Source organism: Vulpes vulpes, chromosome 3 (genome assembly GCF_048418805.1).
Source record: "Vulpes vulpes isolate BD-2025 chromosome 3, VulVul3, whole genome shotgun sequence".
In the NCBI taxonomy this organism is placed as follows: domain Eukaryota; kingdom Metazoa; phylum Chordata; class Mammalia; order Carnivora; family Canidae; genus Vulpes; species Vulpes vulpes.
In genome coordinates, this window is record NC_132782.1 from 83,700,780 (window position 1) to 83,839,480 (window position 138,701).

The 138,701-nt window shown below is 47.4% G+C and overlaps 6 protein-coding genes across 22 annotated transcripts; 3 read left to right on the forward strand and 3 right to left on the reverse strand.

The window, feature by feature from the left end:
• Positions 1-8,717: 8,717 nt before the first annotated feature.
• NYAP1 (neuronal tyrosine phosphorylated phosphoinositide-3-kinase adaptor 1) lies at positions 8,718-17,562 on the reverse strand. Of its 6 annotated transcripts, none has more exons than XM_072753012.1 (7): positions 17,280-17,562; positions 15,679-15,830; positions 13,806-14,161; positions 11,826-13,343; positions 10,725-10,940; positions 10,400-10,506; positions 8,718-9,844 (listed from the first exon to the last, which is right to left on the reverse strand). In XM_072753012.1, the coding sequence occupies exons 2-7, from the start codon at positions 15,744-15,746 to the stop codon at positions 9,587-9,589; spliced, it is 2,523 nt and encodes an 840-aa protein (XP_072609113.1). In that variant the 5' UTR covers positions 15,747-15,830; positions 17,280-17,562; the 3' UTR covers positions 8,718-9,586. The 6 variants fall into 6 exon arrangements, with proteins under 6 accessions (XP_072609113.1, XP_025875353.1, XP_025875354.1 ...); XM_026019568.2 differs by having other exon boundaries at positions 10,725-10,943; positions 17,280-17,412; XM_026019569.2 differs by lacking the exon at positions 17,280-17,562 and adding an exon at positions 17,117-17,267.
• Positions 17,563-20,105: 2,543 nt separating this feature from the next.
• Positions 20,106-36,038, forward strand: LOC112935665 (TSC22 domain family protein 4). 3 transcript variants are annotated; one of them, XM_072753014.1, is made up of 6 exons: positions 20,186-20,698; positions 21,161-22,201; positions 24,418-24,584; positions 29,717-29,765; positions 32,298-32,621; positions 35,568-36,038. In XM_072753014.1, exons 2-6 carry the CDS (start codon positions 21,440-21,442, stop codon positions 35,799-35,801), a joined length of 1,536 nt encoding a protein of 511 aa, XP_072609115.1. In that variant the 5' UTR covers positions 20,186-20,698; positions 21,161-21,439; the 3' UTR covers positions 35,802-36,038. The 3 variants fall into 3 exon arrangements, with proteins under 3 accessions (XP_025875250.1, XP_072609115.1, XP_025875251.1); XM_026019465.2 differs by lacking the exons at positions 32,298-32,621; positions 35,568-36,038 and adding an exon at positions 30,178-30,852 and having other exon boundaries at positions 20,106-20,698; XM_026019466.2 differs by lacking the exons at positions 20,186-20,698; positions 21,161-22,201; positions 24,418-24,584; positions 29,717-29,765 and adding an exon at positions 31,906-32,110.
• Positions 36,039-57,404: 21,366 nt separating this feature from the next.
• Positions 57,405-58,599, forward strand: PPP1R35 (protein phosphatase 1 regulatory subunit 35). Its single transcript, XM_026019679.2, has 4 exons — positions 57,405-57,702; positions 57,783-58,038; positions 58,117-58,253; positions 58,342-58,599. The coding sequence occupies exons 1-4, from the start codon at positions 57,466-57,468 to the stop codon at positions 58,513-58,515; spliced, it is 804 nt and encodes a 267-aa protein (XP_025875464.1). The 5' UTR covers positions 57,405-57,465; the 3' UTR covers positions 58,516-58,599.
• Positions 58,600-59,569: 970 nt separating this feature from the next.
• Positions 59,570-64,911, reverse strand: MEPCE (methylphosphate capping enzyme). Its single transcript, XM_026019488.2, has 4 exons — positions 61,998-64,911; positions 60,576-60,794; positions 60,276-60,402; positions 59,570-60,173 (listed from the first exon to the last, which is right to left on the reverse strand). Exons 1-4 carry the CDS (start codon positions 63,684-63,686, stop codon positions 60,121-60,123), a joined length of 2,088 nt encoding a protein of 695 aa, XP_025875273.1. The 5' UTR covers positions 63,687-64,911; the 3' UTR covers positions 59,570-60,120.
• A 99-nt stretch (positions 64,912-65,010) lies between these two features.
• Positions 65,011-95,667, forward strand: ZCWPW1 (zinc finger CW-type and PWWP domain containing 1). Of its 9 annotated transcripts, none has more exons than XM_072753021.1 (18): positions 65,011-65,129; positions 65,638-65,997; positions 71,165-71,223; positions 72,172-72,392; positions 72,817-72,895; positions 73,240-73,327; positions 73,811-73,989; positions 74,197-74,319; positions 80,058-80,174; positions 80,890-81,010; positions 81,634-81,709; positions 82,125-82,229; positions 83,377-83,460; positions 84,077-84,143; positions 84,579-84,685; positions 93,713-93,773; positions 94,315-94,452; positions 95,193-95,667. In XM_072753021.1, the coding sequence occupies exons 3-18, from the start codon at positions 71,196-71,198 to the stop codon at positions 95,498-95,500; spliced, it is 1,902 nt and encodes a 633-aa protein (XP_072609122.1). In that variant the 5' UTR covers positions 65,011-65,129; positions 65,638-65,997; positions 71,165-71,195; the 3' UTR covers positions 95,501-95,667. The 9 variants fall into 9 exon arrangements, with proteins under 9 accessions (XP_072609122.1, XP_072609116.1, XP_072609120.1 ...); XM_072753015.1 differs by lacking the exon at positions 65,011-65,129 and adding an exon at positions 65,437-65,536 and having other exon boundaries at positions 71,506-72,392; positions 82,080-82,229; XM_072753019.1 differs by lacking the exon at positions 65,011-65,129 and adding an exon at positions 65,437-65,536 and having other exon boundaries at positions 71,506-72,392.
• Positions 93,671-113,787, reverse strand: PILRA (paired immunoglobin like type 2 receptor alpha). 2 transcript variants are annotated; one of them, XM_026019495.2, is made up of 7 exons: positions 113,183-113,787; positions 112,470-112,859; positions 102,413-102,613; positions 98,793-98,823; positions 97,163-97,212; positions 96,727-96,758; positions 93,671-96,551 (listed from the first exon to the last, which is right to left on the reverse strand). In XM_026019495.2, exons 1-7 carry the CDS (start codon positions 113,244-113,246, stop codon positions 96,417-96,419), a joined length of 903 nt encoding a protein of 300 aa, XP_025875280.2. In that variant the 5' UTR covers positions 113,247-113,787; the 3' UTR covers positions 93,671-96,416. The 2 variants fall into 2 exon arrangements, with proteins under 2 accessions (XP_025875280.2, XP_072609123.1); XM_072753022.1 differs by lacking the exon at positions 98,793-98,823 and having other exon boundaries at positions 94,590-96,551.
• Between the last annotated feature and the right edge of the window lie 24,914 nt (positions 113,788-138,701).

The following is a 138,701-nucleotide window of genomic DNA, read 5'->3' on the forward strand; positions in this document are numbered from 1 at the left end:
GGTGGCAAAAGACTGCCTTGGGTGGGGTGGGTGGGGGTGGCAGAGGCCAGAGGATGGTCTGGATGAGTCCCTGGCCAACATGCTCCTCACTGCATCCAGAGATGGCAGTCTGGAGATGGCAGAGGAGCAATGGAACCTGGACCCTCAGAATGGGCTGCCATTCTGAGGCCACGTACAAATTAGGTGCACCTAGAGTCTGAACAGCAAGTGACAAGAAGCTCCAATTTCCCAGTCCCTGTAAACTGTAGAGGTACCTTCAGGAAGCAGCCAGCATATGTGGAGAGTGTGACATTCTTTAACACAAATGGCTCAGGCTATTCCACAATTCAGAGTTATGGGAGCAAAAGAAGCAAAGATAAAAGTGTCGAATTAGAAGAGATGAAGAAAGTTAACAACCAGATGCAACTCCTGGTTTTGGGTAGAATCTCAGTCTGTAATTCGCGTATAGATGCCTTAACCTCCAAAGTGTTAGTATTTGGAAGTAATATTTGGAGAGGTGATTATGGGTAGGTGAGGTCATCGGGGTAGGGCCCTAATAATGGGATTAGTGTTCTCCTAAGAAGGGAAACACCAGACCCATCATCCTCTTTCACTCTTTCTTGCACTTTCTCCCTCTCTGCTGTGTAAGCATGCAGCAAGAAGCTACCTGTCTGCAAGCCAGGAAGAGGGCTTTAACCAGGAACCAAATCGGCCAGCACACTATTTTGGATTTCCTAGCCTTCTGAGCTGTGAGAAATAAACGCCTATTGTTTGAGTCATCTAGTCTATGGTATTTTGTTATGGCAGCTGAGCTAAGACACCAGAACACTTTGGGACATGATTAGGGAAATGTATATATGGCTTGGATATTAGATAAGATGAAAATCTATTGATATGGGGGAGGTGGAGACTCTTACTGGAAAAAAGCAGCTTTCAATATAGTATGTGCAAGACAATCTTGTTTTTTTTTATTTTTTATTTTTTATTTTTTATTTTATTTATTTATGATAGGCACACAGTGAGAGAGAGAGAAGCAGAGACATAGGCAGAGGGAGAAGCAGGCTCCATGCACCGGGAGCCCGACGTGGGATTCCATTCCGGGTCTCCAGGATCGCGCCCCGGGCCAAAGGCAGGCGCCAAACCGCTGCGCCACCCAGGGATCCTGACAATCTTGTTTTGTTAAAAAACATATATGCATAGAAAAAGTCCTGTGATATTATACAGTCAGTTTTTAAATGGTAACCTCTACGTGGTGGAAATACAGTATTTTATTGTTGCTTTCCAGTATTTGATAACTTTCTACAATGACTGTATATTGCTTCATAAAAATAAAAGGTTATTTTTAACAGGAGAGAGAATGTTTTGGGAGGGATTTCCTAGAACATTTGCTCCCAATCCTCATTTTTTTTTCCAGAGGAGGAAAATTTTTGATTCATCACATTGACTTTAAAACAAAACAAAACAAAATACCACTTTTTATTGTGGAAAATTTCAAACAGACCCAAACGCAGACAGAGCATTCATCCAGCCTAACAATGATCAACACATGGCCATTCGTGTTTTGTCTTTTCTGGCATGTACTTTCTCCTCTTCTTCTTCTTCTTCTTCTTTTTTTTTTTTTTTTTAAGATTTATTTATTTATTTATGACAGACATAGAGAGAGAGAAAGAAAGAGGCAGAGACACACAGGCAGAGGCAGAAGCAGGCTCCATGCTGGGAGCCCGACGCAGGACTCGATCCCGGGACTCCAGAATCGCACCCTGGGCCAAAGGCAGGCGCCAAACTGTTGAGCCACCCAGGGATTCCCCTCTTCTTTTTATTTTAAAGCAAATCCCAGACCTCAGATGATTTATCCCACTAATATCCCAGTGTTATCTCTCTAAGGACTCTAAAAATATATAACCACAATACACTCTCACACCTAAAAAGTTAATAATGATTCCTAATATCATCAAATATCCAGTCGGTGGTCATATTCCCAATTGTTAAATAAATGCAAGAAGTGAAGGTTTTGTGTGTATGTGTGTGTGTTAAAGTTTGAATCAGGCTCCAAATAGGGTCCATGGATTGCAATGGGAGCTATGTCTTTTTCAGTTTCTTTTTTTAAATATATATATATATATATTTATTTATTCATGAGTGACACACACAGAGAGAGGGGCAGAGACACAGGCAGAGGGAGAAGCAGGCTCCATGCAGGGAGCCCGACGTGAGACTCGATGGATCCCGAGTCTCCAGGATCACGCCCTGGGCCGAAGGGGGCGCTAAACCGCTGAGTCACCCAGGCTGCTCTTTAGTTTCTTTTAATCTACAGGTCACCTCTCCATCTTTTTATTTCCCCTTGGCAATATATTTGTTGAAGAACCCAGGGAATTTGCCCTGAGGTGTTTCCCACAGTCGATTTTGCAGATCGCATTCGCTGGTGTTCAGTGAGTTCCTGTCTCTTCTGTATTTCCTGTAATTGGTGGTGGCATCTACAGGCTTGATTGTATCTCTAGGTTCAGTTTTGGTGGGGGAGGGGGCGGGCAAAAGTACTTCATGGGTGATGGTACATTCTTTCATCAGGAGGCACATAAGGAAACAAAACAAAACAAAACAAAAACAACAACAAAAAGGAGGCACATAAGGTTGTCTCTTACAGTGTGACATGGGATATTGCCTGCTGTTGGAACTCAATACCAGGTCCCATTTTTTCTTTCTTTCTTGCTTTCTTTCTTGCTTTCTTGCTTTCTTCTTTCTTTTTTTAAAAAAGATTTTATTTATTTATTTCTGAGAGACACACATACAGAGAGGCAGAGACACAGGCAAAGGGAGAAGCAGGCTCCAAGCAGGGACTCCATCCCGGACGCTAGGATCAGCCCTGGGCCAAAGGGGGAGCTAAACCGCTGAGCCACCCAGGGATCCCCGTCTGGGTTCCATTTTCATGGTAATATTCTAATTCTAAAATTCTGTCAGCATTTATTAGCCAAAATGTTTCTTTATAGAGAAGCTTTGTAATTCAAAATAATGAATTGATCCTTTAGCATCCTCCAAAGATGAGAATTTTTTTTTGTCATATGAGCTAATGAACTTAATTATATTTGCCTTTTAATCCATTGTAGTTCTTACCCTTCTTGAGGTAATATCCTTTGGCTATTTGGGAGCCTCTTCTAGTTTGCTCCCCAGTCTTTTTGATATGACTCTAGTTGCCTTTCATAGAAATCTCTCTTCAGAGCTGAAATATGATCTCGATGGGTGATATGGACCATGAGAAATAAGGCATTTATTTCTGGGGATGCCTGGTGGCTCTGTGGTTAGCATCTGCCTCAGGGCGTGATCGGGGTCTGGCAATCAAGTCCCGCATCAGGCCCCTTGCAGGGAGCCGGCTTCTCCCTCTGCCTATGTGTCTGTGTCTCTCATGAATAAATAAAAACTTAAAAAAAAAGAATATTATTACTGAAGTATTTATTTTCTCTCCCCTGTAATTTGAATGTTACCTCCCCAATGGGGGTCCTCCACACAGCTCCTGTCTCCCTCTGGACTTAATGCTCCCAGCCCCCCTCTCCTTTAGGTCTACTGTCCTAGGGTCCCCTGCTGTCCTGGGGTCTTGAAAGGTAGAAAGTCAGTGTTGGAAATGCCTTTGTGACCCCAGGAGGGGACATGTAGTCCCAGGTGAGACCAGGTGAGTTTCACCAGGTGTCAGTCAGGCAGGACTGGGTCTGGGTTGACTTCGGAGGGGTGCTTCCTTCCATCCTTCCTGTGAAGTTTATAAAGTTCCAGCACAGCCTAAGTTCTTGAAACTGAGAATTCTTCACAGATCTCTAATCTTAGATAGCCTGAGGACTCACATCAACCTCAAGCACCTGCCTTAACTCTGTCCGATCCTGCCTTTCCGGTCTCCTGAGATTCTAGTCTCTGTCCTTACCCCTTAAGGAGTCATTGGGCTATCTGAAAGCGAGAAATGGCTCTAAATGCCAATCTGGGATTTGAAACTTCACATGCCAGCTCCTCCATGCTGACACTTTATGCCTACCTCTGCTTCTTTTCATGAAGCACAACCCTTGTCTTCATCCTTTCAGAACACCTAACTACTTATTTTTCTTTTTAAAAAAACTTTTTTTATGGGGCACCTGGATGGCTCAGTTGATAGAGTCTGACTTCAGCTCAGGTCATGATCCTGGGGTCCTGGGATCAAGCCTTGTGTGGGGCTTCCCTGCTTCTCCTCCCTCAGCCCCTCCTCCAAATTGTGCTTGCTTGCTTGCACTCTCTCAAATAAATAAAATCTTAAAAATATATATATATTTTTTTCTGATTTCAGAATGAAGATCTACACATAAAAATTCAAACAATATACATTTTTGAAAAGTAAATTAAGCCCACTCACTTCTCAGACCTCAAATAGTCACCATCAAATATCTGGTATATTTTCTTCCAGACCTACATTAAAAATTTACAAATAAATGATTTTTCTATAAATGCGTTTTTTACGAATACATTTTTTTTTCTAAAAATGTGCTTTCCCGTACATTTCTTTATTCACTTATTAATTTATCGTGACCTTCTTGTGTTTAGAACATCGAGGGATCCCTGGGTTGCTCAGCGGTTTAGCGCCTGCCTTCGGTCCAGGGTGTGATCTGGGAGTCCCGGGATCGAGTCCCATATCAGGCTCCCTGCAAGGAACCTGCTTCTCCCTCTGCGTCTCTCATGAATAAATAAAAATCTTTAAAAAAAAAAAAAAGAACATCAACATCTTCTGTGTTCTATTCAACAGCTTCAGCGTACCATTGTTATCATAAATTAGTGCCATACTGATGAAATTGGGGTTGTCTCCAATTTTTCATCTTTCAAACAACACTGCAATTAGCATGCTTGTGCATCTAGCTTTTCACACTTGTGTAACCATTTACATAGGATAATTTCCTGGAAATGGAATTTGAGTCAAAACTATGTACATTTAAATTTTTAATAAATATTAAATTGACCTCCAGAAAAGATGTGTTTACATTTACACAATGAGTCCCTGTTTTCCACCTATACTTGCCAGACTGATGCTATGATTTTTTTTTTTTCAGTTTTGTCTGACAGGTGAAAAGCATTTTATCATTGCTTTGTTTCACATCACTTGTGGTTATTATGGTTGATATATGTTCATTGATAATTCTGTTTCTTTGGTGATTTATCTGTTCATGTCCTTTGAGTTCTTTTTTCCTTTTCTTATCAACTCTCGGATCTTTCTAATATACTGTATCAATCTTTTTCATGTGTTAGAAATCTTTTCCCATAGGGTACCTGGCTGATGGAATCAGTGATGTGTGTAGCTCTTGATCTCAGGGTTGAGTTTGAGTCCCATCTTAGGTGTAGAGATTACTTAAAAATAAAATCTTAAAAAATATATTTTCCCAGTTTAATGTTTTTAGTTTGAGTTTGCCTTATAGAAATTTTAGTTAAGAACATGATCAACTTAAAAGTCTTTCAGCATTTTCTGGTTTTCATGTCATTTTAGAAAGACCTTCTCCATGCTAAGGTTATAAGAATGTTCACCCACTTTTTGCTCTTAATGTTTTGTTTCTACATCTAAACCTTTTGGCATAATAAATGAAATAGAAAGCCAGCTTCCCACACTTGCCCTTGAGTAGCTGATTGCTCGAGAAACAACCGTTGAATAATCTTTTTCCCCACTTTTTTTTTTAAAGGTTTTATTTATTTATTCATGAGAGACAGAGAGAGAGAGAGAGGCAGAGACACAGGCAGAGGGAGAAGCAGGCTCCACACAGGGAGCCCTATGTGGGACTCGATCCTGGATCTCCAGGATCACGCCCTGGGCCAAAGGCAGGCGCCAAACCGCTGAGCCACCCAGGGATCCCTTTTCCCCACCTTTTTTCTCCACCTTAAAATACCACCTTTATCAAATACATGCTAAATTCCCATGTGCATTTGGAACTATTTCTGGACTCTATTCTGTGCCAATCCCAGTACATTGTGCTTTTGTTTCAACTTTTAATATTGATAGGCCAGACCCTCTGACCTTTACTCATCTGTTTCAGAATGTTCTGGCTTTTCTCATTATCGTTCTGGATGAACTTTTGCATTATTTTGTTAAGTTTCCCAACTCATCCTTTTGGAATTTATTTATTTTTTAAAGATTGTATTTATTTATTCATGAGAGACACACACAGAGATAGGGAGAGACACAGGCAGAGGGAGAAGCAGGCTGAATGCAGGGAGCCCAATGTGAGACTCGACCCCAGGGACTGCAGGATCACGTGCTGAGCCGAAGGCAGACCCTCAACTGCTGAGCCAACCAGGTGTCCCTCCTTTTGGAACTTAGAGACTGCATCAAATTTGTAGATTCAGGGGGAACTGACATCTTTTATATTATGGTCTTCTTATCTATGAACAAGTTATGTAATAACTTGCTTATGCAAATATTCCTGGTTTAAGTAACTCAAAGGACTTTAGTTTATTGATTGATCAAATGTAAGTCCTGTACATTTCTCATTAAAGTTACTCTGAGGGATCCCTGGGTGGTGCAGTGGTTTGGCGCCTGCCTTTGATTTGGCCCAGGGCGCGATCCTGGAGACCCGGATCGAGTCCCACGTCGAGCTCCCGGTGCATGGAGCCTGCTTCTGCCTCTGCCTCTCTCTCTGCCTCTATATCTGTGACTATAGTCTATCTAGTCTATCTCTGTGACTATCATAAATAAATAAAAATTAAAAAAAAAAGTTACTCTGAGATATTTTATGATCTTTGTTGTTCTTATAAGCAGGATATTTACATCCATCAATTTTCTAACTAATTATTAAAAAGGTATCAGAAATTGTGCCACTTCTGACAACATGGATGAGCCTTAAGGGCATTATGCCAAGTGAAATAAGTCAGGCGGAAAGGCAAATACTCTACGATCTCACTTATATGTGGAATCTGAAAAAAAAAACAACAAAAAACTCACAGACATAGAGAACAGATTGGTGGTTGTCAGAGATGGGATTGGGGTGTGGGCAAAATTGGTGAAGGTGGTTAAAAGGTACAAACTTCCCATTTCAAGATAAGTAAGTCCTGGGGTTGTAAGGTACAGTATAGACATTATAGTTAACAATACTGCATGGTATATTTGAAAGTTACTAAGAGGGTTGACCTTAAAAATTCTCATCACAAGGAAAGAAATTGTGTGGCAATGGATATTAACTACACTTATTGTGATGATCATTTCACAATATATACTTATATCAATTCATTGTTGGACACTTGAAACAAATACAATGTTATATGTTGATATATCTTAATTTTTAGAAGTGTAGAAAGCTATTGCTTGTTCATATTTTGTTCCTAATGCATATTTTTATCCACATTCTCCTTTATAAAACTCAGTCTAGGATGTATTATTTCTATATTGATAACTCCTAATGTCTACAGTCTTCTTCTTCTTCTTTTTTTTTTTTTTTCCTACAGTCTTCTCATCTCTCCAAAACTATGGTCATTTTGTCTCTAACTTAATGTTTCCCAAATACTAAAAATTATCATATTGCTGTAATAATTTTCCATTTTCTGTATATCACACCTGTACCATTATTTATTTAACATTTTTCTTTAAAGTAACTCATTAAAAATAAATTTAGCCCTATCTTGTGCAATAATATCCATGAAATAACAAATACTTGATGTGCTGGTTATAATTTTTCTAGTAGGAATGAAAATAAAAGAAAACTATTCAAGTTTATAAAATGTTCTTCTTGGGGCACCTGGCTGGCTCAGTCAGTGGAGCATGTGACTCTTGATCTCAGGATTGTGAGTTTAGGCCCCATGTTGGGTGTAGAGATTATTTAAAAATAAAATCTTAAAAAGGAAAACGAAAAAACAATATTCTTCTTCAGATTACTTAAAAACATCTTTTGTATCATCCCCTACACTTTTTGAAAATCTCTTCTAGCTTTTAACAAATCTTTCAACTTGGGTATTAACCATTGCTTCCAATTCAACGTTCTTCCCTCAAAATCCCTCTCACTCCACTTGCTTTGCTCTGTCAAAGTGATCATATCCCCAACCACAGGAGTTCCAAAGTTGGGCTTTGAGGAGGCCCCATTCAGCTCCTTCATTTCCCTCCTGAGGATGTTCTTCCAGCTGCATCTTGCAATCTGGCCCTTGCCCTCAATTCCTCCAGACACTTTTTATCCTCCTCCTTGATTGCTTCCTGAGGACCAGCATCTTGCTTTTATGCCCATCTTGCTGAACCAGCTTAATTGTGGTTGACTCATTGCCCTTTGCATTATTTAAACACATTTCCTGCCCCACCCCCATCTTCTGTTCTGCAGACAATCATACTGTGACCTTGGGTTCTTCCCTTCTCCCCCTGCTCATCCAAACCTTACCTGTCCTTTTAGGCTCACTTTCTACAAAGCCTTCCTAGGTGATACTGCCCCGCCCCCAACACACACACTCCTTACTGCTGTAGCACTGTCTAGTGTTGTCCCAGGTGTCTCATCCCCCTGAACAGACTATATGCTGCCTGAGGGCAGGCTTTAGTTTGAATTCTCCTTCTGCATATATTGCCAAGTACACATCAGAGGCTGGCTCAGTAAATGCTTGCTGAGTCAGGGCATGGTGGCATTCCCAGACTTACCTCAAACTCCACCTCTCCCTATTACTTGCCACAGCCACTCACCCCTCCCTGCACCACCTCCAACTCCCACCAACCACAGGCAAGAGGGAAAAGAAACAGGTGTAAGAAAAGCAGAGCACACTGAAATATAAGAAGCCAGTTCTAGGATCGTTAGTCTTTTAATATATTATTCTGAAAAGAAAGGAATTAAAAAAAAGTTCCTGACATCTCTTCTGATTTTTTAAAATTTAAATAAATACCCTGCCCACCCCCACCCACTAAAATTTCCCTCCTTCCCCATCATCCCGCCCATCCCTGGTGCTAGACCCTCACCCCAGAGCTAAATAAGATGCCTGTTTCACAGCAGGCCACACTCACTACCAAATTCTGGCCACTGGTAAATACTGTAAATGAGTCTGCCACCCTTGCCTCATCGGAGTCCCTCCCTTCTCTTGCTGGCCTCCCCACTCCAGACCAATCCCCAGCTTCAGGGTGGGCATGGACAGTGGGGCCTTCAGGCATCGGAGAGAGCGCCAACTTGGTTCCCTTTAATTGCCCACTACTGCCTACTCCCTGCCCAGGAGTAGGTCAGAAGGGCCCAGGATTGCCCTCCCAACTAAAATAAATAATGAAATAAATACCCCCTCCCCACTCCCGGCTCTTATGAAAGAGCCCCTCTACTTCACACTCTCTAGCCCCGGCCTTCACTTGCCCACCCCCTGTTCCTCCCTACCCTTCCCTCCTCCCCCATGCTGACCTCTGGCTTGGCCTTTGCCCTCTCAGGAGGAGTCTAAGTCTACCTCGCCCAGCCTTCCTACCTCAAACAAACCCTCCTCCCCCAAATTTCAGGGGGTGCAGCTGGCACCCCATGCCCGGTGGGCCTGGCAGACTCCCCTTCTCCGGGGGTTAGGATGGAAGGCAGGGGTTCTCCCTGGCTTTGTCTCACCTGGTCCAAGTGTCCCTCTTTCAAGGCAAGTCTCCTGGAGAGCCCGGCACCCCCGCCCCGCTCCCCAGTCCTGCCTCCCGGCCTCCTCAGATGGCAGTGTCCCAGAGGACGGTGTGCTGCCGGCGGCAGGGCGGGGTGCCGGACTTGCGGGGCTCGGGCCCCCGCCGCCAGCTGGGGAGGATGGGCATGCTCTCCTGCTTGCAGAGGCCTCGGTCGGGGCGGTGGCGCGCCTTGATCTCCTTGCACACGCAGCGCTTGCGCTCTATCACCTCCAGCAGCTTGCCGTCGCGCTCGCGGGCTGGCTGAGGCGGTAGGGGCAGCGGCAGCGGCAGTGCGGGGTGGGTCTGTGCCCCTTCCTCCCGCCGCCGGCCCGCGACGAGGGGAGAAAGGATTTAGGGGGGTGGTCAAGGACCTCAGAGTGACCAGGTCCTCTCCCACACTGCAGAGACCAATGCCTTGCCCCAGAAACAAGTCCTCTCTTGCCCCCAAGGCCTCTGTCCTCTCCCCTTGCCTGGGGGTGGGGAGGTGGGGCGGGCAGGAACAGAAAGGTAGCTCTTGCACCGTTTGCCTGGCAGGGTGCCCTGCTGCCAGACTGGGCCCATTTCACCCGGAGGAATGGGGACCTTTAAATACCTGGCTTCCTAGCAGAATGCATTTTCCGAATTGGTACCCCCCATATCCCAAGTGCACAAAGGCACATAGTAGGCTAGTGGTGGTGCTGCCTGGCTGTCCCCACCTCATACAGTCCCTTCCCAGGATCAATGCCCCCATACCCGGCAGCCCCCCTACTCCCCTCTGGGTCCCTGTTTGACCTCTTCCTTTTCTTTCTACACCCAGGCCTTCTTCCTCACCTCCTCATTCACAAATCAAAGAAAGCCCAACTTGGTCTTCCTCCTCACCTGGCTTGGGGCATCCCTGGGCTGGCTGCAAGGCCGGGGGGTGTGGAGCGCGGCCTGCCGGACTCCAGAGGTGGAGGCGGAGCGCCCTAGGCGGTAACCTGTGAAGTCTGAGGTGGAAAAATGGCAAGTGAGGAGGGTAGGGACCTCCAGGTTCCCCTCCTGTAGTTCCCAGAGGGCAGCCCCATCCTGTCTGCCCCTGCCTCAGCAGAGGAGGAAAGGGGATGGAGATGTGGCATTTGAATGGAGGGCCCAGGACATGGACCCGGAGAGATTCCCCACCCCCCTTCCAGCCCCTTGTTTTGTTCAGGTGTGGGCAGGGTGTCACCTCCATTGCGGTGGCAGGCAGGAAACGTCTGGCAGGGTACGGGCAGCGCCGTGCGACTCCCTCCTCGGTCCCCTCCATGGTGGATCCTGGCCAGCAGGCCCTCTGCCCCCTGACTCCTCACTGGGATCCCTGATGCCATGGGGCCCCTGTCATCACGCTCCACCTTGCCTGGACCCTCGGCACTGCCATTCCAGGCCCGGGCACCATCCTCGACCTCTGCTGGGTTGACAAGGAGAGCTTAGTGCTGTACATGGGAAGGGTCTTACTGTCCCCCCAGGTACACACACCATGGCGTGCATGGACCAGAAGTAACTGCCCTTTTGCAAGTCACAGCTGGGAAGGGAGGGACCCTATTTCACACTCCTCAAATACAAACACACAGGAGGGACCCCAATACTGCCACTTTCCTTCCCACCCATTGGTACCATCCCTGGCCTAAGAATCACAAGTATTTGCTGCTGCCAAACCCTTTTCTGTGGTCAAAGGGGTCTCCCCTACCCTAGCTTTATAGCTCCAGAGCCCCTTTGACCTGAGTGGGCTGCAGTGACCGCCCTCTGGGACAGAGACCAGGGGCACTGTTCCCCAGGAGGGGAGATCCCAAATCCTGAGCCAGGAAGTGGGAAAGGGGGGGCGTTGGGGGAAGGGCTGCAAGTGAACTAAGCTCAGCTCTGAGAGGAGGCCTGGCAGAGCATTGCGTTGCCCGGCAACGGTAGGGGCCTCCCTCTCCTCTCCCTCCTGTCTGGATGGGTTGCCATGGCAACAGCTGGGAGGCAGCTGTGTTTAGCTCCTAGTGTGTGCACACTCACAAACACACACCCCTGCAGCCTAGCAAAGGGAAAGGCAGGGAGTAGAGCAGGACGGGGGCAGGAGGAGGCTACTCCTGGGGCCTGACTGTAGCCCCTCTCCATCGCAGATCTTCCTGCCCATCCAGCACACACATGGGGACCCTCAGTCTGCTGCATGCCCTCATTCGCCAGTCTCCTTGAAAACTTCCTACTTCAGGACAATGGGTTGTAGCTTCCAAATAACCCCTCCAACACTTCCCCAAATCATCACAGGCATCCCCAGTTCCCCACCCCCAAATGCCCACCCCTCACTCACTGTCCAGCTCTTTTGCCTTCCTCCCTCCATACAGGACCTTCCTCTGCAGAGCCCAGCCTGCCCCAAATGTCGCAGCGCCCATCTCCTCTTCTTCCTCCTCTGGTGTCCCTGCACTGGCGATGACATGGGCGCAGGAGATGCTGGCAAAGGCACCCCCGTCGGTCCCTTGCTCCTGCAGCTGGATCTTGACCATGGGGGACGGGGCCCCCATTCCACAGCCCTTGTTCAGCACCCCCCCAGCCTTGAGGCTCTCATAGGCAGGGGGTCTCTTGAGCCCAGCTGCTGCAGCTGGGTAGGTCCAGAGGGGAGTCAGGGGGCCTGCCGTTGGGTCCGGAAGGCTGTGTGGGGAGGCCAGGCAGCCACGATGGTGGAGGACCCCAGCTGCTGAGCCCATGGCCCCACCGTGGGAGCTGGACTTCCCAGGCACAGGGGGCCTTGAGCTGGTGCACAGCATCCCATGGAGGACTGAGATCTCCTTCTCCGTCTTTGGCTCCCCAACACCCAGGGGCGGACCAGCTGGCAGGACGGAGTGCGTGGTCACCTTGACTGCCGAGTATACCATGGTGTAAGACACAGCCTTGTCCTTGGGGGGGCCAGGGAGCAAGGCGGCCGGGGCAGGAGGGGCTGCCGGCGCCCCTGCCACCTTGGGGCAGATCATGCTGTGGGAGTTGGGGAGCTCCCGCTCCCCCCGGGTCTGGCCAGAGCCCTGGGGTGGCAATGGTGTTGAGTGGCTCCGGGCCCGGCCCGAGGGTCCCAGCAGCAGCAGGTTGGCAGCAGGAGGCGGAGGTGGTGGAGGAGGCGTCTCCCGCTCCCGGGCAGGCACTTGGGGAGCTGGGGTGGAGCCCACTGGCTCCTTCGAGTGGCAGAGGACCGGTAGCCTTGAGACCCCATCGCCGGGGGTTCGGGAAGCAGGCTTGGCTTGGGGGAAGGCCAGGAGCGGGGGACGGTGCTGGAGGAGGTTGGGGAAGGGTGGGGGGATTTCACAAGGAGTGGTCTTGGTAGGTGTCCCATCCCTCCGGCTTGGGAGGGCTGAAGCTGGCCGCCGGTGGGTGTGGGGCTGCAGGACAGGAGGCTGGTGTGGCGAGGAGCTTGCGGTCAATGGAGGGGCCCCGTTGGACCGGCCTTCCCCTGCCTCCTCGGGCAGCGGGTACTTCATCTCCTCATATATAGCCTCACTCTCCTCTGAGTCCGAGTCGGCGCCAGCTGGAGGGGTTGGGCCCCTACCCCCGAGAGGGGGCCCAGTCAGGCCCCCTCCACTTCGCCCTCCTCCCCTGAAGACATCCCCCACCATCTCAATGTACACGGGCTCCTCTTCCTGGGCACCCACCTCAGGGTCCCCAGCTACGCAGGACCCCCTACTGAGGCGCTGAAGGGGCAGATTCCCCCCTCGAGGAGAGGGGGCCGGGGGGCAGGACTCATCGAAGGACACAGAGAGCTGGGTGTTGGGGCTTCGCCTGGGCTTCTGTGGAGGAACCTTCCGGCTGGACTCTCGGCCTTCGGGAGCGGGCTTCTGTGAGCCTGGGCAGGATGGGAAGGACAAAAAGAAACTGTGCTCTTAGTGGGGGAAAGAGATGGGCAGACCCTTTCTGGTCTCTTAACCCACCTGCAAGGGCATATCTGCCTCTTTATTTCCCCCACCGTCCTCAACTTAAAGCACAGTGGGTTCCTTTTCTACCAGCCTGCCCTTGGGTCCTTCTGATGAACTCCCCAGAATCTGCAGCTCCCACCATAAATTCTATCCCACCCTCATATCCCTTCAAGGCCACCCCTTTTCCCAGGAATGGACTTTTCAGAGAGCTTCCCCTGCCCTTGAATGGTTCATCTCAGGCCCTTCCAAAAAGAAACCACCCCCCCACCACTCCCACTGAGAATGGAACCTTCCATTTCCTTGGTTCTTCCCTGAATGAACCCTCCCCTATAGGCCTCTTTTGGCCTGGAATGGATCCTCCCAGCTCCCGGGGAGGGTTGGGGGTGTCTCACCTGCTTTCTTCCCCGGGGGCACCTCTGCCCCCGACCCTGCCATGCTGAGCTTGGTGCTGGGATGTCTCCGGGGCTTGGCAGGGGGTCTTCGGGCACTGCCGTCCTCTGTGACACCCCCCACTCCCCCCGCAGGCCCACCCCCCACACTGTCCATGCTGCCCACTGAATGGCAGGAGAGTGAGCGTGGGGCCATGGCGCTGCGGCAGGGGTGGGGGGTATGCTCCTGGGAGGCTGGCATTGTCATGAAGCCCATCCTGAGGGAGCGGCGCAGCGAGGCGATGTCCCGCACACGGACCCCAGGCCCCGGGCCAGCCCCGGGCCCTGTGGGGCCTGCAGGAGCCACCTCCTTACTGGAGCTGGGGAGAGAAGGCCAAGATGGAACAGATGTTGGGCCTCAGGCCTGGGCATCCCTATCCTTTACCCTAAGAGGTGTGCAACCCTGTGGCCTCCCAGGAGGAGGAGGAAAGGGCCCGGGTGGGGTCGGGAGGCTGTCTGAACGTCTAGGGCACCCAAGTAGAAACTTTGGGCAGAATCCCTACGCTTTAAAAAAAGGCAAGGAAATTGGGGAGAGAAGGCAAGTAGGGAAGAGTGAAGGGATGAGTATGTGTGCAGGGGGCATCCCTGGGGCTGTCTGATCCTGGCCTGGGCATATATCTGGCACATGGCACTTGTATGGATGGCTTCATGCATAGGTAGCAAAACGCAAACAGGCAGCACAACCCTGCCTGGCACATACACCTGCCACCACGGCTCTGCTCCTCTCACTCTCACGCTGGCCCACACCTGGCCTCTGGCCTCCCACCATGTCCAGCTACTGCGGCCTCCGCTCCCACACCACACTGCACCTCCGTTCCCAGATGAGGGGTGTACAGCTGCATCGTCAGAGCAGCCTCCTGCTGCCGATCCTTTTCTTCCCTTCCCCTTTCTCTGCCTCTCCCTCGGTGCTGTCCTTTCTCTGTCCCCCTCCCAGGCTCACCCCCATTCCCCTGCACTGCCCCCTGAGCTTCTGTGTGAGTGAAGGGAGGGGCAGTTGGCAGGGAAGAGGGGAGAGCCACTGTGGAGTGGGCTCTCATTAAGGGCCTGTCTACTAACCCTTCATTACGGAGAGATCACTGCAGTCATAGCTCTGATTAATCTAATTAACAACAAGAATTAAACTCCACAGTTTCGAGGAGGGAGAAGGGAGCAGGCTGTGACTCAAGCTCCAAGAGGCTGTGCTGTCAATGGAAATGAAGAGAGAGGGGAGCCAGAGGGGAGAGGCCAGGATCCAGGTCCCTGGGAGGGCAAGGAGAGAGGGCAGGCAGGGAGAGGTCCCCGCCCTGTCTCTTCTGCAGAAGCCCTGGCCTTCACATCTCCCACCACCACCACCACACACACACACACACACACACACACACCCCTGTCCCTTGGCCTGTCATCTTCCCCAACACAGGAGGTGGGGAGGGGGCCAAATGGATCTTCTCTGGTGCCCCTCAAATGACCCTGTCCCTGGACCATGAGGGCAGCAGGGCCTGCCCCTTCCAAGGTCAGGTGACAGGGGAGCCTTGAGCCAATCCCACATTGACAGAAAGAAGACAACAGGCCAGAGGTGAGTCAGAAAAGAGTGACTTGAGCCTCCAGGGGTGGGGAAGAGCCAATAGGTACTCCTGAGCTGGAAGCCCCTCCCCAGAGGCCAGGACAAGCTAGAGCCAGGAGCCAGGAGCAGGGTGGGGACAAGGTGGATCCAATTCCAGCAATTCTGTTCTGAGCACAGACTCTCAGGTCAGACTCAAGACCAGGCTGCTAGACCCAGGAAGGGCAGAAGGATGTGGCCCAGCCACTGGGGAAGCAGAGGTGGGACAGCCCAGAGGGCAATCTGGGGCTGCAGCCTTACCTCCTCTTGGCCTCCTCCTCCTTGTGCTGCCTCCACTCCAGCTTGGTTTTTCGGTAGAGGAGGTTCATGTCGTGGGGCAGGAGGTGGGGGCTGAGGGGCCCTGCTCAGCGCCACCAGGCCCGGGGGGCGGCCCTCCCTGGGTCCCGGATCCACTTGGTGAGGGAGATGGGAAGGAAAAAAAGAAAGATGTGGGGTGGATAGGGGCCAGGAATGAATGAGAGAGAGAAGAGAGAGAGAGAGAGAGAGAGAGAGAGAGAAAGGAGATGTGAGTTGGGTCCTCAGAGAGTGGAAAACAGATGGAGGCAGAGAAATCCCCAACACTGCCTCTAGGACCCAAAGACAGACAGACATAGAAGGATATGTGTACACAGAGTCACACACCCTGACAAAGGTGTTCAGAGCCACAAATACACATTCGGGAGAGATCAGCTCGACGCAGATTCTCATCCTGTAAATACATCCTGATCTACCCCCAGACGGGCCCCACAAATACACAACAACCCCACAGCCACACAAACACACATTCAGACACACAAACCACCAGGCCACAGACCCGTATCTACAAACAGAGGACCAGACACATAGATCAGCATAGGTAAACACAACCTAGGAACAGGCAGACACACACAGACATAAACACCCCCGACACACCCACAGCACACACAGACCTCCAGACACACACCAACCAGCTACACAGAACTGGACATACCTACAGACAAGGAGTTCTGCTAGGGCCTACATGCGTACATTGCACCCCACTGGGGAAGGGGGAGATGGTCAGAATCCCCACCCCCTCTTGTGCTCTGAGGCTGGGGGTGTCATGAGGGCAGGGTGGGGATACTGGCAAAGGGGTGAGGGCACTCTGAGTTGTGTATCTACAACACTACCCATCCATCTATTTCCATTCCCTGCGGGCAGTTCCCCCTTCCAGTCCTTTGCCTGGGCCCGGGCCTCCGTCCACCCCTATTCCTGTGCCCTGGCCCCTCAGTGACCGTCTCCGCCTCCCTCGGTGATGGCCCCAATCCCCTTCTCCCTCCTCTAGGATCTGGCAAGGCTCCCGCCTTCCCTCTTCCAGTCCCTGCCCTCAATCCCACCCGGGGGTCTCCAGTCTGGCCCCATAGCTACCTTCTGAGCTGCGGCCTCCAGACCTGCTCTGGCTTCCCTCCCCCGAAACACACTCTCCTTTTCGCCGTCGGCCTCACCTCTCCTCCTAGGCGCCCCTCCTCACTGCCGTCCTCTCCCTTCCCTGTTTGTTCCAAACCTGGCGGCTTCATTCCCCTCTCCATCCAAGGCCCCCAGGTTCCCGGGCACCCCTCCCCTTCCCCTTGTCCTGCTACCCAGGGTTTCTCCGTCTCTCGCCCTGCCAATCCTCACTACTCCCTGTCCCCCCCATCCCACCTCCCCGCACCAAGGATCCCCAATTTCCACATCACCGTACCTGGCCTGCCGGGCGCCGGCCCCCCCATGCCGGGCTCCGCCCGGAGCAGGAGGAGGGAGGAGGAGAGACAGAGAGAGACCGGGGGGAGCCGAGCTGGGCCCTGCCGCAGAGACAGCCCCGCCTCCGGGTCCGCCCCCAGACCCGCCCCCGGCCCCAAACCCACCCTTCCACACCCTCCAAGGACGGAATGGGAGCGGCCGCGCCGCGCTGCGCCGCCAGGCTGGGGTGGGAGGCGCGGGGGACGCAGAGCCCGCGGAGCCCGCGGGGGAACTCGGAGAAAGGTCGCGGGTGCGGGGGACCTGGCGCCGGCCCGCCCCCGCTTTGAGGCGTCCGCTCCTCGTCGCCCCTCAGCCTCTATCCGGCCGGGCCGTGTTCGGTTCGGTGTCCGAGGCCCCGGCGGAGCGAAGCAGGGCGCAGTGCGTAGCGGCGCCCCCCGGTGGCAGCCCGGGACCTGCACCCCCGTGCGTACCCCGTGCGCGCCCCGCGCTTCCCGGGTGCGCACCCCGCGTCGGGCCGGGGCGAGGCTGCGGCTGCGGGGCCCGGGGTGCAGTGAGGCGACGAGGCCGGCAGGGGGTGCCGCTTTCCGGGCCGAGGGGCTCGGAGAGTCGTGAGCCCGACCATCCGCGTTTCTGCCCAGCAGGGGGCGTGCTCCCTTGGCTGCGCCCCTCTTCCTGCCTCCCTGCAGGTGCTGGGAGGGCTTTGCAGCTGGCTCTCCTGCTGCTGGTCGCCTATGCCTGGAGCTTCCCGGGCGCCCGGACCTCTTTCCACCGCCTGGGCTCAAAGGCTTCCGCCAGTCCGCCCGAGCGGCTCAAGTCATCCTCCCAGTAACCTCTGACTCCATGGCGCCTCCCGCCAGGTCCTGGGTGCCCCCGGCGGTCGGCCTCTGACGGACCACAGCGGCAATGGCCCGGGTGCGGTCGCGGCGGCCGCTCAGGGTCGCGACCTCGCGCCCCCTCCTCAACGCCGCATCACCTTTCTCTTTAGCCCTGAGAAATCCTCCCTCGGGAATCCCTTTGCCACACATTAGCTTCAAGAAGACCTGGGTTCTACGCTTAAGTAGCTGAAAAATGGACCCCCAAAAGATAGCCACCTCTAATCCCCGGAACCTGTGCCCGTTACTTTGTATGGCAAATCGTCGCAGGTGTGCTGTGTGGCTTTGGGCAAATCACACCACCTCTCTGAGAGATGCCTCGTATCCACCTCCATAAAGTTGTTGAGGGCGCAAAAGAATTAATACGGGGAGCTTTGTAAGCCGTAAAATACATTAAAGGGCGATTATTGCTCCCAGGAGATGGAACACAAAATATAAAACAGTCCTTTCACATTTACACCTTAGTGTGAATGAGTTTTTATTTATTCATTCAATAAACATTTCTACAGAGACCAGCAATGTCCCAGGCAGGCAGACACGGAGGAGTCCAACTTGATGCTCAGAGTTGGTGGGAAGGGGAGGGTCCAAAGATAAATTTTGAATAGTTTGTAGCGTGTCAGCACTGAAAGGAGGATCTGGGGGCGGAGCAGCCTGGCGGTGTTCTGAATATTGCCAGAGGGGAGCGAGTTGGGGGCGTGGGGGACTTGTGTGGGAGGCTGCCTCCTCGACCTCAGGACTTGGGAAGCCTTAGGACCCAGCTGTGTTACTGTGAAGGGAGAGAGGCAAGGAGTGCAGATGCATTTTAACAAAGAAATGCAGAATAAATATATAAACATCCAGGCAGGAGGCATCATTTTGTTTTTCCCTAACCCTGAAGAGTGGTTAAAAATTTCCATGAGTGAAAGCTGAAGAGGGAGGGATGTGTCAGCCCAGTCCTAGTCTCAATGCCATCAAATACTAGCTCTGGGGCCTCGGGCAAATAACTGACTACCTGTGAGCCTCTGTTTCCTCCCGCGGAAACGCTGAAGCTCAAAACCTACCCCATCTCTGCCCCCGACTGTTTATAGTCCATGAAATAACTATATAAAGCAGGCAAATATGAGAAATTTTCAATATGCTCAAGAATACTTCCATTTGACCAAAATTAATTAGAATCCAATTCCTTCCAAAGCTAGGAGTGAAGGCAGATGTGGCTTTTCAACCCTGCTCTTGCTCAGATTGTTGGTTGAGGGTGCCATAAAAGAGAAAGTGGCCATCGGAGGGTTATTTTTTCATGTCAGGCATTGGGTAATTCGGTAAGGCCTTGTGTGTGTGTGTGTGTGTGTGTGTGTGTGTGTGTGTGTGTGTATGTGGCTTCTTCAATAGCAAAGAAGGGATGGGATGGGAGAGGTGGGCGGGTAGGGCTTGTCCTCAGGTGCATCTGTGTGTACATTATGTATACATGTGTGTGTGACCAGGGTTGGAGAGAAAGTGCAAGTCAGCACATTTCTGAGTACATCTCTTTGTTTCTTTATATAGGGGCCAGACAAGGGCACACCTGAGTGTGTAGAATGTTCCAGCTATACCACTGACAGCCTCTTGGAACCTTCCGGGTCTCAATATCCACATCTAAGAAGAGGGATAATATGGTGCCTGGGATTTTTAAAAAATACTCCAGCACAGCACAACAAGAGATATTGGGAGTATAGAAGAACCCAGGTTGGTTGTGAGCTGATCATTGTTGAAACTGCACGATGGGGACTTGGGAGTTTATCATTTCTCTCTACTTGGGGGCCCATTTGCAAATTGTCATCATAATCCACGTTTTAAAATAAAGACAGGAAAGAATAACTGTACCTTCCTCATAGAGTTACTGTGAACACCAGTGAAGATATGACAAGAGCTGAGCAGCAGCTTATGGGGTGGCGGGCATCCAGCAGAGCCCCTGGTTGGCAAGTTCTTGCTCTCTCCGTAGGCCAATGGCAGCAAGTGCCTACAAGTAAGGGAATCCCTGGCCCCCTGGCAAACTCCTCCCCTTTTCTCTCTGCCCTCCACGGCCCCTCCCTCCGAGGAAACGCAGGATTGGGGCCCAGCAGGTGTGGGGTTAAGCCTGTTGCGGGAGGGGGGGTGGGCAGGAACAGCAGCAGCAGTGGCAGCAGAGGTGGTGGCAGGCCTGGCCCCGGGCCAGCTGGCCGGGAGCCCCAGGAGGCAGAGAGGGCGGAGGAAGGGGAGGAAGAGGGGAAGGAGGAGGAGGAGAGGAGCAGTCAGCAGGCCCGAGGAGGCAGGACTTCCTGGTGTGGGGGTTGTCAACAGCCCAGAAAGAGAAAGGCAGAGAGACCGGAGAGAGAAGAGCCGAGGAGCGGAGAGAGACCCAGCGGTTCCACGCGGGGGAGATTTGAGAGACCTGCTCGCCCCAGCCACCTAGGCGGCTCCACCTGGAGGATCGGGGTGGGGGCAGAGCCGCCTCTTCCCTCACCAGTGCGGAGACCCTTGGGGCTTCAGAGGCCGCGCCTGGGCTCCACCAAGGAGGCGGGGGTTCCTTCTTTTCTGGCGAGCAAACTTTTTACGAAGATGCCTTGCGGGGCGAAGTGCGGCCCCCGAAGAGAACCGGACAGCCCCTGATCGCCGCCCGCGCCCCCCGCGCTGCTGGGGCCAAGAGGCCCCGCGGGAAGGACAGCCCCACATCTTAGGCTCCGGGACCCCCGGCCCAGCTCGGTGGCCGAGGCCGAGAGGTAGGGCTCTGGGCTGGCTGGGCGGGGCGCTGGGGCAGCGGGGCAGGGCCTGCCCCGGGATGGGGGAGCTGGGGTGCGGGGAGCCTGGACACTCGGCAGAGGCCTCCCCGCGGCGGGGCCGACCGAGGAGCTGTTTCACCCCTGCTCGTCCAAGGCCCTGGAGCCCCCTCCTGCTGTCGGGCGACTGGGTCCTGTGAGTCTGAATCCCAGGCAAGAAAAGCCCAACTTTGGTCTGGGCCGCCCCTTCCTACTCTGTGGGACCGCTGGGATCTCCTGGTCTCAATCGTCTCTGCCAGTCTCTTTGTCTCTGGGTCTCTGGTGGTTTCCCCTTCCTCCCCCATCCTGCTCCCCAGAGAGGAAGCCCCAGAGGTGGCCTGCCCACTGCTTTCTCACACACACACACACACACACACACACACACACACTCTCTCTCTCTCTCTCTCTCTCTCTCTCTCTTTCCAGTTTGCAAACTCAGCTCTGGAGTTGGGCAGCGCCAGGGGCAGGAAAAACCTGCCCCTGCCCCTGCCCCCACCTCCTGCCACCTCCCCTGCCCTGTGCTCCCTTTACCAGCCAAGTACCCCCAGTTCCTGCAAAGCCCTTCTGCCATGTCGGACCCAGATGTCCCCAGGGGCCCTGATGCCCCCGCCATGTGGCCCCCCTGTTCCAGGGGTGCCTGAGCCCCTGGAGGAGCCCCAGCTGCACCCCCTGCCCACCTTGGCCAAGTCCTGAGCCCCAGGGACCATGAGTGGGGGCAAGAAGAAGAGTAGTTTTCAAATCACCAGCGTCACCACGGACTATGAGGGCCCAGGGAGCCCAGGGTCTTCAGAGCCCCCTGCCCTGCCGGGCCCCACTGCGCCCCCACCCCGTCTGCCTAACGGGGAGCCCAGCCCCGAGCCAGGGGGCAAAAGCACCCCACGGAACGGCTCCCCACCACCTGGGGCCCCCGCCTCCCGTTTCCGGGTGGTAAAGCTGCCCCATGGCCTGGGAGAGCCTTATCGTCGAGGCCGTTGGACGTGTGTGGATGTTTACGAGAGAGACCTGGAGACCCCTGGCTTCAGCCGGCTCCTGGAAGGAGTTCGAGGGGCCTCGGGGGGCACTGGGGGCCGATCTTTGGATTCCAGGTTGGAGCTGGCCAGCTTGGGCCTGGGTGCCCCAACCCCGCAGCCAGGCCTGTCTCAGGGCCCCACCTCCTGGCTCCGGCCACCCCCTACCTCCCCTGGACCTCAGGCCCGCTCTTTAACCCGGGGGCTGGGCCAGCTGGCAGTACCTGGTAAAGCCAAGGTGGAGACACCCCCTCTGTCAGCCTCCCCACCCCAGCAGCGTCCCCCAGAGCCCAGGACAGGGGATAGCGCCGGCCCCTCCCGGGCTGCCACGCCCCTGCCCGCCCTGAGGGTGGAAGTGGAGGCTGGGGGCTCAGCAACAGGGACCCCTCCACTATCCCGATCAAAGGATGGAGGCCTGCGGCTGAGGATGGAGTTGGTTGCTCCAGAGGAGATGGGGCAGGTAAGAGCTGGGTTCTGGGGTCAGGGAGACACCTGAGGGGTGGTGCTTGTTCATCTGGGCCTGGGCCTAACCTCCAGCTTGGGCCTTCCTGCTTCCACCTCCTTACCACCCTCTCCCCACTCCAACACCTGTCTGTCCCTCTTTTCTCTTCTTGCCCTCTTCCTGGGAAGTAGCCCATCCTCCTCTTTGTTACCTTTGTTACCTTTGGCCTCCATCTCTGTTTCCTTATAGCTTAGTGCTGTCTCGCCATCACAGAGATGTGGGCTTCTCACTTTGGCCCTCACCTTCTGTCTTGGTTTCACCCCTTCTGGCTTCAGGCATAGGGGATGGAGGTCCCAGATGGGGGTAGGTGCTTGGGCCTCTGGGAGAGGAGCTGTCCAGGTTGGTGGGGAGGGGTAAAAAGAAAGTCTTCCTGGCCGCACCATTCCAAAGGTGAGGGTCTGTCTTCTTATTAGCCACTCATCCCAGCCCCATCTGCAGCTTTGTCCCAAGTCAAATTTCTCCAAGGACGTGATGAACTAGGTGGGATGGAGGGCTTGGCGGTGTGTCCTTTCTGCCCTCAGGCCACTGTCTCCGCTCCCCTGCATCTAGGCCTCTCCATGATTGATAACTGGGGGTGGCCACCAGGGAGTGGGAGAGAGGCAGGAAGCAGTGGAGAAAGAGTTAAATCCTCTGGTCTTTCTGCTTCCTGTCTCCAAAAGAGGAACAAGTCTGGGCTGGGGGGCAGGATGCCTGGGTCCCTGGGGTGAGGGTGGGCCGCCAGGGATGTGGGGGATGGATGTGTCTGTCCTGAAGGAGAAAATAACACCTTGGACTTCAGGAGCGAGGGCAGGGAGTGTGAGGATGAGAACTTTTCCCCCTTCCTGGCCTTGGGCACAAACCACAGTATAAAAATAACCTGGGACTGGATGTCTGGGCCCTGTCAGGACCGGTCAGGACCGGCTCCCCCCACCCCCTCCTGGCCTCAAACTCACATATCTCATGCTGCGCCCCCTACTTTTCTGGAGCTTTCATTAAATTCCTACCCCTGGAGAGAAGATGCTCTTTCCTTTTCTAGTCCCTGTTCTATTGCTCTTCCAGAGCAAGCCCCCTTTGCTCCAGTCTCTCTGTGTCCTTAAGCCCTATATGAGCTTCCCTTGGGCCTGCAGACCCTGCCCCTCAGTCCTCAGTGCCCTCAGAACCCTTTCCTTTCCTCCACATCCCGATCCCTCCCTGTGTGCATGCATCTGTGCTGCTTTTTCCTGGCCCCGAAGTCTGGCTCCCTTCCACACTCCCCCATGCCTCTTCCCTCTCAAGAGTGAGGCTGAGAGGAAGGCTGGGGGGACACCACCTGGGCCCCCTTCCTCTGCTCCGGCCCTCTAACCGCTCTGGACTCTCTGTTCTTGGCTTTTCCGAGAAGCAGGGGCCTCCTGGGGCCTCACAGAGGCGGCTTGTTCCTGTGGCCCCCGCCCTTTTGCAGCCACCCCCCAGTGCCTGTTGGGCTGTGTGGGTCTGTGCCCGGGCTCCGCCTCCCCCCATCTCCACAATCCAACCACCCTCCCTGCCCCAGGGCCCCGCGCAGGAGCAGAACTTCACCTGAATCTGAGAAGTTTGAGAGAAGAGCCTAGAATGGATAGAGTGGGGTGGGAGGAGGACCGGTTTCTGAGGATTCATTCATTCTACAAATAGCTATTGAACAAACTATAAGCTCTGCCCTCTGGAGCTTACCTTCTAACAGCAGGGAGGCAAAAATACTTTAATTTCAGATACTATTCAGTGCTCTAAAAATAAAATAGAACAGTTCAGTGGAATTCACTAGTCGAATGATGGGGAAATGCCTCTCTGAGGAAGTGATATTCAAGTGGCTTTTAATAAGTCAGGTGACAGAAGGCAGACACTTTCTGCCTAGCCTCTGATTGGGGGTCCTGGTTCAGCTGGTAGAAGAGTGCTAGAGTACAGACCAGAGCCCCTCTCTGGTACTCTGATACACCATGAACCACTTTCTGGAAGCTGCTCACCCAGTCCTCAGGATGGACATTGTTTCCTTTATTCTGATACCTGCCTAGTTGCCTCCACTAGACCCAGGGGAGAAAGGGCCCTGGGGGCAGGACTCCTGGGTCCTCGAAGAGAGCAGAGATACATGGGGAGAGATGAGGAGGCTGACTACTAGGCAGGTTGCAAGGTGGCTGGTTCTTTTCTTGTACTAGATGTGATGGTTCCTACCTCTCTGCCTCCAGGTGCCCCCACTCGACTCTCGCCCTGGTTCCCCAGCCCTCTACTTGTTCCCCGATGCCAGTCTGGTTCACAAGTCTCCAGACCCCTTTGGAGCAGCAGCAGCCCAGAGCCTAAGCCTGGCCCGCTCCATGCTGGCCATCAGTGGCCACCTGGACAGCGACGATGATAGGTAGGTGGGCTCTGGGTCCCCGCCCAGCACCTGGGATGGCCGCCTGAAAGTGCCTGGTAGGTGTCCTTCCCCTAAGTTAAGCTTGGGAGAGGGCCTCTTCAACAGAAAAACCTGGTGTTGGCACAACCACTGGGCAAAGTTGATTTGGGACCCACTCCCTCTCTGTGGAGAGGGCTGGGTAGGACTCCTTGGCTTAGGATGGTCAAATCATAGACTTTTTTTTTTTTTTTTTTTTGTAGACTTTGAAGGGAGTCATTGTTGTCAAATTCCAGAGCTCTTGCAGATTTAGCGATCATTTGGCCAACCCGAAGAATTTACTGGCAAATGCTCTGGACAGACTAGAGAGTGGGTCTCCTCTCGGTTCCTACTCCCTCTCCCTGCAGAGGGAAATGGCACTCCTGCCTTTGTGTGAAGTAACATCCCTAGAGACCATGCGCACTTTAGGATCCTAGGACCTCTAGTAGCAAGAAAGTGCGTCGTGCCTGAGGTTCTGCCCCCTGCGTGAGGGAGACCAGGAGGCCCGAGCCAGAGCCCAGGGGAGCGCCTGGAGCACTGGCTCTGGGACGCAGGGGGGTCGCAGGGGGGACGCAGGGGGGACACAGGAGAGCAGGATCTAACGGGCTTTGTCCTTCAGGGAAGACCGTCTGCTCAGTTTGGAGGCAACGGTGGGCAGAACTTCCTGTTTCGAGGGCCAGGTTTCAACATAGGAATGTCAGCGAGCTGAAAAGGGAGGAACGAAATTGCGAGTCTGATAGGGCGGCTGCTCCCTTCTGGCCCGGTCCTGATAGAAGGGCTGGGGAGTCACCACTTTTATTTTGGAGGGAGGAGTGGGACTTCCTGTTGGAGGCTTGGGGGAGGGACTTCCTGTTGGGAAGGAAAATAAAGGGCGGGGCTTAGCCCTGAGTTTTGTGGGTGTTGGGGGGGACCTTGTCCTGAAGGGAGTCTCTCCTTCCGGTCGTCCCCTCGCGTGTTGCGATCCCCCAACCCTCGCCCCTCCCAGAATGAGGGAGTGAGTCTCACCAAGGGAAAGGGCTTGTGGCCTTGGGGAGAGGAAGGAGAAGGGTTGGCGGGGCCGTGGGGTGGGATGGAGGGCCAGGGCCCTGGTGGCGGCTGGTGGAGAATGAGGGACACAGTGGGGCAGGGCAGGGCCGCTGCTGGGCTCCCAGCTCTCAGGAATGTGTGAGGTGTGAGGTTGGCCAGGGCCCAGCCAGTCACCTGCCCCCACTGCTGCTATTCTCAGCGCTTCCCACCCCTACTCCCTCCCACTTGGGAGGTTCCCTGGCTGGAGGGCTCCCCATCCCTCCCCACCCCTGTTGATTTCAGAGCCCAACCTCCTGCTGCTTCTGAGAGGGCTCTGCCTCCAGGAGCCTCCTCAACTCTATTCTTTTGGCTTGTCCCCTCCCTCCCTCCCTCTGTTCCACCCCCTCCCCACACCCCAGTCTGACCGGTCAGGCACCCAGCCTCCACTTTATCCTGCCCCACTCTGAGCCTCTGGGGCTCCAGCCTGGCCCCGCCCCTCTCTTGCCCCACCCTACTGGGCAGGTAGGTGGGATTGGATTGGGCCACCCCCTTGGTCCCCTGGAATGAGGCATTGTAGCTCCCACCTCATCTCTCTGGTGCGCCCAGAGCTGGTGCAAGAACAGGGTCTGAGTGGCCTGGAACCTCCCTTTCAAGAGGGAAAGTGGGCTGGGGATTAAGTGCCTGGATCCCAGATGGGGAATTGGGGATGCCTGCTAATCTCAGAATCTGGGGTTCAAGAGAACAGAGGGTGCCTGGTGAATGGTGAATGCACACGTGCTTTTGGGTGTCAGGAGCCTTCATGTTTCCAACAGGGCCTGGCAGTCAGGAGGTACTTGAATAAGTGGATGGATGGACGAATGGATGGGTGGGTAGATGGCCAGCCTTGGGGATCCAGGCATTATAAGGAATGAATCCCAGAGACTTGGGAAAGAAAAGGTACATTTATTTATCCAGTGCTTCCTTTGGGTCGGGTACTACCTTTTATCTCACTGAAGCAACCTCATGATCCCCACTTTCCAGATGAAGAAGCTGAATGCAAGCCAGAGGAGGAAAGTTTGCCAAGTTTGACCTTGGGCAAGTCACCGAGCTAGTAGATACCAGGATAGCATTCAGAACCTGGGTCTGACCCCAAAGCCACATTCTCCGTTCTCTTACTGGGATGCCTATGTCCCAAGAATCAAGGAGGAGGCAATCATTTCTAGGATGCCCTTTCTCTCCAGGACAGGGGCAGGGACAGCTCTCCTAAGCTGGGCAAGGAGCCACCCCTCCCTCCCTCCCACCCCCACACTCTGGCCTGGCCCCACCCCAAAGACACCACGGATCCGGGAGGGAGTAGTATAGAGAGGGCAGCCGGATGCCACTTCTTTGGCCTCAGGCCCATTCCCTACGGGCTCCTCAGAGCAGGGCTGGCCCTTATCCCCAGGATTAGAACCTTTCCACCTCTCCCAGGTGGATCCTCATTTTGAGGCAGTTTCATTTGACCTTCAGAAAGGAAGACCAGCCTCTAGGGCTATCTTTGTTCCAAGACCCAAGAGTCCTACAGGGCCAGTCCTCAGCTGTGCCTATCATGCATGCCTAACCCCAGGGGGCACCATTCACATTTGACACTTGAAGTCATGACAATTTTCCCCAAGATGGCAATAAGTGTCTTGAAGGAGGGGGCATCCTGTTCTTATTCACACAGTTGCCTCTGGGCTTGTGGTGGGAGCTGATCCCACCCAGCCAACTCCAAGCTTCAGGGTCCTGACTCTGCCCTGGGAATTCCAGCACAGCACCTGCTTTTTACTTACTTGGGGTGAGGGTGGGGTGGGGGGTGGGGAGGCTCTGAAAGGGAGGGTTTGGGTTGCCAGCTGGAGTCCTGGTGCCTTGAAGTGTTAACGTTAGAATGTGACAGTGTAAAATGCTGTCAAAAACTCACCAGCACTAGACAAACAGGAGATAGTCATCTATTAGCCAACAAATGTTTATTGTTGTATTATTTCTTTATTTCTGGCAAGAACAACTTACTTGGCATCTTTACCTGGGTGTCTGCCAAGCAAGGCCAGTGTTCCTATTCCTGTGAATCTTCCCCTCTTTGGTCTCTGTCTGTGTGTACAGGGTGGTGGTGGGTGTGTGGGGAGGGGGTATGTGTCCTATGGTTGCCCAGGCTCTACCCAAGTGTCTCAGATCAAAATAGCTTGAAAATGTCCCTGGCACTCCAGCTGGCTAGCTCACCCTCCACTCTTAAATTTGTCCTATTCCCCACCCCAAACCTGAGAATCCCAGTGTCCTTTCCTCACCCTACAGTGTCCCGTTCTCTCAGGCCCAGTCACCCCCTTGGTTACTCCACTTGTCAGCGCCTTCTGCACCCAGAGCTTGGACAGGAAATGGAAAAATCCCAGCTCCCTCGTGCTGCCTTCCTGGCTGCAGGGCGTCATCCAAGGGTCACCTTGAATTGAGGGCTAATTCCCCCCACAGGATAGTGAGTATGAGCCGGCAATCAGGAGAAAGGGCTTGATAGGGGAGCACCAGAGAACAAGGATGCAGCATGTGGAGACTGCCTCACTCTGGGAGGAACAGAGCTGGGGGCTTGAGGACAGGATGGATCCTGCAGTCTGAGGGGAGCCTGGGTGTGGAGCTGGTCATAGGGCTGAGGTGGCTGAGGGAGAAGCAGGACAGGGGTGGGTCGTGAGCCCTGGGATAAAGCAGGAGCCTGAGACCTGGGTGGTAACAAGAGGGAGTCTTGGGGGATAGAAGGTAGAAAGGCTTGTGCACCAGGCCCTCAGCCTCAGGCAGGTAGGACACGCTGGCGGTATCCAGAGGCTGGCCCTGGGAACCGTTCAGCCAGGCCTGAGTCGACCTCTGCTGGCCATTTAGCAAACTGCGGCCAGACCTCCTCTCCCCTTTCATTTGCTCTCAAGGGTCTTCAAAGCCCCTGCTCTAAATTGGGAATTAGATTCCTGCTTCTCACCTCTCCTCAAAAGCCTCTGGTCCCTCCAAGACCTGAGACCCAAGACCCAGGTTCCAGATCCATAGGCTGTTCTTGTCTTTTGGGGCTGTTTTCGTTGCTTTGGTAACCTTTCCACTTCTCTTCTTCCTCACTGTGGGAGGTGGGAGATGCTCTCTGCCCAGGCCCCTGGGGTCACTCATGATGTGGGCTTTGTGCATCTGGGATGGGAGTAGGGGTTGGGTGCTTACAGTCCAAGGAAGATGACAAGTATATCAGAAATGCCCGCCATCCCAGCCTAGTGGAGCTGAGGGCGTGAGGGAGGACAGTATTAGCCCATAGGGGACAGAACTGGGTGAGGTGGGGGTAGGTGTCCCAAGACCAGGCTGTCCCTCACCCTTCATGCCCCTCCCTGACCCAGGCCTCTGGCCCCAGAGCCCCTCCCCTGACCCAGCCCACCAGCTGACTTCCTTCAGCCTGCCGCCTTCCCTCTGCTCTGGGATTGGTGCCAGGGTAAGAAGGGGACACTGGCACTGACCATGTCTGGGAATTCCCGCCCACCATGGAGTCAGTGGGAGGGGGTCCCCGTGTCCCTGAGGAGCCAATCGCAGCCAGGCTTTGCTGTGGGGGGCGGTGTATATCTTTCAGACCAGCACCCCCTAGGCACTGTCTCCTCTCTGCCTGCCTGGCACCAGCTAGACCCTGTTCTGCCCCGGGGGGCTCTGAGCCCCCCAGGCAGCCCTTCTGATACAGCCTAAAGCCCTTTCCCTTGGGGATGGCCCAGCTAGGCATCTCTGTCAAGTCCCTGGTGTCATCTTATGAGACGCGCATGGTGGGGATGGTTCCAGGGCCTCCCCGAAAAAGGGGCTGTGTCTCCTCTCCTTGCTCCCCTCGGGGAGCATCCCCCATCCGGGGGGCATCTGCACCCCCACCCCACCGGGGCCTGGGGGTGCCTGGGCAGCTGCCCTCACCCCGCCAGGGGATGGACAAAACCCTCCTCTCCCTGATTCTCTACTGTCACAGGTACAGGCAGGGGTGTGGGCGGGAGGCTACAGTGAACGGGGCTTGTGGAGGAGGCCAGAGCCTGCTCTGAGAAGCACCTGGAAGGCAGCCGGCTGGGGTGTCCAGACACCTGGCTTGGCACCTACTCTTCCTCCTCACCTCTCAACTCCCTGTGTCTCTCCAGCGGCTCCGGAAGCCTGGTTGGCATTGACAACAAGATCGAACAAGCCATGGTAAGAGAAGCCATCCTGGTCCCAGGAGGTTCTGGCTCACGGCCTGCTGCCCCACCCCTGTTGTCCTCATTAGGGAATTCGGACTCCTAGCCCCTCAGCCTACTCCCAGCTGGGTTCCCTTGAGTTCTCACACCCTCTTGTCTCCACTGGAACTCCTGATTTCCCTTGGCCCCTGGCCTGGCCCCCATCTCTGTCTTCAAGCCCTGATCTTGTCTCTTTGCGGCATCCTTGCACATCGTGCCTCCTGCCACCCCACCACCACCACCTCATCCCTGCTTTGCTTCTTCTCCAGTGGTACTTCATCATTTGGGGGCAGGGGCATCTCTCATACCTAAGCCCTCGAGGCACTGGGCAGGGATGAGGCTGGGGTGGTCTAGGACCCCTGACTCTCTGTCTGTCCCTGGGCTCCCAGGACTTGGTGAAGTCCCACCTCATGTTTGCGGTCCGGGAGGAGGTGGAGGTGCTGAAGGAGCAGATCCGAGACCTGGCCGAGCGGAATGCCGCGCTGGAGCAGGAGAATGGACTGCTGCGTGCCCTGGCCAGCCCTGAGCAGCTGGCCCAGCTGCCCTCCTCGGGAGTCCCACGGCTGGGGCCCTCTGCGCCCAATGGGCCCTCCGTCTGAGCCTCCCTTCCCTCACAATGTGCCTTTGGGGGCTGCCACAGCTACCAGGCCTTGTGCCAGCCGCCCACCCCCACTTCCTATGCAGCTTTAATGCCTCCGGATCCCTGGGGATGGGAGTTGAAGGCTCAGAATCGGCCTGTCCCCCCACTCTTCCTCAGTCTCCCCCTAATGCCCAGGGACTGGGCAGCGGCATCCCCAGGCCTTGAAGGAGGAGGGAGGGCTTCGGGATAGGGTGTTAGATAGAGCCCTCCTCCCCACTCCCGAGGTGTCAGTGTTCTGGGAACCCTGGCAGCAGATGTCTGGGCGAGTTGGAGTCTCCCGGGCGGACACCCCATCCCCACCTTGTTCCCTCAAAGTACCCATTCTCCTCTGCCCAAGGGAGGGAGTATGGACAGTCTGCAAGTTCTGGGATTCAGGTTGTTATTAAAATAATAATTATAATTAAAAAATCTGAAGAAACTTGAATCTGGAGGTTGGCATCTTGTTGCTTGTGTCCAGATGGGGCCTGCGGTGGCTTTTCCACTTGGGGAAAGACTGAAACTGTGGGTTCCCTTGGAGATCTTGTCCAGACTGGGGAGGTTGAATGTGGCTCAGAGTAGTCTAAAGAGTTGTGGGGGGTGGGGGGTGCACCAAGGGTCCAAAGGGAGCCAGCAGCCCAGGTCCTGGGAAGGGGCAGGCAGGCAAGGCGGAGGGAGGGAGGGGGCGTTAGCCCACGTGCTGGGGGGGGGGGGCAGGCAGGGAAACAATGAGGCCTTTGGTGATTGTGCAGGATCCACCCTCAGCTTCCCAGTGTGTCCCCTCTGCGGGATGGATCCCGGTGGTGGCTGGGGGGGCGGGGCTGGGGGGTCCTGAATGGGCTCCTTGTCTCAGCTCTGGGTGTGGGCCAGGCTCCCCGGGCACACGGTGCCCTCGCCAGGCCTGGCTGGCCTCCGTGGCTTCCACCCTCAGCTGGCTGTGGGTGAGCGGCCCCTCCCTGACAGCCCTGCCTGGGCTTCTGTCCCAGGCAGCAGAGACAGGTAGAGAGAAGGACCCCATCTAGTGGGGAAGGGTTGGGGGAAGGCAGCAGCCTCCGCCTGGGAGTATCCTGGCCTCAGACCCACAGAGAGTGGGAGGCTAGAGGCTGACCCAGGTTGGACTTCCTGCCCCAAAGCTCCCTAGATTTACGACCTTGGGCAGGTTCTTTGCGTTTTCCATATCTCTGCTTCCTCATGGGTACAATACCTACCAGAAGGCTGTGATGATGATGATTACATGACATCATATGTGGGAAATGGCCAGTGAGTACCAGGCGCTCAGTAAATATTAGTTCCCCTTCTCTGGACCTGAGGTAGGAGGGCTAAGGACACAGGGATTGGCTCCCGGGGTCCTGAAAGGGCCTCGGTGGGGAGGACAGGGCCAGGTAGGTTCTCACAATGGGCTAGAACTCTGCCTTCCTCTGAGTTCTCATCCACTCTGACTCCTCTCCCTGTCTCAGGGAGGGGAGGAAAGACTTAGGATGAGTCATTGGTGAAAACTTTCCCCCTGGATTCTCTATTTCTTTCTTCTTGGTTGTACCAAAAGCTCCTGAGAGACCCCTCAGGTGGTGGCCACTGGCCTGCAGTCTGTTCCCTTCCACCCTTTGTACCAATGTTTGTCCTGCCCCCTACTTGGTGCTCGTCTATTGGGAGAAATGGCTGTGGTTATGAGGTTCTTCCGATGGATTTGGCGAAAGATTACTTGCTGGGTGAGTTTCAGAGCATGCCCTTCCTCATGACCTGCTGGGATTGGAGGTGCCGGTCAGTGACCTCTAGGTCCTGGAAACCCAGCTGGGGAGGAGGTGGGGACGTCCACTGCCCCTTCCCCTCTGTGCTTGCCTTTCTATCAACCACCATGCCCCCCTTTTGTCTCTTTCCTTCCTATCTTGTTCTTAGGTTTTTTTCTGGAAACACAAAGCTAAGTCAACCATCTTGGAACACCATGACTCCCAGAAAAGTGCTTTGAAGGTGGAGAAGACTCCCAAGGTGGTTGAGACTTTCAAGTTGGTCGAGCCCTGCGAAGAGGCTAAGGTCTCCAAGACAGAGGAGACCACCAAGGTGGCTGATCCCTTCACACTGGCCAAATCAACAGAGAAGGCTGAGGTGGAGAAGAGATGTGAGGGCCGATCCCTGCTGCAGCTGCCGCGGACAGCTGTAAAGTCTGTATCCATGCTCATGGGCTCGGCCCTACAGAGCGGCTGGCAAATGTGTACCTGGAAGGTCAGCATCCTATTTCTCTGGTTCCCAGGGGTCCTTCCACCCTCCCTGATCCCCTGTGACTCATTCTTTCCTCCAGGCAGTTGGTTAACATTTATATTGTATGCCTCTCGGGCACTGAGGTAGGCAATGGAGGATACATGATGAACAAGATTTACCCAGGCTAAGGGATCTACGGACAATGTCATAGGCATTATAGGTTCAGTATCTTAGGGGCGTAACATGGGAAGTCTGGGGTCTGTGGTAGCTCAGGGGCAGGGCATCTAATCCAGAGTTGGAGTCAAGGAAAGCCTTCGAAGCAGAAGAGAGGATGAAGCTGACACCTGAAGGATTGACTCTGCCTTGGAGTGGGGTGAAGAGGGAGTGAAGGGAGTAGTCCATGAAGACAGAATAGCAAGTGGGCTGTGGTCAGAGGGGTGCTGGCCCAATGCGATGGGTATGGTCAGTCCTGGGGTCAAGGCCCAGCTTGTATAAGGCAGAGTGGTTGGCCATCTGTGGAGTTTGGATTTGACCCTTTGAGCAATGCGAGCCCTTATAGACATTTGACTGGAGGAGTGACACAGATTTTAATTTAGAAAGCTTACCCTCTCTCGTAAGTTGTGGTGTGGCCGCTCTGGAAACAGTTTGGTAGTTTCTTATAAAATTAACCATGCAATCATCATATGCCAAGCAGTTGTACTCTTGGGCATTTATCCTAGATAAACGAAACTTTATGTTCACACAAAAACCCCTGCATGACTGTTCAGAGCAGCTTTATTTGTAAGAGCCAAAACCACCCCGAATGTCTTTCAGTGGGGGAATGGTTAAACTGTGATGTATCCGTACTGGTGGAATACTTCTAGACCATAAAAAGAAACAAATTACTGATACACCCAACAATTTAGATGAGTCTCAGGAATTATGCCTAGTGAAAACAAATCCCTAAAGGTTATATATACGTACTGTATGATTCTATTTATATTATATACCACTCTTCAAATAACAAAATTCTAGAAATGGAGACTCGATTCATGGTTTAGTGGTTGCAAGGACCAGGTAGGTTGGTTATAAAAGGGCAACATGGGGAATTCTTGTGGTGATGAGAATGTTCTGTATATTGAGTATGTTAGCTGGATACATGAATCTGCGTATGTGAGAGAAAATTGGGTAGAATGTAACACATGCACACAAATGAGTATAAGCTGTGGGGGTGGGGGGGGTTGTGAATATCACTGGATTGTATGGATGTCAGGTATCCTGACTATGATACTATACTACAGTTTTGCAAGATTTTACTACTGGGGGAAATTGGGTAAAGAGCATACAGGGGCGGCTGGGAGGCGGAGGGCAGTCCGGGTGGCTCAGCGGTGGATGGAGTCCCACGTCAGGCTCCCTGCATGGAGCCTGCTTCTCCCTCTGCCTGTGTCTCTGCCTCTCTCTCTCTGTGTCTCTCATGAATAAATAAATAAAATCTAAAAAAAAAAAAAAAAAAAAAAGAGCATACAGGGACTCTAGTATTTCTCACTACTGGATCTGACTATAATTATCTCAAAGTCAGAAATGTAATTTTAAAAAGGGAAGTGTCTCGATCACTACCAAACCAGCTTCCTTGGCCTTGAATGAAGCATTACAGCACTAATAATAAAGTTCACTTGGCACCCTGTGATGGGCAGGTCAGAAAAGGACAAGAGGAGAGGCAGGGTATTTAAGAGGTAGAATTTTTGTCCCAAGTCGGTTGACTGAATGACGGTGAAGTGGGGGAGGGAGAGGCAGAGTCAGAGTAGGCTGGAGCCATCCACTGGGATAGAGAATGAAGGAGTTTTCGGCAGACTTAGGGGTGCAAGTGATGTGTTGAGGGCATTGGGACAAGATGAGTTGAGATGTTGGTGGGACATTTGCATGGAGATCTATGAAGCAGTGGGATATACAGGCCTGGGGTGACAAGGGACCTCTGAAGTGGAGACAGGTGGAGGGGACCATTCTATCCTTCATTTTTTTTTTTTTTTAATTTTTTTTTTTTTAATTTTTATTTATTTATGATAGTCACAGAGAGAGAGAGAGAGAGGCAGAGACACAGGCAGAGGGAGAAGCAGGCCCCATGCACCGGTAGCCTGATGTGGGATTCGATCCCGGGTCTCCAGGATCGCGCCCTGGGCCAAAGACAAGCGCCAAACCGCTGCGCCACCCAGGGATCCCTCTATCCTTCATTTTTAAAAAAGATTTATTTATTTATTTGAGAGAGAGCACTAGTAATAGGAGGAGTGTGGCAGAGGGAGAGGGACAAAGACTCCCCACCAAGCAGGGAGCCCCACACAGGGCTGGATCTTAGAACCCTGGGATCATGACCTGAGCCAAAGGCAAATGCTTAACTGACTGAGCTCCCCAGGCACCCCAATCCTGTCCTTCATTTTATTTTATTTTATTTATTATTTTTTATTATTCTTTTAAATATTTTATTTATTTATTCATGAGAGACACACACACAGAGAGGCAGAGACATAGGCAGTGGGAGAAGCAGGCTCCCCCCTGAGCAGGGAACCCAATTCGGTGCTTGATCCCAGGACCCTTAAAATCCATGACCTGAGTCAAAGGCAGGCGCTTAACTGGCTGACTCCCCCAAGTGCCCCGATCCTGTCCTTCATATTATCACAATCTCCATGAAACCCTAGTGAGGAGTTGAAGATAGGTGAGACATGCTCCCTGTCTTTCAGGAGCTCAAATTCTAGTGTTGAAAACAGACAGGTCTGCAGAACAAATAGCATATGACATGCCATATGATGAGGCAAATAAAAGAGTAGAGACAAACACCTACTGCAGCCTGGGAATGCTTCCTGAAGGAGGTGGTGCCTGAGCTAGGCCCCACTGGAGGAGGTGGAACTAGACCAGCCTTTGCTGTTCACCTGGCAATGGTTCCACCAGTGGTTTCTCCACCAGCTATTTACATGTGCTCATCTTCTCTCTCTTTCGTAGTCCTCTGTGAGTTCTACCTCCATTTCCTCCCAGATGAAATCTGGGTCCCCTCTGGAGACACCGGAGGCTGAGATGCTGCGGGAAGTGTACCTGGTGCTGTGGGCCCTCCGGAAACAGCTACGACAGCTGGCCCGCAGGCAGGAGAGGCGGAGGCGGCGCCATATCCGGACCCATGCTGGCCCCCAACCTGAAGCAGTTCAGGGCCTGAAACAGGATGCCCGGAGTCCCCTGTAGGGGGGGGGGATCCCCACATCTTCCAAAAAGCCCCACCTCACTCTTAGGTAAGGTTGGTAGGAGAGGTTAGGGCAGCAGGCCAAGAGTTGTGGGTGAGAAGTTTTCATACTGTCACCTCTTATCCAGAGACCAAGGCCAGGCCTGGGGTCCCACTTATTCCCCTTCATTCCGTTTATTCAATTTGTAAGAAAGATTATCAAAATGTTGGGAAATAAATATCAGATATTTCGGAGTAAATGTAGAGCGTGTTCGTGGATAGCCAGAGGCAATGAGGGGAACTCGGTCCGGCAGGGAGGGGCATCTCAGGTGCTTGCCCAAATATATATGGGCTTGGGGGGTGTTTGGGGTGGGGGTCCCCATGTCCAGGCCCTGGGTCCTCCCACTTCTAGGGGCTGATTGCCTTTGGCAACTCTGCCAGTCCAGGAAGGGTAACAGTAGCATCCCTTTACTAAAGAAACTTGGTACCTACCAGGTCCTGAGCCCAGACTCTCCCTGGCAATCCTACAAAGGATGGGGCCTTTTGCAGAGGTTAGGGGACTTGTCCAAGGCCCTAGCGGAAACGAGACCTGCTGGACCCTATCCGCCAGCGGCCAGCCCACTGCCCAGCCCCTCTGACGCTCTAGGGCTCCCCCATAGTGAAGTCAGTGGGTCTGAAGACGCATCGTGGGGAAGGCTAGCAGACCCTGCTGGCCGCGCCCCTGCGGAGAGCGGCCGAAAACTACATCTCCCAGGGTTCCGGGCGGCGCGGTGGGCGGGCCGGGGGCGCCGGCGAGGCCCGGGGTGGGGCAGCGGCCTCGTGTCTGGGCGCGAGGGCCGCGCGCTGTGCTGCTGGTGAAGGTGTCAGTCTGGGTCCTTGGAGCGCAAGGGCCGCGCGAGGCCGTGACGATTCGGAGGAGGCTGCGGGGCGGGAGGCAACCCGAGGGGAGACCGTGGAGCCGCAGGTCCCCACTCGGACTTTGTCCGGCGCGGAACGGCTCCCCAAGAAGCAGGGATGTTACACAAGACTGCGAAATTGGGGGATTTCATTGTTTACAAGGCTTGGGGGTGACGTGGGGTTGGAGGAGGGGATGCCAGCAGAGGCCCGGAGGAAGGAGTTGGAGAGGTGGGGGAGGGAGGGTGTGGCTGGCTGTGCTGCTGGATCGTGCTCCGAGGAGTTAGTGTGAATAGCAAGCAGGTGGTGGGCGTGAGCAAAGCTGGGAGTAGTGAGCAGCGGGGACGTTTTTTTGCTAGAAGCGCCAATTCACTAGAAAAGTCAGCAAACTACACCCTCCCCCCTTTGTGGAAGACTTGGGCTTCCTTGCTGGGAATCCGGGTGTTCTTTCTCAAAAGTGCCCAACAGGCTCCCCAGCCCTCTAGCTCTGCTGCACCACCAAGCCCATTAGCTGTCCACCGCACCTCAACCTTTCTCACCACTTATTAAGCTTCTACTGTGACTACTTTTAGGTCTCATTTTAAGTGATTTCACAACAGATTTGTGGTGAAATATTATTATTTTTTAAAGATTTTATTTGTTCATGAGAGACACACAGAAGCAGAGACCTAGGCAGAGCTAAAAACAGGGTCCCTGAGAGGAGCTCCATGCGCGACTCGATCACAGGACCCCGGGATCACAACCTGAGCTGAAGGCAGACAACCACTGAGCCACCCAGGTGCCCCCAGGCTCCTCTTCCTACTGGGGACTTTAAGGTTTCAATGAGAGGACGGTGGGCTAGGGTGAAAGGTGGCCCTGAGCGTCACTGTTAAATAGCCTTGCAAGTAGCTACAGGACCAGGAGCCAATCCAGGCCTGAGGCTGTGGGCTTGTGGGAAGGAATACTGCCCTCATTTTTCTTTGGCTTCTTGAGTGTCTTGGGAGTGGGAGGGGAGGAAAGGAAGAAGGTGAGTTCAGCCAACAGCCAAGGGAGCTGTTGGCAACTCCCACCACTCTCTCCCTCCCCAGACATGATAGAGTCCTGTCTGGGCTTGGCCAAGCAGGGGAATGGAGACTTGTGGGAGAGAACGGGGCGGGAGGGGAGGGAAGTCCACAGAACTTGCTTTTTCTAGATGTCTCTGTGCACCAGTCTCCTTCCTCCCCATCCTAAGCAATCCAGCCCAGAGTCCTGGGGAAGGCCTGTGGTTGGGTCTGGGGAGGACCTTTCAGACTGGGAGGGAAACATAAAGAATCCCCTGGGGCAGGGATCCCTGGGTGGCGCAGCGGTTTGGCGCCTGCCTTTGGCCCAGGGCACGATCCTGCAGACCCGGGATCGCATCCCACGTCGGGCTCCTGGTGCATGGAGCCTGCTTCTCCCTCTGCCTGTGTCTCTGCCTCTCTCTCTATCTCTCTGTGACTATCATAAATAAATAAAAATTAAAAAAAAAAAAAAAAAGAATCCCCTGGGGTAGTGATTTGCAGGAAGGATGCCTACCTACCTCAGTCCTCTCCTGGTAGAAAGAAGTGGGGAACAGAGTGACCCCTGCAGAAATCTGCCTCCTGATGACACTCTTTGTTGTTGTTGTTGTTGTTAAAGATTTTATTTATTCGTGAGAGACAGAGGCAGAGACATAGGTAGAGGGAGATGCAGGCTCCTTGCAGGAAGCCCAATGCAGGACTTGAGCCAGGACCCCAGGATCATGACCTGAGCCGGAAGGCAGACCGCTCAACCACTGAGCCACCCAGGCGCCCTTCCTGATGACTGTCTTGTGGAAAGCTCCCACCTTGGACACCCTGTCCTCCCTCCCTGCCCACCCCTCTCCTCCCCACCAGACTTCAGGCAGGTCTCCTCCCCCAAAGCTGCTGGATTCCATGAGGCAAAAGTGGTGATAGGACTGTGGATGGGCTGAGTTGGGACCATAGTCCTTTATTTTCAAAAGTTACCCATCCTGTTAGAGGGGCCCTAGGAATGTGGGGAGCAACATGAGAGTGGGGGTCCCAGATGCTCTGGCTTTCCATCCCATCTCCTCTTCTCCACCATCATCTGTTCCTGAAAATTTCAAGTCTTTTGTCCTGCTCCACCACACAGCAAAATGTGTCACACCCCTGCCGAAACCTTCCAACAGTTTTCCATTTTTCTTGGAAAAGAATCCAAACTGTTGCCTTTATCTAAAATGCCTTTCTCTCAGATCTTGGCATGGTGGACTCCTTGCTAGTCTGTATTCTGTACAAATGTTATCATGTCTTCACAAACCCTTTCCCTGATGACCAGACTTGGAGATCAGGAGAGAGCCACCGTCTCCTCTATCCTCTGTCTCCTGCCATGCTTTATTTTTGATTAGTACTTAACAGTACCTGAAATTATATTGATTTGTTGGCCAGTATACTTGGGAGGCAACAGTGAAATGTAGTCGCTAAGAGCATAGGGAAGTGGTTTGAACTCACGTTTCCCGAATGTGTAACCTCGGGTAAATCGGCAAACTCTCTGTGCCTTGGTTTCCTCATCTGTAAAATGGGGAAAGTAGTAGTACCTGTATCACAGGGTTGTCATGAGGATCAAGGAAATGGTGCTCAGCACAACATAAGGACTCAAATGTTAGCTGCTATTATTATGATAATGGTTAGGATTTACAGTGTACAGTTATTATCCCCATTGCCTAAAACAGTATTGAATAAAACAAAGTAAACAATCACCTAGTGTGTGACAGGCACACCCTAACCAGTTGTGTTGTGGATGGTGTACCATTTTGGGAGTCACCAAGAATGCCACGTGCAGAGAGTAGCAGGAAGAGACTTGACAGAGAGTCAAAAACCCTTGGTTCTGGGACGCCTGGGTGGCTCGGTGGTTTGGTGCATGCCTTTGGCCCAGGGCGTGATCCTGGGGTACCAGGATGGAGTCCCACATCGGGCTCCCTGCATGGAGCCTGCTTCTCCCTCCGCCTATGTCTCTGCTTCTCTCTCTCTCTCTCTCTCTGTGTATATCTCATGAATAAATAAGTAAAATCTTAAAAAAAAAAAAAAAAAACAACCTTGGTTCTGGACTCAATATTGCTGCCACTTCACTCTGGGATTTGGGCCAGTCACCTTCCTTTGCTGGGTCTCAGGCTCTTCAAATAAAATAATGGGTTGAAGCAAGTGATTGCTCTCTCCCTGCCAGCTTCCAGGGGTCCCAGTTTGAATCCTGTGCTCCTTTTATTCACCACATGGTGTTCAGGGTGGTGCCTTCAACTTCCCTCAACCCTGCTTCCTAACAGTCTAAAGCTGTCACGAAGAGAGTCGAGCCAGGTAAGACATTCTTAGTTTAAGCCTTTGAACCCAGAAACAAAGTCTTAGCCCTGGACACCAGATCTTCTCTTTTAGCAACATCCCTCCCTCCCCTTCAGCTTTAACCGAACTCATTACCTGAGTGCTGGGGGAGGAGAGCCAGCCCTGGCTGAGGACACAGCAGGCTGGACCCAGGCACAAAAGTTCTGGCCTCAGTTATTTTCAGATGTGGAGACAGGGTGTATATACAGCTGGATGTGCACAGACGCGTGTGCCTGTATGTACTCGTGGCTGTCTGTGGCTATATTTTTACTTGTTTCCACTTTCTCCCTTGGGAGGGACAAGATCGAGATTAACCAGAGGAAAAGAGTATCTACATTGTGGGGCTGGTAATGCCCACCTGCTCCTTGGGTCACTCTAGGGGTAGGGGCAGACATCCTGTAAGATCTCTACGGGGGAAATGGACCAAGGGTAGGGGATCTCCTCTCCCCTTCTCGGTTCTCTTTGTTTCAAAAGCTGAGCCCACCTGCCCCACGCCTGTCTGTCCACCTCACCAGGGATGCTGGTGTCTGTATCCCTGTGATAGCTGAGTCATGGCTTTCTGCCTCTTCCTTTCCCTCAGTGCCTCCAGGGATGAGTGGCTGGAGAGGGGCAGGTTTTGCAAGACAAGCTTGGTGTTTTGTGTTGGAGGAGAAAGCACAATTGAGGTGTGGCAGTGGCTGGCTCAAGCTGGGGCAGATGAGGCTCTAAGAAGATGAGGCCCTAAGAAGGCTGGTCTCCAGGGTGCAGGAGGTCTGTACCATCCTTCACTGGCTTTCTCTCCCCATCACTAAATTTAAGACCTAGCTGTTTTCCCTTTATTGTTTATATGTTTATATGCTCTAACACTATTCCAACTGGGTTGTGACTTTTCTAGAGGCCTACAGAGGGTTTTGTTTTGTTTTGTTTTGTTTGGTTTTTGTTGTTGTTGTTGTTGTTTTAAAGATTTTATTTATTCATGAGAGACACACAGAGGGAGAGAGGCAGAGACACAGGCAGAGGGAGAAGCAGGTTCCATGCAGGGAGCCCGATGCAGGACTTGATCCTGGGACTCCAGGATCACACTCTGGGCTGAAGGTGGCACTAAACCGCTGAGCCACCCAGGCTGCCCTGATTATTTCTTATTGATACCTAGAAGCTATTTATTTATTTTTATTTTTTAAAGATTTTGTTTATTTATCCATGAGAGACACAGAGAGAGAGGCAGAGACACAGACAAAGGGAGAAGTAGGCTCCCCGTAGGGAGCCTGATGTGGGACTCGATCCTAGGACCCCAGGATCACGACCTGAGTGACTTGAGCCAAAGGCAGACACCCAACCGCTGAGCCACCCAGGTGTCCCTAGAAGCTCTTTATATAGCAAGGGTGTTAACTCTTTCTGGGATATGAGTTGCAAATGTTTTAACACAGTCCTCTGTTTTTTCTTTTAACTTTTTATTTTGGAATAATGTGGATTTGCAAACAGTCATCAGAAATAATATCATTTTCCCATGTAGAAATGAAATCTTTACAAACATTATTTGGCATATATATTTCATTTTTAAAAATGTGCTCATAGGCACTTGGGTGGCTCAGTGGTTGATCATTTGCCTTTGGCACAGGTTTTGATCCTGGGGTCCTGGGATCGAGTCCCACACATCAGGCTCCCCACGGGGAGCCTGCTTCTCCCTCTGCCTATGTCTCTGCCTCTCTCTGTGTGTCTCTCATGAATAAATAAATAAAATCTTTAAAAACTGTATTCATTAGCGATGTGAGATCTTATGGCATTTGTCTTTCTCTATTTCACTTAGCACAACGCCCTTAAGTTCCATCTATGTGGTCTCAAACCGCAGAATTTCCTCCTTTTTTTTTTATGGCTGAATTATATATATGTTATATATAATTATATACACACACACACACACACACACACACACACACACACAGTTTCTTTATCTATCCATCCACCAATGAATTTGTAAATAATGCTATAGGGAACATGGGGGTGCAGATATCTTTTTGAGTTACTGTTTTTGTTTCTCCCCTTTTTAAAAGATTTATTTATTTATTCATGAGATACCACTGAGCCACCCAGGTGCCCCTTGTTTTTCCTTCAGATCAATCCCCAGAAGTGGGTTTGCTAGATCATATGGTAGTTCCGTTTTTAATTTTTTGAGAAACCTCCACATCATTTTCCAGAGCGGCAGCACCAATTTACATTCCCAGCAACAGCGCACAAGTGTTCTTTTTTTTCCACATCCTCGCCAACACTTGTTGTTTCTTGTCTTTTTGAGAACAGATGTCCTAACAGGTGTGAGGTTATTTACCTTTATTTATTTTTTTTTTTTACCAGACAGATAGAGTTTTGAAATTGTTTATGGGGCCAGAGAGATCTTTGTGGTGTAACTGGGAGCACATCGTCTCTCCATGTAAGACCTTCCCAGGGTGTCTTGGAGCAGTTAGGATGAGATCCAATCTCCCTACGTCAGCTCCTGGCTGTGGTCCCTGCCTACCTGCCTGACCTCATCTCTACAGGTCTGCCTGTGCTATCGCTTCCACTGTGCTTGGCTGGTTTCCATTTATTTCCTCTTCCCCCTGGGCCTTTGCAAATGCTGATTCTTCAGTTTTGAAAGTTGTTCCCCTACATTCTTTACCTGGCCTGCTCTTGATCCTCCTTCAGAGCTTCTCTCCAACTACCTCTGAGAGGCCTTCCCGGAGTCCCTGCCTCCCTGTCCCCTGGGCCGTGTGTGTCCCAGGGGTTATCCTGGCAGTGGGCCGTGTCTGCACAGGGGTGCTCAATGGATGTTTGGGGTAGGGAAGGATATGGGTATGCACTACTTGGTCCCGGCATGTCCACTTGATGAATTCAGCATGGGGCTTCTGGGTTCAGACTCCCTCCCTTTGGGGTCCTATCTTTGGCTCCCTGCCTGGGCTCCCCTCCCCTAGAAGATCTTTAAGACCCATAGACAAGCAGGGAGAAGCTCAAAGCTGAGGGCTGCAAGGGAGAGGCAGAGGAGAATAAGCACTGTCCAGAAGGGCTGTTGACTTCTTGTCTTGGGCCTGCTCCACCAAAGTGGGGGTTCAGGGGTGACCAGGGAGAAGTTGGTGTGAAATAGACATGCATAGGAAGTCACAGGGGAGAGCCCTCCTCATCCCTAACAGCCCACCCAGATTTGTTGTTCTTTCCTTCACTACGCACACTCTCCTCTACCTGCTTGCATCTCCACCCCATCCACACCTATGGCTCCATGTGTGTATCCCTGACCCTGAGGACAGCGCACTACTCTGTTGGGGCACCTGTGCTGCACTGTCCCCTCCTTTCTCCTCTCTGAACGCATCAATCCTGCCTCCATCCTCCTCTGTTTCCTTCCCTTCTCCTATTCCTTAGATTCTGGAGCCAATCAGGGAGAAGTCAGAGGATCTTCCACTCCCAAGGTGAATGGGAGCAAAGGAAGGAGGGGGTCAGCATCAGAGCACAAGTTGGCTTCTCTGCCCCCTCATCAAGAGCTCTCTGGGCAGAGAACCTGGCCCAGGGCAAAGTCAGTCCCCTGAACCCAGGAAAGTGTGGGAGGAAGTTTTCAAAGCCCTATCCTGTACCTTCTCAGGCTTCAAGGAGTGCCGGGTTGACTTCTGGAAACAAAGCAAGCCCCTGGGAGCAGATAATTAGCAGTGCACAGGAGGCAGAGCCAACTCAGAATAGACCTGGGTTCGGGATGCCTAGGTGGCTCAGTGGTTGAGCGTCTGCCTTTCGCTCAAGTCATGATCCCAGGTCCCAGAATTGAGTCCCACATCAGGCTCCCCATAGGAAGCCTGCTTCTCCCTCTGCCTATGTCTCTGCCTCTCTCTGTGTGTTTCTCATGAATAAATAAAATCTTAAGAAAGAAAGACCCAGGTTCAAATCCTATCCTTCTGGCTGTGTAAAATTTTTTTTTAAAGATTTTATTTATTCATGAGAAACACACACACACACACACACACACACACACACAGAGAGAGAGAGAGAGAGAGAGAGAGAGGCAGAGACAGAGGCAGAGGGAGAAGCAGGATCCATGCAGGGAGCCCGATGTGGGACTCAGTCCTGGGACTTGATCCCAGAACTCCAGGATCATGCCCTGGGCTGAAGGCAGATGCTCAACCGCTGAGCCACCCAGGCATCCCATGGCTGTATAACCTTGAACAAGTGAGTGGATCTGTCTGAACCTTCCTCGCCTTATCCAGAAAACGCAGTAAATACTTATTTCACACAGCTGTAGCAATGCACAGTGCCTTGCACAGGGCTTGGTACATAGTGAATTGGCAACAGGCGAACAGCTCTTCTAAATCTATGGGAGAAGTGATTCTCAGGGTGTGGTTCCAGACCAGCAGTACTAGCAGTACCCCGGAAGCTGATAGAAATGCAGACTCTGGGCAGCCCAGGTGGCTCAGCAGTTTAGCGCCCCCTTCAGCCCAGCGCCTGATCCTGGGGAGACTGGGGATCGAGTCCCACATGGGGCTCCCTGCACGGAGCCTGCTTCTCTCTCTGCCAGTGTCTCTGCCTCTCTCTCTCTCTCTCTCTCTGTGTGTGTGTCTCATGAGTAGATAAATAAAATCTTAAAAAGAAAAAGAAATTCAGACTGTTAGACCCTACCCCAGACCCACTGAATCAAAACCTCCCAGGGCAGGGCCCAGGAATCTGTTTCCAGAGACAGATGACCTTTGAGAATCCCTGCCATGTTGAGTGGGAATGCAGACCGTCAGATTCTGACGTCTAGGACACATCAAAATCACCTGGGAGCTTGTGAAAAATACAGATTCCTGGCCTCAAAGCCAGGGATTGAGGTGAGGCCTGGGAACTACATTTTAACTTGAGTTTGATGCCGAGGGGCGTGTGCCAGAGGCTGCCCTGGAGGAAGGTCATGGGAGGTTCCAGCCTGGGGGCCCGAGGACTCCCTTCGCGTGGGAGAGGGGATATAAAGCTGGAAACGGAAGGAATTTGCACTTTACCCTGAAGTCACTGAGTGAGAAGGAGGAAGGGTACACAATGAGGGCAGTGCGTGCCAGAACTGGCCACCGGCCCAACCCCGTGACGTCACCCCACCGGCCTTGGGGGGCCCTGGCCGCGCGGGGGTCTCTCCCCCACCCCAACTCTTCCCTCTGTCCAGCGGCTGTAGGAGGGGAGAGGCCGGGGCCGAGGGCACCAAGCTCCCGGTGAGACGACAGCGGGGCGGCCGCGGAGCCGGGGACCGTGGCGACCCGTCACCTCGCGCTCCCGAGCTCCAGGTGGCGCTGCGGTGCGCGGGTCCCGCCGGGGCCTCGCCGCCGCCCGCTCGCCGCCCCTCCTGCGCCCCAGCATTGGAGCCGGCGGCGGTGCCCACGAACAGGGGGCGGCCCTGCGTGAGCCCCGAGTCCCAGCGCCGGGCCCTCCGCTCCTCCCCGCGGCCCCGACGGCCTTAGCCCGCGGAGGAGCCCCTGCCCCGGGCCCGCAGGGCCGCCCGCCGCGGTGACACGGGCTGTTGCACACCGGTTCCACCGGACAGTTGGTGTCTAGTTAAAACGACTGCTCAGCCAGCGAGTGAAACCCGCCCCCTGTCTTGGAACAACTGGCCTCTCTCCCTGTCTTTTCCTCCCTTGGGTCGACTCCTGTTCCTGTTGCCAGGTCACATCACGAAGGCACGGACTTCAGGCCTAGCAGAGCTTGGCATCCCTCATCTCATTTAGTCCTGAAGGCAGAGAGCATCCCTTAGGCCCAAAAGCCATCACCGCTGTTTTCCAAACCAATAAATTGTGGTTTAGAGGGATTTAGGAACTCCTCTAAGAGCTCACTGTTAGTGATATTGGACGGGACACAAGTCTGCTGGGCTGGAGCCCTTGTCACCTTCCTTTCTCTCTCTCTCTCTCTCTCTCTCTCTCTCTCTCTCTCTCAGCCCCCTCCTCCACCTTCAGGGCCACCCGTTACTGTTGTGTAGGTTCTGCACTGCCCGACTCTATAATCAGCACAGATATATGGAACCATTAGGGCAATTTTCCATCACATGGCAGTGAAGGGCTTTACAGAAGGGGCACGTTATTCTAATCTGCCCAAAATTACCTCCTGGGCTGCCCCAGGGTCCCTGCAGCCATCTCTCCAAGTTTGTTCCTCCTCTTCCCAGCAGATGCATCTGGCATCCAGTTTCCACACCGCACTTGGCTTTTCGCAGGAGCAGAGAGGTCTTCACAGAGCTGGCCCAAGGGATCTTGGGTGGATAATCTCTGGTGGATAGTGCTCTGTGACATGGCATGACACTACCCCTCAGTGGGATCTGTGCCTATTAACAAATACATGCTTGTGTGTGTGTGTTTGTGTGTGTGTTGGGGGTCACCTCTTCTGCCAGAACTACCCCTTACAGGTCAGAGTGTCTTGTGATCAAGATGAGAATTTCCTGGCGGAATTCCTGGGGGGCACAGGCCAGGTGGATGAGCCCTATGAACCAGGCATGTGCATCCTCCAAATTGATACTATAAGGGCTAACAGAAGGAATCCTCCCCTTCTCAGAGACACACTGTGCACCCTGAAGTTTTGGGGGTGGACAGAGAAGGAGGAGATCTGAGACATGGTCTCAGATGCATCGAGCTCTTTGCATGGATGGTTCCAGCACCAGGTGGGGCAGAGGATGCTGGGAGTGGAGTGATAGAAGCAGGCCTGAGGTCTGGAGAAGAGAAGGATATGGAGGACCAGTAAGTCTCTTCTAGAAGTGGAGGAGAGGAGGGATACTTAGGCTGTATATTCAGTGAAGGGGAACACCCTGTCTTGGGAGCCCTAGTCTGAGGGTGGAGAAGGAAGAGGAGAGTTTGATGGGATTGGGGAACCCTGGTCTTGGCGTCCAGTGTCCCAACTTACCTTCTGGCTGTGGTGGGGCTCTCTTGGAAATGTGACTTCCCATTCCAGGGCTTCCCCTGTTCCTCTCTTTGAGCCTGTATCCTGTCTTACCTCAATTCCTTGCTCACTGGATGACTCCCAAAGCACAGAACCTGCTCCATCCCTCCAGCTATCACTGTACCCACTTTATGCTTCTAGGGGTTTCCTCTATTGCCAAGGAGCAATCATGACCTCAGATCCGACACTTTTAAGTTGCATGAGGATACCTGCTGCTTCCTGCAGTGCCTGGTGGGCCTGGCTATTGTGGGCACATCTGTACAGTGATGTTGAGCTGTTGCTCCTGGCTGGGAATGAGGTGTAGGGGGCTGGATGGGAGGCTGCCTTGGCCAGTGGGGTGGGGGGATGCTGGAGTCATGGGGAGAAGTGAGGGTCCTGGGCAGGACAGAGGAAGAGGCTGGCTACAGGAGATGCCAAGGGAAGGGAACCAGCCCGAGTGATGGCAAAAGACTGAACTCGGTGTATGTGTATGGTGTTTTGGGGGAGGGGATGTCTGGAACATAAGCTTCTCAGAGATCAACTGAGCCCCTCTTTTAAAAATGAGAAGACTGGGCAGCCCTGGTGGCATAGCGGTTTAGCGCCGCCTGCAGCCTAAGGCGTGATCCTGGCAACCCTGGATCAAGTCCCACGTCAGGCTCCCTGCATGGAGCCTACTTCTCCCTCTGCCTGTGTCTCTGTCTCTGTCTCTCTCTCTCTCTCTGTATGTCTCTATGAATAAATAAATAATCTTTAAAAAAATATAAAAATGAGAAGACTAAGGCCCAAAGAGGAGAGATGTTGCTGGAGGGAGGGGGTGGGTGGGAGGATGGTCCTTTGACTTCTGACCCCAGGCCCAGTCCTCTGTGGGATGTGAGTACCCCCTACTCATCTCTCTGTCCCCAAGAGCAGACTTTGGACCTGGGGCTGCAAATGTGGTATCTGTGCATACAGGCACTGCTTCGGTGGCAGCGCACTGGTGTGTAAGGCCTCTTTCTCTGCCAAGTTCACTTCTTGCTGGACTGCCTGGTCTCTGCTTGCAAGCCCTCCATCCTCCCAGCCCAGAACCAGCTCAACTCCAGCTCTCTGCTCAGCCCGTTGGCACAGAGCAACAACCCTTTCCTCAGCTTAGGATGCAACTGGGAAATGTACTGGGCATTGGGGGCCAGGGTTTCTCATACTGACACTATGTATGGTAGAGATGAATTTGTAGGCAGGGGGCTGGGTGCTGATTCCTATGGCTCAGTGAGTAGTCCAGGTTTCCTTCTAAAACTCAGTATCTGGGATGCCTGGGTGGCTCAGTGGTTGCGTGTATGTCCTTGGCTCAGGGCATGATCCCATAGTCCCGGGATCGAGTCCCACATTGGGCTCCCTGCATAGAGGCTACTTCTACCTCTGCCTATGTCTCTGCCATGGCCACCTGATACTTTGGACATGATGCAAGACCCACTGTGTGCCACCCCCCACTCCCACCCCCAGGCCTTAGGATGTCGGAGGCCACTGGATAGGCCTGGCTGGACATAGACCCTCCCAATTAACTTCTTCACGTGGTGCTGACATGGCCCCCCTTTCACCTTCCCCACACAGAGGGACCCCCAGTCAGTCATTCTTCTATGATGGCAATACCAGTCTCCCCTCCCCATGCCTCTTACACCCCGCCTATCTCCTACCTCCTACTCTTTCTCCTTCTGCCTTCACCTGTTCCCCTTGGTAACTCTCTGGAGCCTGGTGAAGCCCCTCTCAGGACAAGATGGTCTTTCATGACAAAATTTTTTCCACCATGGGATCTCTGGTCTCAGCCCTCTAGGGATGGGGATGTGGCAATGAGAAGTGTAGGTGAGATCCTGGGAAACACGGAGGCCTGAGCCTGTGGTACAGCCCAGACTTTTCCCCCAGGTATATTGGTTTTCTGGGGCTCTTGTAACAAGTTGTCACAAACTCGGTGGGTTAAAACATTAGAAATTCATTCTTCTACAGTTTTGGAGGCCAGAAATCTGAGGTCAGTTCCCCTGATCCGAAATCAAGGTGTGAGGAGAGCTGTGCTCCCTCCAGAGGCTCTGGAGGAGAATCCATTCTTTGATTCTTCCAGCCTTTGGTGGCCTTATTGCTCGGATCTCTGTCACATTGTCCCCTTCTCCTCTGTGTCACGTCTCCTGCTGCCTTCTCCTTTTAAGGACACTTGGGATTGAGCCTCATATCTCTGGGAGGTCATTATTCAGCCTCCTACCAGCCTTCACCCCAACACACACGCAAGTGTTGATCACTTGGTCTAGGAGTGGTGGAAATCATCCAGGAAAAGAGAAGTAGGAGAGGCTCCAGGACCAGCACTAGGTCAAACTCAGTAGCTTCTAGGTGGGCCCACCTGGGAGTAGGGGGTTGGGCAGCAAAGCCTGGAAGGGACAACCACATTTCTTCCCAAGTTGCACATCCCAAATAGCATTTGCCCAAAAGCCTCTTTCATGCCACCTGCCCCACTTGCAGGTTGGGAAGCACTAGGGATTGTGGTTAAGAACCTGAGTAGTCAGACCCTGGAGGTAGGCTGAGGGATCACCACTTATCAGCTGTGGTTCTCAAAGTGTGGGCCAGCACCAGCAGGATGAGCATCCCCTGGGTGGCTCAGATGGTTAAGCCACTGACTTGATTTTGGCTCAGGTCATGATCTCTTGGTGGTAAGATCCAGCCCCACATCGGGTTCTGTGCTCAGTGCAGAGTTGGCCTGTCCCTTTCCCTCCCTGTGCTTGCTCTCTCTCAAAAAACAACAAAACAAAACAAAACAAAAAAAACCCCAAAACTCCTCTCCTCAAATAGATAAATAAAATCTTTAAAAAACAAAATAAGGCTTACACCAAACACATAGTGGTTATTAGGATTAAAAGAAGTTATGTCCACAGAGTGCTTACTGCAGTGCCTGAATCTTCAGGGTTGGTGCTCAGTGGATATTTGTGGCATAATTGGAGGAGCTATCCAATGAGCAACGAATAATGGAATATGAGTGATGTGTTTTTCACTTACTCAATGAACATTTACTGAGTCAATCTGGGTCCGGCCAGGTGTTAAAGGTTAATTCACCGCAGTACCCAATCTTGCCAGTTCACAGTGGAGGGCGGGTAAACTGATGGTCGCAGTTCAAGGTGAGAAGGGCCCCAGCTAAGGATGGGCCGCAGGAGCCCACAGATGAAAGGAAGGAAACCATTGTTGCTGTACTTGCTTTCACACATGTGTTATCTTTTCCATCTCTGAACGGAGCGCTAGAGCATGGTCTACTTCCTATGCCTCCTTGCCGCGTGTCTTCAACCAGACTGCTTGGCCTCTGTGCATGCAGAGGCAATTCCCTCATCTGCAAAATGGGAATCATAATGTCCCGCGGAGTTTGGCTTTAAGCAGCACACACAACACCTAGCTTATAAGAGGTTCTGGAAGATGTTACATCTCTTCTAATTTTCCCAGCCATCCTGTGTGATGGGGTTTATTACACTCATTTTAAGTCCAGAAGGGAGGGATGCCTGGGTGGCTCAATGGTTGAGCGTCTGCCTTCAGCTCAGGGCGTGATCCCAGAATTCAGGATTGAGTCCCACATTGGACTCCTTGCAGGGAGCCTGCTTCTCCCTCTGCCTGTGTCTCTGCTTCTCTCTCTGTGTCTCTCATGAATAAATAAAATCTTTACTAAAAAAAAAAAAGTCCATAGGGAGAGAAACACTTTAGAGACCCAGGCCAAGGTTAGTTATTGCAATCAGGCCCAAACTGAGGCATTGAGCTTCCTGGCAGCAGCAGCAGGGCCTGGGGATGAACTGGCAAGGTCACTATCTTGAGAGTTCCTTCATTTGCATAAAAAAAGAAGGCGACCCAGTTCCCTGGGGGACCTTTAGGGCAGCTACCCCCAGGCTGGCCCTTGCCACCTGCCCTCTACCCCTCCAGCTCCTGGCTAGAGGCTTGCCAGAAGCACAGTTGCTTTAGTGAGGCTGCAACGGAGTCACAAGCCTGCTTTGATTTCAAAAGGAGGGGACACAGAACCCTACCTCTCAATGGAAGGAGTGTCAAAGAAATTTTGGCCATTAAAAAAACAAAATAAAACCACCACATTACACAAATCCCAAATTGTCAGAATCAGGGATAGTGTTTACAACGTGAAAAGAGTACTTTTTTCTCTTCTTTGACATTTATTTTCTCTGTGGCAGATGCTGTCCTAGGTTCTGGGGAACATGATCCCCCTCACTCCCTTCTTGTCTGAGAATCAGCATAAGTGGCAGGCGTGGGGAGAGGGAGGTGGAACACCAGACAGAGGCAGGTGCCTGGGCTTTGGCACTGTGTACCTACCAACTGGGGACCAGGGGTCTCATAATGTCTAAGGAGTCCTCTGCTTTGAGCCCCGGGGTTCTAAGACACAGCTCAGCCTGTGCCTGGATGACTCGAGGGGGTAGCATGGGGGGTGGGTGGGGACAGTGTGGGGACAGAAACACAGGCTGAGATGAAGGGGAAGCCTTTGGACAAGAGAGAATGGATATCTGTGGAGGCTGGGAGCCCTTTGTCCCAGTAGTTTTGGGGGAGAAGAGTCCTGCTGCTCCACCCGAGATTCTCACAGCCTCAGCAGTAATGGACACCAGTGGGCTCTGGGCCAGGTTTCCTTCTCTGACACCCTGGAACCCTGTTGGAGCTTCAGCCACCAGGTAGGACCCCAGACTTCAGGTCTCCTCAGCCTCCTCCTCCTGCTCTGCTCCCCCCCGCCCCCGGTCCCTCCTCAAGTTTCTGTGCAGCTGTTCAGGCTGAGGTTACTACTAGGCACCACGTGGTCCCTTCATACTGTCCCAAGCCCCCAATACCTTGTCTCTGGTCCCATGACCTGCATCTCTCCTCTCTGCCTACAGCACCTTTGACCCCACCCTGTCTTTTCCTGTTTGATTGGCATTTGGCAGATGGTCTTGGAGCTACTGCAGAGAGTAGATTGACTCCAGGGACTCTGATCCTTCTCTTCCACCAACCATCCTTGGGATCTAGAAGGACCTCACACCAGCACCTCTCTTGTCTGATCTAGAGGTTTCCATGCAACCCTTCACCTTTGAGACCCTCCAACATCTCCTGAGTGTCCAGTCTCAATGAGTAGCAGCCTGCTCCCATCCCATGGCTCTGAAGGGGCTGATGCCCTGCTAAGCAGAGATCTGTCAGGGTCTGTGTCCCAAGGTAAGGCCAGCAGCTTACTACACTTTCTTTTGCATACCCCCCAACCCCACACATGTGGCCCCATCTTCCAGGATTATGGCTGCAGCTTTCATGGCTCTGACCCCACCTGCCCTGCTCATGGCCTCCATCCCCTTTCTTAGAACTCTAGCGGTTTTTGGCCAGCCTTTCCTCAGGCTCATTTAGGCCCTAAGCAACTGGCCTCCACCTTTTTGTTTCCTGTGTTGACATTAAGGACATTCCCTTTCCCAGCCAGCCCAGGCCCCTCACTCACAATATGCTCCCCCATGGTGAGCCCAGCTCCACTCAATTCTCCATAACCCCAGAAGTGGAAGTGTCTCTGGGTTGGTCCCCACCTGTAGGCAGCAGCCAGTTTAGGAGTGGGAGATGGGAAGTGAGTTACCTTACAGATGGGGTTTGCAGAGGTTGGTGGTAGAAGGTTGTTGCCTCATTTCTTTGACTTGGCTTGGCTATATTGGAGGGTAGTTTCCTATGGAGCCTTTGCTCTTCCTCTGCCCCCTCCTCCCTGATGGGGCTCCTCAGCTAGCCTCCGCAATAGTCTCAACCACTCTGTGGGTAACTGCATTGAAGACATCTCACTGCCACTCACCAGCATGGTCTCTTAAAGGACCTCTGACCCTATCCTGTTTCCAATCCCCAGGAGAAGCTCAGGATGACTTTGAATGACCCCTTCCAGAACTCAGACTCACCTTCCCCAAACTAGGATCCAGGTCTGGGATCACCCCTCCCAGAAGACTAAAGGGAACACCACTACCTGGCGGAGTCTAACCCATCAAGCCAGAACCTAAGAGCCAAAAGTGGAACCTTTTCCTGAGGGTCTGCTCTGTGTCTTGTTCCCTCTTCCTTCAGTATTTCCTCTTCCTTCCTTTCCCCACCCTTCCCTGGATGGGTGACAGTGCAGAGATGGGACCTCTCCAGCCTAGGGTGGTGGTGGAAGGAGGGGTTAGTTGATGAGGGCTTGGGCAGGGCCCCCTCACTTGGCAATCTCAGGTAGTGGGGTCAGGAAAGCTTTTCTGTTTTCCCCCTCTTTTGCTCAGAGCGGGGGGCAACTATTGGACCATATTTTAAATTTCTCTCCTAACTCCTTCCTGCTGGGTTCCCCCTTCCCACCTCTGCTATCCCCAGACAGGGCTTGGTTTGGTGTGGCATGTAAATGAAATCCTTCTTTGCGGAAGAGGGTACAGCTCTAGAACATGCCACCATGGGGAGACTCTAAAGTTAAGGATAGAGAAGGAGTCTTCGTCACTTATCAGTACTTTCTTTCTAAAATTTTATTTATTTAAGAGAGAGCGAGCACGCAAGTAAGAGTAGGGGGAGGGGCAGAAGGAGAAGCAGACTCCCCACTGAGTAGGGAGCCCAATGCGGGGCTCTATCCCGGGACCCTGAGATCATGACCAGAGCCAAAGACAGAGGCTTCACTGACTGAGCCACCCAGGCACTCCCTTGTCAGTACTTTCTTAAAGGGGAGTTTTGTTGTTGTTAATTTTTTAAAGAGGAGAAGCAATTCTAAGCCTCTTAGCTGGTCTAGCCAAAAAAGTCTTAGGAAGAGTGGTGGCAAGACTGAGATCCCTCATTCCCTCACCTCCACCCACGCATCCTCATATTTGTATTGTTTCTTTAAAGTCATTTGGTGGTGAATTTTCCACTTCCTGGAAGCCACCCATAAGCTGGCAAATAGGATGGCTTGCTCTTATCTCTGTGTCTGGGCCTAGGAAGAGGTAGTGGCTATATTTTAAGGCTGAAATTGAGCATCTGAGCTTACTGAATTCATGGCTAGGGATCCTGTGGGGCCTTTATATCCACCAGCTCACCCAAAGCCTGCGGGGTAGTTTCAAGCTTCAGCTGCAACACTTCCTGTGTGCCAAAGCTACCTCAGCCTCCTTTAAACAAACAAACAAACAAACAAACAAACAAACAAACACAACTTTTTATCATAGAAATGCTCAAATGTATACAAAAATAAGGGAATATTATAACAACCCTCCATGTACCCATCACCCATCTTCAACAATTATCCACATTTGGCTAGTCCTGTTTCCTCTATACAACCGCCTTCACACACTGCTCCTTTTCCCAAAACCAACACCGCTTTTAATTACATTTTTATTGAGATCCTTGTAGATTCACATGCAGTTGTAAGAAATAAGACAGAAGGATCTCTTGTACACTCTCCCTAGTCATTCCCCTGCCTTGTAACTGCTGGAGACTGAATATTTGTGTTCGCCCCCTACGTCTTATGTTGAAACCTAATCCCCAGTGTGTGGGTCTTTGGAGGTCGGGTCTTTGGGAGGTGATCAAGTGACTAGTACTCTTATAAAAATAAGAGGGGATGCTTGGGCGGCTCAGTGGTTGAGCGTCTGCCTCTGGCACAGGGATTGATCCTGGGGTCCTGGGATCAAGTCTTGCATCAGGTTCCCCACAGGGAGCCTGCTTTTCCCTCTGCCTGTGTCTCTGCCTCTCTGTGTCTCTCATGAATAAATAAATAAAATATTAAAAAAAATATTCTGGGTAACTCCTTGCCCTTCTACCATGTGAGGACACAGTGAGAAGACAATCATCCACAAACCAGGAAACGGTTCCTTCCTAGACTCTGAATCTGCCAGCACCTCTATCTTGGAATTTCCAACCTTTAGGATCATGAGAAATATATTTCTGTTGTTTGTAGCCACCCAGTCTATGGTATTCTGTTATAGCAGCCAGAACAGACTAAAACAGTAACATTTTGCAAAACCATACTATAGTATCTCAAGGATACTGACATTCGCATAATCCACCAATTTTATTTGGCTTTCCTAGTTTTGTACTCACTCATTTGTGTGTGTGTATTAATTCTATACACTTTTATCACCCATGTAGGTTCCTTTTTTTTTTTTTTTAATTTTATTTATTTATGATAGGCACACAGTGAGAGAGAGAGAGAGAGGCAGAGACACAGGCAGAGGGAGAAGCAGGCTCCAGGCACCGGGAGCCCGACGTGGGATTCGATCCCGGGCCTCCAGGATCACGCCCCGGGCCAAAGGCAGGCGCCCCATGTAGGTTCCTGCAGCTACCACCACAGTAAAGAAAACCAACTGTTCCAACACCAAAGTATCTTTGGAACTGCCCTTTTATGACCATGACCATCACCATCCCTCCACCTCCTCCACTTCATCCCTAACACTTGGCAACTACTAAATCTGTTTTCCATTTCTAAACTTTTGTAATTTCTGAAATGCTAGAGAAATGGAACCATTAGGCATGTGATATTTTGGGATTGCCTTTATTATTATTATTTTGCTGTGCGCAGCATAACCTAGCCAATTCATCCAAGTTGCTATATATCAATAGTTTGTTCCTTTTGATTGCTGAGTAGTATTCTGTATGCCATAGTTTAACTCTTTACCTCGTGTAGGATGTTTGGGTTGTTTCCAGTTTTTGGCTATTATGAATAAAGGTAGTATAAACATGTGTAGAGGGGTTTGAAGTGCCCAAGGATACGGAATTAGCTACCATATTCTGGGGACCACAGGTGCTTATGGGGTCCATCATTGTTTCTGAGGGCTTTTTTTAGTGGACCAAATTAGGATATAATTTCAATTGAAACTAAAACAAACCAGGAATTCATAAGCTACTTCCTAAATTCAAGACAACAGGGAATTTGCATAACAGCATTTATATATTTTATATATATATATAATCTTTTCAGCTATGCCAAAATTCTGGTTCTGATAATAACATAATGTTTATCCTACACATTTTCACCTGTTTCCAACATGACTACTGAATACATTGTAAGATTTTAAGGCAGTTTGTCCATTTCTAATGGCAGTTAATTTTGTTCATAGGGTAGACCTTTGGGATGTACAGTTAAATTACTATTTTTTCAAGTCTTTTACAAGAGATCCCTTCTGTGTAGTTAGGTCACCAACTAGATACACATTTAGGTTCATTTGTTTCATTTTACTTTCAACTTTTAGGGACTGGTTTTTAAAAATTAATTTCTGTCATATAATCACGGAAAACATAGGTTTCCAAAGTCAAATACACACACTATATTAAAAATCTAGCCTCTCTTCCTTTTATTCTATTATCTCCTTCTCAATGTCAGTAGCCATTAAAAGTTTTTGAATCATACTTCCACTTTTAATAAAACACAAGTATTTGCATTTGTATCTCCCTACTTTCACAAATGAATAGTAGAGGGAATTTGTATACTTTCTTATTCCTTTCTTCAGCAAGAAAGCTTGCAGTGTTTCACACCAAAGATTCTCAGAAATTTGTGTGTGTGTGTGTGTAAAATGCAGGCAGCATTCCACCCCATCTTCCACAGCAGTTTCTGGTAAGATAAAGCATGTGAAAACTCTCAAACTGCAAAATGGTACACAAATGTGCCTGTTGACTATTAACCCCTTTTGGGGAGAGCCTCAAGACTCATTCACCTGACTTAGCACATTTTGCACAAGAAACAGGCTCACAGAACTGAGAGCACCTGCCCCGAGGAACACAGGGAAAGGATGGGAAATCCGGTCTCCTGTCTGGCAGGAGTCCAGGATAAATCCATCGAGACTTTATTTTTATTTTTAAAGATTTTATTTATTTATTCATAAGAGACACACATAGATAGAGACATAGGGAGAGGGAGAAGCAGGCTCCCTGTGGGGAGCCCCTCCCGGGACTGGATCCCAGGATCCCGGGATCACGACCTGGGCCAAAGGCAGGCACTCAACCAGCGAGCCACCCAGGTGCCCCAAGAGACTTTCTTTGTAAAAACTGTACTCAATATACAGATACCTATTTTTATAGATGAATATGTTAGGGGGCCCCCAAGGGGGAAAAAGTCGCAGAAGACCCCAGGCTGAATGAGGCCGTTATCGCCCGGGCAACCACGAACGCCCGGGGTCCCGGGAAGGATCCCGGGGCTGGGGGCGGCGAGCCCCGCCCTCACTCCTCCTGGGGAGCCGGTCCCGGGTGGGAGGAACGCGAGGAGCTGCTGTGGAGGCACTGACCAGGGAGGGCCAAGATGAGGGCACCTGACCCTCCTCCAGTTAAAGCTGTCCCATTTGGTGCCCCGACGGAAGGCAATGACACACCCACCCTGGACTCCAGCAGAAGTCAGGTAAAAACCGCAGGACAAAGACACCACGTCCGCGTTTCCAAACGAGAAATGGCCTTCGTGAGGACCCGTAGAGCTTCCACGGGTAGCGATTCCGAAACTACGGCTTAGGGGCGGGGGCGAGGTTTTGCGGGCGGAAGCCCGCGGGAGACGGGGAGCGGAGCAACGGAAATGACGCTTAGTAGCGCCAATGGGATGGAGCAGGGGCTGGACCTCCCGCCCCGTTGGACAAGGGCGAGCGGTTTCCGGTAGCGGTGCCCGGGAGGGGCGGGGGAGGGGTTGGCGAGTTTGTGTCCCGTGACCTCTGGCCTCCGCACCAAGATGACGGGCTGTGGGTTGGCAGAGCTGGAGTTGGTCGAAGGGGAGGAGGCCGTGGCGGTCCCCGGGCCACCCCCAGAACCCCGCGCCCCGGAGCCCAGAGCCCCAGTGCCCGAGCCTGGTTTGGACCTGAGCCTGAGCCTGAGCCCGCGGTCCGAGACCCCCGAGCGGCAGACCTGCAGTCCGGGTCGACGGAAGGGGCGGGCGGACCGGCGGGGCGGGGCCCGCAAGGGGCGGCAGGTGAGCTGGGGGAAGGCCTGGCCCCCAGCCTGCCGACGAGCCCGCGCCCACCTCGTCACTGCCTCGCTCTCTGCTCCCAGGTCCGCTTTCGTTTGGAGCCGCTCTCCCCGGTGCGGTCCGAGCCGCCGTCGGCCGCCGCCGCGCCAAGAGAGAAGCCCGCAGCGCCGCAGGACCTGGGGGCGCCCGCTCAGCAGAGCAGCCTGGCCTTGAGCCTCGAGTTGCAGGCCGCGCGGGCTGCTGCAGCCGGGGGCCAGTTCGATGCCGCGAAGGCCGTGGAAGAACAGCTGAGAAAGTCGTTCCAGACTCGCTGCGGTTTGGAGGAGAGCGTGGCCGAGGGTGAGAGAGAGACGGCCGGCGGGGCGCGGGAGTGGGGATGAGAAGCGCCACTCACCTCCGCTCCCCTTGCGGTCTCAGGGCTGAACGTGCCGCGCTCCAAGCGGCTCTTCCGAGACCTGGTGAGCCTGCAGGTGCCCGAGGAACAGGTGCTGAACGCTGCGCTGAGGGAGAAACTGGCGCTCCTGCCACCACAGGCCCGAGCCCCGCCCCCAAAGGTGAGGGACCTGGGCTTCAGTTTCCGTTTCGTGCCCCTTCACCTTCCCAAGTGTAACTAACCTTGCTTTGGGTTCCGATTCCCAACAGGAGCCACCTGGGTCAGGGCCCGACATGACCATCCTTTGTGACCCAGAAACATTATTTTATGAGTCTCCACACCTGACCCAGGACGGTCTGCCTCCTCTCCGTCTTCAACTCCGGCCCCGCCCTTCAGAGGATACTTTCCTCATGCACCGGACACTGAGGCGATGGGAAGCCTAGACGTGGAGGCCCCCAGGATTGCTAGTTAATATTTTTGTGTTAAAACTATTTTTCAGAATAAAGTGGTTTTGCTAACAAATGAGACTCTTCTTCGGAGTCTTAAAATGGGTTCAAGCCTCAGGTGGAAGCTGTCTGGAAGTCAAGTTTTTGGCCTTTTTGGAACTTGGTAGTGATGGCAAGTTGAGAACACTGTTCCACATCTTCCCTTGACCTGTCATAGACACCACGTTTGTTCCCTTGCGTTTTTTTTTTTTTTTTTTTTGAGAGCGGAGAGCAGGGGAGTGCAGCGGGGAGGGGGGCAGGAGAGGGAATCGTTAGCAGGCTCCACACTCAGCCCAGAGCCGAAGTGCGACTCCATCCAGAGCCTGATGCTCAACCCACTGAGCCACTCAAGCGCCCTTGCACTACTTCTTTCTCATCACTAACACGTGGATGAGTCTCAGTCTGTTAGGCTTCAAGGAGTACTTCTTTCTTAATTACCTGGCTCCAGGAGCCTGAGAGGCAGTAGCTATTTGCACCCAGTTATTGAAATTACATCCTTGTCTTTACTTGGAAGAGCCTTGCCCATGTTTACACCAGATTCAGGAGTGCTCAGTATTTGCTAAGTGAGTATCAAAGTTCCAAGAACACTGGACATGCTGTAGAGTTTCATGTTAATTACCTAGTCCTCTAATTGCACATCACAAAAAAGGGGGGGGAGGGGGTGTCCCTGGAGCAGGTGGGAAGGTCTGTTCAGTAGTGCCTTTTTCTAGCTCCACTGTTAATTCTTCCAAAGTTAGCCTTTGTCGCGTGCTCCCACAAAACATTCTTGTCAATGCATTTTTGGGGGAGGGGAGATGAACTCTTAAATTTCACATAAAATTCACATTATACCTCTCCTTCCTGATTAGTTCTGACTCATTGTGTATAGATGTGACTAGCATTCAACACTCAATCTTCCCAACCACTGGAAAATCTGTCCTTAATTCTTGAGACTCCAGTTTGGGCAGAGGAAACCCAGGTGTTTTGGGAGGCACCAACCCTTTCCCACTAGGTAGAAAGTGCCAGACACAAGTGTGGGGGCCACTGCCTGAAACATCAAATTTATTGTGCTGTTCTTACATTCCAAACCCAACCCCCTCTCCCAATGGAGCTGAGCAGAGGGAAGGATTTTCACAGTACCTGCATGCCTCCCTGCCAAACTTCCCCTTCACCTAACCCTCAGTCCATCTATCTGTGGTCCATTGCAACACAGCCAGGGACAAGGGCTGAGGAGAAATGGGAATCTCCTTTGGAGAGCAGGAGGAAGAGGCCAGAGAACTTGATACCGCCCACCTCCCATACCCTAGGAGAACAGAGGTCAGCAAACAGTCCATGCCATCCAGCCCAGTGAGCTGGGGGAGAGAGGAAGATGTCGGTAACTCCAGCACAGCTGGGCTTGCTGCTTAGATGCCAGAGGTGTAGGGAGGAGACTGGGGCAGCAACGTAGGAAAAGCTTTCTTTGCAGATCCATGAAAGGAAACAATTTTTGGAGCCAAAAGGAAAGACTTTGAGATACTTTCCTTTTCCCCCAGGTCCTTAAGAGCAGTGGGCAACTTCTTCACACTTTTCTGTTCAGGGGGCCACTCAGTGGCTGGGGGAACGGGCCTTGTGGAACAGGTACACAGAACGCTGGAAGCCTGAGGAGAGAATGTGCAATCAGGAAGGGATGGCAGAACTCCAAGACTCCACAGCATCTGCCTTACCATCCCCTCCCCGCCCCCCAGGTCAGCCAACCTTACCTCTGGAGGTGTTGTGGGGTGTAGCCACAAGCTCATAGCTGGAGAAGCCCACCTCTGGGGATGTCAGGTAGGAACTGAAGTGCTCTGGCCTCAGCTGGATTCGATAGTAGTTCTTATAGATTGTTTCCTAGGCAGAAGGGCAGGGGACCACGTCAGCCTGTTGGCTTCTTCCCTGGTGTACAGTGATGCCCACCCAGGGAACCTGTCCACCTTGTTCAGAAAGTATTTCTCCTTTCTTGAGGCCTTTCTTGCCCCAACTAAAGGAAGGATATCTCAATATCTACCCAATTCCCAACTCACCGTCAGAGTCTTTCTCTTGCTGTAGGATGACCAAGGTTGGGGCTCTAGGACCAGGATGCCCCCAGGATGTAGATGCCGGTAGATTCGGCGAAACATGCGCTTTAGCCCCTCATCTCCCCAGTTCAGATGCACCCACTTGGTGAGGCTGAGGCAGAGCACCACATCATACTCAGGTGTTTGGGCGTCCACCAGCTCATCTCGATCCAGCACATAGTTACCCTGAGGGCAAGAATTGGGGGCAAGGTCAACAGAGGCAATAAAAGAACCACTGCCTCCACACAACCTGCTCGGCAGCCTCCAAAACAGAAAGTCCTACAGCCTTAGCCCTTGGCCACAACCTTCTCTGACATTTGTCAGACTAACTCCCAGCCTCATTTTTTTGCTTTACATCCTCCTGCCCCTGCTTTCTGGTGGTGATAAGCCAAACATAAAAAGGGAGTGTGGATCATTTTACATTGACCAAGTTACCCAAAAGAGATCTCCAAACTGGGGTGAAACATCAGAGGAAAAAAATGAGGGTTCTCCTGAGTCCATCTAGTACTTATTCCCACCCTGCAAACATTAAGCTGAGTGACCCAATGTTTTGCAAAGGGTCCTAACCCAGGTTTGAAAGGGAACCAACCTGTGGTTCCTTCCCTGGAGTCAAGGTTGGCAAAGTTCCAGGCCTATTTCTTTTCTCCAAGAGAAGTGAAAAGCCCCAGCCCTTAGGAAGCCTTTTCTAGATGATAAATTCATCAACATCTGCAAAGTCATTTTTGCAAGCTTAACCCAACCTGCCACCACCAGTTGGCTTAACTGGAGTATTTTATGGAGAGCTATGTACAGTCAGGGAACAGACACTCTGAAGACTACCCTTCCCGCTTACAGAGGACTCCGACTCTCCCCATCTCACGATCTCAGGTCACCATGAGATGACCTATGGCCAAACTACTTGGGGTCCTGACCACCAACTCTTCAACCAACTCTGGATCTAAGTCCCTATAAAAGTATTAGCCACCACCCTACTCCTCTTCCCACCCCAAAACATTCCATGTCTGACACCTATCCCTTCATGCACCTGCATTCAGTGCGTTGGGAAAACTTTCCAGCTGAACCAAATCTAGTGAGCAGCAGGAGCAGCCTGCAAGGGAAGGTGGACTGGTCTGGATTACAGTCCAGGACAGGAGCAGGGCAAAAGGAGTCAAACCCCATCTTGGGGCCAGTAGTCATGACAAAGGAGCCTAGGTAGAGCCCCCATGTTTCCAGGTTATGGGGGGCGGGGGGAGACACTGTCAGTCACAGATTCAGATCCCTGAAGATCTGGTTCTCCTGGCAAAGAGTGCATGCAGAAATCCCGCTGGGTCATAACTTTCCTGTCTTATTCCCACTTAATCTCATCTTCACACCTGGCCCCCTATACCAAGAGCCTTCAGACCCTCTTACCGTGACGAAGACAACATTGTTGGGGAAGACTGATGTGTCTGCTCCATCCAAGGGCACTTGGGGTGCAGCGATGGGACCCCGGCTGGCTGTCAGTGAGGCTGGGAAGCAGCTTCTCTTTCGGACGGTTATGGTCCCTTCCTCACTCTCTGCCCCTGGGTCCCCCTCAGAAGTCTGGGATGGCAGACGCAGCTCCTCAGACAGGTAGTGTCGGATGTTTTGGCGGGCCGAATGAATGAGCCGGGAATCGATATCCAGACCCACCATGCGGGATGGGCCCCACTTACAGGCAATGCTCAGGGTCAGATGGCCCACATTGCAGCCCAGATCTAGGACGTCCCGACCCCGAAACCACTCAGGCTTCAACACTCGAAGGCGCCCATCCTCACAGGAGGGATTGCGGTAACCATAGTACTTGCAATAATTCCCATACTGGAACTTGAGCTGTTGCTTTTTGAAGCCTGCTGCAGGTAGTGGGTGGAGGTGGAGGTGATGGAGGTGGTGGTGGTGGCGGCCTCCCCCACTCCCTCTGCCCTTCTCCTTGGGACCCTGGACTCCACCCCTAGCCCCTGCCTCTGACTTGCTGGAAGTCCTGCGACGTTTGCGATGTCGTGAGGAGGAAGACGGGGTTGCAGAGGTAACTGAGGCAGCTGGAGGGGCTGAAAGGGAGCCTGAGGGACCCTGGAGGGCAGATGGAAGGGGAGACACGACCTCATCCCTGCAGTTGATGGCTGTGTTGAGTTCATAGGGCTGAGGGGCATCCCGGTTCTGGCCCCTGTGCCGCTGCTGCTGTGGGGTGCCCTCCCCATGGAGTGAGGGAGTGAGGGGGGCTGTGGGGAGCACAGAGTGGCTATCATTCCCTCCGGTTGCCTGCTGCTGCTGGTGGTGCTGTCCCCGGTGTCTATGCCGCTTCCGACCAGTCTTGAGTGGCGATGCAAGAACTACCTGGGGCTCATCAGTGCAAGTATTGAGACTGAGCGGGTCAGTAATATCTTTGGGGATGAGGATCTCCACTGGATCTCGCCCCTTGGCCGGAAGTGGAGATGACTTAGGGGTCTCTGCATTGAGTGCGCGGCTCACTTCCTCATCCAGGAGGCTATTCAGGTTCAGTGGATCAAAGATATTGCCCCCCAGGAGAAAGTTGGAGGGTAACACAGAATCACAGTCCGAATTAACCCGCCTGCGCCTCTTGAAGGCCGGATGTTTGAAGCCTCCACCACCCCCTCCCACATTACAACTATTTCTCCTCTTTCCCCCACCTCCCCCAGGGGGCCGGTGGGGTTGATAGCCATTGCGGGGTCGAGGAGGGGCAGGGGGACCCAGTTCTGTTCCGCCTCCTCCCCTTCGCTCCTCCCCAACGTCAGGGGGAGCGGCTCGCCCGTGGGGATCCGACAAGCGGGCCTCCCCATGAGACTGCGCCTGGGGGCCGCCCCCTCTTTGCTGCTGCGACTGGCCTCCCCGAGTGGATGTAGCCCCGGGGCTCTCCTTGCCGACCCCAGAAGCCGGGGCCCCCGTCGAGTGTGTGCGCGGGCCCGGCCCACGCTGCGTCCCGCCGCAGAGCTCCCCGGAGGCGGCCTCTCGGTGAGGTTGCAGCGTGGGGCCGCCCCCTCCGCCCGACTCATCTTTGAGCGGCGGCGGCGGCGGCGGGGCCGGCACCAGAAACGGCTCCTTCTCCGCCGCCATCTCGATCATTTCCTCCCCTTATTCCGTCCCAGTCGAGGGCAACGGGGGGGCGGGGGGAGAACTAGGGGGCTTAACCCCCCTCCCTGGAGCCCGCTCCCTTCCCCCCTTCCCTGAGTGCGCGCGCAGCTCTGCTCTTCTCGCCTAGTCTCGCGCCCAAGCGCCTCCCCCGAAGCGCGCCCCACTCGCCCGCGAGACCAAAACAAGATGCCCGCGAGAACCGAACAACTCCAGGAATCAACCGCGCGTGCGCCAACGCCTCTCTCCACCACCACTACCGCTTGGCCGCGAGCGCGCACTGCTAAAGCGCGTTCCTCTCGGCCCTGAATCACGCATGCGCACTCCGCCACCACCCTGGTTGCGCGCGCATGAGTACGAACCAACTTAACGGCTCCGGGAGTTTAAATATAGCCCACCTCAGCCCCCACAAAAGCCCACCACCCCAAACTGACACCCTACTTCCCTTCGCAGCTATGTCCGTCCCTACTGATATCCTTTGTCTCTGCCGCGCGATCCCACCCACCGTAGGCGGGGGACGGGGAGCTGGTGTGAAAAGGTCTCCTTGACACCCGACCCTTGTTCCTGAGGAATGAGTCTCAGCGGTCTCCGCCCGGCTCTAAACCCAGCAACCTCCCTACCCCGCCTCCTTCCTCCCCCTAGCGGGCAGCGCCTGCGCACACCCTTTTGGGCTTGCGCGGGTAGATACAGCACGTGCTGGAGATGACGCCCCGCCCTCCACCCTAGGGGCGGAGACTGTTACGTCGCTTCCTTAGATTTGGTACACGCAACGTGCGTCAGCACGGTTTGGAGGGGGCGTGGTCAACGAGTGGGGCGGACCTTATGAATTATTCATATTTCGGTCGCCCCCTTTGCCCACCTACTTAGAAAGGCTTCCGAAGGAACGGAGGGGTGAACCTAAAAGTAGAGGAAGGGAAGGAGAGGAGCGTACAGACGGTTTGCCTACGAACTGTTCTCAGTAAAATACAATAAGTCATTGTAACTCACCCCCCTGGGAAATAGTCTCTGCTGAACTGAAAAAAAAAAAAAAGGCACTAAAACAGCCGATGTTCTCCAACTTCCTCTTCCCCCGAAATGGCCGAGTCGTTCTCTCGCTCCTCCGCTTTACCCCAATGGCGATCACCTGGGGACACCACGCCCTCCTCTCCGCCTCCACACCCACAGCCCTGGCACCAACACCTCTTCCCACCACCCGACGCCTGCGCGCGAGCCCCTAGCCCGCCGACTGCGTCCCGACGCCCACCGCAGCCACCAATAGCAGCACATTCGCCACCATCACCGCCACCTCGCACGCAGGCCTTCCCAAGCACACGCTCTCTTCGCGCAGCCTTATATAAAAACGAGTGTGGGCGGGGAAGAGGGTTCGGCCTGCTTTGGGCCCCCTGCCTCGGCCAATGGGGAAGAAGCTGCTCGGCGCCCTTTCCACAGGGTGCTAAGGTGGCGCGTTCTCCCTGCCAACATAGCTTAGGGAGTGGGTCCTGTGGCAGAGAAGAAGGCGGGAGGGGCGACAGTGGGGCTGCAGATAGTCTCAACTAAAACATCAAGATAGGGCGTGAACGAGACTAAAGGAAGAATAGGAACCAGGAAACGAAAAGAGGAAGGAAAAAGTCTGGGGTAGAGAGAAAAGTTAGTAACAGACAGATGTGCTTCATGAACGATCAGGCGCTGCTCCCGCCGCCTAAAAAAAAAAAAAAGTGAGGACACTGAGGATTATGGGATTTGTAGTTTTACAGGGCATTCGGCTGGAAGATGGCGGATAGAACAGTTGCGCAAACGCAGAAGCAGTTTCAGCTGCGCATGCGCCCCAGTTTTGGATGCACGCCACTGGGGTGGCAGCGCAGCTAGTGCGTGTCCTCGCGCCTTTTCTTTGTGGGGGGAAAACTGGGTCGAGGTTGGAGGGGTTTGCGGAATTGCTGGAGTGGCTCATTCTGCTCTTTGCCTTTAGGTCCTCCTTGCTCCAGAAGGTAGCTGGCTTTTCTCCGGTTGCAGATGAAAGTGCTAGGCGCTGCCAGTCCTGGTACCCGTCGCCTGAGGAGAAGTTTTCTCTTCTGGACAACCAACTCTTACCCCTCCTAAGAATCTCCACCGCAGACCTACCCTCAGCAAACAAACAAAAGTGACCCAGTATCCTGGCGGCCAATGACGGGCTGAGCAGGATGAGAATACCGGTGCCTCCCCCCGGGGTGGGGGTGCGGTCGGGCCTCTAACGGGAAGTTCTCTCATGGTGGCGGTTCCTGAGGTGGAAGAGAGGCTTGCAGCAACCCCCTGTTTTATCCACTGAGGGGAATCAAGGACTTGGACTCTGGTACCTCCGATCTTAACTACCGTCCTTAAGGGAGAGTTGGTGAGGGAAGAGAGCGGGGAAAATGCGGATCTCCAGAAGTTCTTCCCTCTGGTTTGAAAGGCGGAATTAGGGTTTTTACTGTTCCAGACCATGGCACCTTGTGAGAGGAAATGGTGCAGGGATCTAGGGATTCGTGGGAATGTGCTTAAGTGAAACCAATACACAAAGGCGAGTTAGTTTGGTAACGAGCACCAGTGGCAGTGTTGCAGCTGGCAGATAAGAGTCAGAATGAAATCAGCCCCCACAAAAGAAAACTTGTATTTTGGTGCTAAGTGGCCATATCTTTGTGCTTCCTTGCCCTCTGAACCGACAAGCTTCAGTTCACCGAAAATATATTGAAGAGATTTGGTACAAGGTTTAGTTCGTAGTTACCACAGTAAATGTTGTTAGATAATGGGCAGTAAAGGGAGCTGGGATCTTGTTTTTACCTTTTATCTTGTGAAATCATGCTTGCTGAGGAAGAAGAAGAAAAAAACCCACTATGGTTATTAATGGGGGCATGAAAATAAGCAGGGATCCACATGCCATTAGACATTGATGCCAAAAGGAAATCAGACTCCAAGATGAAAGATTTTAAATATAGTTTTCCAGGCTCATGGAGCCTGCGCAGACTGTGTGTCTGAGAAAAATTCTAAAGGGTTTACTTATATTCTCTTAGACCAAGGATTCCAGGAATAGTATAAAGAAGGAACAATTAGATAGTTAGAAATTTGTGAACACGTTCTAAATGGGAGGGAGGAGGGTTACTGGTTTTTGAAAAATATTGACATGACTGAATTGTTATTTAGCTAGGTCAGTTCTCAAGCTTATTGGTCTCAGAATCCTCCTTACTATACTCTTTAAAAGTTATGAAGGACTCCAAAGATTGGTTTATAGCTATATAACTTATATCTATTGATAGTAACATAACACATTTAAGTGAATTAATTATACTTAATAATTATATAGATATAAATAAAATTTATATAAAAAATACATTTTCCTAAATGAAAGAAAATTTAGTGTGAAGAATGGTGGTGTTTTACATCTTTGCAAGTCTTTTCATGTCTGGCTTAATAGAAGACAGCTGGATTTTTATGTTTCTGATTTCAATCTGTTTCGATCTTTTGTTTTGGTTAAAGTATATGAGAAAATCCAGCCTAACATCGATAAGTAATTGGAAAGGGGAGGGGACCCCCAGAGGTCTTTGGATCACACTCTAAGAACTGCTGAGGGAGATGATTTCACCTTAAAATCACTGTGGTGATCTTTAGTGTTCTTTTTTTTTTTTAAGATCTTTATTTGTTCATGAGAGACACACACAGAGAGAGAGGCAGGCTCCATGCAGGGAGCCGGATGTGGGGCTCGATCCTGGGACTCCAGGATCACTCCCTGGGTGGAAGGCAGACACTTAACTGCTGAGCCACCCAGGCATCTCAATCTTTAGTGTTCTAAATGAAAAAAAAAAAAAAAAGTATTCTTTTTTGGAACACTTCATTCACCTTCTCTTGGTTCTCTTTATTCCTTATTTCCAAGTTCTTTTTCCCTTTTACACTCTTTCTTATGTTGGGTGGGTAGGATCTGATTTATGGAATTTTCTTTTACTTTCTAACTTAAAGCATTTTTTGATTTTTTTTTGCCTTTCTCATCTGAGGTAAAAACATACAAAACAAAACAACCCCTCAAATGTTATTCCTGGCTCTAGAGCCCCTGGGAATTTAGTAGCTGGTCAGATGAAAGTTGGTGGTATTTTGTGTGTTAACTGGTTTAAAATTTTTTTCTCTCTCTCTGGACTACATTTTAATATTATTGTGGAAGAAGAAAATTCGTCTGAAACAGAGGAGCAGAGACTTGAGTTGTCAGAAAGTGACTTCCTGGCTTTCCCCTTTATATTGATCAGTTTAGACATTTTCTTTAAAAGTGATGTTCTTTACAAACACACTCTAGATTAAGGGGGAATTATATATTACTGCTTATAGATTTACATTTTATTAACAATGAGCCACAATTTATCCAGTTGGTTGGGGCGCCAGTAACACATTTTGGCCTAGAGAGGTCAGTATAGGTTTAGGTAATGATTTGAACCTAACTACTAGAAAATTTTGCATTTTTAAGTGGATCAAACACTTTATTTTTTCAAAACACTATTTAAAGAATTTGGAATTTAGGGCAGCCTGGGTGGCTCAGTGGTTTAGCACCACCTTCAGCTCAGGGTGTGATCCTGGAGACCGGGGATTGAGTCCCACTTCAGGCTCCCTGCATGGAGCCTGCTTCTTCCTCTGCCTGTGTCTCTGCCTCTCTCTCTCTCTCTCTCTCTCTCTCTGTGTCTCTCATGAATAAATAAATAACATCTTTAAAAAAAAGAATTTGGAATTTAGAAAATAATTTTTTTTAAAAGATGTTATTTATTCATGAAAGACACACACACACACACACACACACACGCAAAGACACAGGCAGAGGGAGAAGCAGGCTGTATGCTGAGAGCCTGAGGGACTCAATCCCCGGACTCCAGGATCACACCGTGAGCCGAAGGCAGGCCCCACCCCAAACCGCTGAGCCACACAGTGATCCCTAGAAAATAACGTTTGAAGTGGTAACATTGTCATGTTATAAAATGCTAGAGATATACAAGGGGGGTACAGTAAAAAGCTGTCTTCTACCCAGCCACCCAGTTCTATTTTGAGACACTTCTGTCAGTTTCTTGTATATTCTTCCAGAGATAGTTTATGAATATTCAAGCATAGTATGTAGATACACACTTTTATTTTTTATTTTTTTCTCACACAGTAAATAGACTTAGGGGTTCATGGTGATGATTTAAGATGGGAACAGTGAGAAAGTGTGCTCCTTTATATAAAGGAAAAGTAGTCACAGAACTGCACATCTGAATTATTCACATTTACAGAAGTGAGACAAGGAACAAAAAAATACCAAAAGATAATTTGAAAATCCATGCTGTAGACACACTAAGTTAAGCTCCCAATACCTTTTGAATTCATCTTGGGATCTAAAGGGAGGAATTCTATACCCTTAGTAACTGAATGTTCACCATAGTTTGGTCATTTGAGGGTCTTAAGAATTTAAGATCCTTTAAAAGGACATGTATATATCTTATATATAAGATCTATTTTATGCTGCCTTTGGGTATCTTTATAATGGGAGATGACATAGTTGGAAGATTGAGTTTCAGGTCATCTTGGCTCTACCATGTATTAACACTGAGGCTTTGGGCAAATCACTTACTTGCCTTTTGCATATTTTTTTCATCTGTAAAAAGGGAAGCTGCCACTTTATGACCTCTGTAGACCCTCCCAGAGCTACAATGCTTGTTATAATTGTTATAGGAATAAGAATAGCTTACATGCGGTAAGCCAAAAGAACACTGGGTAGAAGGGTTATAAGAAATTTAAACTGATAAAAAAAAAGGCATTTTCCTTCTAATTGCTGAGTAGAAATAGTACACTGGTGGAAAGTAAATTGGAAAAAAATTTACAAATTATTGCAATGTCATAAGATGATTCTTGGCACTCTGCTAGGCCACAAATACCTTATAGCTGTGTGCAGATGCTAATCTCTTCGGGCCTTTGGTGTGGCTGGGGCCCTCATACTCCCGCCTCTCAGTTTTCTATGGCCGTGAAAAACCTTTTATTCCAGAATACCTGGAAATATAATTTTCTGTGTGTTTTAATGTGTATTTTTAATATATGCTTTCCATGTGTGCTGTAATATTAAAATGGGTTTGAAGCACTGAATTAGACTGTTGGGATATAGCATACCACAGTTAATAGCACAGACTTTAAAATCAGGCAGGTTCAAATCTTGCATCATCATCTATTAATTACCTATTATTATGTTTAAATTCCTCTTACCCTCAACTTTTCCAAGTTTAAAAAAGTAGTGATCTCATAGATTTACTGTGAGAATTAAATTAGATGACATATAAAAGGGTAAAGAATATAGTTGGTGCTCAATAAGTCTCCACTATTATTATTAGTCACAATTTTCATAGTAATAATGAAGCATACTGGTGTAGTGCAGAACATCAGTGAGTAAATAGCTATAGGATATAGAGTGAAGGTAATAGATTCCTATTATTTGCTTCCCTGGGGACCTCTGCTGGTTACCAAATATTTTTGAGCCATGAAGAGAAATTGCTAGAATCCAGCACATTGGAAAATTTTTGGACTAGAAGATCTAAGTAAAGGGAAGATATAGATTACAGTGATGTTAAAAGGGGGGGTTCCCTATGTATAGGGACCTCTGAATTAGGTCAGAGAATTGCCAGATTATTTGTGTTTTAAGTATTTAGGAGAACCTTTTGAGATAAATTTGTCTGGAGAAAACTCTCACTTTTAAATTGTCAGGACTGTTCATACTACTACTACTACTACTACTACTACTACTACTACTACTACTTATACTTACATCTGTTAAAAACAAGACAACAGGCCCAAAATGCAGTTGCTTCTGTTAAGCTCCATGCCACCAAAACAAGACTTAAAGTTTTGACTCTGCTAGAAATAGAATCTTGGTTTATAGTCCATCAGGAATCACCTGATCAGCACTATTAGATAATCTGCCTAAAAGACACCTATCATCTCCTACAAGAAAGTAAATTTGCAATAGCTAATTTGCTTTTTTTGCCTAGTGTAACTTTCTTGTTCCTGCTCCTCCTGCTTATAAAAGTCTTTCTGCTCTTTTGAGCTTCTTTGTATCTGCTAGATCAGATGCTGCCTAACTCATGAATCATTGAATAAACTCAGTAAGATCTTCAAAATTTACTCAGTGATTTTTTTTTTAATGCATCACTACCACTACCACTTCCACTATTGATGTATGCCTGCCTTATATTGGACATGAATCTAATCCTTAAAACACTAAGGATTGTTGCTAATCTTTAAAACAGTAACTATCTCTCTGTGTCTCTCATGAATAAATAAAATCTTAAAAAAAAAAACCAAAACAGTAACGCTCATTATCCCCTGGCATGTGATTAGCACTGCTGAGGATATAGAAGTATAGTCAAGAGGGCAGAAAATGTAGTTCAGCAGTCCTAGGCAAAGATCTTGAGCCCAAGATGATAGAGAAGAAAGTTTAACATCATGTTCCATCAGAGTTCTAGCAGTTACTTTCTTTTTTCTAACAGAGGCACAAAGAAAGTGTAGCTTCTGAGCTGAATGATGGCAATGCTGCAGAGTAAAGAAGGTGAGTCAAGAGTGATGGAGGTTCATGTTTTGTACATTTCTCTCATTTTTCCCTTTTTTCTCAGTCCTTGGATGTCTTGATACCCCTCCCACCAAGGGGAAGCTCAGGATATATACATTTTATGTCCACTTTGTTAAAGTTACTACTTTTCTAGAAACTTTGAGCGAAATATATGTGATTTAGAAGTAGTCCAGTCCAGCTCAAGAAATGTACAAGCTCATAGGGAGACAAAAGACATTTATTTATTTTTTATTAAAGATTTATTTATTTATTTATTCTTAGAGACACACACAGAGAGGCAAAGACACAGGCAGAGGGAGAAGCAAGCTCCGTGCAGGAAGCCTGACGTGGGACTCGATCCCGGGTCTCCAGGATTATGCCCTGGGCTGCAGGCGGCGCTAAACCACTGCACCACCGGGGCTGCCCACAAAATACATTTAAATATCTATAACACAACTTGAATGTGGTAATGCCATCAGAGAGGCATGAAGTGTTATGGAAGCTCAGAAGAAAAAATCTATTTATACCTGGGAGGATCAGTATAATTTTCTTTGCACTAGTTCCCCGCCCCCCCCCCCCCCAATTTTCTAATTTCTCATAAAGTTTTGTTTAAAGTTAAAATGAATGCTTTTCAAGAATTTCCGTTTGAATAACTCATCTTCCTGCATGTTTATATTTGTCACCTTTGAACTATTCAGTAGTTCCTAAACTTGGTATCAGAATAATCTAGATGGCTTTGTAAAACAAGTTCCTAGACCTCACTCCCAACTATTTCTTCCAAATCTCAGGGGGTAGGGTGGGTTGGGAGAGGAGAGGCCTAGTAATCCGATTTTGTTAAAAGCTCTCTCCAGATAATTCTGATAGGGCCAGTCAAAGGGCAGGTGCAAACACTTTCTGTGCTAGATTCTATGTTTCATAAATTCTATTTGATAATCAAATTTCTTTCAGAATGTGGGAAGGGGCCAAAGAAAACCTGTACCCCATCTGCACAAAAATTGTATAGCATGATGTGCTATAGCCCTAACTCATCCAAGGAGGAATCCTTGGGGGTCAGTTCCCCAAAGACCAGGTTAAAGAAGAAAGAAGAGAAAACAACCACAGAAAATGGTTCAAGCAGTGGCCAGGAGAATAAAGGAAAGCCTCAAGACAAGCAAGCAGAGAAAGAAAAGGTACTAGTCTCACTGATGGACTCTAGTGGGATAGTTTCTCCTAGACATCCAGTCTAGACTAACAATCTTTTCATGTAGGGGCACTTTCAGGTTTTTAAAAAATTCTTTTCTTGGGGCTTCTATTTTCAACTCAAAGAGGTAAAAAAAAAAAAAAAAGTTTTGATGAAAGCCTTTAGCTGGAAATAATGGCTGGGTAGGGGTTGAGGTAGGATGGAGGTGAGAGTAAATGTGATCAGAGACTTTATAAATTTTTCTTTGACTCCTTTATTCCCAGAAATAAAGTTTATAGAATCCTTAGGGACATTGACTTTATGCTCACAGCCTGATGAACTACTGGCTCATGTAAAGGAGTCTTCCCTGTCTGGTCAAAGAGGAGACGTGGGGAAAGATGAGTGGTTTTCCTCCCCTGCCCTTATATCTGCAGGAAAAATCAAGTCTCACCAATGCAGAATTTGAGGAGATCGTCCAGATTGTGCTACGGAAGTCCCTCCAGGAGTGCTTGGGTATGGCTTATAGTGAGAGAAGAATTTTAGTTAGACAAACTTTTTTAAAAAAAGTTTAAAAAAAAAAGTTTTAAAAAAAGTTACCTGGCTATCCTGGAGCAAGGCAGATCAATCTGGAAAGGCTTGGTGAAAGACATAGATTTGCAGTTTTTCCTGAGAATTTAAAGACTTAAAGTTCTGTGATCTGATGAAACTCCAAAGGTGGGCTCTTCCAGACAACAGGTGGGAGATGTTTTAATGGAAGGCTGCAGCTTAGAAATAATGGAGTTGGTATTTTCTTTAATTGCTTCTCTGCTTATAATATTTTGTTTTGGGAGAGATGGGATCTAGCCTTGATTTTGCAGAGACTTCCTGTGCCCAGCCCATAAGATGCACCCTATTAGACAAGGAACCAGGAATTGCTGCTTCTACTGATAATGATAATGCTGATGGGTGAGTTTATCCCAGTGAGACAAATTGATCACAGGGTGCACTTAGCATTGGTAAATGGTTTTATCTGCCTATCTAGTCATTTTCATATCTCTATAGATTTCTCCCAGCTCAGGAAAGATGCCTGTTTGAATTGGGGAAAAAATAGGCAAGTAGATGGACAAAATTATTCTCCTCCTCCTCCTCCTTCTTCTTCTTTCTTCTTCTTTCTTCTTTCTTCTTCCTTCTTCTTCTTTTCTTCTTCTCTTTTTTTAAGTTTTGTTTACTTATTCAGAGAGAGAGAGGCAGAGACACAGGCAGAGGAACAAGCAGGCTCCATGGAGGAAGCCCGACAGGATCACACCCCAGGCCACAAGCGGTGCTAAACCGCTGCGCCACCAGGGCTGCCTGGATTCTTCTGTCTTTTATCTGACTTTTATCCTTGTTTTTTTTTTTTCCCCCAAAAGAAGAGTATGATGAATTGCTCCTTTTTTCTTTTTCATTAAGGAAAAAAAATATTATTTTAAGAGAGAGGGTAATGGTACCTCATATCCTAGAGATTTCAGCCACTCAGGAAGCTGGAGTAACCTCTGTGATAAAGACATCTAAGCCAAGCCAACCAGATCCTGCACCCTCTGAGAAGAAATCCAATAGACCCTTCCTAAGCAAAGGAGAGAAGGGAGCCCGTAAGTATAGTTAGATATACTTTGACATCTGGCTCAAGTACCTATGCCATAAAATTAAGGACTCAGACAGTGGGAAGGCTGAGATTCTTCAGTCCAAGGCTTGAAACTATCAGGCTATAATGCTTCTTCCTGCTTTCACTGGGCCTTACTATCTATAAAGATTCTCTTCATCTCCCTACCCTGCAGTGTTTTGTTTTGTTTTCCCAGAAGATGAGAAAATGGAGAAAACCCAAAGTGGACATGAGCACAGACAGAAAGACCAACTGAAAAAAACAGTTCAGGTTGATTCTCAGATCAGAAACCAGCAAAGAGGAAAAGGAGGTGGTTTTGGTGAGTTCAGCATGATTTGGAAAACTTCCTGGGCTTGAAAATTGGAGATGGGGATGGAGAGAGGCAAGGTTAGGTTGCTTGAGGATATTCTGCGAAGACTGTAGTTTCTCTCTCATGGCTACTTGGCAGGGATATGCTGCTGTAGAAGGGAGAGATTTCATTCATTTAGTTATTCTGGGGTATAGTCCATAGTCGTTGGGTGCTTACTATACACCAGGCATTTTAGGAAGTGCTGAGTAAATGCAGAAGAAATTAATATATGCCTGTTGGAAGGGAAATGGGCTTGTGAGGAAGGCAAACAAGAAAGCTACAAGTCTGGAGTGGATCTGGAAAAGTTTCTAAGAAAAGATTCTGTTTGAGCCATATGTCGGAAGTATAATTTAGGCAGGTGAACTGAAGTGGCGATGGGTATCAGAGTGATATTTATTGGCAGAGTTATGGAAGAGAGCTAATGGTTATAGCTTTAGGGGGTGTTGGGGGCAGGATGTTGTAGGGGGAGATAAAGCTAGAGACATGCAAGGGTCAAATCATAAAGGGCCTTACATGTTAAGCTAAGGGAGTTGAATTTTATTTTTAAAGCTAAAGCGGAACCACTGGCATTAAGGAGGGAAAACTTGGTAAGATTTGTATTTTAGAAAGCTCACTCTGCCACTGGCATTGAAGATGGATTGGTGGGAGCAAGACTAGACCCACAGAAATAGTGATCCAAGCAAGGAAGATAGACAGTAGCAGTGAAGAGGAAGAGACAGATTTGAGATTTTTAGGAGGAAAGATCAGAATATGGTTACTAGTTAGCTCTGAGATGTGAAGAAGAGTGAGGCCTTCAGGATGATCCTGTTTTCTGACCTGAGTGACTGAAAAACCTTCGTTCTAAATGGAGAATATAGAAACAAGAGCACATTTCAGATGGTGAATTCAGCTTTGGACAAGGTAGGGGGTCTGTGATGAGCTTTAGCATCCAAGAAAGAGATCTGGGCCAGAAATATGGATTTGGGAACCTGGATGAAATTTTCCAAGAGGAAGATGTGGAGTGCAAAGAGAAAAGCAATGAATAGAAAACCCATAATGTTTAGGGGGAACCTAATGTTTAGGGTTGAGCAGAGGAAGAGCTTCACAGGGAGAAAATGAAGAACTAAGAGAAAAATTATAGAGATAGAAGGAGATTTAGGAGAGTATGACATCACAGGTGCCAGGGGAGGAGAGAATTTCAAGAGAGATTTAGCTTTGTCCAGTGCTGCTAGAGAGACATCAAAGAGGATAAAGGTTTGAAAATGCTCAATGATATTATAGTTAGAAGGTTACCAGGGGTTTTGATTAGACCACCCATATGAGCTGGTAAGGGTGAATGGCCAGTTTAGTTGGTTGAAGAATAAGTACTTTTTCAATTAGTTTAGATGTGAGAACCAGGATGGAGAAAGTGATGAATAGAGGGGAGTGGGTGTAGAGTTGAGGGAAGGTTTTTGTTTTTTTAACTTTCTTTTAAAAGAAAAATACTTGGCTTGTGTGTCGTCAGCATATGTATATGCTGAGGGAAATTGTTTATAAAGAAGGAGAGATTGGGGTGCCTGGGTGGCTCAGTCAATTAAATGTCTGTCTCTTGATCTCAGTTCAGATCTTGATCTCAGGGCTGTCATTTCAAGCCTCGTGTTGGGCTCTACTCTGGGCATGGATCCTACTTAAAAGGAAAAAAAGGAGGGATTGAAGGGAATGAGAAGAGAGCTGGAGGGCTTATTCTTAGGAAGGACACTTCAGCATTTGAGATTGGATGGAGGGAAGATAAGCAGGGGTACAGATTTATTTATTCTTTTAACAATAGATATTAATGCTTTATAGTCTATTCTAGGCATCACACTAGGTATTGGAAATAGAGTGGTCGCCAAAATAGATAATCCATCCTTTCGTAGAAGTTACAGTTTTAGTGTATTAGGTAATAAACAAATATAGGCAATAACCATGGTAATTGTGCGAAATTTTAGAATGAGAAATAAAAGAGATCAGACCATATGTTAATATGTTTAAAATTCTGAAAATAAGTACACTTAACAGTCTAGAGGGAAAACAGGCTTACACCAAGAACAGGCTTGTACATACTTGAAAGAAAACTCTAGACATCACACAAGATAGTCCAAGACAATAAACCACTTCGCATGTTTAATGACATGATAACGTAAGGAGCCAGAGATGTAAGTTTTACTTGGGCAGTTGGGTGGTCTGGGAGGTGGTGTTCCATCTCCCACACCTCTTGGTATTAGGGCAAGGATTGTATTTTCACTGGGAGATAGAAAGTCCACTTCTTAGGCAGTGCTCATTGAGTGGAGTTGTGATTGTGAGGAATGTGTAAGCCTTTGGCTATAAATGAACTGCTCTTCCTGTTTCTTCCAGTTGCCAGGGACAGGAGAGTCGTCCTGGAGTAGGAAGAAGAAATGACAGTATCTGATAAATACAATCAATTTTTGTGAAGTGAGGGAAAAGAATGGAGTGTCATCACAGGAAATAAGGGAGACCTAATCAAGATTGGGCCAGTCAGAGAATGCACCTGTGAGAAGATGGCCTTTAAGCAGAAATCTGAAGGAGGAGCAGAAGTATGAGAAAGAGTTTAGGGAGAGTGCAGTTTGGCATATTGCAGATATTAGAAGGAAGTCATTGTGATTGGAGTTCAGAGAGCAAGGGGAAGTGAGGCAGAGAAGTGGTTCTGGATGAATGTACAAAGTGAGGGTTTTATCCTGAGCACAGTGGGAAGCCACCGATGAGTCTTATCCAGGGGAGCAATGTCATCAAATTAATGTTTTAAAAGACTCCCTTTGGTGATTAATTGGAGAATGAAGTATGTAGGGACAAGAGTAGACAAGTGAGTCCTAGGATTAGGCACTCTGGTGGCTTAGATGAGGATGATGAAAGTGGAGACAGAAGTGGATGGTTTTTTTTTTTTTTTTTTTTTTAATTTTTATTTATTTATGATAGTCACACAGAGAGAGAGAGGGGGGCAGAGACACAGGCAGAGGGAGAAGCAGGCTCCATACACCGGGAGCCCGACGTGGGACTCGATCCCGGGTCTCCAGGATCGCGCCCTGGGCCAAAGGCAGGCGCCAAACCGCTGCGCCACCCAGGGATCCCAGAAGTGGATGGTTTTAAGATATATTTTAGCGGTAACTTGTCAGAACTTGGTAATGAATTGGATATTGGGTGAGAGAGAGGTGAGAGTATGTTAAAGATCATTTGTTTCTGGCTTAAGCAGTTGCTTGGGAGAAGATGGGGAAAAGTGGAGGAAGAACAGATTTGTGGGATAAGATAAAGCATTTATTTGGGTTTGGGCCTGTTAGGTTTAAGATCTTTGTGAGACATCCAAATGATGTCAAAGAGTGAGGTGGCCGTAGGGAATCTGGAGTTCAGAACAAAAGCTAGAAGTATTTATTCATCAGTAGATGGTCAGGTGTAGATAGGTTTCAAACATCTAGCAATGGGTGAGCTTACCTCAGGAGAAAGTATAGCATGGGAGCAAAGGCCTGTGACTGGGCTTTGGGACCCTAACATTTGGAGACTGAGTGGAGAATGAGGAGGGAGCTGCCAGAAAGATAAGGAAAAGGAGAAGGGATCACAGAACCCAAAGAAATGGGTGTCCACTGAGATATTCTTTGTGTGTATGTGATGTCAGTCTTTATTATCATAGCGCTGTGTTGTGAGCCCTGGTTTTCTGGAGCACATCTTCCTTTCTTCTAAGTTATTTGAAAGGAAGCTTTAAAGAACTCTGTTGCTGTCATTGGAAATTTTATCCCAAGCCACAAATACCTAGTTTTACATCATTAGGATAACTTTTACCCATTCATTTGCTCATGAATATTTATTATTTTCACAATCATTTATTTTATTGATCTGTGTTTACTTGTATGATCCCTGACCCCTTCTCCCACTCTTTTTCCTAGTCTTGCTAGGTTCCCTCTACATCAAAAACTGTTATTGGCAGCTGTCTTCTTGGTTTGGTTTGGCTTTTTTAGATGGTATTGTTTTGTTTTTAATTATAAAGTTTCCAGATTTTATTATCATATCAAAGACATAAGATGCCAGCACATAGTGACCAAAAGAAAACCCAGGTAGGAAGCCAGCACATCTGGTTCCAGCAGACCTGGGTCAGATGGGCCAGTGCCGAGTCCTGCCACCACTGTTCATGTCCATTGGCCTAGAGGCAGGGCTGGCTTGGTGGACACCCTCACAGGAGGCCAGTGCCTGAGTCAGGTCCACAGGGGCTCTCTGTTGATAGCCTAGTTGCCCCTGCTTCTAACTCTGAATCTTAGTCTTTCTGTTTGGTCCTTGCTCAACTTTCTCTGGCTGCTGAAGCAGAAGATACAGATCCGTTTGGGCTGGGCTTTCTTGCTGTTGTAGGATGAGGGTGGTGACCCCTGGTGGGGGGCGTGGGTACTGCCTGAGCACGCAGTTTAGAAGAAGCCAGGCCCCAGGTGGCATGGCTGCCCATCACTGCATGCCTCACCTACTAGCAGCACTGGAGACACAGGTTTCAGTGGCCCACAGTGACTGCTGTGGTACCACACGCACCTGTGCTTCCCAGGCTCTGCAGCTGTCTTTTCAGACTAATATATCATTCCCAACCAGTACTTTTTTCTTCAAAATAGGAAAATTCAGAACATGATACCATAGTATGAGCTACTTTGAAAGGACCCAAGTATAAGCCAACTGCTTCGCTGAGGGCTGATTTCAGGGGGATGGAGGGCATCCCTTATATTCATGCCTGAAGGGTAAAATTGACAGTGGGCAAGTGAACTTACTGAACCTCAAGGGAGGAAGGGTTTTTACAGAAAGGAAGAGCGTAGTGGTCTGGAAGTGGTGATGAGTAAGGATGATGCTGACCCCAGTCTCTGGCCTGGGGTATGAGAGAGGGAACAGAGTCCACTTAGAGGGCTGTGGGTGGGGCGGGGTAAGATCAGTTTGGGGCAGTGTCATTAGTGCATCACCAGGTTTCAAAAAGGAGATGGATGTTTAGACAAGAAATTGAAAATATGTGGACTTTTTGTTGTTCTTGTCTAGAATTCCAAAGAACATAGTGGAAGGATTTAGGACGGAGAGAGGAGAGCCTGTGAGAGGCATTGGGTCAACTTAACAGATGTTGGGATAAAGAAAGGTGGGGATAAGGGTTTGGAATGTAATGGATAAATGAATGCTTAGCCTTTGAGCAAGGCCTGAAGTAAATAGTTGGTTAAGTTGATAGACATCTGTGTTTTTTGGAAGGGGGTAAACTTAGGGCTGTTGGTCCCAAAGACTGCAACTTAGCATTTTGGTGACAGGTAAATCAGCTGGTATTCAAATAGGAACTCTGGATGTTGTACACAAAAGAGATACTGGTTAGCCCTCCAGAAGAACTTTCCAGTAGTAACAGGCCAGCAGAGAACGAGGCACTTGCCAGAAAGATGGTGGCCAAACTTTTCAAGAACTGTCAATACAGGAAATACTCTTTTTTTCCCCCTGGGGGAAGGAGAGATGATAGTATGGCATAGGAGAAAGATTGAGATGTGAGACCTGGGGTCCAAGTTCAGCTCTGCCACCAATTTAGACTGATATTCAGCAAGCCAGTTATCTTCTCTGACCTTAGCTTTCCCATTTATAAATCTAGGATTAGACTAGTTGGTCCTTAAGTCTATGTGACTTTGGAGGGTATACACTGATTTTATTTGGACTGAAGAAGGAAGGGCATATTTTTGTTTCATTGCAGTTTTTTTTTCTTCTCATAGGCCAATGTCTTGTTTGGGTCCAGTGCTCCTCCCCAAACTGTGAGAAGTGGAGGCGGCTTTGTGGAAACATTGACCCTTCAGTACTTCCAGATGACTGGTCCTGTGATCAGAATACAGGTAGAAAGGACTGGGGATTTTTTTTCTTTTTATTCTATAATGGTTCTTCCTTTCTTTTTCTGTATGTATCCCTTAGATTAAATATGTCATAAATGTAGTTATAACTCCAGGGGTCCTTGTAGTGTTTGGGAGAGGGAAAGGGACCATCATATCACATCAAGGTAAATCTGGCATAATGGGCTAGAAGAAGACACCCTGAAGAGTTATGTTGTGTGAAGGCCCTGGGATCTAAACATAGATTCTGAGTGAAGTCCACCTTCTTCATCATTAGTCTGATCCAGTTGGTCCTGATTAGATTGTTTGATAAGAAGGGATATAGGATATATGAAGAGAAAACAGGTGAGAGAGAGCCTAGAGAATGTTTGAAACCGTTTGGAAGAGATTATGATGGTATAGCCCAACCCAATTATTTTTTTAGATAACAGAGTCTCAGAGGAATTGCTGTCCTGGTGTTAATGTAGATGGAAGCAGGGTCAGATAATGTGGGATATAGGCAGAAGTTTGGAATCTCTTTCTGTAAAGTACGAGGAGGTAGCACTCCTGCTCTTGCTGTAGCTGTGCTTCCTCCATGGGTCTTTGTTCTTCCTCTATGACTGTCTCCCAGGTGCCCTTTTGGTCCTACCTCTTGCATATTCTTGTCCTCTCTTCTGCCCTCATCCAGATGTTTACCTAGTGAGGTTCTTTTCTTCCCTTCATTCCTTCTCTCTTTTGCCAGACTTGAAGTATAATCACTGTGACATCCCAGAGGAGTCCTGGACAGGGCGTGAGAGTGATGTGGCCTATGCTTCCTACATTCCAGGATCCATCATCTGGGCCAAGCAATATGGTTACCCCTGGTAGGGCACCATGGTATAGTCAGAGCATCCTTCATGAACTTGGAAGTGGTAGATTAAAGCAGAGAGGGAAGGAAATGGAAAGCATTTATAATGGAAATAGTACTTGCTTTAGAAAGAACATGGGGTGAGGGAAAAGATAAAGTACTGAGCTTGGAGGCTTTGAAAGAACACATTTTCTAGAGGTTTCACAGTAGAGGTGGTATCTCCCTGGGAAAAAAGTTCTGACAATTCTACCCTCTGTGAGTAGAAAAAGGAAGGTGGCTTTTAAGGCATTTTTAAAATATTGAGATATGAGAGATATATGAAGTAGAACGAAGAAGGGTCGGATAGTTTTTTCTTTGGAGATGTCCCTAGTCAGAAGATTTTTTCTCAGGGTTGATGGAAGGCCTACCAGGGGTAAAATATTCTTACTAGGAAGATTTTGAGTTTCTTTGTACACTGATAGAAGTCATTTTAGTCATTTGGTAGGACTGCTGGGGCGACGGCAGGGGGACACATCTATCTTTGAGATCCTTTGTTTGCAAAACATATTGCCCCTTTCTGTACATGTGTATTGATGAATTTGTGTTATGTTCATATATACCCTTCCTCTTCTGTCCCTTAAACCTGTCTGTCTTCCCCAGGTGGCCAGGCATGGTAGAATCTGATCCTGACCTGGGGGAATATTTTCTTTTTGCTTCTCATCTTGATTCCCTGCCGGTAAGTTTTCCTACATCAGGGTAGGAAGGTGTTCAGGCCAAAGTGGATGAACAAATCCATCCTAACAGGTGTGCAGGGTTAGAAACAGATATAGCCAGCAGGTATGAGCAGAAACAGACACTTTTAGCTAGAGTGACAAACACAGAAATAAATACCCACATATAGAAACAAACTTGTATCTAATTAAATATTTAATCATCACTAGGACATTTATAGTTCTGATAAATATGCTTTGGTTAGGATTCCTGAGATCAGGATGGAAGAATAGTGGGCTGAGATGGGGTAGCTGGGTCAGGTTTACGACATCACATGAGGCCCAACACCTCCTTCCCTGTAAATCCTCAGTTCTTTCCCCATCTTTTCTGGCTAGAGGGTCAAAGCAAGGAGAAGGACAAGAGGCCATTTTTTATTTCAGTCTAAATACCATGTGACATTTTTTGGAGAAACAGTCTCTCGTGCTTGGATCCCAGTCAACATGCTAAAGAACTTCCAGGAACTGTCCCTGGAGCTAGCTGGAGTGGTAAGCAATCCTTGGGGGTCAGTTGTAATACAGGGAACCTAAAAACTAAATCTGCCCTTTATCAAACCTGATTTTCTCCCAGGGGAAGCTGTGATGAGAGAAAGTCCCATATCGGACCAAGTGACCAAGGGTGAGGTTATTCATGAGGGAGTCTTCTTTCTACCAGGATTGCAGCAGGATAATGATTTTTCTTAATCTCTTTCCTTGCTTGCAGGTAGAGAGTCTTCCTAAAGACTACAGTTTTTGGGATCCCTGGGTGGCGCAGTGGTTTGGCGCTTGCCTTTGGCCCAGGGCGCGATCCTGGAGACCCGGGATCGAATCCCACATCAGGCTCCCGGTGCATGGAGCCTGCTTCTCCCTCTGCCTATGTCTCTGCCTCTCTCTCTCTCTCTCTGTGTGTGACTATCATAAATAAATAAAAATTTAAAAAAAAGACTACAGTTTTCTAAAGTTTTGCAAAGGCAGGTGTGGCAGAAATGAGGGCACATATTAATCAGGTTTTCTCAGTCTTGGTACCATTGACATTCTTTGTTGTGGAAGGCTGTCCTGTGTATTTTAGCATGTTAAGCACAGCATGCCTGGGCTCACCTGACATCTGGCCAGGCCAGGGGGTGCTATTGTCCTTGGTTTCAGTTGTGACAACCAAAAAAATTATCTCTGGACATTGCCAAATACCTTCTGGGAGGCAAAACCTCCCCTGGTTGAGAACCACTGAATGAACTAATAATCACTGCCTATAATCACTTTGGGTTCAACCAGCCTTAGAAATGAGCAGAGACCCAGCAGCTCTGAGGCCTTCAAAAATCAGGCTGTATAAAATCAAGCAGCTGTATCTGAAGAAACTAGTGAGAAGCTTAAAAGTGGAATCATTTGACTCCTAAAATCTTGCCTCTCCATATTTCCATGGGATTCACTTTGGTGAGGACATCAAAATGTTGGTTGACAGTATTGCTAGGGGTTGGTAACAGGTTTGTCATGGGGGATAAGAGAGATTATGTCTCTAAAATCAAAAGATTAAGAATGGGAGTATCTTATTAATATCAGGAACCAGAAATAAATGTAGTTAAAGATCATGTCTGGTGAGTAACTCTATGTTGGAGTCACTTCTTTAATATTTATCATTGATTCTAATCTTCCTCTATTTCAGAAAAAGTGCAGGAACAAGGACTGCAACCAGAAACTGGGGGCAGCCCTGATGATGGCTCAAGAGGCAGAACAGATCAGTATTCAGGTAGGAGAGTGTTCAGGCCACACACCTGCTCCTCTTTGGGACTTTGGACACAAAGAAAAGCATATAGTCTCTACTACAGAAAAATGGCTTGTCCTTCCCCATCATCCAGTCTTTGTCTTAGAATTAGTCTTTTCTTCCCAGGCCAGATTCCCTTGACTCCTTAAATCATTTATTCTTTTCCCTACCCTTGGACAAATGGGATCTTCTCTCATCCTACATAGAAACAGTTTGTAGCAGGTGGCATCCTACCTCCCAATTTAACTTTAGATGTCAGATGTATGTGTCTTAACCTCTATTTTATGCAGGTAAGTGTTTACTCTCAAATTCTGCCTTGGGGGGTATGGTAGAGAATGACAAACTGAATTATAAGTAAACTGGAAAAAGATATAATCTGTGGCATCTAATTATAAAACATAAATATATTATATATATAATATAAAGATAATATGTATTATAGTTAATCTTCACACAAATTGTGATAAACAGAACATGAAATTTCAAGTAAAAATGGCATGGAATATGAATATAAAGTCCATAACTAAAGTCTTGAAGACAGAAGGCAAAAGTCATCCCTTGGACAGTAGTGGATGATGCTTTTGTTTCTTGGTTCCCTTAGGAACGGGTTAACTTGTTTGGTTTCCGGAGCCGATACAATGGATCTGACAGTAGTGGGGAAGGAAAAGGTAGGATCAGTAGGAAGATGAGGACTAGAGAGGGTGGTAAAACGACATAGAGAGGGAGGTCCTTCCTGAGGGCAGCAACTGAACCTTTATTTTATATTCATTGTTATCTCATAATTCTGGATTTTCTAATAGGAGGACCTTCATGAATGCCATTGACCAAGTGTCCAGGGTGGATGGATGGATAGATGGATAGATGGATGGAGGAAGAAAGGAATGGAGAGAAAAGGAGGATGGGGAGGGAGTGTGCATGTTGACAAGTGGTGAGACTTTGGAAAAAACTGAAGCCATGTTAATCTAGGGCCAGTTTTATGGAGAAAATGCCACTGGGACATGAAAGGCAGAGTTAGAAGACTGCTTCTCTGGGATCAGTGCCATTAACTCATCATCTAATTTATTGTGTAAATTCTTTAACGTTTCCTTCCAATTCCTTTCTAGACTTAATGCTTTCTAGGGCTAATAGCCCAGACTCCTGCTTAGAGAAAGAAGAGGAAGAGTCAGAGTTGGAGGAGGAGGGGTTGGAGGAGGAAGAAGAAGAGAAAAAAGTAAGATTGATCTTGGGGATTGCTTTTAGGAGATTCCTGTAGGATGTCTGGTTGGCATGGATTTATAACTAGGGAAGCATCCAGGCCTGCCTCAGGGTGGGTCTTATGTCTTAGGGGTCTCCAGGGAAGGAGACTCTCCTCTTTCCTCAGTTATTTTCTCTAGTATCTCACATTTCTAGGAACTTATTTCTCATTATCATCTCAGTTCCTAATGTAGTCTTTGATTCTTACTGTAGTAATTTCAGAGAATAGCAGGTTGCCTCTCTTCACTCTTGGTCCTCCCCTGTGTGGACACTTAACCTTACATGTCTTAATATTCATTCACATGTCTCCTTAGGCTCTTTTCAAGCATATGAAATATAGATTTAAAAACATTTTTTAGAGATTTATGTATTTGAGAGAAAGAGAGAGTGTGAGGGAGGGAAGGGAGAGGGAGAGAGAATCCTAAGCTGACTCCACTCTGAGTGTGGAGCCTGATGTGGGGTTTGATCTCATGACCCTGAGATCATGACCTGAGCTGAAACCAAGAGTTGGATGCTTTAACCAACTGAGCCAACCAACTCAGGTGCCCCAGCCTGAAATACAATTAAAAAAAAAACACTTGGGATCCCTGGGTGGCGCAGCGGTTCGGCGCCTGGCTTTGGCCTGGGGCACGATCCTGGAGACCCGGGATCGAATCCCACATCAGGCTCCCGGTGCATGGAGCCTGCTTCACCCTCTGCCTGTGTCTCTGCCTCTCTCTCTCTCTCTCTGTGACTATCATAAATAAAAAAAAAAAACAATTAAAACTTTAAAAAAATAAAAAATAAAAAAAAACACTTAAAGACTTTTTTATTTTTATTTATTTATTTTTTTTTAAGATTTTATTTATTTATTCATGATAGTCACACAGAGAGAGACAGAGAGGCAGAGACACAGGCAGAGGGAGAAGCAGGCTCCATGCACCGGGAGCCCGATGTGGGATTCGATCCCGGGTCTCCAGGATCGCGCCCTGGGCCAAAGGCAGGCGCCAAACCGCTGCGCCACCCAGGGATCCCTTAAAGACTTTTTTAAAGAGTGGTTGTAGGTTCACAGCCAAATGGAGAGAAAAGTAGAGAGTTCCTGTATCCCACCTGTCTCTACACATGCATAGCCTTTCGCATTATCAACACCCACACCGGAGTGCTGTATTTGTTTATAGTTGATGAACCTACATTGGCACATTGTAATTATGTAAAGTCCATTGTTTACATTAGGGTTCATTCTTGGAGTTATATTCTGTGGGTTTGGACAAACAGAACAATATGTATACATCATTATAGGATCATACAAAGTATTCTCACTGCACTAAAAATCCTGTGTGCTCTACCTATTCACCCCCTCCTCAAAACCCCTGACCACCCCTGAGCTTTTTTTTTTTTTTAGGATTTTAATTATTTATTTATTTGAGAGACAGTGAGTCTCATTGTGCACATGCACATGAGCAGGAGGAGGGGCAGAGGGAGAAGCAGACTCCCCACTGAGCAGGGAGCCAAACATGGGGCTTGATCCCAGGACTCTGGAATCATGGCCTGAGCTGAAGGCAGATCTTTAACTGACTGAGCCACCCAGGTGCCCCAACAACCTCTGATCTTTTTATTGTCTCAATAGTTTTTCCTTCTCCAGAACATCATATAATTGGAATCATGTGGTGTGTACCCTATTCAGACTGGCTTCTAAGAAGTATGCATTTAAGTTTCCTTCATGTCTTTTGTTTGGAATTGCATGGCTTTATAGCTTGTATCTTTTTTTCCTCTGAATTTTTCCATTTCCTGGATGTGCCAAGTTTATTTATCCATTCACTTACTGAAGGATATCTTGGTTGCTTTCAAATTTGGACAATTATGAATAAAGCTGCTATGAACAGCTGCATACAGGTTTTTGTGAGAACATAAGTTTTCAACTCCTTTGGGTAAATACCAAGGAACTTGATTGCTGGATTTTATGGTAAGAGCATGTTTAGTTTTCTAAAAAATATTTTTATTTATTTATTCATCAGAGATACAGAGAGGGAGGCAGAGACATAGGCAGAGGGAGAAGCAGGCTGCATGCAGGGCACCTGATGTGGGACTTGATCCCAGGACTTCAGGATCACGACCTGAACCAAAGGCAAGCACTCAACTGCTGAGCCACCCAGGCTTCCCGAGCATGTTTAATTTTGTAAGAGAATACCAAACTGTCTCCCACAGTGGCTATACCATTTTGCATTCCCATCAGCACTGAATGAGATTTCCTGTCATTCCACATCCTTGCTAGTATTTGGTGTTGTCAATGTTCTAGATTTTAGCCATTCTAATAGGTGTGCAGTGGTATTTTATTGTTGTTTTAATTTGCATTTCTCTGATAACATATGATCTAGAGCATCTTTTCATATTTCTATTGGCGATCTGTATACTTCTTTGGTGATGTGCCCATTAAAGTGTTTGGTCCATTTATTTAATTGGGTTGTTTATTGTCTTCTTTTTGAGTTTTATGAGTTCTTTGTATTTAGGTAACAGTCCTCTGGCTGATATGTCTTTTACAGGTATTTTCTCCCAGTCTGTGGCTGATTTTCTCATTCTCTTGACATTGTCTTTTGTAGAACGGAAGTTTTTAATTTTAATGAAGTCAGTCTATTAATTGTTCTTTCATGGATCATGCCTTTGGTGTTGTATATAAAAAGTCATTGCCATATTCAAGGTTATCTATGTTTTCTCCTATGTTATCTTCTAGGAGTTTTATCATTTTACTTTTGTAAAATTATAATAAATTCTGAGTTAATTTTTGTGAAGGGTGTAAGGTTTATGTCTAGGTTCATTTTTTGGCATGTGGATGACCAGTTGTTCCAGCATATTTGTTGAAAAGACTGTCATTGCCTTTGCTCTTTTGTCAAAGATCAGCTGACTGTTTTTATGTGGGTCTGTTTTTGGGCTCTCTATTCTATCCTATTGACCTACTTGTTCTTTTGCCAATTCCACACTGTCTTGATTACCATAGCTTTATAGTAAGTCTTAAAGTTGGCTAGGGTCAGTCCTCCAGCTTTGTCCTTCTTCAGTATTGTGTTGGCTATTCTCGATCTTTTGCCTTTCCATGTAACTGTAGAATCAGTTTGTTGATCTCTACAACATAACCTGCTTAGATTTTGTTTGGAATTGCATTGACTCTGTATCAAGCTGGGAAAAACTAACTGTTGACAATATTTAGTCTTTCTATCCACAAACATGGATTATCTATTTAGTTCTTCGATTTTATTCAACAGAGTTTTTGTAGTTTTACTCATATAGATCTTTAGATATTTTGTTATATTTATATGTAAGTATTTAAATGTTATGATGCTACTCTAAATGATATTGTGCTTTATTTTTTTTTTTTTAATTTTTTATTTATTTATGATAGTCACAGAGAGAAAGAGAGGCAGAGACATAGGCAGAGGGCGAAGCAGGCTCCATGCACCGGGAGCCTGACGTGGGATTCGATCACGGGTCTCCAGGATCGCGCCCTGGGCCAAAGGCAGGCGCCAAACCGCTGCGCCACCCAGGGATCCCTGATATTGTGCTTTTAAATACCAAATTCCACTTGTTCATTGCTGGTGTATAAGAAAGTGATTGGCTTTTACATATGAACCTGTATCCTGCAACTTTGCTATAAATGTTTATTAGTTGTGGACTTTTTGTTGATTCTCTTGGATTTTTTATATAGATGATTATGTTATCTACAAAGACAGTTTTACAGTTGACCCTTGAATGGGTTTGAACTATGTGAGTCCACGTATATGTGGATTTTCCCCCATAAATTTAGTTCAGTACTGTAAATATATTTTCTCTTTCTTATGATTTTAATATTTTCTTTTCTCTACTTTTATTGTAAGAATACAGTATATAATGCATATAATGTATAAAATACATGTGAATCATCTGTGTTATTGGTAAGGATTCCAGTCAACAGTAGGCTATTAGTAGTTAAATTTTGAGGAAGTCAAAAGTAATACACAGATTTTCCACTGTGTGAGGGGTCAGCACCTCTAACTCCAGCATTGTTTAAGGGTCTATATTTATTTTTTTCTCCTATCTATACCTTTATTTCTTTTTGTCTTACTGCATTAGCTAGAACTTCCAATATGATGTTGAAAAGGAGTGATAAGAAGGGATATCCTTGCCTTGTTCCTGATCTTAGGGGAAAGGCTTCTAGTTTCTCAGCATTAAGTATGATACTAGTATAAGTTGTTTGTAAATGTTCTTTGTCAAGTTGAGGAGGTTACTTTCTATTCCTACTTTATTTAAACTTTTGACTGTGAACAGGAATTGGATTGTTTGTCAAGTGCTTTTTCTATATCTATTTTTATGATCATGTGATTTTTCTGTTTTAGGCTATTGATGTGATAGATTGTATTAGTTATTATTTTCAAATGCCAAACTGGTCTTGTATGCCTTGAATAAATCCCACCTGGTCATGGTGTATAATTCTGTTTATACATTGTTGGATTTAATTTACTAATATTTTGTTGAGGACTTTTACATCTCTTTTCATAAGAGATATTTATCTGTAGTTTTCTTGTAATATCTTTGTCTGATTTTAGTATTCAGGTAATGGTGGTCTCAGAATGAGTTAGAAAGTATTCTCTCTGCTTCTTTTCTCTGAAAGAGATTATAGAGAATAGGTATCACTTCTTCTCTAAATGTTTGGTAGAATTCACCAGTGAACCCATGGGCCTGGTGCTTTCTGTCTTGGAATGTTGGCTGTTACTGATTCAACTTCATTAATAGATATAGATCTATTCAGATTGTGTGAGTTTAGATAGGTTATATCTTTTAAGGAATTGGTCTATTTCCTCTTGGTTAACAAATTTGTTTGCATAGAATTATTCATAATATTCCTTTATTATCCTTTTAATGTTCATGGACTCTGTAGTATATTTTCTGATATTAGTAATTTGTTTCCTCCCTCTGTTTTCTTAGCTTGGCTAAAGGCTTATCAATTTATTTATCTTTTCAAAGAACTAGTTTTTTTGTTCCATCGATTTTTATCTACTAATTACCTGTTCTCATAATCTCATCAATTTCTGTTCCAATTCTTATTATTTCTTTTCTTTAGCTCACTTTGGATTTAACTCGCTCTTCTTTTTCTAGTTTCCCAAGGTTGAAACTTAGACTATTGATTTTAGTTCTTTCTTCTTTTCTAATATATGTGCTGATTTTAGGTCTTTCTTCTTCTCTAATATATGTGTTCAGTGCTAAATTTCCCTCTAAATACTGCTTTTCCTGTATCCCACAAATTCTGATAAATTGTGTTTTCCTTTTCATTTAGTTCATATTTTAAATTTCTTTTAGCTCAATATTTAAAAATTTCTCTTGAGATTTCTTCTTTGACCCTTGGGTTATTTAGAAGTGTGTTACTTAATCTCCATGTATTTGGGGACTTTTTTGGTTATCTTTCTGTTACTGATTTCTAGTTTAACTCCATTGTGGTGTGGGAGCAGATGCTGTATGATTTCTATTCTTTTAAATATGTTAAGTTTTGTTTTATGGCTCAGAATGTGATCAGTCTTGGTGAATGCTTGATATGGGCTTGAGACGAATATGAATTCTGCTGTTGTTGAATACAATGAAGTAATTTGTAGATGTCACTTATATCCATTGACTGATGATATTATTGAATTCAACTATGTCCTTCCTGATATTCTACCTGTATCCGTGGATCTATCCATTTTTGATAGAATGGTGTTGAAGTCTCCAACTATGATAGTGGATTCAGTTATTTCTTTTTGCAGTTCTCTCATTTTTTTTGCCTTATGTAGTTTGGTGCTCAGTTTTTAGGCTCCCTTTAAGGATTGTATGTGTTCTTGGATTGATCCCTTTATCATTACATAGTGCTGTTCCTTATCCCTGATAACTTTCCTTGCCTTGAAGTCTGCTCTGTTTGAAATGAACATAGATACTCCTGTTTTTTTTTGATTGATGTTAGCATGGTGTATTTTTCTATTTACTTTTATAATATATATATATATATATCTTTATGTTTAAAGTAGACTTCTTGTAGACAACATGTAGTTTGGTCTTGTTTTTTAATACCACTCTAACAATCTGTGTCTTATAATTGGTGCATTTAGGCCATTATAAATAGTTATAATAACTATAATAACTACTATAAAAAGTAGTTATTAATATAGTCGGGTTAATATCTACAATATTTGTTACTGTTTTCTATTTGTTGCCCTTGTTATTTTTCTTCCTATTTTTGTTTTCTACTCTTTTTATGCCCTAAGTGTTCTTTTTAAAATATTTTAAGTAATCTCTACCCAATATGGGGCTCAAACTTACAACCCCGAGATCAAGAGTCTTATGTTCTACCAATGAGCCAGGCAGGCACCCCTCAAGTGGTTTTCTGTTTTGTTTTTAGTGAGAGAGAAAGCATGTGTGTAGGGAGGGGCAGAGGGTGAGGGAGAGAGGATCTTAAGCAGGTTGCATATTCGGAGTGGAGCCAGACTTGGGGCTTGGACTCACAACCTTGAGATCATGACCTGGGCCAAAGCCAAGAATTGAATGCTTAACCAACTGAACCACCCAGGTGCCCTCCCCACTCTGCAACTGTTTTTAACTGAGCATTTTATATTTTATTTACACAGTTTTTAACTGAACTATCTTCTCCCCTTCCTTAGCGTTTCTGGTAAGGTGTTCTTTTCCTTTGGCCTCTTCCAGGATTTTTTCTTTTTCTTTTTTTTCCTTTTTAAAAAAGGTCATTAAATTCCAGGTAGTTAACATACAGTATATATTAATTTCAAATGTATAATCTAGTGACTCAGCACTTCCATACATCATCCGATGCTCATCACAAGTGCACTCCTTAATTCTCAGGGCTTTTTGATTTTCTGTAGCTCAAAAATATCTTTTAAGGAATTGCCTTATTTGGAAATTACATGTGGTTATTTGGAATTTATCCTTTTTGGTGTTCTCTGAGCTTCCTAAATCTGTGGTTTGGTATCTGACATGAATTTGAAAAACTTCTCAGTCATTATTATTTTCAGTATTTCTTGGGTTTCTTTTTTCCTTCTCTTTCTGGTATTCCCATTGTGCATATGTTACACATTTTATAGTTGTTCCATAGTTCTTGGATATATTGCTCTTTTTTTTTCCTTTGGTCTTTGTTCCCTTTGCTTTTCAGCTTCAAAGGTTTATGTTGAGATATCCTCATGCTCAGAGATTCTTTCCTCATCTGTGTTTAGTTTACTAATAAGCCCATCAAAGCATTTTCTTCATTTCTATTACTGTGTTTTTGATCTGTAGCACTTCCTTTTGATTCTTTCTTAGGATTTTCATCCTTTTGCTTACATTGCCTGTCTGTTTTTGCATGCCACTTTATCCATTATAGCCCTTTGCATATTAATCATATTTGATTTCAGTTTCCAGTCTAACTCCATGCCATGTTTGGTTTTGATATTTGTTCAGATTGTGTTTTTTGTCTTTTGATATGCCTTGTGGTTTTTTTCTTGATTGCCAGACACAGTGTATCAGGTAAAATTGAAATTTTGCCTTTATTTTTATTTTTTTAAGATTTACTTATTTATTTTGGGGTGGGGAGGAGAGAGAACATGAATGGGGGGAGGGGCAGGGGAAGAGAGAGAGAATCTTAAGCAGACTCCTCACTGAGCATGAAGACTGACTTGGGCTTGATCCCACAATCCTGAATCATGACCTGAGCTGAAATTAAGAGTCAGACACTGAACCAACTGAGCCATCCAGATGCCGATTTCTGAATTTCCCTTTAGTAATGTGGTGGTAAGGGCTAGGGAAGGGTATGTGTTCTCTAATTCTACTATTAGGTCTCATGTCTGTTTTCTTTAAAAATTTTTTTTACTTATTTAAGTAATCTCTATACCCAACACGGGGCTCAAACTCACAACCCTGAGATCAAGAGTTGTACCCTCTTCTGACTGAACCAGCCAGGTAATCCTATATCTCATGTCTTTGATGAATAGCCTACTCCAGACTGTGAACTTCTCAGTGTTTCTTAGTGTTTTCTCCCCCCATTAGGTGGGACAAGATGGCTAGAGTGGGCTGGGGTTAAATATTTCTCTTCCCTCGGGATAGTCAGGCTCTGAATATCCCAGTAGATTAGGCTCTGGTTAACTAGTTTCTTTTGAGAGCAGGCCTTTTTCAGGACAGAGTGCTCTGGTATATTTCAAAATGGTTCCTTTGCCCTCCTCCTGATGGAAACATGGAGATTTTTCTCTGATACTTATTGTGAGAACCTGAGCAGAGGTTTGAGACCTCCTGGAGGTCAAGCTCACAAAAGTCTGGGAGCTCCTATAAGACTGGGCACCACTGGAGTTTTTAATTCTTAGACTTGTCTGCACTGAACAATTTAGTACTGTTGAGGTTTTCCTGCCCTGGAATTGGTTCTTATGAGACCTGCTGGTTCTTCTGCTTGTGAGTCTGTGCTCCGGTAAGCTATGACTCCCTGTATTTGCTTCTCTGCCCCTTCAGTTTTGAGGACAGTAGGTTGGTGGCCCTGTGTCCTCACCTCTTGTATCAATACAAAAAGAGTTGTTCATTTTTTGGTATGTTCAATTTTTTTGTTTGTTGTTAGAATAGTGTAGTGACTTCCAAATCCCTTAAAAATAGAACCAGAAACTGAAAGTCCTGAAATATAGATTTTTAAACTTTTTCTTTTAATTATTTTTTATTGAGGCAAAATTGGTCTATAACATTATATAAGTTTCAGGTATATAGGATGAAGTGATCAACACTAAGAGTCTGGTTATTGGTTTGGTTTTTAATTTACCAGTTTTTATCATGTTCATGGCCTAACTTTATTTCCTTCTCTTGTACATAGAGCCTTCTACTGACTAATACCAAACAGGATGGAAAAGATGGACAGTTTCATCTTTGTTGTTATTGATTTAAACAGTATCAGGCTCATGAAACCCAGTTTGATTCCCTAACTCCACTTATCATTTCTGTAGCATCCCACCCTATTAAAAACACAATTATGTGACTTCATTTATATATTTTTATTTTTCTCTCCCATTCTCAGGACCCGACTTTGCCCAGTCCCAAGCCAGCCAGAATTCAGACAAAAAAACCCAAGGCAAGAGGTAAGCAAGCCAGCTGGGAATAGGTATGGGCTACCATTCTGCAGGGCAGAAGCAAACAGTGGGTAGGGTCTACAGGTCACTGGATCTTATTGGCTATCGCAGCTCTAAAATATTTAAAAATGGTTAAGGTTCCTACTAGTGTCATGAGGGAAGCAATAGCCTGCTCACTTCTGTGTTCTGGTTATAAAATCTTAGATTAAAGGTGGAATGAATATCTTAAATTCTTAGCTAAGAAAGATGACTTCCTGGAGAAGACAGGCTATGAGGAAAAATATAATCAGAAGAAGATCCAGGACCAAAAAAATAAAATTAAATTAAATAAAAACAAAAAAAGAGGGAGGGAGGGAGGGAGGGAGGGAGAAAGAGAGGGAGTGAAATATTTGGGAAAAGGGAAGGAAGAAACCAAGAGAACTCACTAGATTGAGGATGAGCAGAGGATGTAGGGCAGAGACTAACTGTGGGGAATCCATGGACCTTTGTTGAGCTGTCATTTAGAGAAATAAACAAATGTTCTACATATGGGGGGGTGGGGATGATACAGGCCTAGCAGATGGACAAGATGGGACCCTGCAAAGGAAGACACTGAAGAGATCTCTGGGAAATGAATCTGCAGCTCCTCCTGTACTCATAATGGGAAGGAGAGAAGGAGGACATGGGAAGTCAGAGCCTGACCAACCAGGTAAGGCAAAACTATGGGAAATGAGGCTTAAGCCTGTATCTCCCTTCCCTGGATCATTTCTTAACTTTAAAGCTTCTCATTCTTTTTAAAAAGAACAAAAATTAGGCATCTCAGATTGTAGAGTATAGCACACACTATAAGAACATAATGGTTTTTTATTTGATTTGATCCAAGGACAGGAGAATGGTGAGGAACAGGGAACTGACAACTAATGAGTATTACTATGGGGGATCCCTGGGTGGCTCAGCAGTTTAGTGCCTGCCTTCGATCTAGGGTGTGATCCTGGAGTCCCGGGATCAAGTCCCACATCGGGCTCCCTGCATGGAGCCTGCTTCTCCCTCTGCCTGTGTCTCTGCCTCTCTCTGTCAGCCTGTGTCTCTCATGAATAAATAAATAAAATATTAAAAAAATAATGAGTATTACTATGGGCTGGCTAGATAGAGCCTCCTTGCTGGTTCCCTTTAATTCTTTTAATATCTCTATGACTGGACATTTGCCATTTTAGAGATAAGGGGACTAAGGGTCAAAGGGTTTAAAATTTGCTCAAGACCCATGACTAGCATATGGCTATCCATGGCTTGGATCCAGGTCTTTCTAACTCCGAAGCCTATTTTATTTCTATTGAGAAAAATCATCTTCCCCAGAGATGTTTTTGGAAATGGGAATTTAGGATTTTAACTGGTAAAAGGTAAGGCCAGATGGCCTATTAGGACTCTCCGTTATATCACTTTTTCATGCAGGTCCTAAGAAAAAATTTAGAGCTCCCCAAAGCAAAGACTCAGTAATCAGCTTGTCTGAGGACAAAGAAGCTAGGATGGCACCAAAGGGCCTGACCCCACCAGCTCATCTCGGGGTTTGTCCTGTGATGGGGACAGAAGGCTGGAAGTGTCTTCAGGAAGCTGGAAGTGTCCCTCCTGACGATGAAGCCTTCAGTGACCTGGATCTGGAGCAAATCCTGGAAGATGTTGGAAAAAAGCCAGAGCAGCTGGAGGAGCCGCAGTGTGGAGACGACCCCGGGGAGTTCACTTTGGCCTTCTTCGAGGAATAGCTTAGCTGTGTGCTCCTGCCTCCCTGCTGCTCTCTCACCCCCTTCCCTGTGAGCAGCAGAGAAAGCCCCTCAGAGGGTCCCTGAGAAGCTGCTACATGTGGGGTTTGTTGATCGGCCACAGTCACAGCTGTGCAGTTCATGTGTTAATAAACAGGTTACTGCTTTAAGTAGTTTGTCTCTAACTACATGCTCTCCTTTGGCTTCCCTCCCTCTGCTCCGCTCCCTGTGGTGCATCCCTGTTTCTGTGGGAGTCCTGCACAGTATAGCAATCTGGGAAGGCAGGGACACCCGAGTTCTGGGAGGAGGCTGTCAAGATGGGCAGGTCTGGGTTCAGACCCGGGCTCAGCCTTAATAGGTGTGTGGCTTTGAGAAAAGCACTAACTTATAGATCTCTTCACGCCTCAGGTGACTGTGACCAGTCCAGGGTCAGGTGGTTGGAGATGCTTAAATGAGGTGGTGCACTTCACACGGTACATGCTAGTTCTGATGGTAGGGGAAGTAGAATGGGTAGATGGGGCGGGGGCAGACCCTGGCTTCTGGGCTGGCTACTAGCATTTGGGGTTTATTGTTCCCTGCCTGGAGGCAGTCACGGAACTCCAGTGCTGGAGGAGGGATCTGGGGTGGGAGCTGTTTATTATAGTTCATTTTTGGCAAGAGGCAAAAGACAGAAGTTGAAGGTGCTATCAGTTTTTTCCTTAGATGCTTTTGGGCAAATTCAACGGGTACTTTTATTCTAGTGGGCAGGGCTGGGAAGGTAGAGAGGGCACTGGAGCAGATGGCTTTGTTTCTCTGCAGTCCTTGGTGGCCTTCCACACCCCCTGACTTCTGAGTCTTCTGTGTCTGGCCAGAGTTGTTATCAGAAGCTGTGACCCGCTCTGCAGCTTAGTCTAAGGAGGTTATCCTTCAATCCCACCCATTAGGCCTTTAGGATAGAGTATAGGGTCTCCTCCTGGGGGCTCTTCTTGGGAAGGGTGGGATGTGCTGCTGTTGAGGAGGTATTGGAGAGGGTAAGGGAGGCATAGAGGATGCCGCCGTTATCCTGGGCTTCATCCTGGTGGAGAAGGCAGAAGGGGGTGAGACAGTGGAAGGGAAGCTGTCCCCACCTTAGGGAGTAATCCCACACCTAGGTGCTCCACACTTAAGTGACCACAGTCCCTCTCTTCCCTCCACCCCACCTTCTCCAAACTTCTCTTTGATTCCTTAAAGCTCTAGCTTGAGCTGCTTACCTTGGGGTCCAGCTTGGGGTCTGTTTGTTGTCCTAGAAAAAAACCAAGATGTGTGTGTGTGTGTGGGTGTCAGGTGGCATGCTGGCCAGGGTAGAGAAATGGGCAGAGGCCTCCAGCAGTGAGGTCATCTGCTGAGTCAGGACCAGGGTCAGGCAGGAGGGATGGGTGGGGCACGTGTTTGAGCAGGGAGTGTATGGGGAAGGACAGGCCAAGATGGACAGCAGGGAGTGACAGTGTTAAGAACTTACTTTTTAAAAAAATATTTTATTTATTTATTCATGAGAGGCAGAGAGAGAAGCAGAGACACAGGCAGAGGGAGAAGTGGGCTCCTTTCACGGAGCCCGATGTGGGACTTGATCCCAGGACCCTGGAATCATGCCCTGAGCCAAAGGTAGATGCCCATACGCTGAGCCACCCAGGTGTCCCAAGAACTTACTTTTAATCCCAATGTTCTCATACTTCTCCTCAGTATTTTGCAGGGATCCCCTGTATAGGAAGAAAAAGGTGGGAAGTGTGTTAGAGGCTGTGCAGAAGAAGCCTGTGTGGGGCTGGTTCTCTGTGTGGGGCCTCTGTGACCCCCTGACAGTCTCAGATGAGCTATGGTTTGAGACTCTCAGGGCGTCTCCTGGAAGTTTGAGAGGCAGTTTGCAGTGTAGCCAGTAGAGATCCCGAGGGCCCATTGAAGGCAGATGGTCCTGGAGAAGCAGCCTTCTTGGAAGAGCCATGGAAAGGGTGAAGTCCTGTCTGCTGCATGGTATTGGTACAGACTGGAGAATGAACACCAGCTCCACCCATCTCAGGTCTTCTGGTGGGTTCCCAGGTGAGAAGGGGGGGGGGAGTTGGAGAGAAAGAAAGAAGTTGAGAAGATGGACTGGAGAGAAGGGGAGGTGGGAAGGTAAAGAGGAAGAAACCTCCAGAGAGAGGGAGGGAGGGTGGAAGGCCAGGAGCTAAGGAGGGAAGTGGCTCTGAAAAAAGAGACGCACACTGGATATTTGCAAATGACGTATAAGATAAAGGGCTAGTTTCGAAGATCTATAAAGAACTTATTAAACTCAACAGCAAAGAAACAAACAATCCAACCATGAAATGGGCAAAAGACATGCACAGAAATCTCACAGAGGAAGACACAGACATGGCCAACAAGCACATGAGGAAATGCTCCGCATCACTTGCCATCAGGGAAATACAAATCAAAACAACGAGATACCACCTCACACCGGTGAGAATGGGGAAAATTAACAAAGCAGGAAACCACAAATGTTGGAGAGGATGCGGAGAAAGGGGAACCCTCTTACACTGTTGGGGGGAATGTGAACTGGTGTAGCCACTCTGGAAAACTGTGTGGAGGTTCCTTAAAGAGTTAAAAATAGATCTGCCCTATGACCCAGCAATTGCACTGCTGGGGATTTACCCCAAAGATACAGATTCAATGAAACGCGGGGACACCTGCACCCCAATATTTCTAGCAGCAATGTCCACAATAGCCAAACTGTGGAAGGAGCCTCGGTGTCCATCGAAAGATGAATGGATAAAGAAGATGTGGTCTATGTATACAATGGAATATTCCTCAGCCATTAGAAATGACAAATACCCACCATTTGCTTCGACATGGATGGAACTGGAGGGTATTATGCTGAGTGAAGTAAGTCAATTGAGAAGGACAAACATATGGTTTCATTCATTTGGGGAATGTAAAAAATAGTGAAAGGGAATAAAGGGGAAGGGAGAAAAAATGAGTGGGAAATATCAGAAAGGGAGACGGAACATGAAAGACTCCTAACTCTGGGAAATGAACTAGGGGTGATGGAAGGGGAGGTAGGTGGGGGGGAGGGTGACTGGGTGACAGGCACTGAGGTGTGGGCACCTGACGGGATGATCACTGGGTGTTATTCTATATGTTGGCAAATTGAACACCAATAAAAAATAAATTTATATAAAAAAGTAAAGTATATGTAAAAAAAAAACAAAAGAGACGCCCACTGGGAGAGGAGGAGGAGAGCAGTGACAGGTGCCCTGTGCTTTTCCCATGAGGAACTTCCTGTTTCCCAAGTAGGACAAGCTCTCACCTGGCTACGGTTCTGGCTGCAGTCTGTAGACCTGTAGAGGAACAGCAGCGTGTCAGGGTGCCATCCATGGAGGGCATCTCTCCTCCCTGCCTTCCTGCTCTGTGTGCTCTGAGACCAACCCCTAGACCAACCCCGAGAGACCAGGGCAGTGGAGCAGCTCTGTTGGACCCACCTGGGACTCAGAGTGACACCTGCTGGCACCCTGAGGCTGCTCAACCCTGTCCTCTGGTGTCCTCAACACCAAATCAGGAGAACAGCTCTTGCCTGCACCTATTCTCTGTCTCTGTCTGTCTGTCTTTGTCGACTTTTCCCTTTGCTTCCTTCCCCCTTCCTTGACTTCCCCAAGCATCCCTCAACCTTGCTCCTTCCACTGCTGAGGCCCTGCCCACCGATCCCTCTCCTTCCACCCTTGTCTCAGACTCACTGAACCCTCCTGCCCTGACACACTGGCTTTTTGTGATTTCCTGAGCGGCAGCTGTTTCCCTCCTGCTTTGTGAACCTCATGGCTGGGACCTGGGTCTGCACTGTAGCCTGTTCCTCCCCACCCTCCCCCACTGAATCCTACCAGTCTCCCCACCGCCCTCTCCCCTCCTCATCCTCCTGTGTCTCTCTGCAGCATTTCCCAAGGACTGGCCCCTGGTTCACAGACATCCCCTCCACCATCCACCACCATCCCAGGAGGTCCTATCATCCCCGGAGACAACCCTCTGAACACATGGGACTCTATGTCCCCCAAACTCCAGGGACTTCCACTCTGCCATACCCTGGACTTTTTTTTTTTTTTTTTTTAATCTCTGGGACTGAGAACTCTGAAAGATTAAATGCCAGCATCATCTTTATGCTACAACTTTGTTTCCTTCCAGCTTTTTCTTACCACCATCCTGCTTGCTATACCTGTGCTTTGACTCCCTGCCCCTGAACTCTTGCCCCTTAATAAGCCACTTTCTTTCAGACTATCCAAGCTCCCTGCTGATGCTCTACTGTCCACTTCTGCCCTCTTACTAGCTCCTTGACCTTCCATGTTCCCCTGTCCTTAGGCCACACTTAGCTGACACATCTCTAATTCTGGATGTGGCCTATGGCAGGGAATGCCATTTGCTTACCCAATATCCACTCATTTCTTCTTCCTTAGTTAGAGAACCTTGACTTTGTTTTGGGTGGCAGTGTGCTCCCCTGCTGATAGATGTGGACATCTGATGACATCCTAGCCAATAGGATTCAAGGGGAAGTTGTGGGTAGGATTTTCAGGAAGATTCTTTAAAAGGAGGACAGACAGATGCAGCATGGTTTTTGTCTCTTCTTCCTCCCTCCTGTTTCCTGCCTGGATTCAGAAATAATGGCTGGAGCCTGAGCAGCCATCTTGGACCAGGAGGCAACCTTCAGGATAGAAGCCAGTAGTCAGGGCAGTGAGCAGGATGATAGAAGCTCGAGTGCCTGAGGATGGTGGCCTCTGCTGTCTGCCTCCTCATCCTTTTATATGAGGGGAAACAAGAAACTCTGTCTTGTTCAAGCTCTGTTACTTTTAGCCTCTGACACCAGCAGGTGAACATAACTTCTAACGAACAGATTCTAGAAGTTTCTAAAGCTGCATGGTTGAATACTGCTGGGGGAAATATGATCCTGTGCAGCGATGCTTTTACAGAGTTCTTAAATTCCACCTTCCATTTCCTCAGTGACTATCACATCTCTTCAACTCTGACTCTCATCCTCACTCTAGAGACAACCACTGTGATTTTTCCTCTGCGGAATGAAAAACTATTTGTATAGTATTGAGTTTATCAATATTTTTATTCACGGCTTTCAGGTTTTATGTCATACTTAGGGAGGTCATGTCCACTCCATGGTTATAAGATGGTCTCACATGCTTTCTTCCAGTACTGGGATTATTTTCCCCCTTCATTTAACTCTTTGATTGATCTCCATGGAATTTATTTTGGTGCAAGTTATGAGATAACATTAGTTTCTCAAATGGCTGCTCAACTGTTCCGGCACCGTGTATTGAATGACTCACCTTCCCGTTGATGAGAAATGCTACTTTCTAGCCCACTGAACTCTCATCTATATTTGGGTCTGTTTTTCTTCTGTCTGTATTTGGGGTGTTTTCTTTGGTTCCATTGGTTTATCTGTGTATGACTATGATGGTATCAAATTGTTTTAATTATTGCAGCTTAATAATTATAAGTGCTAATGCTCATCATATAGTCCTTATTCTGTGCCAGGATCTATTCTCAATGTATTACATTTAATTGTCATGACAAACCCCAGGGTAAGTACAATTATTATTATTCTCATTTTAGAATGAGATGAGTGAGCTGAGGCACAGAGTCATACTACAATGGCACCAGAGTTTACTCTGCCAGGATTTGACTGCAGGCAGTCTAGATTCTATGCTCTTCACCTCTGTGCTTTAATATCTGTTAGGGCTAATCTCCTCTCATTGAAAATTTTCTTGGAGGAATTTCAGATTCTTACTGGAGGGTGTTGGGGTGTGACTAATTAATGTGTCTAGCCCTGTCCTCTGTTTTAGCTATAGATGCATATATCCAAATTTCTGATGAACATGTCTAGTCTGGTGCCACACAGGCAACTCTAACCTATCCCAAACTAAAGAACCATCATTCTCCCCCAAACATGGCCTTTGACCTCCTGTGTTCTCTAATTTGCTTGATGGTTTCACCGTGGACTCATTCACCCAAGTTCTTCCCACTCCCTCGGCTCTACACCAATCTAATTACCAAGTCTTACTGGTTTTCCCTTTTTGGCTGTTCCAGGGTCTGGCTCTCTCTCTCCATCCACTGCATTAGACTGGCCCCACCTGCCCACCTCCCGCCCCTGCACCGCAGACTGATGTGTCTGCAAGGTAAAGCTGAGATTGTTGTTTCCCTGCTTCATGTTGCCTCTGGAATCAGAAGCTCCTAGGTGTGACTTACAAGGTTCTCTTCTCCCATCTCCAGCCTCCACAGCACTGAGCTACTTATAGTTCCCACACCGATTTCCTGTGCCTGCATAGTCAGTGACCTCTTCACCACACTCACCATCTGCCTGGGTAATTCTCTTATATTCTTTGAGACTTTTGCAGGGTCACTTCCTATGGGTAGTCCTCCATGATTTCCCTCCTTCCATCTTACCACAGCTCTTTCCATATGAGGCAGTCACTCCCTCCACCACTGAGTTCCTTGAAAGCAGGACCTATGCTTTATTTACATTTGTAATCTCCAATTACAGGGCGGACCTTGGGAAATAGGCCCTCAACCAGTGCTTGCTGAGCTGAGCCAACTTCCTGTCCCTCTGTTCTTTCCTTACTCTTTCCAGAAACCTTCTCCTCCCCATGAACCAAAAGGTAAGGATTGCTGAGAAATTATTAACTCAAGCCACAAAAACTAGAAAATGATCAGATTTGTGGAGAGAGATTGGTTTGGAGCAATGGTTCTCAAAGTTGGTCACATACAGACAAACTTGATGAGATCTTTAAAAATGTAGATTCCCAAACCCAGACCTCGAGGCCAGCTGGGATTTGCATTTTTAAATGCAGTAGGCCCTGGGGTCATTCTGATGCTGCTGGTTCTGAGAAAGAGTTGGGAAGCTTGAGGGTGGGGTGGTGGTGGCCCAGAACCACTTACCTTTGCTTCTCTTCCACCGGAGGTAGAGGATCAGTCCCAAAATTACAATTATGAGCACAGCACCAGCCCCAACAGCAGCTCCCACACTCAGGGGTAAAGATGCTGAGCTCCTATTCCCCTCCATGACACTGAGTCCAGTGGTGATGGTGGCGGCCGTGGTGGGGGCAATGCTTGTGGGGCCCTCGGTGGTTGTCTTGGGAGCTGAGAAGACACACGAATTTAGCAGATTCTCCCCTATAGGACTGGAGGTTTTGGATGAAACTGTCACATTGTGTTCCCAGTTTGGGGAATATTGAGGATGTGGAGCAACTCTCTGAAGCTCTCACACAGGGAGGGGGTAATGAATCCACATCACCCAACTTAATCCTGACTCTACCTCCGATTAAGTGGTGTGACCTCAGAACCTCATTTCATTGCCAACAAATACGGATCACTAAATCACAGGGTTATAAAAAACATTTTTAATTTTCATTTTTCATTTCATTTTCATTTTTCATTTACCTATGGTAAACTATAAGTAACACAAAATGTACTGTTTTAACCACATTTAAGTATATATATTCAGTGGCATTATGTATATTCAGATTGTTGTGCAAGCATCACCAGTATCCTTATCCAGAACTTTTTCATTTTCTCAGACTGAAACTCTGTGCCCATTAAGCAGTCACTATGCACCTCCTCCCCTAGCCCTTGGCACTTACTGGTCTGTTTTCTGTCTTTATGAATTTGACTGCTCTAAGAACCTCTTATAAGTGGAACCAAATGGTATTTGTCATTTCTGGGTTGTTTTAATAAGTGAGAAAACATCTGTGGAGCACCTAGTATTTATTAGAAATATGTTTTTAAGATTAAATTAATATATATTGAACTTTACTTACTACAAAAAGATTTTACCATTATAGATATTTAATGCACTGATAGAATACAAAGCCACAGGAAAAAATTCAACTATAATAAAATCTTCGGGTTAGGGTGGACCAAATTTTGTCGACCCTCATTAGAAAGGAATAATAACATTTTTTAATTGAGATAAAAATTTTAAAGCCTTAAAGAAATGTCTATAACATGTTATTTAGAGAAATAAAAACCAGAGGAACACATATTTTTATTAAAACATCCTAGAATATGACCAAAGCCACATTCTAAGCCAAGTTCATAGTATTAAGTGCTTTTATTATTTCAAACAAGAAGAAATTTGTAAAACGAACTGAATATTCAATTCCTTAGAAAAAGTATCCAAACCAGAAAGAATCCAGCCCTAAAAAAACCTCAGAAGATAAATGTAATGAAACCTACGTAGGAATAAATTTATCAGGAAACAAGACAACAGAAATAAATGCAGGAACTGGTTATTTAGGGGAAAAACAAACAAAAAAACAAGAAACAAGAAAAGAGACAAGACTCTTGCAAACCTAACAAGAGTCTCTTGAAATCATTTGTGAGTATGTGCTCAATTATAGATTGATAAATTTTAAAGACTCTGAATTGAATGATTTTCTGAAGTAAATATTTTTGAAAATGGAGTTAAGAAGTAGTACACTTTCAGTGATAGGTAAACAAAAAAGTAAGAACTCTAGGGGTACCTGGCTAGGTCAATCAAATAGCATGAGACTCTTGATTTTGGGGTCATGAGTTTGAGCCCCACATCCAGAGTAGATTCTGCTAAAAATTAACTTGAAAAAAAAGTGAGAATTCTATTAAAGAACTACCTATCAATAAGGATTCCAAGCTCAGGAGGTATTATGGGTAAATTATTGTGAAAATTTAAGGAACGATTAATTCCCAGATATATTCTAGAACACAGAGAAGTATGGAAAATGATGCAATTCTAATTCATTTCATAAAATGATGACATAATCCTGATGCTAATAACCGTTCATATCTTTTTTTTTTAATGCAAGTTGAAATGACAAAAGCCAGTGTTTTTTACTGATCCGAGTGGAGGAACATACCCAGTATTGGCGTGGCACAATGCAAGGGTAAATTGGCACAACCTCTGGGAATGCATTTGTAAAATGTGAAATACCCAGGCATACCCTTTGACCTAATGATTTCAGTGCTAGGAATTTATCCTGTGGAAATGCTGAGCAAGTATTCAAAGGCCTATGTTTTTTAGGGGTGTTCTTTGCAGCTTTGTTTGTAATGTGGCAACAACTTAAATGTCTTTAAACAGCCAACTGAGTAAGCAGTTCATGATATATTGCTGCCGTGGGACACCCTGCAGCCTTTTTTTTAAAAGATGGAGCTTATATGTACTGAAATAGAAAGATACTTGTGGTACGTGAAATAAAAACAAGTTGTTAAGCAGAATAGTATGCAGTTTGATTCTATTTGTGTTATGTATCTATATCTGTTAGAACATTTCTGCAGAAAATAGTGGCTGGGGAGTTAGTTAAGGTGCAGAGGGAGGAATATACTTTTCATTTGACTCTCTTCTGTATTGTTTGATCATTTTTTTTAATGATGTGCAAGTATTACCAGTACCTTTATTAGTTTCAAAATTTAACATTTATTAAACTTGTATAGGCACAAGTTTATTTTTTAAAAAGATTTATTTATTTGAGAGAGCACCAGGGGCAGGAGGCAGAGGAAAAAAGAGGGAGAGAATCTCAAGCAGACTCCCCACTGAGTGTGGAGCAGAACGTGGGCTTCATCTCAGGATTCTGAGATCAGGGCCTGAGCCAAAAACCAAGTCAGACGCTTAACCAACTGCACCACCCAGGCTACAATCAGATGCCACCCAGGCACATAATTTAAAGAATCCACAAATTCCAAACAGTTTGTAAAAACAGCAGTCCCCTGCATAAGCCCACCTTTAGCTATATCTTCTGACATTAACCCTGTATTTCTTTTTTAGAGGTTTTATTGATTTATTCATGAGAGACACAGAGAGAGAGGCAGAGACATAGGCAGAGGGAGAAGCAGGCTTCTCGTGGGGACCCTGATGTGGGACTCAATTCCAGGACCCCAAGATCATGACCAGAGCCAAAATTAGATGCTTAACCACTGAGCCACCCAGGCGTCCCAACCTTATATTTTGAAATCACATGCATATATTGCTGTTGCTTGACTTGTCTTAAGTAGTGTTTATTTACTTCCTACCATTGAAATCGAGGATTTGGATCTCTCACACACCCATTTTCTCCATTTTACTCAACAGTCCAACACTCAATGTTTGTTTCATGAGATAGGTTCTTCCCTTGGCATCTAGGACACCATTCTCTCTTTGTTTTTTTCTTGCCTCATTAGCAGCAACTTCTGTCTTCTTATTGATTCCTCCTTTTCCCAAACTGTAACACTCATGAGACCTCCTTAGTTCTGTCCTAGGACCCCCTCTCTATCTACACTCACTTCCCAGGTAATTTATCCAGTGCCATGGCATTAACTACCAGTGACATGCCAATCTTGCCCAAATTTACATATTCAGCCACCTGTATCCCTGTGCAGTAAATTCCTGTATCTTACTGCCTACTCATGCCTCCATTTGTTTTGTCTTGTAATATCTCAAATTTCAGATGTCCAGAGCAGAACTCTTGATTTTCTCCCAAGCCTATTCCTCCCCAACATCCCCCTTATAAATAGCAGCACCATCCTTTAAGATGCTCAGGCCCAAAGCCTTAGAGTCACTCTTGCTTCTTCTCTTTCTTATTCCCACATCCCATCATCTGCGAATCCTGTCTGCTTAGTCTTCAAAATATAACCAGCATTCCATCTGCCCTTGTTGTCACCCTATTCAAAGCACATCATCTTTCAGTGGTGTCCCTGCTTGTGACCTTGTTCATCTTTACAGTCTTATTCTCCATATAACAGCTGGAGGGACATTTGTACAATGCACATCAGAGCACAGCAGGAAACCCTCACTAGACTCAATGCACTGAGTAAAAGTTCTTTTCTTGGCTTTCAGAGCTACACAGGACCTTCCCTCACTGCCTGTTCTGATCTCACCTCCAGCCACCATCAGCCTCTTCAGCTGCTTCAGCCATACTTGTCCCACCTCATGGCCTCTGCCCATGTTGATCTCTCTTGACTGGAACATTCTTCTGCAGACCTCTTCCTCACTTCCTACAGATCTGTGCCTAGGCTGGATTTCTCTGCTGGCTTCTCTTAGATCCACTCCCCAACTCTTCTCAACCTGCTTTGTGCCTTTGGAGGCTGGTTTTGGTAGACTCCATTCATGGGCTGTCTCACTCACTGATTCCTATTCAGTGGCCAGTAGGAGTCACCATCAGGAGATAGGGAGAGGGGGGTTGCCTGGGTGGCTCAGTCATTTAAGCTTCTGCCTTTGACTCAGGTTATGATCCCAGGGTCCTGGGGATTGAGCCCTGCATCAGCATCTTCGGGTTCCCTGCTCAGCGAGGAATCTACTTCTCCTTCTCCCTCTGTCCCTCCCTACCACCTGTGCTCCCAATCTCTCTCTCTCAAATTTTAAAAATCTTTTAAAAAAAGGAGATAGATGGCGAGAGGAGGGTGGGTTATAGCATAGCCCTTGGCCCCCTCTCCACTGGGTCTTGTATTAGTCTGGGTTCTCCGAGACATAGAACCAGTGGGATATAGAAAGAGATGTAGAGTTTTGAGGAATTGGTTCATGTGATTATGGTAGTTGAGAAGCCATAGTTTGCTCTCTGTAACAGGAGGCCCAGAAAAGCTGGTGGTGTAATTTCCAGCCAGACCAATAGGTCTGAGAACCAAGGGGACCATTTATATAAATCTCATTGTGATTCTAAACCCGAGAACCAGAAGCTCCAAAGTCTGACGGCAGGAAAAATGGAGGTCCCTGTGTATCCTCTACTTCTTTGTTCTTTTCAGGCCCTGAAGGGTTAAGATGATGCCCACCCACTGCTAAACCCTTCTGGAAATACCTTCTCAGACACATCCAGAAAGAATGTCTTACCATCTATCTGGGCATCCCTTAGTGTAGTCAAGCTGACACCTAAAACTAACCATCTCAGGGACACCTGGGTGGCTCAGTGGTTGAGTGTCTGTCTTTGGCTCATGTCGTGATCCCGGGGTCCTGGGAGGGAGTCCCACATCAGGCCCCCTGTGGGGGGCCTGCTTCTCCCTCTGCCTATGTCTCTGCCTCTCTCTGTCTCTCATGAATAAATGAATGAATAAATAAATACATTTAATTAAAAAAATAGAACTAACCATCTCAGACATGTTGACTCTATCTCCCCAGAGGCTACAGCTCCTTGCTGGTCCCCAGTGCCTTCTTTCTACCCTCCTCCTCAGGCCTGGGCATGGTCCCAGGTGTCTCTCATCCCTGACTGGTTTCCCTACCTTGTGCTCTACTCAAAACTCTCCTCGATCACCCTGTTCAAGTGAGTACTTCCTCCTGGCTCTGACTAATATCTCTGGGGCCTTTTCTGTTCCAGCTGAATAGCGTGGCACCCCTAGCAACTTTTATCCCACAGATTCTACTCCATTTCCCTCCTTTTCTCTTTTCACCACCATTTGACATAGAATTAATTTGTTAGCTTTTCTCTTCCGTCTTCTTTCCACACTTATGTGCAAGTGGCATTGTTGAGGACATATTTTGCTTTTTTTTCTTTCCTGCTGTTTCCCAGTATCCATATTAGCACCTGACACAGAGTAGGTATTTAATCAATATTTGTTGAATGAATGAATGAAAGAATTTTCTCTTAGAATTTCAAGGCATTCAACTGTTGTCTTCTAGCTTACTTTGTTGCCATGGAGACCGCCAAGCCATTCTGATTCCTGAAATCTCTTGTGGCCTGTTTTGTCCTCCTTGGAAATTTTCTGGATCATCATTTTGTCCTTGACATTTTGAAATTTCATGTTGCAGTGGCCTGAGGTAGTTCTATTTATTTTTACCCATTTCTCTGGCTCCTTTGTTTTGGAAAGTTTCTAGAGTTATTTCATCCATGTGTTCTTCCCACAGCCTTCTTTCTTCTCTGTTTCTGGAACTCCCATTATTCCAAGGGTGGAGCTCTTAAACCAGTCCTCAATTTTTCTTATCTTACAGTTTCTATGTGACTTTCCTATGGCTGCTGTAAGAAATGACCACAAACTGGGTGACTTAAAACAACAGAAGTTTAGTCTCTCATAATCCTGGAGGCCAGAGTTTGGAGAGCAAGGTGTTACTAGAGCCGCACACCCTTGGGAGGCTCTGGGGGAGAGAAACTCTGTTCCCTGCTTCCTCTGGCTTCTGGAGGCTGCAACACAGTCTTTGCTCTGTGGCAGCCTTCTCTTCTGTGGCAAGTCTGCCTCTGACTTCCTCTTAGAAAGAGACTCACATTTGCTTTTAGAGCCCACCCAGCAAATCCCAAATGACCTCACCTCAGAAGTCCTCACTGAGTCACATCTGTTACCATGTAAGGTAACAGTCCCAGGTTCTGGGGGCTGGGATGTGGACATGACTTTGGGCGGCTGCTATCCAACCCATTACAGCTTCTGGATATGTGACTCTGTCTGTCTTCGGAGTCATTTCTGTCAAGTTGATCTCGCAATCCTTTTACTGAGTTTTCCATTTTTGCCATTATAGCTTAAATTCCCAAGAGTTTTGTTTGCAAAGCTCCCTCTGTTGCTCTATGCTTGCACTCTCTTAACTTTCTGAAGATGGTAGTTGTCTGAGTTTTATTCTCCCTCCATTGTTTGGTTTCTTCCAGATAGCCCCTCTCAGTAACACCCCCCATTTGTTTTGCTGTGTTTCACGGGGGAAGGATTCCTTAAATGTTTATTTTATTTTATTTTTTTTTCCTTAAATGTTTAATGGAATAATAGTTTAAAATGGCATCCTTAGCCTCAGGCATCCCAGGCACAGCAGAGGTGAGGGTCAATTGTCAGAGCTAGGGGATTCCACAGGAGGTCAGATCCCATCTCCTTGCCTCCCTGGTGTCCAGTGTGCAGAAAGCCACGCTGAGTGGAGGCTGTGTGTGTGGTTTGGGAGAAAGTGCTGGTCAGCTAGTGGGTGGTAGGATCTGTTAGGATTTCTAGATTCTTTTTGGGGTCCATCAGATAGATTTCCCAGAGAAGAATCTCCTGATTTCTTGCCTTTGATGAGGTGGGGGATATCAGCTGGGTTGTCAGAGTTCTGGGAGGCATCTAAGGGGGGGCAAGGCCTTGAGTCTCATCAGTTCAACAAGTCTCTAGTTTTAAGGACTGAGCAAACCCTTGCCCCCAGGTATGCTTAGGGTACTATCCCAGAGTCCCTCTGGTCTATACTTTCTGGAAAACAAATCTCTAGTCTCTGCTGATTGGGGAGGAGGCATAGAGGTTTCCTTGCTTCTTAAATAGATTCTCACCTGGTCCTCTAAGTTTTCTGACATCCTTTCACTCCCACTGGCAGGGGTTTGGGTAGCCTTTCCTTAACCATCAAGAGGTTTTGCATGTAAAAATCTCCTTTCTTCTGGATCTCCCCACTGCTGGTTTGGGGCTAAGCTCCCCTAGTCTCCTAGGCCAGATGCATTAGTTTGTGTTTTCAGCTTTCCAAATACCGTTTTTGACCACAAGGCTCACGTGTTTTTGGTCCTTGTGGATTTTGTCTTAAAAAATTCCCTTTGTTGTCATTTTAGTAGTGTTTGGTAGAGAGAGGAGGTAAACATGCATATAACCTACCATTTGGCCAGAATATATACAATATTTTCCAGTTAAAATTATAAAAAAATGAATGTTCAAAAAATAATGTTGCATATTAATAATAAAAATAAGATTTAGAGGAAAACATCTTGTGAGATATTGACGTGTTCTTTAGAAGAATACTCCCAAGGTTACAGAGGGATATAAAACAGGAGCCATGATTTGTTTGGTCAGTTGCCTTATAGGTTTCATGCAATTCCAAATTAAAAAGTACTCACAGGTGTTTCCTTCAGAACTTGCCCAACTTATTCTAACATTTATGTGAAACAATCGACCAAAACAATAATAAAGTTTTTGAGGAAGTGACATGGTTCTCATGGGTGTAGTCTTATTGGCCACTGAAGCGTGAGTAAGTTACAATCACTAAAACAGTGTGTTAGCGACATGAGAAAGACAGAACAGGGAAATGGAGTTGGCAGACCAGAAGTGGATGCTACTCTACAAAAAAGGCCAGGCCTGTGAGTCAATGGAGGGGATAAAAAATATTCCATGAATGCAGTTGGGACAATTGATTTGTTTCTCACTATAAAGATCAATTTAGTTCTTTACCTTACACCATATACCAAAATAAATCCTCTCTACATTAATGAGCTTTACTTGTCAAAAGAAAGCATACACAAATCAGAAGATATTAAAATATTTTCAGCCCATAGTGAAATTTGAAGCTAAGAAATAAAAAGAATCTACATAGAAGAATACAATGAGATTTGGCTATATAAGGAAAACATCTATATATAAAACATACTATTAAGCCAACCACAAACTTCTCAGTTCTATTTGTTGCAAACATTCCTTTGGGGTGATGTCTTCACATGGTGGCACTTCACTTAGGCAAAAATATTTCTTTTTCTTACTTTTCTGTATTTTGTTTACAAAAAAATCTCAGCATGATATCCAATTAATTGTATTAATTGAAAAAATTAATTTATTGATGAAAAACTCATAGTGAATGTGTCTGAAACTGAGAAAAGAGAAAAGTTAGGAGAATTTAAGGAAGGAGGAAGAGGGCTCTGAGGAGAGGCAAAATCTCCCCAAAAAGGCCATTTAAGAGAAGATGGAGGAGGTGCCAGAAATGTAAATCTAAGGCTGTCTTGTCTTATTTAGGTTGTGAGCTACTTCCCATTTGCTCTAAAACCAGCACCAGGGTCGAATGGGGCAGCGGTTACCAGGCTGGGGACACGGAGGGTGTCCTTCCTGCCAGGAGCAGTGATGGGCTGTTTAGAATTGCCAACACAAGTAGTTGTAAAAAGCAAACCTATGATTTTCAGTTATTAAGGAATTATCTACAGATAGTGCACCCCCAGGGTCTGCTCCTGTGAGGTGCCCTCTCCATACTGCTCTGGACACACACTTGGCTCAAGTTCCCAAGTAATCCCACTGAGCAACAAGAAGATTTATTCACATAACACATCCCATTATTCGATGAAACATAGGTCAGGACAACAGTATGGTCAGGTCAGCTGGTGAGGCTGAGCAGCTACTGGCTAAGGGTGGAGGCTCTGGGGTTAAACTGGGTTCAAGTCCTGCCTGCACCACAACTGTGGCTTTGGGCAGCTGTTTAGGCTCTTTGAGCCTCAGTTTCCCTATCTGTCACAGGAAGACAACAGCTTCCAGAGAAGAATCTACTGTTGCTGTGGGTTGTGGAGAAGGTTAACTAGGGTGATACATAGCAAGTCGCCAACCCAACACAGGGCACAGTAAGCGGGAGCTGCCATATTTCTGCAGCAGATGAGCCTCTCAGCAGCCAAGACAGACTGGAGGAGCCAGATCAGAGTGGACAGTGGGGACAGTAAGGCAGAGGAGGGGACCAGGGATGGGGAAGCGAGGAGGGTAAGGAAGATGGAGGCAGGGGAAGAGGGAGATGGGAAGGTAAGGAGGGATGGGGCTGGGGCAGGGAGCTAATGGGCCAGGTTCTGAGGAGCAGAACAGGAGAAGGATGTGGGGGGACTAGGAAACAGGTAATGGGGTGTTGGTTGCCAGGGGACCAGGGCTCTCGGGTCATCATCGGGTACCTGCTGTGTGCTGGACTGAGCCCATGGTTGTGGGGAGACACGAGACTCAGGACTGGTTGGGGCTGCAAACAGGGACACAGGACAAAGGGAAGGCAGCCCACATCCTGAAGAAGTCAAGTCAACCTGGATGGCATGGGGTGAGGGTAGGAAGGCAGGGCTGGAGCCTCAGATTGGAGCAGGAAGGGAGGGTAACTGGGGGGCCCTGGAGGTCCTGAGGCTGGGGGAGAGGGGGTGGGGCCTGGATCTGGAGGGGACAGTGAGGGGAATGGACAAGGAGGTCAGCACAGTTTGGGGAGATGGAGGAGAAAGAGTAAAGTTGGCAGAGGCCTGGGGAGGAGGTGGGTGTGGGGAGAGGAGTTTTGAGAAGAGGCGAGCAGGAAGATTGGGGCCTGGGCCAGGCCTGGGGGGATGAAGGCACCATGGCCTATAAAAGCACCATCAGGACTCACCGAGGTAGATGGTGAGTTTGGTCCCCAGGATGGACTGCCACACCTGCCAGCCAAATCTTTGTGTCTTCAATTGGACCCGGCAAAAATACGTACTCTCATCCTCCTCCCTCAGGTTCAATATCTGCAGGAAGCCAGACTTCTGACCCTCTGGCAAGTTCAGGACTATCCGGTCCTTGTAATCCTCATGGACGAAATGCCTACTACTGTTGTAGATGTCCTTCCCATGGAAATGTGTCCGTCTCAAGGCTATATTCACTCTGGGATCCTTGGCTAATGCCCCACAGTAATAGAAGGTGAAATTGATGTGGATGGTGCCACCCTTGGGGGCTGAGAGGTGCTCTGGTTGGTCCATCCTATAGTCCACTTTTGGATCACATCTTGCTGAGTTACCTGGAAAAGTGAGGAGAGGAGAGACTTTGAAGCCACTGAGAGAGATGAAGAAGATAACCCCAGCCCTTCTGTCACCCTCACCCACGGGCAGTAGTGTGACAGATGGTAGGACTGGCCCTCTGGTCTGGGTGTCCCCCTCGCCAGGCTTAGAGTAGGGAAGAGGGTTGGGGCTGACCTAGCACTATGGGACCAGCCTGTTGCTTGTTGGGATTGGGAGGCCTGGCTAGCTACCCCAGCAGACCCTTCCTCCAGCTGCCCAGCCATTGCCCTGCCTGGGGACTCCCTGGGCCTCCGGGCAGAGCCACAGTGTCCCGGACACTCACCAGCCTGCAGAGTAGCCAGCAGCAGCAGCAGCAGCAGCAGAGGCAGCAGCAAGGACAGACCCATAGCCTCACTCTCCTCCCAGGAGAGAAGACAAGCAGCTCTGTCCAGGCCAGAGGGGAGGCCCAAGGAGGTGTGATTCCTTGGGGAATCAAGAGGTACCCGGAGAACGTGGATCAGGCTCCTTTAGAAGAGCAGGGGTGGGTGAATGTCTTCCCCTGATTCACCCGGCCTCAGAGTAACCAGTACTTCCTTTATCAATCTGGTTTCTTCTTTTCTTATATTGCAAAAGTGCTTCCTCGTGGTCAGTGCACAGAGAGCCATGACAGAGGCCCCCAGCCTCTACCTTCAGCTGAGGGTCATGGTTCTGACCTTGGCCATATGTGGCCTCTCCTCTTCCACCTTGACCTTGCTACTGCTAGCACCTCTACCTCTCCTTAGGAGTCAGTTTGACTGATTGTATCTCTAGCTCTCCTTTTCTTGGCCCCGAGTGTCTTCTGGCCTCTGTCTGTCATCCCAGGTGAAGGAGTGGCAGCAGGACGAGGTCTGGTTCTTCTAGGAGAGGACAGGCAGCCATGAGTCTCTGCCCAACTATACCCCGTAGAGAGAAGGAGGAGGGAACTACTGGTGGTCAGATGCCCTCCACCTCCAGCCCCAGCACCAGGAATATCCAGCATGTTCTTGACCTTCTTCCTCCAGGCAGGGGCTCCCCTGCAGCCCTCTGCAGGACTCAGGCCTACCAGGTCCCTTCCCTCCCCTGGTGAGCTCCCTTTGTGCAGTCTCATACCCTCCCTGGGGTTAAGAGGTGAGGGGGGTGCCTTCTGGAGGCCACTCCTTGACCCCCAGGATGCAAGACTGGATCTGGAGGTCCCTCTGTCCCCTACTCTACAGATGAGACCAAGGGCTCAGAGAAGCCCTGCCCCAGATCGCATGACTCTCAGGTGGTAGGACCAGGACTCAAACTCCAGTCTCATTGAGTCCACAGAGTGTTCTGCTCCTTTTGGATGCTTCTGCCTGGTTGTACCACAAGACCTCTGGGCCTCAGTTCCCAGGACCATAGTTCTGGGGGGTGGGCCCCAGGAGGCTATATTTTTATAATGCTGCTTATGTGATTGCCTCCACAACTGTGAGAGCCCTGGCTAATCTGGAGCCTTCCTTGAACAGGAGGGATATAAGGCCCAGAGCAGTAATGAGTCACTCTGGTGACAGTCCCTGGACCATCTCAATGAAGGGCTCTGCCACCTTGTGACTGTTGGTGGGTGGGAGTGAGAGAATGGGGCTGGGACTCTGTGTCCCTGGCTGGTTTGGGGAGATTCTGCTCCCTCCCTCCCCAGGATGAGGTTGGTGTTGGCCTACTGAGTAGATGGTGGGGGTGGCAATGGGTGATTTCATCACAGGAAGTGGCCTAGTCTTCTGGAGGTGGAAGCAAGAAGACCAACTTCTTTCTCCTTTTCTGTTGCTTCCTCAATCCTCATAGTTTTCTTCCACGCTTCTCCCCAGACCTGCTAGGCAGCCTCTGGCCTCTCCCTGTGTCTCCTTTTCTCATACTTCCTTGTTGGCCCAAGAAGAGAGGTTCTGCATTTTCATGGGATCCTTTCATCTAAGCCAGGACCTAAACTATGATTGCCTCATTTTCATCTTTGTGACATTGTGTGGTGGATGTATTTTCACCAACAGGAAACTGAGGTACCATTAAGAAACTGAGCCTCAATGTCATGGAGTCCTCTGGGCTGCAGAAGGTGCTTGGTAACCAGTGGGAAGGTGGACAGAAGAAAGAATAAGGGACCAACTGCCTTTTGGGCAGCTCCTCTAGGAGGTAGCCTGCCCTGTCTGAGGGGTGACACCTGAGTTCAATTTCTCCCTTGTCTCACTAGCTGTGGGACCTGGCTGGACAGTCTCCACTTTGTGAGGATGCCCAAGGAGGGGCTAGATGCCACTAGGAGGTGCCCCAGCCCAGCATGGCATGTTTACTGAATACATATGTTTACTAGAAAAACTTTTGCAGATTGCCTGCTGTCTTGGTGCCTCGGGCCCCACTGCTCCCACATGCTGTCTCCCTAGATGCAAGCTGCACATTTCATGTCATGTGCAAGCCCCTGGACCCCAGTTGGATCCCCATGATGCTAAGAATTGTGATGCATGATTTCTGCTCATAGATGTTAAATGGTCCTTGGGTTTATTCATTTTGCCTTCTCCCAACAGCATTGAGAGGGCCCAGTAATTAGCCTTGAGCTGTGGCTCTACTCACAGAAGGAGCTTCTGGAGGATGAGGACATAGAGTGTTGATTCATAGATGGGCAGAACCTAAATGCAGCTCTCTAGCCCAGAGGGTGGGCATGGGGGAGGGGTCAGAAGCTGTATGATCAGGAATGGGGGCAAAGTGAAGGCCATGAGCCATGGACCATATTTTAAGAATACCCCCTTAGATCTTCTCCCATGTTTTCCTAAGTTTTTGTTCTCCCTTCCTCATGGCCACATCCATCACTACTGTAGTCTCTTTCCCCTCCAGGATACCTCACCTTGCTCCTGCTTTCCCCCTAAGACCAGGAGTAAGACAAAGATGTCTGGTCTCACTGCCTCCATTGATTGTAGTGGAGGCTCTAGCCCATGCAATAAGGCAAGACAAATAAGTGTTCTCTGTTTTCTTAGAGTCTGTATTTATGTATTTGGCATATTCATTCATCACAAGATAATTGTACTAATTACTCTTAAAATTTTTTCTGCATTCTTGATGCTCTGACACTTGTGGCCTTGCTGACTAGGGAGAGATGGCCCCTACCAAGGCTAGCCTATTCTTAGATATAGCAAAGGGCATTCCTAGGAGGATGTCTTCCCTATGCAAGTAACCTCTCCAGGGCCCATACTCTAAACCACCTCCTTTATCTAACTCTCACAAACTAAGCCTATATTTCCTCTGCCCTGAGTCAACCCTATGCTAGGTGACAGACACCTAGAGATAGCACCTATAACCCAAAGCCCACTGGAATTAATCAAACTAGCCAATCCTAAGCGGTTTCCCCTTCCTTGCCTTGTCTTGCCAGGGGAAAACACTAAAGGCTGTGGTCTATGCCTTCCCCTTGGTCTTGCCTCTGCCTCCTCTAGTGCTTCCCCAGGTGGCTCTCAATGGCATGGCATTTCCTTCCCTACAGGAAATGTCAGTTAGAAAAACCTTCTTTCTGTGTCATTACTCTCTCTGTGTCATTACTCAGTCACTTGTACAAATTAAAACTCTGTGAGTATAAAAATTGAGCCCAAAGGCATCCAGATTGGAAAGAAGAAGGAAACACTCTTGAAAACAGAGAAAGAAGGAAAAACAGATGACTTGATTGTTTATGTAGAAGATCCAATGGAATTGATAGAAAAGCTACTAGAACTATATAAGTGATTTAAGTTAGGTCACAGGATACAAGAGCAATACACAGAAATCAATTGTTTTTCTATATACTAATGACAAAAAATGGAAGTCAAATGAAAACAGTACCACTTACAATAATTTAAAAATATGAAATACTTAGAAATAAACACAACAGTAGATGTGCAAGATCTGAAACTGTATGGCATTACTGAGAGAAATTAAAGATTAATGAATGGAGATTTCATGCATAAGTATGAACAGTATTCAATACTCTTCAACTCTCCCCAAAATAATATGTAGATATAACACAATCTCCATCAAAATCCCAGTGGGCTATTTTGTAGAAATTGCCAAGCCACTTCTAAAATTCCTATAGGAGTTCAAAGACCATAGAAGGGCCAAAAAACTGAAATTGAAGAACAAAGTTGGAGGATTTACACTACTTGACTTTAAGACTTAGTATAAAGCTACTGTAATCAAGATGTATTGGTGTCAAGACAGACAGATCAATGGAATAGAACGGAGTACAGAAAGAGACTCACTATCATGTGGTCAATTTATTTCTACCAAAGATGCAAAGGCAATTCAGTGGAGCAATTATAGTCTTCTCAACTGGAACGAATGAATATTTGTATACAGAAAATGAACTTCCATTCATATTTTGCACTATATATAAAATTAACTTGAAATACAGTCTAATGTAAGTCCTAAAATTATATACCTCAAGAAAAAAAAAGAGAGAAAATCTTTGTGACTTTGGGTTAGTTAGAGATTTCTTAGATTCAGCACGAAAAGCATTAAAGGAAATATTGACAAATTAGAGCCCCTCGATATGAAATCTGTTCTCCAAAAGATACTATCGAGAAAATGAAAGGAGAAGCTATAGATTAGGAGACAATATTGGCAGATCACATAACTGACAAAGGATTGTATCCCAAATATACAAAGAACCCTCAAAATTTGAGAAAAAAATCCTAATTGAAAACATGAGCTAAAGATGTGAATAGATACTTTGTCAAAGAAGACATATAGTTAACAACCACTTGAAAAGGTGTGTAACAGCATTAGTCATTAGGGAAATGTGAATGAAACCACAGCGAGATCACATCATCCATCTGTTAAGGGCTTAAATGGAAAGACCAGCAGTTAGTACGCTAAGTGTTGGCAAGGATATGGAGCAACTGGAAATGTCACACGGTGCTGGTGGGAACGTAAAGAGGTACGACTATTCAACTATTCACGCCATTCCTTAAAAAGTTAAACACCTCCTACAGGTACACACACATATTCCTCATATATATGCCGCTCACAGGTATCAGAGTGCGAGCAGCCGAAAGTGGGAAGTTGTGAAAATGAAAAGTCTCAGGCTCCACCTCACCCTGTTGAAGTTTGAGAACCACTGCCCTGGGGCAAGGACACTGACTTTTTTTTTTTTTTGTAAGATTTTATTTATTTATTCATGAGAGATACACACACAGAGAGAGGCAGAGACAGAGGCAGAGGGAGAAGAAGGCTCCATGCAGGGAGCCCAATGTGGGACTCGATCGGGACTCCAGGATCACGCCCTGGGTAAAAGGCAGGCGCTAAACCGCTGAGCCACCCAGGAACCCTCAAGGACGCTGACATTGAGGACCCCTCTTGTCTGTTACTTTTCCTTTTCAGGGCAATCCTGTGAGATAAAGGAATTTTATTCCCACCCAACCAAGGAAGAAAGGAAGGCTCAGAGGGGGTCCCCTCACTCCAGTTCCTACTACCTGGCAGGTCTAGAGTGTGGACAATGCTCAGGTCTGTGTCCCTTGTCAACTTGGTGCTTTCCCAACAGACTGGCCTTCTTCCCAGCTCCCCCAGCAGCTTAACCTCCCCATCTCCTCTCTCCACAGCCCTTCCTAAGGAGGCCATTCATCAGTGCTGCTTTCCTCAGGCCACTGGTCAAGCTCTGGGGCGCCAGAAGCAGGTCACGGGAGGTGTGGGAAGATGATGATGGGTTTCTGAGAACAAGGAAGGAGGAGAAACCGGGGGCCAGATCTTGGTGTCTGCCCTTCCCCATGGTCTGCCTGTGTGCTGCTCCTGACATCAGCACTCTGTTTAGTTCCTCTTGTTTTCCATCTGGAGGAGGGGTTAGGGGTCCAGGGAGGGTTTGTCTTGCCCTGTTTGAGGGCAGGCATGCAGTGAGCCCTCCAGAGCCCAGCTGGGAAGGGAAGACTCACCCATGTGAAGCAAGTAGGAAGAGGGGATGCCACCTCCCGCTCCCTGGATGCTGGGTCTTTTGCTTACTTGCTGTATTCTCCTATTTTTTTTTTAAGATTTTATTTATTTATTCATGAGAGACACAGAAGCAGAGACATAGGCAGAGGGAGAGGCAGGCTCCTCAAGGGGAGCCCAATGTGAGACTCGATCCCTGGACTCCGAGACTACATCCTGAGCCAAAGGCAGACGCTCAACCACTGAGCCACCCAGGTGTCCCATACTTGCTGTATTCTTGATGCTTTGACACCTGGGGCCTCACTGGCCAGGGAGAGATTGCCCCTCGCAGTCTAGCCAGTCCTAGAGATAGCAAAGACGTGCCCAGGAGCACGCCTTTCCTATGCACACCAACCAGTCCAGAGCCCACACTCCAAACCACCTCTTCCATCTGGCTCTTCTGCTCCAGGAGGGCAATATTCCTCTATCCCATTCTCCCCAGGGCAGCTCCTCATCCTCAGAAGCTGCTGACATTAATCCCGCTGGTCAGTGCTCAGCTCGCTTATCCCGCTTTGTCTAGTGTTTTCCAGTCTCTATGATAAAGGTTCTTGCCCATGTTTTCCCTTTGCTTCCTCATCCTCCTGGGTGACCGTAGCGCCTCCCGACATGGCCCCACATGGAATTCATGCCTCCTGTTTCTAGGGATCTGATAGTATAAATTCTTATTTCATAACCCTCATCTCTGTGTCTTTGTGTCTTACCATACCTGATTCAAACTAATCCAAATAAAATTATATTTTAAAATGGTAGTTAAGTCTCCCCAAACCTCAGGAGGCAGGCAGGGTCTATAAGAGTCCTCATCTTACAGGAGGAAACTGAGGTCCTGGGGGAGGTCATGAATATCACGTCAGATCACATCGCCAGTAAATATCTGCTGTGGTGTTGGGTCTGTGCCTGTGCACAATGACACTTCCCCATGCAGTTACAGCAGTCAACAGGCCTCTGGGCCACCTTAACGGCCAGGTTCCCTTTCACAGGTTGTCTTCCTGCTACACAGGGAGATGCTTGAGGGCTGACTGGCTCACAGAGCTGTGGGTCCCCGTCACCCGGCATCGTGCACAAGGCAGGCAGGGCTGACTGGTGTGGACAGAGAATGCAGAGAGGTCTTTATCTTTAAAGGGTGGGTGTCAGGTGATGAGGATCCAGGTAGCATTCCAGCCAGTGTGCAGTGTTTTCTCTGTTGGCTCATTTGGTCTCCACTCGGACCCTCTAAGGGAGGTGGCTGTTGTCCCCAATTTACAGATGAGAAAACAGGCTCCGGGAAGGGAAGGCATCTGCCCAGCATTCTGACCCAGAGCTTGCCTTCTGGGGAGTCTACCTCTGTCACATTCACACATTTCATGTGTCCTGTGACTGAGACTTCCTCACCTCTCAGCCTCTTCCTCGTGGCCCCTGGCTACATTCCAGCTCCCGACCAATCTGACACATGTCCACTGAGCTGCTAGGAGATGACAGCAGGGGGCAGAGACCTGGAGGTCGTGGGCTGACCCTCGACCTTGCTGAGATCCCCTGCTGGGAGGAGAGAGAGGATGCTCACAGAGGAGACCCTGGTCTGCCCTTCCCCTCAGAGTAGTGGAGGGCTGTATATGTTGCAAAACAGCTCTCCAGAAATGAAGCCCCAATCAGAGCATTTGCCAATTTCCATGGTGTAAAAACTCCCACGGTATGGAGTTAACAACTCTTGTGGGGCCAAAGGTTTCTGTCTCACGTCCACCCCCAAATTTACATGTTGAAGCCCTAACCCCCAGTGGGGCTGGATTCAGAGATGGTGCCCCTAAGGAAACAATGCAGCTTCAAGGAGTCACAGGGATGCAGGGCTGATCCTATAGGATCAGGGTCCTTATAGAAAGTGACAGCAGAGTGCTCTCGCTCTCTCGCTCTCTCTCTTTCTCTCGGTCTCTCTCTGTCTCTCCCTCTCCCTCCCTTCCTCCTCCAAGCACATACTCTGAGGCAAGGCCTTGTGAACATATAGCAAGATGGTGCTGCCTACAAGCCACAGGCTTGAGCTCACAATGTACCCTTGCCTGCCCACACCTTGATCTGGGACTTTCCCAGACTCCAGAACCGAGAGCCCCCGGGTCTGTGGCACTTCATTAGGGCAGCCTGAGCAGACTACTACAACTCCCAGTGGGAAGTCACTGCATTTGAGCCAAGAAGAGATGCACAGCAGCAGGTGCTGATCTATTATTCCCACTGTGCACACACAGTAGCATGAATAAGCTCAATAGCACAGATCCGAGTAGTATGTGGTAAAATAAGTAGGGAGGGATAAGCTTCCTTCCTTTGTAATATAATTCATTGTGAGTTTATATTTAATTTTTCTCAATTAAAATTCTTTTTATTGTGATAATGTGTACCTAACAAAAATTTACCTTTTTAACCATTTTTAAGTATACAGTTCAGTGGCATTAGGTACAAGTATAGTGTTGGGCACATATTTAATTTTTAATAATGGCTGTGTTGAAAAAGTGCCCACAACATTCCCCAGAGTGTAACAATCAGCTCTAGCACGCTTCCCTCTTTGGGCTTCCTTGGTGATCATCAGGTGCCTTAGCAAATTTAGAAGAAAAAGCCACGAAATGATTTTGTTTATGCGCATTTCACAGAATTCTAACTTAAGATGAGTTATGATTGACACATAAGTCCTCTTCCTCTCTTTTCCTTCCTTTATTGTAAATGGTTTCTGTTACCTGGGCTGAGCATGTGCTTATAGAGCCTGAATTGGGAAATGGATCTCAGCTGAAGTGGGGTGTAATTGGTGTCAGCCCCAGAAGTCCTTGTCATTGCGTGTCACCAGCCTGTGGTCCTTGTGTGGTTGTAGCGAAACAGCAGACATGTATTCCCTCACAGTTCTGGAGGCCAGAGGTCCAAACTCAAGGTGTCAGCAGGGTTGTGCCCAGGGATGTCCGGGGTCAGGCACCTCGCAATCCCTCCTTCCAGCGTGAAGACTCGCTTCACTGCATTCCCAGCTCAGACAGAGTGGATCAGGGCCCTGGGTGTTCACTGGTGGGTCAAAAACGGGGATTAAGTGGTTAAGGAACATGCCTGGGGACAACACAAGTGTGTGACAAGGGTGGGACCCAGAGAGAGAGAGAGAGAGAGAGAGTGAGAGAGCACTTGCATCTGAGTCGAGTGTGTGGAGAGGCAACCGCAGCAAGGACCCAGGAGGAAGAGGCTTCTCCAGAGCCTGGGCATGGTAGCTGAAAACTGCAAGTCACCCCACCTGCAGTCCTGTCCCCAGCACAGTCTGACATGGGACTTGTGGTCTCTTTGAAAAAATAATTATTCCGTATAAGCAAAAGGTGACGCTCCTCGGTACAAACTGGTGAGTGTTGTTTGTGAAGGCAGAGAAGAGGGAGCATCTCTGTTTGTGCTGGATGGGATGCTGCTGGTTCATGAATTGCTCAAGAAAGCCAATTAAAAAGTAAAGGTGGAGAAGATGCCAAAATCACAGGGGCATCGCTCAGAGTTGGGCTTCCTGTAGCAAAGCAGGGCACAAGCTCTCCTGTTGGACTTCGGGGCCCATTCTTCCTCCACACCCACCTGAGCACTGGTGCCCCCTGCTCATCTTGGGCTTGATGGACTGATGCTCCCTTGTGCTCAGCAAATGGGGGCAGTGGCAGGATCCTGATCAGGGGGAGGGAGGAGACTGAGGTCACATAGAGGCACCTCGGGTCCCTCTGGCTGGGTGGGGGGCTGCACTGTGCAGGGCTGTGGTCAGGTTCCCTGTGGGTGGGGTCACCTTTTTTTTAGATGGTGCGTTTGCCCCTATTGATTGTGAGATCTGGGTCAGAGCACAACCCTGCCTTATGTCAAAATATTGAAGTTATCATAATCTGCCAAATAATATCTCTCCGTTCTGAGAAGTATACCTTTCTAGTACAAATTTGAGAAATGTGTTTTTGTACAAATGATGGTTAGCAAAACAAAAACAACTGAACTAATTATCATTACATGATCCTGGATGTTCTGTTTTGGGTTGGAGATATTTGCAGGACTTTTAAAGACATGTGGAATTCTTCTTTTCTTTTAAGATTTTATTTATTTATTAATGAGAGACACACACACACACAGAGGCAGAGACACAGGCAGAGGGAGAAGCAGGCTCCATGCAGGGAGCCCAATGTGGGACACGACCCCAGGTCTCCAGGATCAGGCCCTGGGCTGAAGGTGGCGCTAAACTGCTGAGCCACCTAGGCTGCCCTGACATGTGGAATTCTTCAAGTACTATATATATATGTGTGTGTTGCAAAATATAGTTTTTAACTTCTCAGTAAAATCACTAGATATGTTATAATCATTATCCTCATATAATTTGTTTTGTATTGATAGTAATGCCACATTAGAGAAACTGTCTTAAATCGTTGTAGTTCTGAGGTAGTTGTGTTTTATCAATTCCATATGGAAAAACTACTCTCTTAGGCAGCAATTGGTACAATTCTTTTTTTTTTTTTAAAGATTTTATTTATTCATGAGAGTCACACAGAGAGAGGCAGAGACATAGGCAGAGGGAGAAGGAGACTCCCTGGGAGGAGCCCAATGTAGAACTCCATCCCAGGACCCCAGGATCACGACCTCAGCCAAAGCCAGACTGCTGAGCCACCCAGGTGTCCCCCAATGCCATTTAAAAACTTGGCTGTGGTGTTTGGATCTGTCTTGCATATGCATCCCACCCTCCCAATCCCCCTGCCCATCCTTTTCTACCCCCTCCTTCCCTGTCCACTGCCCATGGGTCATTCTGAGACCAGTGTGGGATCAACATCACAGTTTAGTTCTCAAAGCCTGTGGTATGTTTTCTGTGATCAGTTCCATGTATGTGTATCTTGGAGGTGGGCTTGGGGCTTCCTATGCAGCTGAGGATCCTTTTCAAGCTTCCTCCTTATAAAGATAGAAGGCCAAGGGCAGCCTAGGTGGCTCAGCGTTTTAGCGCCACCTTTTGCCCAGGGCCTGATCCTGGAGACCCGGGATCACATCCCACATCAGGCTCCCTGCATGGAGCCTGCTTCTCCCTCTGCCTGTGTCCCTGCCTCTCTCTCTGTGTCTCTCATGAATAAATAAATAAAATCTTAAAAAAAAAAAAAAAAAGATAGAAGGCCAAGCTTTTAGTTTCCTCTTGTACTTCTTGTCATGTACTTCCTGTGACTGCAACTGCCTCTAAGGGAAAGCAGTGAGAGAAAAGGAAGAGAAAAAGAGAGGGATTCCCCCCACACTCTTTCCTTTTGCCAGTTTCTGTTAGGTGAAGGGGTTTTTTTCTCTGTCTCTTGGTTTCTTCTTTTTAAAAAAAATTTGAATTCAATTTGCTAACATAGTAGAACATCCAGTGCTCATCCCATCAAGTTCCTCCTTAGTGCCCGTCAACCAGTCACCTCATCCCCTGACCTTCTGCAAACCTTTGTTTCCCAGAGTTAGGAGTCTCTCATGGTTTGTCTTCCTCTCTGATTAGTCTCCTGGTTTCTTGAGGTCAATGTAGTCCTTTCTGCTGCTGCCACGCGGCCTTTAATGCCCTGAGAGTACCTCTTTGGGACAGGAAATTGCCTCAGGGCAGGCTTGGGTAGGATTAAAAATAAAAACAGGATTTCCCTCCCCTACTCTCCCTGTCCTATTCCCTAGACCAGAAAAAGAAAGTTTCTCTCTCTCTCTTTTTTTTTTTTTTTTAAGAAAGTTTCTCTTGGAGCTTTTTCTCCCTGTGCCCACTATGTGGTTCTGGGATCTGGGATGCTCTGAGTGTGAGCTGGAGATACAGCTGATTAAAAAAAACAAAAAAAAAAAAAACAAAAAAAAACAAAGAAAACCATCAACTCACTGCCATATCTTTCCTTGAGTCTAGATTTCTCTCTCCAGTCTGACTTTTCAGTCCTCCCTTATTTGGTTTGTGTACTCTGTCCAGGATTTTCATTGTAACCCGTGGAGACATGAGATAAAGTTACTTTTTCCCATTATAACCAGCACTGGGATGCCTACCTTGATATTTTAAATCCCACAAACTAGGCATTGTTGTTGCTGTTTGATGCGCTCAATTTGTTTTGATTTATTGACATGCTTCTTTCTCCACCGCCCCCCCCCCCACCTTGTGTACCTCAGACTTTACTTCTTTCTGGTACTTTTATTTTGTCTGAAAATGCCTTTATTTTTCCAATGTTCTTAAAAATAATTTACCTGAGTGTATAATTCCAGGCGGGCATGATTTTTTCTTTACAGTTCAAAGACAACATTGCACTATCTTTTGGGTTCCATTGAGAAGTTAGCTGTATACTTGTGGCTATGCCATACATACTGTTTTGTTTCTGCTTTTCATTTTTGCCTGCTATTAGCATCCTCTCTCTGTTTTTTTGTATTTTGTTGTTTTGCCAGAATGTTTCTGGTTATGGACTTCTTATTTATTATGCTTTGAATTTACTGGGCTTCCTGAATCAATACTAGAAAATTCCTAACCATTGTCTCTTCAAATATTGCTTTTTTTCCCCAATTTTTCAGTCTTTCCTTCTGAAGTTCATATTATTCAACATGAATAATGTTGAAGTTGACACATTCAACTTTCTTACTATCTTTCATGTTTAATTTTTTTCTTCATATTTTTCATCTTATTGTTTCCATACTGCATTCTGATATATCTCTGGATCTGTCTTAGGCTCATCTAGTAATTTTATCTCTTGCTGTATCTAATTTGCTATTTAATTTACCCACTTACTTTTTTTTTTTTTTTTTTAAGATTTTATTTGTCATAGAGAGAGAGAGCACAAGTAGGGGGAGCAGCAGGCAGAGAGAGAAGCAGACTCCTTGCTGAGAAGGGGTCATGGGATCCCAGAACACTGGGATCATGACCTGAGCTGAAGGTAGATGCTTAACCAACTGAGCCACCCAGCTGCCCCTATCCACTTGTTTTTTAATTCTAATTTTTATATTATATATTTCTAGAATTTCTTTTTTTTTTTGTATATTTTTTATTGGAATTCGATTTGCCAACATATAGCATAACACCCAGGGCTCATCCCATCAAGTGCCCCCCTCAGTGCCTGTCACCCAGTCACCCCAATCCCCCGCCCACCTTCCTTTCCACCACCCCTTGTTCGTTTCCCAGAGTTAGGAGTCTCTCATGTTCTGTCAGCCTCTCTGATTTTTCCCACTCATTTTCTCTCCTTTACGTCTTTATTCCCTTTCACTATTTTTTATATTCCCCAAATGAATGAGAACATATAATGTTTGTCCTTCTCCGATTGACTTACTTCACTCAGCATAATACCCTCCAGTTCCATCCATGTCGAAGCAAATGGTGGGTATTTGTCGTTTCTAATGGCTGAGGAATATTCCATTGTATACATAGGCCACATCTTCTTTGTCCATTTGTCTTTCGATGGACACCGAGGCTCCTTCCACAGTTTGGCTATTGTGGACATTGCTGCTAGAAACATCGGGGTGCAGGTGTCCAGGTGGTTCACTGCATCTGTATCTTTGGGGTAAATCCCCAGCAGTACAATTGCTGGGTCAGGGCAGGTCTATTTTTAACTCTTTGAGGAACCTCCACACAGTTTTCCAGAGTGGCTGCACCATTTCCCATTGCCACCAGTGTAAGAGGGTTCCCTTTTCTCCGCATCCTCTCCAACATTTGCTGTTTCCTGTCTTGTTAATTTTCCCCATTCTCACTGGTGTGAGGTGGTATCTCATTGTGGTTTTGATTTGTATTTCCCTGATGGCCAGTGATGCAGAGCATTTCCTCATGTGCTTATTGGCCATGTCTGTCTTCCTCTGTGAAATTTCTGTTCATGTCTTTTGCCCATTTCATGATTGGATTGTTTGTTTCTTTGCTGTTGAGTTTAATAAGTTCTTTATAGATCTTGGATACTAGCCCTTTATCTGATAGGTCATTTGCAAATATCTTCTCCCATTCTGTAGGTTGTCTTTTAGTTTTGTTGACTGTTTCTTTTGCTGTGCAGAAGCTTCTTATCTTGAAGAAGTCCCAATAATTCATTTTTGCTTTTGTTTCTCTTGCCTTCATGGATGTATCTTGCAAGAAGTTGCTGTGGCCAAGTTCAAAAAGGATGTTGACTGTGTTCTCCTCTAGGATTTTGATGGACTCTTGTCTCACAATTTAGATCTTTCATCCATTTTGAGTTTATCTTTGTGTATGGTGCAAGAGAATGGTCTAGTTTCATTATTCTGCATGTGAATGTCCAATTTTCCCAACACCATTTATTGAAGAGACTGTCTTTTTTCCAGTGGATAGTCTTTCCTGCTTTGTCGAATATTAGTTGACCATAGCATTGAGGGCCCATTTCTGGGTTCTCTATTCTGTTCCATTGATCTATGTGTCTGTTTTTGTGCCAGTACCACACTGTATTGATGACCACAGCTTTGTAGTACAACCTGAAATCTGGCATTGTGATGCCCTCAGATATGGTTTTCTTTTTAAATATTTCCCTGGCTATTCGGGGTCTTTCCTGATTCCACACAAATCTTAAGATGATCTGTTTCAACTCTGAAGAAAGTCCATGGTATTTTGATAGGGATTGCATTAAACGTGTAAATTGCCCTGGGTAACATTGACATTTTCACAATATTAATTCTTCCAATCCATGAGCATGGAATATTTTTCCATCTCTTTGTGTCTTCCTCCATTTCTTTCAGAAGTGTTCTGTAGTTTTTAGGGTATAGATCCATTACCTCTTTGGTTAGGTTTATTCCTAGGTACCTTATGCTTTTGGTGCAATTATAAATGGGATTGACTCCTTAATTTATCTTTCTTCAGTCTCATTGTTAGTCTATAGAAATGCCACTGATTTCTGAGCATTGATTTTGTATCCTGCCACACTGCCAAATTGCTGTATGAGTTCTAGCAATCTTGGGGTGGAGTCTTTTGGATTTTCTACGGACAGTGTCATGTCATCTGCAAAGAGAGAGAGTTTGACTTCTTCTTTGCCAATTTGAATGCCTTTTATTTCTTTTTATTGTCTGACTGCTGAGGCTAGGACTTCTAGTACTATGTTGAATAGCAGTGGTGAGAGTAGACAACCTTGTCTTGTTCCTGATCTTAGGGGAAAGGCTCCCAGTGTTTCCCCATTGAGAGTGATATTTGCTGTGGGCTTTTTGTAGATGGCTTTTAAGATGCTGAGGAACGTTCCCTCTATCCCTACACTCTGAAGAGTTTTGATCAAGAATGGATGCTGTATTTTGTCAAATGCATTCTCTGCATCTATTGAGAGGATCATATGGTTCTTGTTTTTTCTCTTGCTGAAATGATCAATCACGTTGATTGCTTTACGAGTGTTGAACCAACCTTGCATCCTGGGGATAAATCCCACTTGGTCATGATGAATAATCTTCTTAATGTATTGTTGTATCCTATTGGCTAGTATCTTGTTGAGAATTTTTGCATCCATGTTCATCAGGGATATTGGTCTATAATTCTCCTTTTTGGTGGGGTCTTTGTTTGGTTTTGGAATTAAGGTGATGCTGGCCGCATAGAATGAGTTTGGAAGTACTCTATCTCTTTCTTTCTTTCCAAACAGCTTTAGTAGAATGGGTATGGTTTCTTCTTTAAACATTTGATAGAATTCCCCAGGGAAGCCATCTGGCCCTGGACTTTTGTGTCTTGGGAGGTTTTTGATGACTGCTTCAATTTCCTCCCTGGTTATTGGCCTATTCAGGTTTTCTACTTCTTCCTGTTCCAGTTTTGGTAGTTTGTCATTTTCCAGAAATGCGTCTATTTTTTCTAGATTGCCTAATTTATGAGCATATAGTTGCTCATAGTAAGTTTTTAAGATCGTTTGTATTTCCTTGGTATTGGTGGTGATCTCTCCTTTCTCATTCATGATTTTATTAATTTGAGTCTTTTCTCTCTTCTTTTTAATAAGGCTGGCTAATGGTTTATCTATCTTATTAATTCTTTCAAAGAACCAACTCCTGGTTTTGTTAATCTGTTCCACAGTTCTTCTGGTCTCGATTTCACTGAGTTCTGCTCGAATCTTTATTAATTATCTTCTTCTGCTGGGTGTAGGATCTATTTGCTTTTTTTTCCTCCAGCTCCTTTAGGTGCAAGGTTAGCTTTTGTATTTGAGTTCTTTCCAGTTTTTGAATGGATGCTTGTATTGCGATGTATTTCCCCCTCAGGACTGCTTTTGCTGTATCCCAAAGATTTTGAACGGTTGTATCTTCATTCTCATTAGTTTCCATGAATCTTTTTAATTCTTCCCTAATTTCCTGGTTGACCCTTTCATCTTTTAGCAGGATCGTCCTTAACCTCTACGTGTTTGAAGTTCTTCCAAACTTCTTCTTGTGATTTAGTTCTAATTTCAAGGCATTATGGCCTGAAAATATGCAAGGGATGATCCCAATCTTTTGGTATAGGTTAAGACCTCATTTGTGACCCAATATGTGGTCTATTCTGGAGAAAGTTCCATGTGCACTGGAGAAGAATGTGTATTCAGTTGCATTTGGATGTAAAGTTCTGTAAATATCTGTGAAATCCATCTGGTCCAGTGTATCATTTAAAGCTCTTGTTTCTTTGGAGATGGTGTGCTTGGAAGATCTGTCAATTGTAGAAAGTGCTATATTCAACTCACCAAGTATTAGTGAATTATTATCTAAGTATGTCTTAACTTTGGTTATTAATTGATATACTTGGCAGCTCCCACATTCAGGGCATAAATATTCATTATTGTTAGGTCCTCTTGTTGGAAAGATCCTTTAAGTATGATATAGTGTCCCTCTTCATCTCTTACTACAGTCTTTGGGATAAACTAATTTATCTGATATAAGGATGGCTACCCCTGCTTTCTTTTGAGGACCATTTGAATGGTAAATGGTTCTGCAACCTTTTATTTTCAGGCTGTAGGTGTCCTTATGTCTAAAATGAGTCTTTTGTAGACAGCAAATAGATGGGTCTTGCTTTTTTATCCAGTCTGAAACCCTGCGCCTTTTGATGGGGTTATTAAGCCCATTCACGTTGAGTTACTATTGAAAGATATGAATTTAGTGTCATCATGATACCTCTTCAGTCCCTGTTTTTGTGGATTGTTTCCTTGGACTTCCTCTTTCTTTTACAGAGTGCCCCTTAATATTTCTTGCAGAGCTGGTTTGGTGGTCACATATTCTTTCAGTTTTTGCCTATCTTGTAAGCCCTTTATCTCTCCTTCTATTCTGAATGAGAGCCTTGGTGGATAAAGTATTCTTGGCCGCATGTTCTTCTCATTTAGGACCCTGAATATATCCTGCCAGCCGGTTCTGGCCTGCCAAGTCTCTGTGGAGAGGTTTGCTGTTATCCTAATGCCTCTCCCCATAAATGTTAGGGATTTCTTGTCTCTTGCTGCTTTAAGGATCTTCTCTTTATCTTTGGAATTTGCAAGTTTCACTATTAAATGTCAAGGTGTTGAGTGGTTTTTACTGATTTTAGGCCGGGGGAAATCTCTCTATCTCCTGGATCTGAATGCCTGTTTCCCTTCCCAAGTTAGAGAAGTTCTCAGCTATGATTTGTTGAAATACACTTTCTGGACCTCTGTCCCTTTTGGTGTCCTTGGGAACCCCAATTAAACATAGATTTTTCCTTCTTATGCTGTCATTTATTTCCCTTAACCTATCCTCATGATCTTTTGATTGTTTTTCTCTTTTTTCCTCAGTTTCCTTCCTTACCATCAACTTGTCTTCTATGTCACTCACTTGTTCTTCTACCTCGTTAACCCTCGTCATTAGGACCTCCAGTTTGGATTGCATCTCATTTAATTGATTTTTAATTTCAGCCTGATTAGATCTAAATTCTGCAGTTATGAAGTCTCTTGAGTCCTTAATGCTTTTTTCCAGAGCCACCAGTAGCTTTATAATTGTGCTTCTGAATTAGTTTTCTGACATCGAATTGTAATCCAAATTATGTAACTCTGTGGCAGAGAGTACTATTTCTGATTGTTTCTTTTGTGATGAGTTCTTTTTTCTAGGCATTTTGCTCAGTGCAGAGTGGCTGAAAATGAGTTGTACTTGTTAGAAGTGCAAACTCTTCTCTCTGTAGTTTTCCAGCTGTTCTTTCTTTAAATCTAGCTCGAATTCATAGGTTTTCAGGATGATTTGAAAGTTATCTAGGTAAGTTGGTGGAGATAGGTGACTTGGGGACCCTACTCCTCCACCATCTTGCCTTTCTAGAGTTTCTGTCTGTGGTTCCCCCCAGCACCATCCCCACCCCTCCAGTTTGCCTGGTTGTTTCCACATTCTCTTGTTTTGTCATACTTCAATATATTCTTTTCTTTCCTTTTTTTTTAAAAAAATATTTTATTTATTTATTCATGACAGACAGAGAGAAAGAGAGAGACAAAGGCAAAGGGAGAAGCAGGCTCTACACAAGGAGCCCGATGTGGGACTCGACATCGACTCCAGGATCACTCCCTGAGCTGAAAGCAGATGCTCAACCACTGAGCCACCCAGGCATCCCTCTTCTTTTCTTTCTTTAGATATATTATAGATATATAGATATATTATCTTATGATGTGTCAGATAATTCTAATATCAGCAGCCTTTGACAATCTGATTCTACAGTTGTCTGTGCACTTCTCTTGCTCATGATCACTTATTTTGTTGTGCTTGATTTTTTTTTTAATTGATACTTCATCTTACTTGGGACTTTGTAGGAAGTTTTGAAGCCCGGTGTAAGTGCTTTCCTCCAGAGGAGGTGTGTTTACATCTGTCAGGTGCAAGTGTATTACTCATTAGGGGTCAAAATTAAGTGGTATCTTGGGGTACCTGGGTGGCTCAGTCTAAGTGTCCAATTCCTGATCTCTGCTCAGACCTTGTTCTCAGGGTTATGAATTCAAGCCACATGTTGGACTCCACACTGTGCATGGAACCTACTATAAAAAAAAAGAAAAGAAAAATGAAGTAGTATCTTGTTATTTGCAACAAGCCCCTCTCCACAACTGGGTTTATGCTAATGAGGTGACTTTTGGATGGTACCTGAGAATGGGGGCTGGTTTTCAGGGGAACCACACATGAACCTATCTCCTGATTTCTGGGGAGGGCAGAAAGGCTAGAGGTTGAATCAATTACCAATGGCCAAAGACTTAATCAGTCACATCTAGGTAATTAAGCCTCCATAAAAGCCCAAAAAGATGGGATTTAGAGAGCCTCTGGGTTGGTAAACAGGTGGAGATGCAGGGAGAGTAGCTTGCTCAGAGAGAGCTTGGAAGCTCTACCCACCTTCCCCATAGTTTGCCTTATGCATCTCTTGCATCTGGCTGTTCCTGAGTTATATCCTTTTATAAGAAACCAGTGATCTAGTAAGTAAAATGTTTCTCTGAGTTCTGTGGGCCATTCTAGCAAATTAATGGAACCTAAAGAAGTGTTGTGGGAACCTTCAATCTATAGCCTGGTGACTTATGAATTAGGGGAAGTGAGCAGTTTTTTTGGGCTGAGCCCTTAACCTATAGGATATGATACTATTCCAAGTAGATATGTCAGCATTGAGTTGTAGGACACTCAGCTGGAGTCAGAGTATCACTTGGTGGTTTTGAGAAAAATCCATACACACATTGGAATCGGGATCAGAACTCTATGTTATGACTTTGAGATGCTCATCCATTTTGATAGATGAACTTTAGGTCATTCATTTTATTTTTTAAAAGATTTTATTTATTAATTTGACAGAGAGAGCAAGCACAAGCAGGGGGACTGGGAGCGGGAGAAGCAGGTTCCCCACTGAGCAGAGAGCCCAACATGGGGCTTAATCCCAGGACCCCAGGATCCTGACCTGAGCTGAAAGCGGACACTTAACTGACTGAGCCACTCAGGCACCACAAAGTCATTCATTTTAAATACTGATCAATATTTCATTATGAATATTTGCCACAATTTATCTATTCTCTTTTTTAAAAAGATTTTATTTATTTATTTATTCATGAGAGACACACAGAGAGAGAGAGAGAGTGAGGCAGAGACACAGGCAGAGGGAGAAGCAGGTTCCGTGCAGGGAGCCCAACGGGGAACTCGACCCTGGGTCTCCAGGATCTCCTGGGCCAAAGGTGGTGCTAAACCGCTGAGCCACCCGGGCTGCCCTATCTATTCTCTCTCTCTCTTTTTTTAAAAGATTTATTTATTTATTTATTTATTTATTTATTTATTTATTTATTTATGATAGACATAGAGGGGGGGGGGCAGAGACGCAGGAGGAGGGAGAAGCAGGCTCCATGCAGGGAGCCCGACGTGGGACTCGATCCCAGGGCTCCAGGATTGCGCCCTGGGCCAAAGACAGGCGCCAAACTGCTGAGCCACCCAGGGATCCCCCCTATTCTCTTTTGATGGACATTTAAGTTATTCTAAATTTTTGACTATTGTAAATAATGCTACAATAAATATTTTTTACATGTTTCTTTAGGTACATGTGGGTACACTAGAGTTTCTCCAGTGTACATACCTGAAAGTGAAATTTGATCATGGGATATATACATTTGAATTTTTTGAGATTATACCTAATTACATTCCAAGCAATACCACGACATACTCCCACCACTGTTCACATTACCTCCAATATTACGAGTCAGATATTTTAATTTTTGCCAATGTGAAGAGTGTGAAATGGTTATTATCTTTATCAGTGTGTCCTTGATTGCTAGAGAGAAGAGCATTTCTTCTTCTGTCCTTAAAATTTTTTTTTTTTAATTTTAAGTAGGCTTCACACCCAACATGGGGCTTGAACTCAACAACCCTGAGATCAACACCCTCCACTGACTGAGCCATCCAGGTGCCCCAGAGAAGAACTTTATTTATGCGTTGGGCCATTTTGATTTTCTCTCCTGTGAAGTGCCTCTTTGTATTTATTTCTTTTCAGTATTTATCTATTTTTAAATTGATTTGCCATTCAATAGATCTTTTGAGTTCTGATTCCTTATCAATTATATATGTTGCAAATACTGTCTTCCTGTTTGTGGCTCATTGTATTTCATTTTATTGTGGCTTAAACCTATAGAATTTTTTTTTAAAGATTTATTTATTTATTTATTTGAGAGAGACAGAGGGAGAGGGAGACAAGCTGAGTGGGGAGCCAGACACAGGGCTCAATCCCAGGACCCTAAGACTATGACCTGAGCCGAAATCAACAGTTGAATGCTTAACTGACTGAGCCACTGAGGCACCTACAAACTATAGAAATTTAAACCAAATCTTTTCAGATTCGTCATTTTTTTGTATGCTTTAAGAAATCCTGTCCTACTCCTAAGGTTCTAAAGATAGCTTCCTGTATTTTCTGCTAAAGACTACAAATTTGCTTTTCATTTTTGGTTTTTATCCAGTTGGTATTGGCTTTTGTATAGGATTGTGAAGTTGGAGTTTATTTTTCCAGCTAATTGTTCCACCATCCTTCCCCAGAGAATTGTAATGCTACTTCTCTAATATTGAAAATTTCCACACCACAAAGATCGATTTCCAGGCTCCCTATTATCATTGTTCTATTGTGTCCGTCTCTGTGCCAAAACCACAATGTCCGAATTTCAGTAATTTTGTAATTAGTACCAATGTCTAGTATGTGAGATTCTCATCTAATTTTAGCTCTTCAAAATCTTATTTATTCTAGGTGTTTTGCTCTTCCATTTGCATTTTAATATCTGCATGCATATTTCCATGAGAAAAACTGTTGGGAATTTTATTGGAGTGGTGTGAATTAATGGACTAACTTGAGGAGAGTTGACATATTTATGACATTGAGTCTCTTATCCATGACCATTGTGTGTAACTAAGTGAATTTCAATGGATTGATTGATTAATTGATTTAGAGCACTTGTACATGGTGGGGGGAGGGGAAGCGGGTGAAGGGGAGAGAGAATCCCAAGCAGGCTCCACCCCTAGCATGGAGCCCATGTAGGGCTTGATCTCAGGATCCTGAGATCATGACCTGAGCTGAAATCGAGAGTCCATCACTTAACCAACTGAGCCACCCAGGCATCCCTCGATAGTTTTATAATTCGATAGTTTCATAATTCTTTTTCCAAAAATATTTTATGTATGTTTTGTTAGATTTATTCATTTTATTCCTATTACTTTATTGTTTGTTTTAGATCATTATATCTTTTTTTAAATCTAGTCTAGTGAGGTCTAATTTACATACAGTATTTGTCCTTTTCAGGCATTATAGTGCAGTGAGTTTTTAGAAAGTGTAAGGGGCGTTACCTGGGTAGCTCAGTCAGTTAAGCTTTGGACTCGATTTCAGCTCAGGTCTTTTTTTTTTTTTTTTTTTTTTTTTAAGATTTTATTTATTTGAGAGAGAGAAAGAGAGAGGGAAAGCATGAGCAGGGGGCAGGGGTAGAGAGAGGGAGGACCAAACTCCCTGCTGAATGGGGACCCAATATGGGACTCGATCCCAGGACCCTGGGATCACGAGCTGAGCCAAAGGCAGACCTTTAATCAACTGAGCCACCTAGGCTCCCTCAGCTCAGGTCTTGATCTCAGGGTTCTAAGTTCAGAGCCCCACCTAAGGCTCCACGCTGGGCTTGGAGCCTACTTAAAAAAAAGAGAGATATAAGGTCATGTAGCTGCCAACACAATCAAGATAGAGAATATTTCCATTACAACCAGAGATCTTCTGTTCCCTTTATACAATCCTCTCTCCCCAGCTCTGTTCCTGGTAGTGACTGCTCTGAGTTCTGTCCCTATAGTTTTGCCTTTTCTAGACTGTTGTGTTAACCTTAAAAACAAAACTGCCAGGGCACCTGGGTGGTTTACTGGTTGAGCGTCTGCCTTCAGCTCAGGTCAGGATCCCCGGGTCCTGGGATTGAGTCCTGCATTGGGCTCCCTGCAGGGAACCTGCTTCTCCCTCTGCCTGTTGTCTCTGCCTCTCTCTCTCTCTCTCTCTGTATGTCTCATGAATTAATAAATAAAATCTTTTTAAAAAAGCCTCCCAGTTATTTTTTTTTAAAGATTTTATTTATTTATTCCTGAGAGACACACACACACACACACACACACAGAGGCAGAGACAACAGGCAGAGGGAGAAGCAGGCTCCATGCAGGGAGCCCGATGTGGGACTCCATCAGATCCAGGGACTTCAGGATCACACCCTGAGCCTGAAGGCAGACGCTTAACTGCTGAGCCACCCAGGCATTCCTCCTACCAGTTATTTTACCAGCAAAAACGGGTTTGTTCAGGAAGAGCAGAGGATTACAACCCGTGACAAACCAGCTATGGCAATATCAGAGGCAAATCCACCAAACGAAAGAGAGGAATGCTTTTTTACAGAGGAAAGGGGAAAGCTGGGGAGGCTGTTATCAAGTCCAGCTACAGTGACTTCTCATTGATGTCTTTCATTGGCTGGATTGTCAAGGTGAGAGGGGATGAAAGCCTTTCTTCCAGCTGTTTGGGTAATAAAGTAGCATCCACATGAAAGGCTTGGCTCTTCCTATCGGATTTGCAGTTGGTGATGCCAGTAGAGTAAGACCTGAGAGCTCCCCTTCCTAACCTCCCCACTTTTTTTAGTGAAGTAACCCTTTATTAATTTTCAGTTGTATAAGTGGAATCAGAGCCATTTGTGTTTGGCTTCTTCCACTTAGTAAAATACTTTTGAGATTTCTTCACATTATTTTTTTTAAAGATTTTATTTATTCATGAGACACACACACACACACACACACACACACAGAGAGAGAGAGAGAGAGAGAGAGGCAGAGACATGCCAAAATATTTTTCAAAGTGGTTATACCTATTGTTGTTTGTTTCTGGCAGCATCCAGAGTCCACATCTTCCAGCACCTGGGGCCCGAAAGCCTCTGGAATGTTCTAGCTCTAACTTATGGTTATACCATTTTGAATCCCCACTGGCATCAGTGTGAGAGTTTCAATTGCTTTTGCATCTTTACTAGTATGTGGTATTGTATTTTATTGTGGTTTTAATCAGCATTTTCCTAATAACTAATGATTCTGAAGTTCATTTCATGCAGTTATGTGTAATTTGTATCTCTTCTTTGAAGTATTTCTTCAAATAGTTTGTCCAATTTTTAAAAATTGGAGTTTTGGTTATTGAGCATTGAGAGTTCTTTATATGTTGTGGTTATACATCCTTTAATCAGATGCATGTTTTGCAAATATTTTTTTCCAGTGTGTAGGTGTTGTTGCTGTTAATGTTTTAAAATTTTCTTAATAGGGCAGCCCTGGTGGCGCAGCGGTTTGGCACTGCCTGCAGCCCAGGGTGTGATCCTGGAGACCCTGAATCGAGTCCCACGTCAGGCTCTCTGCGTGGAGCCTGCTTCTCCCTCTGCCTGTATCTCTGCCTCTCTCTTTCTCTCTGTGTGTCTCTATGAATAAATAAATTAAATCTTTAAAAAATTTTTTTCTTAATAATATATTTCAAAGAGCAGAATTTGTTAATTTTGATGAAGTCTGATTTATCAATGTTTTCTTTTGTGGATGGATCATGGCTTTGGTGTTGAATCTAAGACATAGACCCAGTTGACTAGAAAGAAAGGTAGGTAGGTAGGTAGACTATTTCTGGACTCCATTCTATTCCATTGCTCTGTTTATTCTTTCCCCTATGCCTCATTGTCTTGATTTCTATAGCTTAACATAAGTTTGAATCCAAAAGTATGAGTCCTCCAACTTTGTTCTTTTTCAAAAAAAATTTTTTTCAAAATTGTTTTAGCTCTTCTAGGTAATTATGTTTTTTCACATAAACTTTAAAATCAGCTGGGCAGTGTCTACAAAATAGCCTGCTGGAATTTTGATTGACAGAATTTTGATCCTGTACACCATTTGGGAAGAATAGACCTTTTAACAATGAGCTTTTTGATTTGTAAACATGGTATATCACTTATTTGGAACTTTGCTTTCTCTCATCAAGATTTTGCATACAGTTCTGGTCCCTTCCTGAGACTCTGCCTGTGAGGAGGCATCAAAAGGCTGTACCTCATTTGTGTGTCAGGCATCTCAACCCAATTTGTTTCTTCTTGGCCCCTTGTCACACCTTCCCTGGAAGATGCTCCTTTCAATCTTCCATTGAAGTAAATGGCATTTCCCCTACCTACTGGCTCACGTTAGAAAATGGTGTAACCCTTGAAACCATCCTGATCCCCTCTCCCCGCAGCTAGGAATAACCCTGCCTCCAAAACACATTTTGAATCATCTGCTTCTTTCCTTCTGCATTCTACATCCTTGCCTCAGATACCCCAGCTCCCACCTGGATCACTGCAGTCATTCCCCAATTGTTCTTATTTCTATTTTTCCCCCAGACAAGTGCTCTCTTCCCCTCGTCAGTGCTCTCTTCATAATGTCCATCTGATCATTTTACTGCTCTGCTTAAAATCCACCAGAGGTGACAACTGCCCTTATAATAAAATCCACTTCCCTTCCAGGGGCTTTGATTACTCCCTCATTCAACTTGATTCAAACACACTGACCTGCTTGGGACCCTTGTAGGGCCAAACTCTTTCTAACTAGGGCTGTTGCATGTCTTTCCCTGTCCAGAGTATTCTCTCCACAGTCCTTGCCTGAACCTCTCCCAATCAGTTTTTTTTGTTTTAGATGTCATCTTCTCAGAAAAGCCCCATTATTCCCTCTCGCATCACTCTCTGTTTTTTTTCTCTTTACATTTGTAATATAGTCTGTTTGTTTTTTCTCCAAACAGGCCAGATTTCTCATTCATTTCACAGATATTGAAATGAGGCTGTTTGAGGGCCCTGTGGTGGAAATTTCAGATGTCATTGATCCTCCTCGGCAGAGTTTGCTGGAACCTGAAGTTGGAGAGCCTCCCCTCTCTCTCGGCTGGGCCAGCACACCTAGTATGCTGTACATTTGTGTGTCCCTCTGTGGGAGTGGGGGCACAGCCTGGGGTTTCTCATGGGGGCAGTTACTCCCCACTAAGGCCTGGGAGAGGCCCAGAGAATAGGAGAGTGCAGGAGTCTCTCCTAGTTCAATCCTCCCCTGCCAGCCCCCAACTCAGCCTGGCCAGGGTCTTCTACCTGTGTCCTACTGGCTGA

What these genes read in the sequence shown, in the direction of transcription:
- PILRA (XM_026019495.2), bottom strand. Translation starts at nt 113,246, where the DNA reads ATGGGTCTGTCCTTGCTGCTGCCTCTGCTGCTGCTGCTGCTGCTGCTG. An exon ending in GCTGGCTACTCTGCAGGCTG is followed by an intron (nt 112,860 to 113,182) that starts GTGAGTGTCCGG and finishes TCACTTTTCCAG; the next exon opens with GTAACTCAGCAAGATGTGAT. An exon ending in CCGGTGGAAGAGAAGCAAAG is followed by an intron (nt 98,824 to 102,412) that starts GTAAGTGGTTCT and finishes GTTCCTCTACAG; the next exon opens with GTCTACAGACTGCAGCCAGA.
- ZCWPW1 (XM_072753015.1), top strand. Translation starts at nt 72,132, where the DNA reads ATGTTTCATAAATTCTATTTGATAATCAAATTTCTTTCAGAATGTGGG. An exon ending in AGCAAGCAGAGAAAGAAAAG is followed by an intron (nt 72,393 to 72,816) that starts GTACTAGTCTCA and finishes TTATATCTGCAG; the next exon opens with GAAAAATCAAGTCTCACCAA. An exon ending in AAAAAAACCCAAGGCAAGAG is followed by an intron (nt 93,774 to 94,314) that starts GTAAGCAAGCCA and finishes GGGATGATACAG; the next exon opens with GCCTAGCAGATGGACAAGAT.
- PPP1R35 (XM_026019679.2), top strand. Translation starts at nt 57,466, where the DNA reads ATGACGGGCTGTGGGTTGGCAGAGCTGGAGTTGGTCGAAGGGGAGGAG. An exon ending in GGGCCCGCAAGGGGCGGCAG is followed by an intron (nt 57,703 to 57,782) that starts GTGAGCTGGGGG and finishes CTCTGCTCCCAG; the next exon opens with GTCCGCTTTCGTTTGGAGCC. An exon ending in GGAGGAGAGCGTGGCCGAGG is followed by an intron (nt 58,039 to 58,116) that starts GTGAGAGAGAGA and finishes TTGCGGTCTCAG; the next exon opens with GGCTGAACGTGCCGCGCTCC.
- NYAP1 (XM_026019568.2), bottom strand. Translation starts at nt 15,746, where the DNA reads ATGAACCTCCTCTACCGAAAAACCAAGCTGGAGTGGAGGCAGCACAAG. An exon ending in GAGGAGGAGGCCAAGAGGAG is followed by an intron (nt 14,162 to 15,678) that starts GTAAGGCTGCAG and finishes TTCTCTCCCCAG; the next exon opens with CTCCAGTAAGGAGGTGGCTC. An exon ending in CCAGGGATGCCCCAAGCCAG is followed by an intron (nt 9,845 to 10,399) that starts GTGAGGAGGAAG and finishes GAAGGGGCACAG; the next exon opens with ACCCACCCCGCACTGCCGCT.
- LOC112935665 (XM_072753014.1), top strand. Translation starts at nt 21,440, where the DNA reads ATGAGTGGGGGCAAGAAGAAGAGTAGTTTTCAAATCACCAGCGTCACC. An exon ending in CTGGACAGCGACGATGATAG is followed by an intron (nt 24,585 to 29,716) that starts GTAGGTGGGCTC and finishes GTGTCTCTCCAG; the next exon opens with CGGCTCCGGAAGCCTGGTTG. An exon ending in GGCAAATGTGTACCTGGAAG is followed by an intron (nt 32,622 to 35,567) that starts GTCAGCATCCTA and finishes TCTCTTTCGTAG; the next exon opens with TCCTCTGTGAGTTCTACCTC.
- MEPCE (XM_026019488.2), bottom strand. Translation starts at nt 63,686, where the DNA reads ATGATCGAGATGGCGGCGGAGAAGGAGCCGTTTCTGGTGCCGGCCCCG. An exon ending in GCAAGAGAAAGACTCTGACG is followed by an intron (nt 60,403 to 60,575) that starts GTGAGTTGGGAA and finishes CCTTCTGCCTAG; the next exon opens with GAAACAATCTATAAGAACTA. An exon ending in ACCCCACAACACCTCCAGAG is followed by an intron (nt 60,174 to 60,275) that starts GTAAGGTTGGCT and finishes TTCTCTCCTCAG; the next exon opens with GCTTCCAGCGTTCTGTGTAC.